This window comes from Corvus hawaiiensis, chromosome 8 (genome assembly GCF_020740725.1).
Source record: "Corvus hawaiiensis isolate bCorHaw1 chromosome 8, bCorHaw1.pri.cur, whole genome shotgun sequence".
Taxonomy (NCBI): domain Eukaryota; kingdom Metazoa; phylum Chordata; class Aves; order Passeriformes; family Corvidae; genus Corvus; species Corvus hawaiiensis.
Window position 1 is genome coordinate 16384605 of NC_063220.1, and position 112809 is coordinate 16497413.

Sequence of the window (112809 nt, forward strand, 5' to 3'; positions counted from 1 at the left end):
TTAAACTGGTAGTTTTTACAACATCAATAAAGAACTTTCCTACCCAATTGCCCCAGACAAAGGCCTGAAAGCTAGGTTTAAACTATGAAAACTTTGTGTTAGGTTCATTTAGATTGTTTTGCTGTGTCAAATACTCACTTGAGTTCAAAAGTTCAGATGAACCATGAACTTTGTCATTTCACAGCAGGCAGTTCCACAAATATAATCCAAAAGTGAAAAAACATGGTATATTTAAGGTGCATTTGTTGTTCTGTGTGGAATATACTTGGAGTTCCACGTTTGCAAAGTTCTGCTCGACTTAAAAAAGCCTTTTAACTATTTAAAGGACAAAAAACCCTAAACACAATTAAGCCAAATAATTCCTTGATCCCTGACCTTTTAGGCTTTCAAACCAACACATATTCAGTGACTAATCATTACTGCATGAACTAAACCCAGCTAATCTTCTTAATAAATTGTGAAGTCTTGTATGTCTCATGGTTTCAGTGATGGCTTTTCTCCCTGTCTGGAACATTGCAGAATATCAAAACAAATGGGTCATGGCTTTATGTATTTGTTTAAAGTTTGAATCTATGTCATCTCATGATATAGTCTTGAGTTGAGAAGGTTTTACAAGCCTATGTGAAGTATAAGACTGGTAGGAATTAAAAATCAGTCAATGCAATTTTCACCTACTTCCTAGAGTATAAAAATGTGTGGACAAAACCAGTTTGTGCAAAACTATTTTTTAAATGTGGAAACTTACCAGAAACTGAAGAGCCTCTAATAAATTCAGCTTCTTTTCCATGAAAAGGAATTCCTTATGCATACTCTCTTCTTCCTCCTAGTAGGTCTGGAGTCTCAATCTATCAGGAAGAAGCAACTTTTTTTTTTTTTTTCCCAGACTTCAATTTGGAATAATAAGTAACTTTAGGCTGTTGTCCCTGACAGTTCATAAGTTGTAATTCAAGGCTCTCCATCTGTAAAAAACAAACAAGAAACCTCCAAACCCAATAGGAGGTTATCTGAAATACATTTTTCAGTATCACATATATTTTCTGATTTTTACATTACAATAATTTTGAATTTTTGCACTTTTATGGATGCTGTATAAGACCTGAGACCTCATATGGGAGGGTTATAATTTGATTATAACACTCTAGGAACTTCTCATTTAAGAAAAGCAAAATAATTACAGATTCTTGATAAAACTTAGTCTCTGTATGATGCACATTCTTTTGGCAGAGGGAGTAACTTAATTGCTTGAAATAATTCATTAGTATCCTTGCATTACTGAGCAAAGAACAGATAGAACATAGAGAAGAAATTAGCAATCGTGAACAGCAAAGAGAGTGAGGAAATGTCACATTTAGTGGACATCTGCAAGAGTTCACCAGCTGTGCTGCTAAGCCCATACTTGCAGCTGAGATTGTGATTGAGCTTGTGATGCAAGCTGTGATTACTACTAGGATCACTACCCTATCTCCTTCCTTTTTCTGCAGGTTTGTGTCTGCTAAATGGAAAAAATACACATTGTAAGAGAGTGCATTGCATATCTTGTCTGATAGTTGCAAATGTTGGTTGTCTTGGGCAGTTCTACTGCAGCATCCTGACCAAGGGCACCAGTTCTGGGGATTGGTGACACTTAACTCATGGGCTAACTCTGCTGCAGCAGGCATAAGCTCTCTTCCTGCTTGCAGGCTGTCATGGAAAAAGCCAGGGAAACCGAAGTAGCATTTCCAGAATACAAGCCAGAATACAAGCCACATATTTCTGTGGCAATAGCTTCCTGCTAGTGCTGGCAGGAAGCTTTATGTAATGCATCAGTGGTTTTCAGCATGAGCCACAAACCTACTCGGAAGTTTTGATTATAACCTAATTTATATATATGCATGTAAGTCTTTCCTCAGTCCCCTTATGCTGGGTAAAAATCACAGAGCAGTACAACAAGCTTTCAAGATTTTAGATCTAGGTGAGGAAGACCATCTTCTGAGAGCTCTCCTGCCCTGTCTTCCAGCATTTCCGGAGGTGGGTTGGTGGTAGGGAAGTCGCCTCATCACATCTGGGCAGCCTTCTATAACATGGTCAGCAAGTGACCTCAGAAACTGTGATACAGACTGGCTTCAGAGATGGCTTTACACCAACCAAGCCTTCTGTCATTTCTGTGAGAGCTCTGTCTAGAGGAGGTACAACATATGGATGGCCTTCCTAAACTGCTGTATAACTTGTGAGCTGAGGAGAATTTCAGGGGGGATGGTGGTTATTTGGTTGGTTGGTTTGCTTTTCCAAGGTGCAGTTTAGACCAGAGTCCTGTGTAAGTTTCCAGCTGAAGATAGAATCAACTAAAGATGAGGTGGCCCTTCACTGATTACAGTTGTTGGGGCTGGTATAGCAGCTGAAAGGCTAGGAAGGATAGGCTACTTTTCTTCTATTCTGAATATGGCCAGTGATTTTAAACACAGTTTTCTTTTTCCATTTAGGAACATGAGTTTTACTGAAAAATATTCTCCTGAAACCAGGCTGCAACACTAATAATGTTAATGCAACACTATATTGTTCATTGTATCATTTCTTTTAGTCAACTTTAGTGAGGTAATGGAACAGTATTTATCTACTTACAGATATCTCTTGCACAAATAGATGTTCAGGATCTAATTCATTGTGGTGGGTTCTAACAGGTGAGAGCTAAATAGGTCTCCTGCTTTCATCATCACTTCTTCTAAATGTGTAGTAATTGCAATACAGTTCACTTAATGTATTTTAGAATTAGACTGAGGAAATCAAAATCCTAAAAAAAGTACAACTCACTTTTTTTATTAGATGTTTCTTCCTCTAGGTCATCTCAGTTCTGTGTGGCTATGAATAGCAAAAAAAATGATAGTCACTGAGATTAATTACTAAAGCTATGTGAAAAAGGTCAGACTCGTCTAGTACCATTCATAAATTAGACTGCATTCATCTCATATTGTTTTGACTGAAGTAGAATAATAGTGGTGATAAATGCAGTACATTTTTCTATTCAGACTGCTCTTAATTGGAGAGATCAGATTATTTAGTGAATGGAAATAAGTCCAGGATGGGAGAAAGGCAGGCATAAGAATTGTATTGCTCATTAAAGCTTAGATTACTTGGTTTTCTAGTTAATTATAATTTGTTGTTTGTTTTTACAAATATGACATTTACTAAGATTTGCTATGAATTGTAATTGTGTCAATAACTTCATTTAGGTTACTCATGATCAGCACACAAAGAAAGCATGTTGCCTGCTTTGAGAATGCTGAAATTCTGGGGTTTGTTGATTTAAGCACCTAATATGGTGTCAGTTTTTATCAAGATTCTGGAGACTTTAAATGTTGACTTGAAAACCTGAAATAAAAAGCTGGTTTCAGATACTAACCTCTTACTGGTCCTTTTGCACATATTTAGGAAAGAGAATTTTCAGTGGTATTTTATCCTTTTGGCTCTGCTTGCAAGTTAAGTAATACTGAAAAACCATTAAGGTGATTTCAGAAACGTTCTGTTTAAACTTGACATATAAACATTTAAAATATTTTTGGATGACAATGGTGGAAAAATTGTACATTTTTTCCCAGAGTGGTTGAACAATTACTAATTCAGTGGTTCCTGGTCTTATCTATACAATGCAGTAGGCGCTTTGAACTTCTTTTTCAAATAGTGCCCTTTAAGACTAAATATTAGTGTTACCTTTTTACTTCATAAATGCATGGTTACTTTGGTTAATTGCTAGATTTACTGGTCTTCTGGGGGCTGACATGGAGTTTAAAGTGAAGTCACTTAAATTAAGAGCTGAACAACAGAATCTGAGACTGGCACTGACAGCAGAGAGACCTGGCCTATGCACTAGTATATGTCTTTACCGTGTTAACAGAAATCAGATCAAAGGTGTGGGAACCTGATCCTCTGACTGCTCAGAAGTCTGAAGTTAATTTGGTAGTAAGGTGCCTTCCCAGAAGGGAAGAGGGAAGTGGTAAACTGCAGTCCCAACTCTAAGTCAGTATGGTTAAGCCTTGCACTAGTTTGGGCAAAGAGACTGTGGCTGCAAGAATTCCAGTTTTACCATTGGTCCGCTGGAGCGGTGAGATATTACTTCTATGACTTGCCCAAGTGTTTGTCTGTAATTGCCTTAACAGGAGTGTTGAAATACACAGCAGCATACTTGTGAATGGCAAAGAAGTAGTTTATGAAAAAAACAGGGAATAAATGAGAATGCTAGTTGTAAGTATTCCAACAAGAATTTTGTCTTGGTTTTTGTCTGCACTGGGATTCTCAAGTACTTTGACATCCTGCTAAGGATACTGTCAAGAGAGATCTTTGTTTTGAACTATTTTCACTTTTTCCTGTCAAAGGAGAGTTACTGACAGCAGGCTAGACATACGTTAACATACGTTTCATATCCTCATCATCATCAGATCAGGTACCTGGCAAAGTTGTGCTTAGCAGGTCTAATTTTTTGTATTGTTTGCTAACTGCAAGACTATAGGTTGCCTAAGCCTTTAGGACTGCCTCCTCTCAGACAGTTGCTCAGCTGTTACCCTCTCTTTCCCCATTCTTCTTCAAATTGCTTTTACTATAACTGCTAAAAGCATTTTTTTTAGCTTAGATATTCTCCTGGCTAGATAGAAGTGAGAAACTGTCAGTACCGGCTTCACAGCCTGTAAAAGACTCAGTGCTATTGATAGTTTTCACCACAGTATTTTGGAAAATGTTCTATTGTAGGAAACTTTCAGGGTGCATTTCTGTACCCTGTGGACCTGCCCAAGGCCACACAGTACAGAGACCTCCTTGCTGGTTTGTTTGTCTCCACATTGGTATGCCAGAACTGCCGCTGGCTTGTCCTGGGCCCAAGGATGTTATCCCACTCCAGTAAAAACTCAAGAGGATTCACTACTTCATTGTAATGACAATGCTGGTGAAACATCCACTGCTGCAGTTTCTGACATGGCCAGTTCTTTAAACTCAAGTTCTGCATGTGTTTGTTTTTAATGCTTTGAACAAGCTTTACCAATTTCCACAGGAGCTGTGGAAGTAGTGGACTTTCTGATGGCATGTTTCCAGCTTGAACTGGAGAGTACTGTTCATACATTGCTGCCATAATTTGTTTTGTCTTTGTAAAGTCAGTCCAAGGAAATAAATGTCTTTCTTCAAGCTGTTCACTGTGCAATCTATAGATGGCTGCCTCTCAGGCTATGTCTTTCCCTTGGTTCACAATTTCCTACTGTCACTGACTGACGGTTCAGCCTATGTCAGGGACATCTGAACTTTTTGTAGTTTTTTTGTTTTCTCTGAAATAAAGAGATCTCACCTGGTGAATCTGAAACTTTGTGGACATGCTGGAGATCAGTATCTATTCCAAGGTCAAATGATGCTGTACTTGCTTCTTTTGCAGTTTGGATTCCATGTGCTTCTATAAGGTATTAATTCCTTAAAATTCATCTGTTTTATTAGCTTTCTCTTTTATTCCTTCTCACATGAGCCTCATGTAAATACCACTAGGGAATGAACCTCAGCTGTTCTGTTAATATAGGAAATAAGCTTTTTCAGTAACACTGTATTTTAATGGAATGGCTGTCACAAAAATGCACAGAAAGCACAACTCAGGCAAAGTAGAACAGAGGAAATGCCATCTTCTACCCTTACTTTGGGAGATGGTTATCTCCTCACACAGACTTGGAGTGCTTGGAGCAGGCTTGCTTGAATGCAAATGGGATGGAAACTGGGAAACAGGGATGGCTGCTTAGAGAAGTGCGAGAGAGAACAAGGAAAAGGTAGACTCAAGAGCTGAGAAATTGGCCTGAGAAGATGGATTCATCGTATCTATCAGTGGCACTTTCAAACAGTCCACCTTTTAGATGTTCTTGCATCTGTGATCTCTGAAAAATCTCCACTTGCATTCTTTCATCTTACAGCTGCAATATTGGATAAGTGACCTTCTCCAACTCAGACACATTGCTGTCTCTGACCTCCTCAAATCATGGCTTCACCTTTGCTGCTGCCAGATGCCTGACTGCTTTCCACCTCTCCTGTCTCTGCACCTCCAGAAGTGTCCTTCATTCCTAGCTGAGTCTTTCCTGTTGATGTGTCGCAGAGCTGCTTTTCTCCCCACTTGCCTCTCAGATCATTATAATTGACAGGCATTTACCTTTTATTCCACTTTAGGAAAGCAGCTTCCATATGGAAAACACATTTTATTTGATGTTGGATTTATCCAGGAGTTGATCTTAGTCATAATAACTGTTTCTCATTCAGGGCTGCTGCTTTTCTTTTTGTATTTTCCAACCGGACTGTTTGAGGCATAGGAGGTCAAGTGACTTGTCCCAGACTATGAGTCAGTGCTGTGAATTTGGATTAGTACCCAGTATCCTAAAGGCTCCCAGTCTTCTCCTCTGACCATCACTAGACCATGCAGCATCTCTGAAAGGATTGGCTCTATGGAAAAATACAAATTAAGAACACTGAGTTTGAATCTTTAATTCCCAGAATGTAGTTATTGAGCCTTGTTCATATTACAATGAAAACATGTTTTTTTAAGTAAATAAACCATGCAACAGCTTTTTGGGTTTTGGCTTTGTCTCTTTGCCCAGCTAAGTAGTGACAAAATGTTTTTTATCATCAGCTAATACAGGAAGCAAAACATGAAAGGGAAGAAATCTATAAATGTTTGGCCTAATAGTGGCCATGATTGAACAGATATTTTGGACAGACTGACTCTTTTTGTAGCTGCTTGCAGTTGAGCTCCTCCTCCATTTAATTAGAGTATGCTGCTGTTTATAGTTTGAGGTTAAATCTTCTTCTTAATTTGTGATATATATATATTGAGTTTTCCCAAGGGTACCTTCTGGAATGCTTAGCTAATGTCTTAAGACATTTTGTTTTCACAGCAGCTCTACAGTGTGAAGAGGATACTCCCTCATCTTGTGAAGTATGACAAAAGTGAAGGGAAGTTGGTGCAAGGGTTTCTGCTAAGTTTGTGACTCCAGTCTGAGGTGTTTAGGCCTGATTCATCAGGGAAAAGAAAAGTTGTTGCTTATGATTTAAAAGATTTTGGCTGTTATTGGGTGTTTGTATTCAGTAAAAACTGGATACAAAGATTGCTTGTTTGTGAACAAAATCTATGTGTTTGCACAAGATGCCATTTCGTACAGCTGATCCCACAGGAACTTATGTCACAGCTTTTGGACTGCCAAGCCCCTATAGCTTGCTGTCTAACTCCTTGAAGAAGACATGAAATCGTCTGCAGACAAGAAACCTTTTGCTGAGGTCTGATTAAACCTTTTTGTTTTCTTTCCCTATCCACTGCTCCTCACCCTAGTGTCCAAGATGACTTCATGCAAGTGTGACACAGTGGTCCCCCAAGCCAAGTCTTAAGCCCTTGTTCTTAAGCATTCTAGTGCTGGCCATTATCATCTGAATGTATTGATGGGGCAAAGGCATTCTTGTTCCAGGGAGCAGTGGTACAGTCACACAGCAGCTCTTCAGAAGACAGTCCCACATCCAGCAAGAGGAACATGAATGTTCAGATAAAGGAGAGTCATGAAATTATGGGCAGTTGAAAAGAGATTTTTGTAGTGCAAAATGACTCTATGATTCTATGCTTCTGGTCAGCCAAGCAGATTCTGGACATGACTGGTTCCTATGTCAATTTTTTTTTGACAATCAGTTTGTAACAGTACTGATATCCATTTCACTTTAGATTATCTCTCCTATGTAAACATCACTGTAGCAGATCTGAGACCCTTCCTCCATGCATGCAAATTAAACAGCTAGGTTTTAATTTAAATTTGAATTAAAAATTTGAATAGTTTTGTAAGTCTCTATACAGGGAGAAATACAAATGGCACTCTCATTGATGCTTCCTGAAAGTACTGAGTAAAGAAGTTTAGGCCCAGTGTAATTTAAGGTTACATTGAAAAAAATGGGCACAGATGAAAGGGCATCCACATGCCATAAGATTCCAAGGGAAATATTTCAAGGTTAGCAATTCTTATAAGATGTCTGCTCTTTGAAATTCAAACCTTATGGAAATTCATATTCTCATGAAAATTTCAACCAACTCCTAACAGACTAGAAGTGAAGAAAATCTGTCTGGTTTTGATTTTAACTGGAGTCAAAGCTGTTCATTCAGTATTGGACAACTTCAAGGAGACAGACTCTCATAGCTGAAGCTAATTTTTTTCTGAAATGTTAGATGAATCAGGGCATTATGGTCAAGGTTCTGATTATAACGCCTCTCTAACCCACTTTGTGTAAGCATGTGCACGCATAACTTTTAAAACTAATTTTTCTATCAGTTTTCAGTGATACGTTCAGAGTGAGGAAGTGTCACATACTGCAGAGGGGAGAGGGTGTTGGTTCCACTTGATTTTGTTTTGTTTAAGCTTGAATTTGGACTCTGGATGTAGGATTTTCCAAAGGATATCTGTCTTGGGTACTTTTGAGGCATAAACACTTGTGAAACGGAGAACATCTGGTTCAACATTGTTAATCTCTGTTTGAAGAATGCCATTTAGTTGTTACTCAGACTTTATGGTGAAAGGAAAATATTTTGTTTTTCAACATTGTCTGTTGTTTTTCTGCCTTTGAAACTTTTCTGGGATAGTAGAATGGAAATATAATAGAAATATAATGGATGTGTTAATGCAAATGAATTTTTGTTGTCTCTGTAACTGAAAAATGTTTTAGTTTAGTGCTAGCTTGTCTGAAAAGATGGGTTACTCTAAATAGCAAATTACAGTTTGCTTGCTTTGTTGTGGGGCTACAGCATGCAAACTTGCAGTGTAAACTGTTGCATTCAAATGAGAGAAAATGAGGACTAGGGAGGCTTGCTTGGATTTTCACCTGCTGCAGTGAACTTCTGACTTCACAGAATTTGTGTAAAGCCTAGAAAAGCATTAAAGTTTTACAGCTACTGGTCTTTCGTCAAATCATTGGTAGTAACCAGTGCTTGAAATACCAGTTGCTCCCTTGGGTTTCATATATGCAACACAAGAATATGATTTGACTTTCACTGTTTCCCATTTTGCTTTTGCTCCCGTTTAATAAAAATTACCAAACTCTTTGGAAGTACATTGCAATATACTTTGCCAGTCTCCCATAACTGTATCCAATAAGGAGAATGAAAATATTTACTTTTCTCTTTTTTTCTTTTATTTTTTGGATTAGCCCTTTATATTACCAGTGGCACTTAACAATGGCATTTTTTTCTTTCTTCCACAGTACACTACTAACTGAGCAAATGATAATTTTGCTCATGACACAGAGATTAAGCTAATATAAAGTACATTTTAGTAACATTCCCCATTAAATTATGCTTTTACCTTTTGGATTTCCACTGCCCAATCTTTTTTTCCCAGAAACTCTGCTCTTGAGGTTAGTTGTCAAACATAGGAAGAGGTAGTTTGCATCAAAGGGTCTGCCCTGTTATTGAAAAAGGTTAATAATATGAAAACACTCACTTTTTTTTTATTACCAACTTTAATTTTTATTGCACTTACCACTGAGTCTTTTTTTTTAATTGGTAGGAGCATACGTTGAATTATTTAAGTGAAAGCACAGCTGCCACAAATTTTGCTACTTTGAATAATTGGCAAGTTAAATTCAGCAAGTTCTAGTAGTGTTTTGTTTGGGGGAGGGGGAAGGTACCTATATGTGTAAGATTTCCTCTGAAGTGAGGGGGGAAATCTGTGGGAAATCTGTTTAATCTATATTGATTTTTTTTTTTTAATCAGTTATGACATGGTGCACCAAGAATGGCTATTTCCCTCTCCTCCCACCTTCCATGAATTCTTCAACAAGTAGCAAATTATTTAAGATAAATGCCTACTGCTGTAGACAGCTGCCAGAATAGAAGTGAAAATAAACTGGTGAAAGGAAACTGCCCAGTTCATGGAAAGGGCAGCAACGATATAGTGCAGCAAGTCCATGACACTTCTGGATACACATGCTGAAAGACTTACCCTGGCTGGCCTGCTACAAATCTCCCAGTAATTCATTAAGGGGAAACGTTCCTTGCAACATTTCACTCCTATTTTAACACCCTTTGTCTTTACCTTACATACTCAGTGGGTTCATTCCTATGTCAAGTGAGCCTCAGTGAAACCAGTTTTTCATTCCTGATAGAGCATACTGTTTTGCTCGAGTAGAAAGATTAGATTGATGTTTTTACTGTAAGTATTTTAGCAGTCTGTGGTATTTTTTCAAGGTTTGGGGTCAAAAGAAGGATATGATCATTGTGATCCAGTAAACAATGTAGAATGAAGTAATTTTACTAGTGACTGAAACAGGCATGAATGTTGTCATGTTTTCCCATAACTTTGAAGAAACAGTTATCCTCTAAATATAATGCAGTCAGACATACATTAAGATGGAAGTGGAAAACCATGTCCTGGTTGTTCTAATCTGCTTCAAATCTTTGAAATTACAGAATTAATTTCTTCTCATTATCACAGGGCCAATTTGCTACAATTGTCTAGGGAGGAATCCCATTATCTTCACTCTGATTTTTTTTCTGACTGCTGACCATGGGATTTGACCTGTTTAAACAAAGCAGCTTGCCATTTATTTTAGCTAGTATTCAGTTACACCAAGTGTCTCTATTCCTCCTTATGTAACTTTACAACCCTAAAGACGGTTGTAGCTGACTCCTGCTTTAGTAATTTTGTATTTCTAAAACAGATCAGAGTGATGGGACAATACTTGAATTTACACAATACTGACTCAAATATGTTGGCAGAAAACTGGGTCTGGATAACCTGAGTGTATCCACAGAAGCTAAACTGTCATCTTTTGCTCATAGTTTACAGTTTTGTGGTATTAGACATGTTAGGAGGGCGAAGTATGGCAATAACAGTACCTCTGGTATAGTGTTGGTGTTTTGTTGCTGTTAGTTTGGGGGGAAGAAGGGGGGGAGGGAAGGTTGTTTGTTTTAGGAGTTTTTGTTTGTTTGTTTTAAATGTAATAGCTGCACAATGGCATACTGGCAATTGCTGTAATACTTTGAGCATAGTTTGTGAACGGATCTATGAAGAGAAAGTTTCAGAGCGGTTCTATCAAGCATACAATTCAAGAAGCAATCTGTTTTACATTAGTGTGTCTCTGGCTACAGATTACAGGGTTTTTTAAATCTTGTTGTTATTTCCCAGTTTATAAAATAGCTCATCATTGATGGTATTCTGTGTAGCCTTTGGATTTCATTCATAAACCTTTACAGTTTGATGGGATTTCCATGAGTGAGTCACATTCTTTTGTGCATATGCAAACATTTACGTGTGCATGCTGCAGTCCTATCTGTATAAAGGAAACTCTTCTTTAGTGGGGCATATAAATAAAACACCTTCTGACTGAAAAAATGTTTATACTGGACCAAGAGTGGTCTGCATGTTCACACTGGTCCAGTAAGAAAACTAACCTCTCTAATACTTGGAAGTTTTGTTGCCTGATTGTTTGTTTGTTTGTTTGCTTGGTTTTATATAGTTTTCTATAGAACTAGCCAGTGTCACTGAAGGTACCACAAGCTAGGCTGATGTAACTTTTGTTAACTCTTCTATGGATTTAAACTCAGAAAGTCAGGGAGCTGCTGTGACCTTGGTTTAACACAAACGGTAGCTGTAACTAGGATGGAAACCTCTGATGTTAGAAAGCAAACCCTGTGCACAAGAGTTATTATTTCACTCACTGCAATAAGTTTGAGACTTCAGCACCTTTTTTAAGCGTACACCTTTGTAAATGATTAAAACACTCATTCTTTTATGTGGGTATATATTTGTTGTCCATTTTTTTAAAATCCAGAGGAATCCATGTTTGGCATGACGTGGAAGTGCCATGCTTGACGCTCTTTCTTATTATACACACAGAACACTATTCAAGTTTCCTTTTCACCCTTACATCTCAGCACTGCTGGCTTTCCTCTGGGATTGTATTCTGTCTTTAAATATTGTTTAAAGTGCTATGATTAGTAAAAAATCTCTCCCTGCTCTGACACATAAGTGCATCTTCTGCTTGATACCCTGTCATGTGCTTTGTGCTTTGAGAGCAGGACACAGTGAAGCTTTCTAAATTCCATCAGCAGAGCTCACAGTATAGTGTCCCTTTTCACCATTTTTGAACCTGAAATTTCACATGTGTTTTATTCTGGTTACTTGTAATAGCAATCTGCCATGTTGCTTTGTATGACTAACCCACCAACAGTATCCCATGCTTTGATCAGCTTGCATTCTGGTTCTTTGGGATTACTCGCTTTATCCCACTGCATGACTCCTTATCCTGATTGCAAATTGCAGCCTCAAAACAACAGGTAACTACCTCAGTGCTATCTTAGCAAGAGCAGACCTTCAGAGAAATGCTAAATCCAAGTACTGTTAATATGAAAAGTAAATGGTAATGAAAGTAGAAGAACTAAAGACAGTAGTAAACTTAATAGCTAAGAGAGGAAAAGAAGAAAGAGTGATGAGTCTTAATACTGTTTTAAGTGTGACTGCAATGATTTTAGCGAATGACTTGCCATTACAAACACCTCAATGAAATAAAGTACCTAGTAAAGCGGTAGATTCCCTGTTTTTTTAACAGCTACAATTAGTTAATTAGGGAACTACTCGCAAAGGTGTTTTTGTTTGCCAGTTGAGCTGTATTAGCAGGAATTATTACAGGCTCATGAGTATTGAACCTAGTACAAAAATGCAGAATGATACAAATGGAAATAAAAAAAGTCACTAAACTGTGCTTTGGATCACAAGGATTTTTTTTGCCTGCTTATAGTATGCTGTTTATAATTGAGAAATAAACAGATGTTTTATGAATTAAAATGTTAGATATACTTAACAGATCTCATCTAAAATGTCTTTTCTGTATTTCTCCTTTTCAGAATATTGGAAATTGACATATATGAGAACTGAACATTTTAGAGGGCATGGTCTTGGTGTCTAAAAGCAATGACCTCCTGAAGTACAGGTAATATACTTAAAAAGGAAGCAGAATCACATAAAATGTGATTTTTTTTTTTTTCCCCAGAATTCAGGCTTGGGCCCTGGTACACCCCCTAATTTATCTTGAATTTATCTCTTGATGGGAACACAGAGGTAGAAGGGTTTGTATTACTGCTGGGAGATGTGGCAGAATAGTTTTTTAATAAAGTTCTCAGGAAGACTTTGAAAGACTTAAGAAAAACATGTGCCTAAATCTTACCAAGTCTTTCAAGGAGTCTGCACCTAATGTGCCTTTACCAGAGATGCAATTTTATCTTATTTTGTTTAGCAACCTTACAAATGCAGGCTATTGTGTTTCCCACTACAAAGTAGGCCCATTTCAATAATAAATTTTTTTACTGCTTTCTTCCCTCTTGTTTGGTTTATAATTGTTTATTAATCACTTCTTTAGGGGTTGACCCTAGGTTTAGATTTAGGTTTTGTGTGTTCAAGGCTGACAAAGTAAAACATCTCTACTTTAACTACCAAAAGAGATTAAGAATTAACAGGCTAAAAACTTGCTACATAAATGAATATTAGTATGGCTTGTAGTTTAAGGAGGGCAAATCTATGTAAGTACATATTGCTTTAAGTTCAAGCCAAGAATCCCAAAGCTAAATTTTAAATAACAGGGTATGTACAGAGCAGTGGGTTGGAACATCTACCTTACCAAGAAATTTCAGTTTGGCATAGTGAGAAAGGGAAAAAAAAATGGTAACGCATAGTATGAACTGGTGAAAGAGCATGATGAGCAGCATTGCTTTGTTGGTCATGCTTCTGCTTCAGGAAGTCATCCTTACTTTAGGAAGTATCAAAAATAGAAAAATGTGAGGCTAGGAAGAAGAATAATGGGAACAAATCTAATTGGGCATGAAAAGAAGCAATGGTGTGAGTTAGAAACATCAAGATGCCATAAGACTCATTCTCCATCAAAAATGAATTTAAAAATAAGATTTCAAATATGGAACTTGTATAAATCCACTGTGCTGGATTTAGTGCTCCAAGAATTGGCAAGAATTGTTGCTCAGATAGGGGATGTGGAAAGATTGCTTTCATCATGCTATTTATTCCTTGTGGTGTGTAGTGCCATTGAGTGTAAGGCAGGAACTGTGTCCTACTGTTCTGCTGTGACATTTTAAAAATGGCCAGCCCAAGAAGGAATCTGAGGTTAGTGTACCCTGACCAATCAGTTACTATTTCATCTGGTAAACAGGTGAATTACAGCAAATGTTAGGGAGGAAGGAGGACATGTGGAGAGCAGCAGGTTTCAGAAATGTAAGTTTCCAAGTTCCAAAGCCTTAGAGATACATAGACACGAATAAAAATTCCTGCAGAGCAGTGTACACTGAAGTGAAATAGTTGCGTGTTTTCTGAATTAGGTCACATAAAATCCTGAATTAGCTCATCCCTACCTCAGCCACTTCAGAAAGGAGCCAAGAGCCTGTTTGAGTTATCAGAGAAGGAACCATGAGGACTAAAGGCGCAGTGTGAAAGTCATGTACCCTTTTGTACATTCAATGTTCTCATAGTTTTGCTCCTGGGATTCTCTCTCTATCAGCTAGTTCTGCTGTGAACAGCTAAGTATTTGCCGAGTGGTAAGGAAGCAATTTACTTCTAAATTCAGGACACAGAACCATTTAGGACTGAGTTTAGGTTTTACAATTCCTTCTGATAGTCATCCTTCAGGTGAGTTGGAAGTTGGCACAGCTTTTTCTCCTAGGTAAATAAAAGTTTGAGTCTTGGATTTGGATTCACCTTGCTAACACCATGCTAAAATGCATTACAAAGAAGCCAATCCCACCACCACTAAATTCTAGTAAACCTTTAGTAAATTGTGAAATCATATTCCTAACTTGATGATGGCTGCTTGCTAAAGAGAGAAGAGAACATAAATTGAAGTGCATTGCAAAACAATTGGATACATTTAAACAGATGCCCCTAAGTGGGCAAGCCTGGTGTGAGTGAGTGTGCTGGTATTGGCAAGTTAAATCTTGTTTAAAAGGACAGGTGGAAATCAAGGCATTTGCTGTATCAATAAAATAACACTGGTAAAAAGGATCCATGGCTGAGTGATGAAATGCATCAGGTAAAGTAAAAGCACCAGATTTTCTTCACCTTTTTGGTTGCTGTAGGTAAGGAAAAGATTCATTGAACAGCGTTGCACAGGTATGGAATAACTTGAAAAAGTGCAAGCTGAATTGAAGTCATAGTGGCTGGAGCAGAGAGGGTCAAATCTTTTGTAAGGTTAGAAAGAAGAACTAGTAAAGTTCTCTTCAGAACAGCTGTGAGTTGGGACAATGGCTTACTCCAGTGTCTGCCTGACAGTGCGTTTTATTGGAGAAGTGAGCAGTAGACAACAAAGAAAAATTCATTGTTAATCTTCTATTTAGTTTCTGTAATCTGTAAAAATTATTCCTGCTCATCCAGAAGGATATTTGCAAATTAGATAAGGAAAAAAACCACCAGCCTCTTTATTTCTGATGAGAGATCTTGGTTAATCATAAGAAATGTTATGTCCCACTGACTTTAATTATGTCTTGGTTTTGGGATGTTTTCCCCTTTTGGTTTCTTGTAATTTCCAGATATTTTTGGTCTGGTCTTCAGAGAGCATATCTGATTTACTATGTCCCTTTTTACTTGAGTTACAAAGTTTTAGAAGATCAATAATAGTTTTTCTTGCTATGAAAAATGAAGTTCTCAGTGAAAAAAGCTTTTATATGGTGATTGATAGTTCTACTGTATTTCTGGTTTTAAAATTCACTTTGTTAATTTTTTTGTAAAGCAGAATAGTGTCAATATTCCATTCTATTCAGACAAGTCCACTATAGGCACTCAGATGTCAAAATGTTTCAAAACCATATAAAAAATAAAGAAATGAATAGAAGCTTCCTTGTTCCTTAAATTATTACTGTGTTACCCTGAACTGTAAGTGAACCCTTTTTGCTTATAAAAGAAGCAGCTGTTCATGCGATTGAAACCATGGTTCATTACAAGCTGACCTCAAATTCAGGAGTAAAACTTCCTCTATTTTACTACAACTATTCAGACATGGACTAGAGATAAACAATAATCAAAATCAGGATGAAACTTGACTGGGAAACCCTCTATACTCTTTGGCAGAATTATAGCAGCTTTTGGATCACCAAGAGTGATATAATGTTAAATGACCCTAAAACATTCCCTTCTCAAATGCAGCAGGTCTGTGCTGCCAACTCTGTAGCAAACAAAGGCTGATTGTAATGACTCCTTAAGCATAAGAGTATAGAAACGTTAATTATCACATTTTTTCACATTAAACATTTACAGAGAGTCAAGATGAAAATGGACCTGTTTATGATGATTTCCCTCTTCTTTTTGGGTAAGCCATATGACAAAAACAGTTTTTCATTTTGTGTGTCTTATTTGAGTTTCATATCTTTCCTAAATGGTTTTGCTTTTTAGCTAATTTTAGAATTAGGACTGGATGTAAATGTAGCAAAAGTAGCCAATGTGCCACTACTCTGTTTTGAAGATGTATGTCTAGAATAATGTCATACCATTAAAAAATGTAAACTAAATTAATGCTCATTACTAGCCAACTCTTTTATAAATGAAGTAGGACAGTGACATAGTGCCTTGGATGTATGTTTTTCTCTTTTGGTCTATTGTGTTTGTTATCCCTCTTCTGTAGCTCCCTTGTTTGTTGTTGTCCAATTTTGAGACACAGCACTTCTTTCTAGTATTATTCATGACCCATATAACAAGACCCAGAGTTAAGATCTTTTACTATTTACTGGGGGGGCTATACAGAATCCCTAAGATTTCATGGTCAAGTACAAAAAGGAGCTTATGAATATGTGCATGTTTGACATGATACATTTAATTACAGAGATTTGGGGCAAAAAACTTTTTGAGTCTGAGTGGAATATAATATGCATCAAGTGGTAGCAATATTAATGATACTTGTTCAGTAAAACAGAAATCTGCCTCATATTACAAGTATGTTCAGACTTTTTTTTTTGCTTTCTGACCTAAATTTCTTGTGGGATTGTTAAAAACTTAGTAATAGGAATGTGTCTCTGGACTCTTAAAATGCATTATGGGAGCATCTTAAGAAATTGCTGGGGGAAAAAGAAAGAAAAAGTTCTTCTCCTATGTTTAGCAATCTGCTGGCTGGAGATGTGTAATAATGTTTTGGGATAAACTTATACTATCTTCCATTGATAGTTTTCCTTATGCCTTATTCATTCATTGAAGCATTCTTGGGGTTTGACTCTCAATCTGCATAAAATTTGTTGATTACCTTTACCCACAGATTTTTGAGGTGTCTTTACTGAAGATGAGGTTTGTTTCAACTGTCTCGTCTTTGAATGTTAGGAAAGCAAAAAGTACTTGTGTCAAAGTATCATTTTGAGGGAAGATAATTCAAAAGCCAAACTTTACATTTCTGAAATATATTTTCTTAGATTTGTTGTATTTTCTTTGCTCATGACGTGTGCATTACATTCAGTGTCTTCTTCCGTACTCCACAGAATTTCATGTCATCTTTATCCAGGTCTATCCCCTGCCCTTCCTGTAAAGAAGCCCTCAGGAGGCCACCCAACTTGACATCTCAGTTCTCCTAGTTCCACTGTTCGGTTTGATCCCATCACTCTGTTAGATTACTCATGCCTGCTTGCCAGGGGATCAAGGAGCCTTATGTGATAGAGGTCAGAAGCCCAGTAAACTAGACTACCTCTTTTTTTTTAACTTTCTTTTCTTGAGGTACTGCCCAGGTGGTGCAAATTCAGTCATAGCAGAGAAGAAAGAGGAAAGCAGGGAGAGACACTGGGCAGCTGCTTAGCTGTGACTCTACTGTATGACATGGAGTCAGGCTTAACACAGACCATAGCTCTCTCTTGCTCTTCGCTCTGTCTGGACTCTTGGGGATGAATCCCTTTCAAATGTTTCACATATCCTGTTTTCAGTTGGTCTTTACTCAGCCTGTTTTCATTTAGTTGCTGGCCTCACTCCTGACAGTTGTGCCTTCTTTTCTTGCTAGTGTTATAGGTCTTCGCTCTTAACAGGCCTTTGCTCTTCTCTGCTTTTGAACTTCTGACTTCTCTGTTTTCAAGACTGAATTTCTGGTTTTGTTTCCTGTCTGTCACAGTGCTACTAATTCCTCATTCCATATTTTCTGTAAGAGTGATAATATTTTAGATTTAATCTTTTAAAGTATTAGTAAGTGGCACTGGGATCATAGCTAAGTCATGTCTATGTAATACAGGATCTGCCATTATCACATCTGATACTTGGGCCCAACTGTGATTTTTTCAAAGCAGTAGTCTGTAAGTACATTTACACTGCAAGTGTGCAGTGCTGTTGTTCCTGAGACTGACCAGTTTTTTGCCTTCACATGAAAGTTGTCTTTTTCATGCTCTGCTATCGCTCACGTTCTTGTGCAGGAGGACTTTATCTATTCCACTTCCTCTCAGCTGCCTTCAAGATAAAACATTCTGCTGACTAAGTCTCATATAGAAAAATCACTAAGATTTTGGTCCTACTACTGTTTACTGCTGTTTTATCATCAGTCTTCAGCTCATGTAAATGCCTGCTGGGGAAAAAACCCTAAACACAAACCCTGGAGAAAATTCTGTTAAAAGCTTTGGTTGTCAATCTTCTCTTGCAACAGTCAGCTGTTCAAGTCTTCTTAGATCATTTTTGGTGAAGTTAAGTCCAAGTGCTCTGCTTTTGGGGTAGATGCAAAATTTTGTTCTGTCCCAGAACAGCACTTTCTGCTTCTCAGGAGCACATCACGATCCTTTACCCTGTTAAACAGGACACCTCTGAGTACTGAGCATATCCAGCAATCATCGGGTTCCTCTGGACACCAATGTAAAAGCACCTATGGATACTCCAATTTCAGCCCTGTGCCTCCTTGTTCACCCCCACAGAAATGTTAATGTCATCAATGTGTCTGTAATCTTCCCAACTTCTGGATGAGGAGCTCCTACAGAAGAAAAGTGCAAAGGCAGATGAAGACTGATTTCTGTCTTCCACATAAGGAGAAAGCTGAGCTCACCCATAACCTTTTGGATATTTCTTCATAGTCCATTAACTGTTAGGGCAACACTTCCACTTAACAAAGCTTTTATGGTTCAAGGCAACATCTTGTTTTTTATTATAAATCTTGTGGTTTATTATATCCTCTTGTCACTCACTATGAAATGAGTCAGTGGAATGTATCACCTTTCCACTGTGGAGACTGGTTTCTTGTTTGGTTATCTGCTCAGCTAGAAGTGTCTAAGAGATCTTACTGTTAACATAAAGACCTGAATTTTTTAGTTGCCTTTGATAAGTGATCATTTATCTTGGACTAGTGTGATTGGATGATTACCAGACTTTTTGATGTTCATGGAGAGCCAGCTCATTGGTCATCAGTGCTTTCCAAACCTCTAGTTCACTGAAACCAAGGATACCTTGGTGGCATTTCAGAAAGCTCCAGCTAATTTCAGAATCTCTCTTGGACTGCTCTAAAAAGAGCAGGTCTTAGATCAGTCAATTGTCTTGTAATTTCCTTTTTTTTTTTTTTTTGCTTCTCTAAGAGCAATTAAAATTTACTGGGTTTTGGAGATACCATTCAACAACATCAAAATACATCAGACAGAAATTGCTGGAGAGATTTAAAAATTCATTTGAAATGACTTCATCTGCTCTTAAAACGGAGCCACGCCATTTCCAAGAAAGGGCATGAAGGACATGCACTCAGTGGAGCTGTAAGGAGAGTAGAAGAATGAATAGAATTGTGCAGTGGGATAGATAGATTTACCCCTATAAATGCCCTGAAACATTTAATGGCCTAAGTGATCAGAAATATTGCTGTGCCCGTTGTAGCTGAGTGTAGGGTTCCAAATGCTCCAAAGCCAGAGGGAGCACCTGCTGGGTGTAGTGTCACCTTCTGAACCCGTTGCCATTGCTTACAGCATCCTGGATTGCCCTGTGTGTTCTCTTGCCTGTCCAGGTTGACAGTAAACTGTTGAGGTGACTGTGATGGTACCATTTGCAGACAGTCTATTACCTTCTGTCTCACTCTTCAGTGTCTCAGATTAATTTCACAGATAAAAGAACCTTTGTCCTTTAAATCTTCTTTCAGTGGTTTGAGTTAGAGATGAAATGTCAGATGCTGCTTTTAATTTCCTGCCTATTTTGTTTTAGGCCAGGTCTTCTGACATTGTTTAATCCAGGTCTTTTGGTGTTATTTAATCAGTGTGATATTTTAATGCAGCTGTTTACATTTGACTCTTGCTCTGGCATGTTTAGAAACACACAAAATGCCTGCAGTATAGAAAGAAAAGTGTTAAAAAACTGAAAAGTACAAGTAACAAAATACTTACTTTTCTTATTTTTAAAAAAACTTGGTTATCTTAACACAGCCTAGAAAGGACTTTTAGAAAAGATGATAAAAGTAGTCTGTGTTTGGAAGATGCTATTTAGATAGCATCTGCTCATGCAGATGAGAAATAGTTTAAGATATGAGGGACAGTATTAATTTGAGGAACTTCTTCATATTTTGAGATTTTAAAAACATAAATGCAAGAAATTATCCCCAGTCATCTGTTAATAGTAAAAAAGAAAAAAAAAATGTGTACCAAACCAAACTATTAGGTTAAAGCTTATACAGAATTTAAACAGCTGCTTTTAAAGCTAGCAGCGAAGCATGGTGCTTGGTATCATTCATGGCCTCTTTTTAGGGAACTTAGACTTCCCTGTGGTCATATTGGATTGACTCAGGAAACACAGAGGGGTCTAAACATCTCAGAGGGAGGTCTTCTGTTGCCTGATGCAGAGGCTGCTCATGTAGTAGAATGCATGTTCTGACTTTCTTTTCAAAGAGAGTCAGAACAAAACCACCCCTCCGTGACTGAAACCAAACTATCAGACACCTTAATTGTATTGGCCTTTCAGAGCCTTCTTTGTTCTGGTGCTGCACCATCTACCACATGCTACACTGGGATTCTCATGAAGTGTTTATTTCTGTAGTGTCTGAAAGTTTGTGCTGTAGTATAGGTGTTAAAAGCACATAGGGAGGTAGTAATCTGCCTAAAAATCTTAAAAGTTAAACAAGTCGGAGGGAGGATATTTTGCCCTTTTTAAAAGAACTATTTTGTTTTGCCCATTCTGTTGTTTTCTGTAGCTACTCTTATTTTCTAGTTGCTTTCTGTTATTACTGGCTATTTAACTGCTCACACATGCTTTGTTGTTTCTTGTGTAACTCTTTCTTAACCTGTCATGCAACTTTCACCAGTTTTTCCATTTCGTTTGAGCTTTCTTCTGTTTTCTGCATTTGTATACATATATTTCTTTCAGCTGTAAAATATAATTAGTCTGTATTCTGCTTCAAACTGCTTGTCACAGGCATTTGGAGGAACCTCTTCCTAACTCTTAGGCTCCTGCTAAAAATTCTGATTAGACTGCTGGTGATCCTGCTGTCCCAGGGCCACTGGGCATCTCTGTTGCAATCATGAAAGGCAAGCCTAAAGCAAGAATGAAAACCATGCTGTCTTTATTCCTTCTGGTCTACTCTGGGCTTGCTTGTGCCAGGGTATTGCAGCCTGGAACATCTTTCACTTGGCTGCAAGAACAGCAACAGTGTGACCTGCATAGACTGTGCAGTGGAGGGAGCAGTGTGAGCGGAAATTACATGCAAAAGGGCTTAGAACTCAGAAGTCCTTAAAAAGCCCCACTTCGTAAGATTTTGAATCAAAGAAGAGATTTATCAGCCATCCTACTTTACTACCAGGAAGAAAAATTTGGTGTGAGTCAAGAATTCTGGCCCAAAGCTCAGAATAGCAGGTTTTCAACTATATAAAGATGCAAGTTTTGCCTTGTTGTTGATCCTTGACAGAAATCAAGTGTAAGCACCCTTCAGTTTGAGACATCAAGTCATATTGGCTCTGCTCCAGCAAAGGCAATATTCCAGGGAAAGACAGCATAGCTGAGCAAGTCAGCTGTCTAAAAATGGCTGTGTTAGAAAGGAAGAAAGAGTGAGAATAGATAATGTCTTCTCAAATTTAAAAAACAAAAAAAAGAAGTGTTATTTTATTAGTTCTTCTGACTTCCTTCTAGAAATGGCCTCAACAGTTTGTACGTTGGCTCCCAAAGTGACTGTCCTTCCACTAGAGGTGGTTTTTTTTAAACAAGGGTGGTTTAAAAAAAAAAAAGAGAGACAGAAAGAAAAATAAGGTGCTCTAGTTAAAATTTAAAAAAAAAAAAATCCAAGGCAAAAGATTTAATCAGCATATCATCAAAGTTTTATTCAATCTGAAACCCATCTCCTCCAAAGCTGATATGGGAGAAAATAGCAACAGTTAGTTTACAAATTGGTTATTTAGAGAGATTTGAAATTCAACTTAATTTAGTGCTGATTTTGAAGTAATTGTTCTGTTAACCTAGGAGATTAGATGAATACAAATTTATCTGTGTCTGAACAAAAAATTCTCACAGAAGTTGTCACTTGTTTTGCTGGACCCTGACTCCTGGGCTCATAACTTCCATGCAGCTGAAACATTGCCCTCTATGGCTTCAGTGCAGTTTATGGCTGTCTTTTCCCAATCCACATAGAAATGTTATTTCCGTGGAAGGGCAGCAGTTCCTAGGATCAGTGGTGGTTTTAATTCTGTTTTTCTTCCCTAATACAGCTACATATTTCTAATAACTTGGCACACCTTTTGGCTTGGGTGGCTTTGTTTTCAAATTTATTTTCACAGAATTTTAGTAAGCTTTAGTGCATTTCTGGAATTAAGAATACAAATTAATTAAATCTTGCTCAAATGAAGGACCTCTAAAGAAATCATATTCAGCTGTAGTTGTCTCTGCTTCGCTAAGATTAATGAATTTTAGTGCTCAAAAGGCCGGATCTATGTTCCTCACAAACAGGAAGCCCACAGGTGGGTGCCTTTGTCAGACAGGATAACAGAGTCTGGTGAAAATAGCTTTGATGTGTGCAGTGACCAGGTCAGCTGTAGTGTGTAATAGTAAAGCTTGATTGGATAAGTGAGAACTGTACTATGTGTGTATATATGTTGTTTTCCAGACACCCTGAAGCATCTCTGGTTTATACAAAGACTCCCTGTATGAACTGCTCTTTCCCCCTTCCCCCCCCCAGTTGTGTTAGGTTTTCAGGAGGTGGGGGTAAGTTGAATACATGAAAAGACTTCGGGATCTTTAAATTTGTTTTGGTTTTGGCAATTCTCTTTTTTATTTTTGAAGGGATTTTAAAAAGGTCTAGCATCTGAAACATTTTGTTTCTCCTGGCACATTCTAAAAATCATCAGCCTTTGAAAAAACTAGAATTCTACCTAAAACTTAGAGTTCCCCCATAAGATGATGACAGAATCAGGAAAGCCGTTGCTTTTATACCTTATGATAACAGAAGTGGTGAACAATTAATACTCTCATAAATACAATCCAGGATTTGAAAATTAAACAAAATTCTAAAAAAAACCTCAAACAAAACAAAACATGAGAGCACCACTTTTACACACTCGGTTCAGTCTTTTAACATCTACTCAAACCTGTACCTTAGAAGGGGTTTGAAAACATTACTACTTCCTGAATTTGTTTCTTCCTGTTGCATTTTCCTCTTTTTTATGCTGCCTCATGTTGGCTAGTGCAGAAGTACTCAAATTTGATGAGTTTAAGGTACCTTGCAAGCCACTCAATACAGCTTTTCAACTTGTGGGTGCAGAAAAATTAGAAAAGTCATGTCAAAACATTAAAATCTTGAATGTTCATGTCAGGTAACGCTGGATTCCATTACTATTTCTGTCTCATTTAACCCTAATACCAAGCTCACTCAATAGGACAGAAAAAATAGTCCATGGGATGAGCCATCAGCTTATAAATAGTAAAAGTGAGTTACCTCTCCCTGCCTTTCCCACTGCTGTCTGAATGTTGCCCATTGTGCTCCCAGTTTATGTTTTAGTAGAGATTCCCACTCCTGTTGCACTAAGGACATCTGCCTTGTTTAGCATCAGCCAATGTTAATAGCACTGGAGTTGGTGGATCTGCATAGTTCAGCATAATTTAGGACAAAGACAAGGCTCTGGTCCCTAAAGCAGGATGGCTGTGATACTCCCGTGGGACTGCCCGCTTCCTCAATGGTTTGTTTATTTGGCTATGGCACATATTTGACTAGACCAGGAGAGTTTTTCTTCTTAAAATGCTCGTTCCAGGCAATGGCTGTGCAATTTTTACATTGAAATCTCAGAGAAAGCTTCTAGTAGATTAAACCTTGGAACAGAATTTAATAAATCTCACTACTCTGGATCCTGAACCATTTGATAACAGTGAGCAGATCATTTTATCACCGTGTGCTTGATGCTTACCTAATTAAGCCTGTTCACATGCATGGAAGCTGGATATTTTTACACATCAGAGCCAAGAGTAAGAGTGTTTCACTAGAATGCTAGATGGCTTAGTCTGATGTGACATTTATCTTCACTCATCAGAAATGCAATCAGTGGGGAGTTACCCAGATCTTTGTTCATGAAGATAAATGTCAAATATTATCTATCTACATTCTCATATGGTGTCTATCACCACGGTATCTGAATGCCTTCCAAAGCAGTGATGTACACAAATCAGACCTAAATTAATCAGCAAACAATCATCATAAAATGTTGCTGACAATTTTCTGGCAGTGCCTGTTTGCATCAAATCTTTCCTGTTTCCTTTCATTCTGTAACAGACAGTGAGAGATAACCTTGTTTAATTATTGGGGGGAGAGAAGGAGGGGGAATTACAAAAGATAGATTGGACAGTATGATGGAATACTGAATTCATAATAAATTCTTTCTTTCACCTTCCTTCGAGTTTTCCTTTCTGCCCAGGAGGCTAAAGACATGTTCTCTCTTCTAAAGTCAGTCTTGGAGTAAGCAGTGCCAACAAGGCCAGGTGTAATTTAAAAATATTTATGCATTGTCAGTTCTGGAATTAATCTTTCTTAATTGAATTGACATGAACTCATGTCTGCAGGTAATGTAAACTGTCAAACACTCTGCCAGTGACAGCATGTTGGTCAGGGTGGTGAAGTTAATGAGAGATCTAAATTATGATGGAATATCTCAGCGTTGGCTTTGGAGCCTGATGTTTATAAATGCATTAGTAACATCACATTAGCTACAGGCTACAGACTCTGGAGTTCAGAAGGGCTAATTACTTGTTTGCAGTTTCTGAAAGAACTGGGAATGAGTTATTTGTACCTCAGAAACATTTTAGTAGTATATTTGCTGCAGTGAAATTTCTTTCCCTTGAAATGCATATAATGGAATTTTAAAGCATAATATATTTCATTTGACAAACAGTGCTCTTAGTGTCTGGAAATTCTGCTTTAAAATACACGTATCAAACTATTTATTGATGCTGTCTAGGAGGGTCCTACCCATTTCTGCTGACAGTGAGATCAAGCCTGCAGTTACCTGTTAGCAAAGCACTTAGCATAGTCTACCTGATGCTTTTCTTTCATGGCAAAATGGAATGACTGTTAGCTTTCTAAAATCCACAGAGTGCAGGGTGGATCCCATGGGACAGAAATAATAGATAATGTTTGTGTAGAAGGAACAAAATTAGCAGATGAGCCTTTGCTTGCCACAGGCAACTGTTGATGAGAATTTCCCAGGATGCTTAGTGAAGCATCATGAGCTGTGCCTGACATGCTTGGGGTGAGGCTGCAGACTAATTTTACTGAGGAGAGGTAGGAGGTGATGAATCCAGTCTGAATGTTCCATCTCAGAGATGAGCACTTGCTTATGTGCTATAATAAGTACTTGTAAGTATAAAACTGCTTTTGGCACTAATTAGAGTTCAGACCCTTTTTAGTGCATGCAGGCTGGGCTCAAACAAGGATGCTGGTTACATTTTAAACAACAAGGCTTTTATCTTGAGGTAGCTGGGTGATAAGAGAACACCTGACTGATAATAATGGGTCCAGTGATCCATTCTTCCAGACCAAAGGAACTGGGCTCGCAGATGGAGTGCTGGGGATAAAAAGCTAAAATATTTGAGTATCAGTTTGGTACTGGGACAGTCTTCCTGTGGGTTTGAGCTCAGGACAAAACTGAAAAGGATCCTGAGAGACCTTCAGGCCTTTTCACAGGCAAAATTCTGAATTGATACAATGTCCCTTTCCAAACTCAACAGATGCCTAACTAGGAGAACTAATGAACATGGTTTAGCTCTTCTGTTGCAAATATTTCTCAAGAGGTAAGATAATCTATTGTAAAAGAAGGTCTCCTAAAATTTCACTGGCTTTGGGTCGTGTTGGACAAAATTATTTTCTGAAAAATTTGAGTTAAGTTCACAGTTCAGGTGTTTATAACTTTTGAGAGATGTTACACAGGAATGTGGATTTAGCATATGCTGTCCTTTACTATGAAGGTGACCCTTCCAGTCTTGATGTCAGAGGACACAGAAGTGAAGGAAGAATTCCTGTAAGTAAGTGAACTGAAGCACATACAGTTTGAAGTAACCTTGCTTGTTATATGTGGGAAACATCAGGTAGCACAGTAAAGGTAATATCTACTAAAAACTTTGACACATGTTTAAGAAATTCCTTACCTGGTGTGGCACTGCTTTCTGTAGATGGTTTACACAATGAAAGCACAGGATTGTTTGACACGTTTGGGGGAAATGGTGATTAAATTTAGCCACACAGCTCTTGGTACTCAGCAGGTATACATCATGCTATCACTGTTATTCTCTGCATTTAATGCAAGAGAATTGTTGTTCAAAGACTGTGTAGGGAAGTGGAGGCTCTGCAGATTATCAAAGCTGCCGGGGAGCTGAGGCTGCTGAGACAAGCCTGGTCATGAGGAGACCTAGTCAGGTCATTCTTCCACTCAGGTGTTTTAACAGCAGGGTGGGGGACCTTGTACTCCTCTTGCCCTAACTGTGCCCTCCCTTAACATCCTTAGGAGTAATGATGTCCTCCTTAGATCTTTCCTGGCCTAGCTTTATGTGTACATAGAAATTTTGTTCTATGAAATAAACGGGGGAAAAAAAGGAGGAAATTAATAATGCTTTTTACAAATGCTAATTTCATTTTATTTTCTCTGGTAGCATAAGGGCACCACTGTTTATGAATGTTCTTCTTATGAATGCTTGTTACTCAAACTCTTCCTTCCCCTCAAATCCTCCCTAAACTGTACATTCTTCCTTCAGCCGCTTAGTGATTCTGTCCTATGCCAAATAATTTATTTTAATGGGCTAATTCTGAGTTATGAGGTAAGACAAATGAGTTTAGAATTGTTTTGTTTGAAATGTACCGTTTTGATTTAAAATTGACTAAAAAGTGTCATCTTTGTCAGACGTATATCTTCCAGAGACATGTACTTACCTCAAGGAACTAAAAAACACAAGTGGGGTAAAATTTAATAACTTTGTTATGCATAAAAAGAAAACAAAAGTTCATTGATCTTGACATTTCAGTTGAGGTATTGTTCATTTTACAGATACAGGGTCTGTTACAGCCTGGCCTGTATCCCTGAGAGCTTATTACAGCTCCAGCATTGCCCTGAGCATGTTTAGATGTCATTGCTGTTACCATAGGCAATTCTGGTAGCTTTCTCCTCCTTTTCATTGGAACTGCTGTTCAAGGCAAAACCAAGAAATGCTTGTTTTTACAGATCGGCAATGGGTTTTCTTCTTTACCCCTTTTTAATTGCTTTCACGGCAAATTTTCACAGGATTGAAAAAAAAATTCTGTTGCATTCAGATGAAAAAAAAAATCAGAGGTGAAATTTGGTATTTCCAGTTTCCAAACTGGAAACTCAGCTTTTGAACCAGTAGTGGCATGCTGCAGTGAATATGTATAATAGAGTGGAAGTTTCACGGAGCAGGTGGCCACATGCTGAACAATTGCTGTGGGAAGGTGTTTCAGTGGTGCATCAGCATCCATACTGCCTGACCTTTGCAAAGGTAAGACTGATTTGGAGGCTGGCTGAATTGAAGGCATTTCCCTCATGCTCCAAAAGGGACTAGAAGCAGATCAGTCACTAACCTGGTGCTGACAGCAGGACCCTCCCATGATGTGGAAGGCTGGCCTGGCTTTTGCTGTGTAAGAGGGATTTGGGGTTTCAATCCATTTTCTCCCTTATTGCCCTGAGTGCAGTAGTTTGTTTTCAGGGTCTTTTGCTAGTTGGGAGCAACAGAGCTAAAGTTCTCTTTCATTGCTTTGGGGCATTCCATTCCCTTTTCCTTTAATTTTCTCCTACCTGTTAATCGCATAAGAGAAGCTGAGAATGTTAACAGATAATTCTGGGTTCATGTATATGAGCAAGAAGAATTCAAATTTGCAGGAAAATAGCTATCCTCAGGTTAGACCTCTGCATTTCGAAATAAGCTCTTTTCAGGTCTATTTTCCCTCCATTGTTATGTGTTTTATTTAATGTGAATGGTGGATGTTTGGGGAGGGACAGACGTTTGTTTGACTATTCAGATGCATTGGCAGGGTTTAAGTTGGCACAGCATGGATCAGAGCAAGATGAGTGGAGACATTTCTATTTAAAAACACACCCACATATACTTGTGCAACTGAAGTAAATCCTTTCTCAGAGCTGATTGCTTTTAGTGCTTTTACCTGTCTACGTTGTGTGTGTGTGTGTGTGTTTAAGCTCACAGCACAGTGGGACTATCCCATTTTGTTTCAGGATATTTCAAGGCAAGAAACAACAAAAACTTGGAATAAATCCTCAGTAACAAAGCCCCTGTATGGCAACACCAGAAGATTTTGGTGTTCTGGTTCCTGTCTTTCTAAATAATTGTCTCTGGGTTTTGTTTTTTCATTTTAAAACATTTTTATTGTTCTAACAGTAGCAGTTATTCATATACAGCGCATATACGGTGCAGGTTTTTGCATGAGGGCAAGTGGATTACGTGGAAGAATGTGTAGATTTGGGGCTAGACTGCTCTGATGTGGGCAGGCTTAGTTTTAAAAGTTTAATTGACTGCCTCCTACTCCAGAACAGGAACTCTTCAGCGTTGAAAGCAGCCCACTGAAATCGATCTCCTTTGCCAGGCCAGGGAGAGTCAGGGCTCCTGGGCAGGAGCTCATGGCTGGAGTCCCAGAGGTGCCGAGGTTGCGAGTTGCCTTTGGAGGCTGGTGTGTGACTGCACAGGGGGTGTATGGGCTGCAGTGAAGGTGCTAATAACTCTGCTATCAGTTCTCAGCCAGGGAGTTATCTTAGTGAAAACAAAGGCTTCATGTTTCTGGGAGTAAAAGCAGAGCAGGATCATATACAAAATACCCCTGCGAGGTTTCTCCTCTGGAAAACATGGAAGGGAGTGCTAAGAAATCTGTACTTTGCTGTAGAAGCCTTGCACTTTTCTCCAAGATAGATGATGTCTAATGCTTTGCAGCTAACTGGAGCCTTCATTATTTTAGCACTTGTTAATGTGTCTTTTACATTTAGAGCAAGTCTTTGCCTTCTTATGCATTCTTTATCTCAACTGATAAGTTGTCCTCTTTGCATCCTCATTTTTGGTACATATGTGAGCTGGTGGCTAAGTACTTTTTTGTTACCTTAATTTTATATTTAATTTAGTTTAATTTTTATTATATTTGTCCTCCTGTGAGCAAATAAATTCTCCTGAGGGTCTCTCCTGTGCTGCTGATGTATTCTTCTCTCCCTGAATTTGCCTGCAGTCCTGAAATGAAGTCTTGGGGCAAAGGAACTTGCTGACGACTCAGTTTGAGAATATTTTGTTTGATGACTACATGAGCTTAACATATTCTTCTCAAGGCCATAACCCACGATTTCTTTCAACACACCATAGTACTATGGCTGGAAGCAAATAAGAGGATTGTTCCCACACTAAATAAAAACTCAGGGTGTAGGAAGGTTGGTAGTGTTTCTTTTTGGTTTAGTTTTGTTAGTCAAGAGCATGGTAGTGAATAGGAATAAATATCTAAAGTCAGTCATGCCACCAGTGCCAATGCATTGTGAAGCCATGGCCCAATTGGAATGATCACTCTCAGGCTGGTCCATGATCAGCTCTTTGTGGTATTTTATCTGATAACCTGAGTAGTAAGCAGTATGCAGTTAAGGCTAGAAAACTTGGGAATTCAACAGGGAAGGGCATCTTTCACAGCTGTGAGTGCATAATCCTCCTCTCAGTAGCACAGAGTGTATCTTGGAGTGGAATACTGTTCTGGGGATTCCAGTGAGCACGGGATGCAGTGAAGCATCAGAGCTAGTTAATTTTGTAATGTCGTCCTAGTATGTAAATGCAGGGAGGCACAACAGGCTTTCTCTGTTCTTATTAAACTAAATAATATACTCTGCCAGTGTGTTCCAACAGTCACCTAAAATCTGCACTAAAATGTCTCCTTTAACCTTTTGTAAAATTTTTGGCTTTTAGTTTGAAGATTTTGAGAGGGGAGAAGGAGTCTTCATGTGTGCACGTGCATGTTTTTAATATAGTACCTGAAGAAATGCATCTGATTTATGTTCTCTACCTCTCTGTAGCCTACTTTAGACACTTATTTTCTTGCTGCTCTGCCACTTTTCAGGCTAGTGCTGATGTCTCAAGCTTTTCTTGTATAGGAAGCCTTATCCTACTTGCTTGCTCTTGATTCTTTTCATTATCTACGCCTTTTTTGGGACCTGTAGCAAAACAAAATACAGGGCTTGAATATAACAGGATTATGATTAATAGAACACTGCTAACATATCCTGGGTTTACTAATTGCTTCCTGTTTGATGATGCATCTAACTCTATTAATTTTCCTAACTGCTGTTTTATAGAGAGCAGTGACACGACCCAACAGACACACAGCTGTGTGAAGAGGCACTGCTGGGAGTTCAGGTGCTTAGGTGCAAATCTGTAACTGTTCCATTACTGCCTAACAGCACTTAAGGTTTATATAAACTCTCCAGTCACTCCTGGTTCTGCATCTTTTCCTTTCTGGAAGTATGTGTATGTTTTTACAGCTAACCAGCTTGGCACTGAACCTGCATCGTGACCAAAAGCTTCAGTATCTCCAAAGGCCCAGGCTGACAGGTTCACTCATACAACGCTCTGGGGTACGGAATGTTCACAATCTCTCTTAGAAGATGGGGGCAAGCGTGTCTTCTTTTGTTTTACCATGTTTGCTTAACAGTGACAAGAATTACACAGGAGACTGGAAGCAAAGGTTCAGTTCACTTCTCTGCCTGAACGGTTTAAACCTAAATCTGCTGCCTGGCTGAGTGTGCCGGGCCGTTCCTGGTGCGGTGTGCTGGGGTAGCACCACCGTTGCAGAAAGGAATGGAGAAGTAGCTTGGTCTGCAGACCCCAGGTGGATGCTGGCACCCTGCAGCTGCCTGGTGCTGTGAGGTGTAAGACATGCTGGAGGCTCATTGTCTCTCACTAACCACATCTGGGTAGCTTTCCTAAACGCAGTGAGCACCACTGTCTTCTGTGCTGGCAGTTCAGGATCCCTGTGAGGTGGCTGGCAGTCCCACTGCTCATTCAGGGTGTTTGTGTACCTCCTGCTGTGTTCTCAATGCTCCGGTGCTTTTTGCTGCAAGTCTGACACCTTGTAGGTCTGGGAAAGCAACAGAACTGTCTTGGAGTCTTTTATCAGCAACTACAATGCATTCAAGGTTTTTGCAGGCTTCAGGAAGGTGTTTTTTCCCTACTGCGTTCCTCACCTTGTACTTGTCAGTGGATGTAATCTCTCAGCCACAGTAAAGGTTACAAGGGAAATAAATTTTTCAAAGGGTAACTTTGTGGTCAGAGGATGGTCAGACTCGACAGATAAAATGTGTATTTCCTTTTTTTTTTTTTTTTTTTTGCATATGAATTTTTAAAGGAGTTTTCCATTAAAGAACTCTCTTTCTAATTCAGGTCCCTGTCTGTATACATGATATGGCAGCTCTGAACAATGGCAAGTACTGTGTAAAAAGTTGCATGGTATTTACTAGCTGAGCTAGCATTGACACAAGATACAGCACTGAATGCTGCCATTTCACACTTTAGTACTGCTTTCAAGTTGCTAAATAGATACTTAAGCATGTAGGGGCAAGGAGTGGATACAAAACATAGAGGTCAGTAAGAACCAGGCTTGGAATCACTTTGGATATAATAGGTAGGTCCCAAAGGTGCTTACAGCTGTGTTTTTCAAACACACTTAGAAGCAATGGACTTGATGGGACTGTTTTCCCTTGACTATCAAATGTATCTTGTTGTTCATCTCCGTATGTGAGATATACTTAGGGTAGGAATGAAACAGAAGTACCGGAAGGCCTTTGTGAACACATGAGACTTGGGATGTCATCTTGTGGTTGTTCAAAGAAGTGCAAGAACGGCTTGTAAGTGTACGTGAATTTACTGCCTATTTACACTGAGCTGGTATAAGTGCAAGTTTCTCTAAATTTTTCATCTTGAATTACATATTGGCTCTTTCTTTGTTAAGTACATGATAGTAGCTGTTAACTTCCTTACAGCCCCATGCCAGTAGTCAGGGTCTGGGGCGACTACAGCAAGCAGTGAGAGGAAGTCAGATGCTGCTTGGATACCTGAGAGCATCAAAGAGTGCAGCTACTGGTGTTTGAACCTATGTGATGGCAGAGGCAGGAAGACTCTGACATACTGCTGCTACTTACCCATTTTTTGTTATAAGCACTTTCAGTTTAGCTTTAGCCTTTCCCTGGCTGTTACAGCTGGCTGGCAAAACAAACTCACAGGAGGAGGAATTCCCAGGATTAAGTAATTTCCTGTAATCAGGAGGAGTGGCATCAGGCACATCTACATTCTGCCCTCTTTTCTGTGGCCTCACACACCATTTGCCTCAGTAGCTGGTAACTGGAGTGGTTCAGAGCTGGACTGGCCACAGTGAACATCCCAGTCATCAGTGCACAGTGAGAGCAGCACCGTTGTTCCCTACACATGGCTAAATCTTTGGTAACTGTCCTAACTAGACAAAAACTTACTGCACACTGGAGTCATGCACAGCAGCTGCACCAGGCATTACAGATTTGACTAGCACTGAATGTAAATAGAGATGATCACCTTTTCTTTCTTGTGACCATGTGTTGTCTTTTGTTTGTTACTGGAGCAGGCTGGCAGACGGAATGGCTTCTCAGACTTTTCAGTTATGTTTTTAATAGCACTGCCTAATTGAAGTGAAATGATCAAGCCTATGCATGCTTGGACAAAAAGGCATCTGGAAAAGGGTGAACTCCACTCAGAAGGGCAGTACCTGCCACTCTTCAAATGCTCTGTGAACAGTCTTCCTTGGATCTCTGCTCCACACTCTTTGAAGTTAAATGCTTTCTAATTACAACCCTTAGAAGCAACACACTTTCTTGTCTTGCACGAAAATAAGGTTGCTGTGATTTTCATCATTTGTCAGATTTATGGCATTGATTGAGACAGATTTTAATAGTGGATGATCAAACATTAGCTCATGCAAATTGCAGGTTATTTCTGGAGTGCTATTTCATCATTAGTGGAGGGACAATCCATCTGGGTAGTGATTAGTTCCAGCTCTGAGCTCTCATTCAAGGGTCAAGATGCTTGAGAGTTTCTTGACAACAAAAAATTAAGGGAGGTGCTATGTTTTCAACAGGATGACTGCTGCTTGCTCTGCTCTAGGCACTGGGACTTCACATGATGGAAGTTATTTAATGTAAGACCTTTACCCTAACTCCTCCAACAGAATAAGGTTACTTATTTTGCCTGACAAGTACATGCTTATTGTTTTACAGTACTGTGCTATAAGAAAGTGTTAAGTATGTCACTAAATACAATGACAGAAGCTTTTAAAGACTAATTAATTTTTGTAGTTACTTCTGACATCTTTTTAAAGACAGCTGAAGTCTTTATCCAGTCAAAAGTGTGACAATCATATCAAATGCTGATTTCAGGTTCTGCTGCAGATTTCTTTCATTTCAAGGACCAGAGAATGTTCAGAGGTACTTCTGCTTCAGCCCTCCATAAAAGTGAGATAGAATCACAGATGATGACCTGATTTTTAGTGCAGATTATATTTTACTCTGCCTTGGGAGAGGAGACTGAGGCAAAGTGAGATACTTCCCATATGCAGATCAGATTTCAAACAAGGGCTGATTCTAGGTCATGTACCCTCGTGTTTTGATTCATGGTCATCTCTAAATACAAGGAGTATAGTGAAACTAGTCAACAGATTTCTTTATTAATTTCATAATTAATTAATAAATTAATGAGAACTTTGTGCAGAAGTATTTCCTTATTCTTCAACCCTAAACTCCAGGGCTGTGATATTACATGCTCTGATAGACACTACTTAAGTCCTAATACATTGTAGTTTTGTTACAGTTGAAGAAAACTAGAAACTTGCATTTTACTTGTGGATAAGTTTATTTAAAATTTTGTAAATATACTAAAAAAATGCATAATTAATTTCTATGTTTATGCACTTGTCAAGATATGTGTATAGTGTTTGCAAGTCTACAGCATGGCAAATAAGAATGTTAAGAAGCATGATGATGAAAACTTTGGAACTAGAAACAGTGTATGACCCATTGGTTGCACTGTGATGTTTCTTTGGTAGGCATAATTGTAAGTAGTGATTGTTTTCCTTTAACTTAAAATGCAGAGTTTCAAAGTGTGCCCAATGAAAAGGATTCTCAAAAGGAAGTATCCATTAAAAACCAGAGACAGCAAAAGCAGGCAGCTCCTCGGAGTGATTTTTTATGAAAAATCCACTTTAAAAGCAACGTCAGAAATTTACCATGCATAGATACCACTGAAGTAAAAAAAATGGGGGGTGTGGGTTATTTCTTGTTTTTAAAACACACCTTCCATGACCTCTTGAACCTTGGTTAACCTTATTGAAAGTCTTAATTATCTATTTTGCTGTTCTAAATACAAGCAGATACAAAGGATGGAGAGCCTTGCTGATTTTGGTCCACAGCCTGGGGCGAAATTTCAGTACTACTTAAAAAGATGAGGTAAAAAAAAATCTTCTTTAAATTGGTTTCACGATCTTCATTGACAAATAATTCTGTTGGGGGAGGAAGAAGGAAACAAGAGAAGTAAAATGATGTACACAAAATACTTCGGTGTAGCTTTGAAAAAGACATTTAAAATATTAGAATGGATCAAAATGTATTTATGGTGCGGTAATTTCAGTTAAAATACAGGGAAAATAGGTAATGTTTTTTCAGACTAATGTAGACTCTAGGCCAGCTATTAGCTATTTTAATTGTGTAGATTATTAACTCTTCTAAAGCAGTTCTTTGTTCCATCTTTAGTTAATAGGTTAATCTTAACCTAAATTTTAATTGTTTCTCAGTAAAAATCAGTTGAATCTTTTTACATCTATAAGGATATAATCCCTATCTCCTGCTAAAACAGAGATGATGGACTCCTGAGTAAGGAGTGTATCTTGTTGATGACTCCTGTCTAAGCACATCCCACGGCTGAGGAACAGTAACATTCAGGAATTCTTACCGGCAGGGAATAGAGCAGCACTGCTGCAAACAGGAGGAGAATCAGCAGGATGATAAGGCCTATGAAGAGCCATTTAAACCTGCGCCACACAATAAATTTCATGGTCTTGCAGGGATTTGTAAACCAAAGGAAGGAAGTATCTGGCCGGCTGCATTGTGGAAGAAACAAGTATTATTTATACTCTAAAACCAGGGGATACTTAGGTTTATAACACACTAAGATTATAACACATTAAAACACGCTGGTCTGGAGGTTGAAGAGAACAGACAGTTTTGAAATGCAAGATAGCAGCTGCAGTAAACATGTGCCATTAGTACTGAAACCACCTTGCATTTTATCCTAATGCTTGCAGGAGGAAACAAGATTGGCTTTTATAAATGAAGTTTTGCAAAGGGTAACTGATGACTAATATATTACTGCATGCATCAGAGTAGTTAGATATTGAATATTTCTAAATCTAACGGGATAAAAATATCTTACTTTGGTAGATCTAGTTTGGGGTTCATGTTGGGTTCATCTCTTCCTTTACCAGCTGGCCTTTCCTCAGCTTCCTTTTCATTGACAACTTCCAATGTCATTTCAACTTTACCCTTCAGAAAAAGTGGTATGAGACAAGCATCTTATTGAAATTGCACTAATAGGACTTGCTTGGTACTTCTACAGAAGAACCAGCATCAGCTCATGGTGTACATCTGGGTTTCCCATTTCCTTCTCAAAATATACTGATCTCTGTACCATGACAGCGTCACAACACAGTATCAGGAAAAGACACACAGAAAAAACCAAATCACTGGACATAAATTTGTTCTGCTAATTCATCTATAGTTCTGTTTTAAGCTATAATTTTTTTTTCCAGTTTAGCAAAACAAAACCAGTTCTTCTCTTTTTTCAAAAGCAACCCAAGGACTGCATATTTTCCAAATGACCAAGCATCTAATTTTTCATATTGCTGTGGCTTATAAATGTTTCTGAATATTTTTCCTCATTTATTAAATTCCAGTGATAAAGTTTAAAGGCAAAAACATTAGAAAGAAGAAGAAGACACATTTGAAAGGCTTAATATTCTGAAAATTATAAATATGCATTTATATTCTCTGTAGAACAAGTTAGAATGCTTTGGGTCTTCTGATTGCATACATAATCACAAAGCTAGTCTGGATTCTCAGTACAGAGATTTTGTTTGCTGTGTACAAAAATCCTTTGGATTTAAACTTTTTCCTTTAGTCTTCAACGCATTTGGGATGTCTCTGATGCTCTTCTGAGAAATAATGTGATAAATTAAAGAATCACACAATCATTTAGGTTGGAAAAGACTTCTAAGATCACCAGGTCCACCTTGTCAACTAGAGCATGGCACTAAGTGCCACGTCCAGTCCTTTCTTGAATGCCTCCAGGGATGGTGACTCCACCACCTCCTTGTGCAGCCATTCCAATGCTTAACAACCCTTCTTATGAAGAAATTTTTCCTGATGTTCAAGCTGAACCTCCCCTGGCACAGCTTGAGGCTATGCATTCATTCACATGGCTTCATCAGCTGCTTTGGCAAGATAGCATGATTCAACCTGGCAAGCACAGTCTTTCAAGTTAAACAAGGTCAGCAACAAACTAAATGAATGAAGTATTAAACTCACATTTTAAAACAAAAACTTACTGCTGGAACAAATTCCTGAACTTGTCCATGGAATGTCCTATTTACCCCTCCTCCATATATCCACTGAAAGCTAACAGCTAAGTGGGAGACTCTTTACAGTCTTTCTTTGTAATTTGAAAAGTAAGGTGAGCACATCTGAAGTACTTTTAAAAGAAGTAATAACCATACCGCTAAAATACGGGCGCCATCCTTTTCAACATAACACGGCCACCATCCTTTCATGGATTTCTGTTCAAAGAGAGAGGCTGTCCTGGGAGCCTTCTGAGAACTGTCTGCCTTGTATTCTGGGATCATGTCTATATTACACTTCTCAGGAACTTTTGCTGGAATGATTGTTTTATGTAAATCAAGTTCCACAAAGCCTAGGAGGTGGATACAAAAATAAACACTGCATAACACAACCAACCATACAGCCCAGCAGTTCAACATCAACCTTTGCTATCTCCAAACATGTTATACAGGAAAGGCAATCAACAGACACATTACATTCTTATTTGTCTAAGGATGTTGTGAGGCAGGGAATTGGGACACATTGTGTTTAAGCCCCTGCTGCTGGTGTTGATAAATTTCATTTAGCAAGCTCGACTCCACCTCCACCTTCTTTAATGCAAGATCATTTGATTTTTTTTAATTGAGGATTTTCCCCCCCCCACATCTAAACAGAAGATACTCAAATACAGCAATGTAATAAGTAATTTCTGACAGCTAAATGCATAATTTAGCAAACTTAAATGACAGTTACAAATCAACTATTTGTTTTCAGATTTTGAGGCCTATATAGTTTGTGTGTAAACTTTGGAGCTGTCATAATACAGGGCAGAGAATCCTGTGCAGAGCAGTATCTCTAGAAAAGGTAGGGATTAATAACAGCCTAAAGTAGATTGCTTAAACCTAAATTACAGCATTATGTCATTACTCTTATTTAGAACTGAAGTACCCTTGTTCAATTAATTTTACTTAAAGAAAGAAGCAAAGTAAATTTTCACGCACATTCTGATTTTACGCGCCTTGGGAGACGGCTCACCTGAATGAAAAGTATCTTGGTTTACCTGCAAGTAGGCCTTTCCTGAGTGAATACTCATTCATTCAGAAGGAAAGCTGGAGTGCATTTCCATGCTCAGTGTCTCACTGTAAATGCAATCCTCATGTGGTAATTTAAAATTGTTCACTTTGATATCCTTCCTTCTTTGAGACAACAGTAACTATTCTTATTCAAAGTCTTACCCAGATAGTCATCCAAGGAGAACTTGTCATTATCCCATATTTGAATGATCAGTTTGGGTGGGATTCTGAATTCTGTCTTGTCAAGACTCCAAAAATGTTCCTAAAATTTTAAAAAATGAATACCAAGCACCTTTAAAAATTACTTATGAAAATTCAAAGCTGGGGTCTGCTAGTACTTGTGAATTCTGGGGATGGTGGAAGTATTAAAAGATCTAATCTTGCCCCTGCAAAAAGGAGACTGCTGTTGTTGCCAGTGTATTGTTCCTGGCCCAAAGGCAAGGAATCTGTTCACAACAGCAGTGTGAGAAGAGTATGCAGATCTGAGCCAAATTGTCTCTTTTAATATGTAGGTACAAATTACCAGGCTAGCTAGAATCTGTATTCTAAGCATTGAAATCTTTAGCAATACTTACCTTTTTGGAAACTAAACAGAGTTGCTCTGCTGGGAGGTAGTCAAAAGGAAAAACAAATCTCCAGTTAAAGTTCCCTTCACCATCTAATGATCGGTAGTGAACATCAGTTTTCTGCTTATTTTCTTCATTACCAGGCATCCACCTGAAAATATGGAGAGATGCGTCTGGTGTTTGCAGTGGGACTACACTGGTGCCTGTTTGTACTGGAACAGTGTCACTAAGGGGTTGCAGACAACCTGTAAGTGTTGCTCACAGAGGGCGGGGGAGTCTTCCACGCCCTTTTGTAGTTGGCTCCAATTTGGCACTATAAATAGGAACATCTGAACTGGATTTCTGATCTAAGACCAGCGCCGTATCAGCGGTGAGTTGCTGAATTCTTTTTTAGGGAGAAATTAAATCAGCCTAGTAGTATATTTCTCTGATTTCTATTGACTTTTTTTATATTAAGACTAGGGAATGTAAAAAATAACAATCCAAGTCATGCAACACCAAAGATAACTCTATCTTTTCAGTTGCTATCCATCTCAAGAGGTGAAATTCTGGGAACTTTCACCACACATTAACTGGTCATGCTTTATCTCATAAGACTTCCGTGCTCCTCTGAGGTTAGCATTTGACTTGGCTGAATGAAAAAAATATTTGAAACCCACGGTCAAGATATTCCCAGGACATTCTGAATGTTATTCATTTGTAAGTTAAGTGTTACATGAGAGAATGCTCCTACCCCTTCACATAAATGTCACTCATTTCTTCTCCTGTGATGCTCTTTTCATCCAGAAGGACATCTTTGGTGTTCCAGACAATCACACGCAAGATATACCTAAGAGAGATGTTTGGGACAAGAGAGTTGAATTGCTTTGTCAAGGCTGCCAGAGGGTATATAGTATGTGGGGATACTCACTTCTTGGCTTTTCGGGGAGTGATGTTGAATGGAGGGCCTGGCGGTCCTAAGCTTTTAGGGAAAACATCCACCCACATCTGCAGCTTTCCCTGTAGCAGTGAAGAAGATGGATGAGGGATTGTTTGTTGTATATAGGTTTGTCATGGCCCCTTTATTTTTCAGACAAGTTTTCTGTTTCTACAGAAACTTTCTTAAAAAACCCCAACCACTGGTGAGTTAGGTAATGCCAGAAAAGTAACGTTAGCCTTTGTTCCTCTCTAGCAGCGAGGTCCAATGTAAGGCTTCATGTTTAAACTTGCACCTCTGACTTGTAGAGAATTGACAAGCTGGGTCTCATTTGTTGGATGCAGCTGGGAAGCTCTTGAGCTAGCCTGTCTCCTTTATTGCTGGTAAGGCATAAACATATATTCCAGTTTACTTCAGTAACAAAGAAAGAAATAAATCTTTCCTAATTTCCCCTCTGCCAGTGTTTAGGATGTCATTTGGAGGTCTTAGTGGCAAAGCATAACTGCATTTTATTATGTTTCTAGACTAACCTGCTTCACATTTTCAGCCAAGCAGCAATGATTTGTAGCCCTCTTTTCCCCTGAGTGATACCATGCCATTAACACCATGACATAAACTCTGGAATGCTCCATTTCTGCTTTCAAGAAACCATAACCAAGCCAGTTCACAGTACCTGGGAGATGTTGGGCTGGAAGGTGCTATATAAGGTCCTTGTTTCCACATGTTCAGGTACCAAACCCTGGGTTCTGAGGATATGAAGGGCTAACCGCTCTTCACCCGGACCAAGATGCTGATGCAAGATTTTGTTAGCTTCTGAAATAAAAGAAATGGGAAAAGAACAGGGGCTTATGAACTAGAATTTGCATTTGAAATTTAAAACAAAAAATTAAAACCAGGTATTTAAAATTGAGCAGAAAAGTGTGCTCAACTTGGAGAAAAATCAAAGATATTTTTCTAGTATTCCATAAATAACTGGAAATTTTTATATTTTATCAATATGAATTTAAGACATACATATAAAATAAGTGAACAAGCTCACCAGCTTCTTCCAAAGTATAGTCTTGTCCCCCGTAGTTAATCTTTCTACCATTCTCAGAGAGGACAGGAGGAGAATAGCCTTTAAACCTGGCTACATTTTGCAATAACTGGGTGGGTTTTAGTTGATCACGCCAGGTATTCACACCTGAACTTTTATGAAAGCAAAAGAAACACATTCTAAAATTATTCACTATTCAGGGCATTTACACATCATGTAAAATGTATTTATTAAACTAGCTCAGAAAGAGCAGCACTGTAACTGCCTAGATTGAGGCCTCTGGAGTTTGATATAGTGACATAATTTTGTAGCAGCTCAATTACCTTCCAAGACACAGTAGTTTTTTCTTTGTGTATCAAAATAATTTACACTGATAGATGCTTTCATATTTACTTCCATCAGTAGGTCAGAAAATTCTCTTAAGTGTGAGTTCTCTGGACAGAAATAACATACATTACTGTATTAAGAAAATATTAAAATAGTTCACGCCATGGTTTTCAGTGAAGGCTATTCTGAAGATTTAGTTTCACTTGGAATTTAGATGATAGAGTAAGCACAACAAATACCCTTGAGAAGCCACAGCATTGGTTTTTAACCATAGAGTTAAGGGCTTTTTTGGAGACTGGGTACTAGGTTTTACAGATTAAAATTTTCAACAGACAAAATTACTTACATCCAGTACTGCTGTGGGATGCCACAGTGAGATCCATAACGAGAAAGGAATCTATTTTCAAGATCAATTATGGTTTCACCCACTTTTTCATCACGAGTCAATGTGTCATAGTCATAGACTGAAATCTTCAGATCCTTTTCTTGAGGCAAGAAGCAGCTGAGTTCATACATTCTAAACATAAAAATTCCTCGTTAAGGCTATTGCTCTTTTGAGCAATGCTTCTTATTTTTAAACTCAAAAAAGCCCAAAGTAAACAAAGCACTTATTAGTTTATCTTTGAGCAATAGCCTTTAGAAGGTATTAAAAGGATGCTTCCAGAGCTGATGAATCTAGAAGCAGTTATCACGCATGCTCCAATTTCTATTTGCATTTATAAATAGTTTTATTTGTACTCCTCTGGCTATTACCGCCTTCCTTTCTGCACAATGTATTACTTGGATGTTTTCTGTGCAGTAGCTTGAATTGGGACTGAGGAAGAAAGTTACCTTCTGTCTGAAATCAATTATCTTTGCTGTCTATTTCTTTGCATAATCTGAACAATTGAAAACCTGTAGTGCATCATTGCAAAGTGTGCTTTTCAAACCCGTCATAATCCTTCTATTCCTCCTCTCTGTACTTTCTAATTTATCAAAATCCTCCTACAAGTCTAAACCAGACCCAGAATTTCATAGTAATCATGCAGATGATGTAACTTTTCATTCCTATCTAGTATTTTTTATTCATATATTTCAATGACATCATTAAGCTTTGATGGAAAGACCAGTGTACTGGGAATACATGTTAAAGCTGATTACTCGTGAGATCCATCTAGTTTTCAGAGTTAAAACTTTTGCCATATTCTATAGCACATTTTGTTATTCTTATATGACTAACACAGGCTGGTTTTAAGATCTACACATTGTTTTACTTCGTGCAATTTACCCACATAACAAAGAAAATCTAGGGATTAGCCAAACATCTGTGTTTTCCAATGATTTCAAAGGGAAATGCCTTATGCAATTTTACGCACAATTAACTGTCAGTATATAACTAGGAATAGAGCACTGAATAGTTCAAGTAAAGGTTTACCTTAAAAAATAGGAGAACGGTCTAAAATACAGTAAATTGAAAATACAAAAAAATATGTTACCTGCCAAAGATTGGGTTGAGGGTATTAGGCACATAATGATCTCTGTCTTCAATTACTTTTTTACTTAGAGATATTTTTATATAAGGATCACACTATTTAAAAGAAAAGAAACAAAAATATTGGTAAGAAATAGCTACCAAAACTAACTTTACTTAAAGTATAGGAGAGCAGTTAGCTGACAGACACTGCGACAGCCAACGTTCTCACCAGCCCGTTGTTGTCCTGGGGCTGGAGCTGCAGGGCTCGGACGATGTAGATTCGCACAATGCACTCCTGGGGCCCGCTGTCCGGCAGCTCCCGGAACTGCCGCGGAGGGGCTGGAACAGCGGGATCGTCAGGCAACGCATAGATTTTAAAGGATCCCTAAAAAATGGTAGAAAGACACCATCAAGATAAATGGAGAAAAGTCACTCTGCTAAGTCTGTTTCTTCTTATTTATCCTACACATATACATTCTGGTTTATACAGGAGTAGCAGAATTCTAGCCTGATCCACAGTGACTTAGAAGTATTTTGTTTTATTTTAGTGGATTTTGGATATTAAGACTTATTAAAAGGCAAGGTTATATCTTCAAGTCAGCTGTTTTGATGTCAACAAAATTACTCTATTTTGTTCCAGCTGAGAATATGTAACAAATACTTTGTTTTTCTCTCCAAAAGCATCATTTAAGGTTTGGGGGTTTTTTGGTTGGTTGGTTTTATCTACATTAGCATTATTTTAATCTATAAAAGTCACAGAAACACAGAAATAGTACAAAATACCTTTTCCAAATTCATTCTAAAAACATACTTTGTGGAACTTTAGTCCTGTTCAAGAGGTTATCTGGGAAGGTTCTGTCCCATGGTTACCAGGAAAGGTTACATTAGCAGGAATTATATTCATTTTAGATTAACATGTAGCACTTTTAGTGTGGGCAACATGTAGCTGTACTTTCCTTGAAAAAGATGGGCCTGTACCTAAGTAGTTACAAACATCTGTTGCCCGTACTAATGCACACATCCATATTTAAGCTGAAACACTTGCATGTAGATCTACTTAAATAACCACTTATATACAGAAGACTGCAACTAGCATTTGTTTGTTGCCCATCATTTGAAATTTACCTTGAATTCCCCAACCACTGATGGATCATCACTGTCCTCAGATTTGCCTCTGTATAGTTTAAATGTATCACAGAAGTCTGTTAAATTATTGAATTCAGGTACTTTTTCCAATTCACAGTCATACACCTTAAAAAAAGAAAAAAGGTAAGTTTAGAAATTATCATACATATCAGCTCCACCATGGTGCCACTGCAAAGTATTTTATGTTTGATGGACTATTTCAGGGAACCAAAGCTTTTGGAACTATTTTATATCAAAGTGGGAGCAAATGCAATGTTTGGAGAACATGTGATAAAGCTTCATTTAGGCTTGGTTAAAACCAGAGTAAGTAGCATATCATAAGCTTATCTTTACTTTCTTTGTTAGCTGTATTAGATAAGAAATGAAAGCAGTCTCACTTCAAATTTTAGCCAACAAACAGTAAATGTACTGATTCTCTGTGCTCATACTTTCTTAATGTGTATGTTTATTTAGGATCTGCCTGGTGCCCAATGAAGTCAAGACTAAAATTCCCTTTCACCCAAGGCAAGATTAAACTTTTAATACATCTCTTAGTAAGTGTAGTTAAGTAGAAGAGAAGCCAGGATATCTTCTTAGAAGCTTAATTTCATCACATGACTTAGTAAAGAACCTTTATAGAAAATCATGTATAGCTGAAATTTGAAGAGCATTTAAAAAAAAAAAAAAAAAGTGGGACAGGTCTTGGGCCCATAAGCTCTGAAATATGTTAAGCTATTTTATCCTGGGCAATACCTTTAAAGTGTCATATCCTTTTTTAATGTACTGTCCACATTTTTCATATTCTCCTATTGAAGCATAAAATTTGCTCCACCAATCCACAATTTCTTCCTCCTTAAAGAAAAGCAAAAAAGATTTTATTGGGAGATAAAGTCTCTCTCATATCATATTCAACAGCAAAAATAATGAAAAATTAAGCACAGTAATAAATAATATACTCTAAAACTTATTATCAGTTAGGTAATATTAGAACTTTATCTGAAAGAAAATTAGAATATAATAATTAAGGCAGTTGCAGATCTACCTCACTGCTAAACCAATGCAGTTGAGAAGGAGTAATTGAGTCTTGCCCTGTTAGAAACAGTACTTCAATAAGCCTCACGACACCAAGATACTAGCAATCTATACATTCTACTAATACAGTATTTCTGTGGGGTTTTTTCTATTTTTAAGTCTGATAATCACTGTTTAAGAAAGTGATCGTTTCTGTATTCACGTGGACTGCATAATGTAAATACTTTCCCCTGAAAACAAACTTTCAATGGTAATGAATAACGTTCATCTGCTATGAATGAACAGAATGAATAGTATTCATCCACTGTAAATCTGATTTTTTTTAAAGATTGTTTGGACTTACAGAGAATCTTAAAGTATTATGCAGATCATTAAAGGTGAGGGTTTGTTTGGGCTCTTTTGGATTGGTTGTTTTGATTTTTTTTATATATAGGGCTTCCTATTTTAGTCTTGCATATTTAGCCTAAATTTACCATTTTACAAGTTCACTGTAGGTTTTATATCAAACACTTTCAGAGATTACTGTTCTCACCCACATGCTTATAATTCTAATTTGTAGGCAGTATTGATATAGTGGTTTTCAACTGGAGAAAGCAATGTGTAGATTTTTTAAAGTAGTATACATTACCTTTTCTGTGAGCTGCTCATGAGGATCAAGTCATAAGAAAAGAGCAAAATAAAAACAATGTTAAGGATATGATTTGAAGAATTTTATACAGTTAAATAGGCTTTAAATGGTTAGGGGTTTGTATATAGTAAGTGTGCAAAGTAAGTTACTAACATCAATAATTTAGAAATACTTTTGAAGAATATTCAGACACCATGTGTTTAACTTGATTTTTTTTTTTCTGCTGTCAGAAAAGCAGAATGTTCTAGATATTGAACTGGAGTATATATAGAGATATATATATATACACATACATACGTACACACATTTTAAAAACATGTTTGCAGGACTGTAAGACATTATTGCCCTGTGCTTCTTCACATAGCAAAGCAAAACTGAGAGAAGCCTAGATTTTTATTGTATCATTGTGGTGTTACAGTCTGGATTCTATTTACTGGTTTCCACAGTATCATCGCTCCCCACTTTCATCTGTGGCTGCACAGAGCACTGGATCTGATTTATTTCAGATGAAAAATATTTCTAAGAGCAGTTACAAAACTGAACCTATTCCAGACATTTCCAAACAAATTTCACATATGTAAGATTCAAGTGGGTTTTTTCCCCTTTATGACTATTTACTTCTCTATAAAATAATTTGCTAATGCTCAACATCTTTTTCCCGTTTCCTTCTACTATCATTTAACAATTTTTTACAGGCTGTGGATTTTCAGGAGTCTGAAAAAAAGATGAAGGATTATAAAGTACAGTAGCAACTACTCTATGTACATCTATAGATTTATCCATATAAGTGTGAAAACAATGCGCACATTCCAAAATGCTTCACCTGTTAAATCACAGATACCCTAATTACGACCCCACAGTCCATTAAGAGCAAGCATCATGCATCTCATCTGGAAGCCATGATTAGCAAGTGTCATTTGTGCTACTTTTTATACATTACACCTTGTGTTTTCATTTAAAAGCATTAGCAAGGAATTTTTGTGCAAAGCCGAGGAAATATGCAAAACATTTTATGAATACAAGCCAAATGCATCAAGTCAGGACATCACTCTGGTATATCATTCTCATTTATTCCCATTTCTGTTCTCTTAAGTAATTATTTTGCTGGGATGTTCAGGTCTATTTGTTTTACTAGTCTTGTCTACCTTCAAATCATATAAGTACAGCATATTTTTATCAGATTAGCATGGGACTGTCATTTTCTAAAGACAGTTGGAGTGATTTTTTTGTGGAAACAACATCATTACCAGCAAATTATGGGCAGAATTCATGAGGTAATTTTGAATAGTTTGCCATAGTTAAATTTCACTTTTTAAAAATACTGTTTAAATACAATGTTGACAATGCAAAGGTTAACTTGCATAATTATGCAATCATAATTTAAACACCCAATTTAAAGTCTATACACAAAATACACTGTGTAGAACTCTGAATCTTTCATCAAAGAATAATGTTGGAAGAGTTTAAGTCAGGGGTTATGTTTTGGGTTTGTTATTTTTTCCCCTTGATATACCTTCAAATGTCTCTTCAAATAATGCACTTGGTAGTTTTGGGAAGAAGTAGTTAAGGAGGGAAAAAAATCAAAACCTTAAGATCTTCTTTAAAAATTCCCAGAGCAAATAATAGTCTTCAGTATTTAGATATTATTGTTACTAGAAGTTGTAATCAGGATGTGCTCACAGAATGCCAAAATACAGAATAAAATGCCATATGATAAATTGGAGATTTTGGAGTGAAATATTCACATGGTAAAATCAACGTAATATTACTGTCCTTTTTAAAATCTACCCAGTGACTCCACTGTAGATTGTTATACATGAAGTTGTCAAGACATCAACTATTAGCTTTTTGAACAATTTGGAATTATGGAAAAAAAATCGAAGAGATGCAGTGGATCCCTAGAAAATTCAGAGTTAGAAATTTTTAAATTGTAATTTTATTTTCCAGGAAGTAGACTTTTAAACAAAGTTTAAATATTAATAGTGTGGTGAAATAATTCCTGTTCATTTTGTGCTTTTATCACAGAGATTCTAAGTAAGTTGACACAAAAATGAAGTTTTTAGTAGTTCATACATATTCTATATGCATAGTAAGATTTTCAGGACAAGAATACCTTAATATAACTAATCATACTGGACTTGTGAGCATCATCTCCTCCAAAATCTCTCTGTGGCCAAACTGCCAAGAGAATTACCCCCTCAAGACTCCATACATTAACATTCCTCCCCATCCAACCCCGTCCTGGTCACCTGCATGCATTAGTTTGGTACATACATGCACTGCTGTTGGAGAAGCCATTTTGCTGAGTGCTGTTGACATACTGCTTAAACACTGGAAATTGGAATGTAATTGATGAAATTTTGGCATTTTGTGTCCTCAGGGTGTTGTCTGCATAGCACTTACACCTTCCACAGTTTTACTTATTTCCATTTGGATTGTTTTGAGTTTTCATTCCTCTAATATGGATGCTTTCACTGTATCTAGGGTTATATTTGGCTTGGGTGATGCCAAACTAAAAGAAATTGTGTTTCTGTTTATGTGGCATTTAAAATTTTCCCTTTGTATTCAAAATAAACTACACAAATATAACCAATTTTACCAGTGACTTTGAAGTGCTAAGTCTTCTTTATTTTCTAAATATTTTTCCTTATATTTTTAAAAGGGAATAATAGTTCTCTGTTCTAGCTTGTATTAGAATATATACCAAATATGTTAGAAGAGAAAACCTATTTCAGATAAAAGTGAGACTGCTCTAAATTAAACATTAATGACAATTTACATGTATGATGGCAGTAATCACAAGATCATGGTCTATGATGTATTTAAATTAGATTCTGAATATGATGATGATAAGAAGAAGCCATGAAAGAAGAACAATGCAATCATTAATATACTCAAATAGCAGTAACAGTTCAAAAGTTTACATTCAGTAGTATTTACTCTGGGACTGCTGTAACAATGTCAAATATTCTGCATTTTCAAAAGTTAAAGTTGTGGATTAAGAGTCTGCAAAACTGCTATATATTAAAGGGCATAACTCCTCTGCTTCCTTTAACATAGCAGGCCATCAGAAATCTATGAACACACTAGGCAAAGGAAACATTTTACAGTCCTAAAAGAATTGACATTTCTTCCTTGAAAATGTACTGTTTGGAATCTGTCTTCAGTCATGTTTCAACACAAGAGTAAAATTCTGCAAGCAGAATTATTTTTTACCTGGAAAGCAAAACTGTATTGTGGTGGTCTCGAAAGAATCAGAGCAGTAAAGAGACAAGGCACAACAGAAAAGGAAAGAAGTGAAGTGTTAGTGCAGAAAAACATTGTTTCAGTGGTATTGGGCTTGGATGGCTTCAAGGTAAGAGAGGCAAAGCCATGACCGTGATAAAACGAGGGGCTGAAGGACCAGAGCATACACCTACTTCTAACTCCTTTATCTAGAACTGGTCAGTCTGTGCAAAATCAAGCTGCTCTAGCCACCATCAGTGGGAGCTGGGTAATGTTCTATCATGTGCTTTCAATAGCTATTGAACAAGTGAATTAATTCTTAAGCTACTGGTGAATTTTACCAGCACAAAATGCTACAGTTTAATGTTTACTATATGAAAACAGATTAAAATGATTAACATATTTCCTTTGCTTTCCTGTCACCAAGTACCTTTCTTCAATCTGGCTTTCCACAGGGTTGCATATGTTTCTGACAATTTTGCTGTCTAGATAGTTCCTCAGAAATCAGAGATCTTAAGAACAAAGTCAAGCATCAAATTTCAAAGATTACCTGAGCTGTTAGCAGTGGCTGTGTGTCTTCCATATCAATTACTGTATCCTGGTGAAGTGCAGCAGAGAGCAGACTAACTGTAAGCCAAAGGTTTTATTAAGGCAATATGTTGTAGGAAAAATATCTTACTAAACAGTTTCATCAGATTTAAATCCAGACAGTTACAGAAGATGTAAAATAATTCATTGGCTATATGTTTATCTAAAGAAAGCAATTCGTTGCCACTTTTTGCTAAAAACAGACAAAATATTTTTGTGCAGGATATACAAACATTTCTCAAATACACAGTATTCAAATTAAGAGTAAAACTTGAAAAAATACAGAGGAAATGTCAGCATTGTATTCAGACCATATTTGCTAGAATACTGGATCATTACTTTGGTGCTAGTGCAGAGGTGATCTCCAGGTAGTTAACTTCCAAGTTGGTACTAAAGAGGAACTTCAGGGAATGAGCACATCAAGTCCAAGAGTGCTTTGCATTATGCCCTCTTATGTTTCACAGAATGTTACACTAATTAATACTCTCTTTTAGGTGTTTTTCCTTTCAGAAAACATTATCTCCAACTAAGTACACAACACAAGATGTCTATTCATCAGTACAACATGCAGAGTAAACACTGAAGGTAGGTAATTCTAGTATCTCACAAGAAAGCAGAACGTATCATTTTCCAGTTTCCTACCTTTCAGCTGTGGTGCAATGTCTTGTTTAGTAGTGTAGGGGTCACAGCGAAAGCTTTCCAATAAATCAATAGTACATTGTCCCACAATGGGCTTCCGTCCAAATGGTCTGTGGTCTATTACTTTGATAACAAGGGATGGACTGTATAACTCCTCTTTTGGCAAAAGCTAAAAATACAAGGTTAGAGGTTTTTTACAATGCAAACAGAAGAAAAAGAAAGAATAAAGATTCTTTCCCTAAATCAGAGCTGTTACTTCATTTACCTACTATTGAACTACCATGTTTTATGGCTGTATGGTGAATGAAAACTTCTAATTTTATGAGTCAATAAAAGTCAGTAAGAGTAATTTTAATTGCCCCAAATCTTGAATTTTCTTTACTCTTGCACAGCTCCCATCCTAGCAATAAGAAAGTAGCCAAACATCTACAGGTAAATTGATGCCTTTTCAAAAAAAAAAAAAAAAAATTATATACTGCACTGGATTGTGCATATAAAATCATGCAACTTACCAGTGACTGTACACACATGTTTACATGATCTTTATTACAGTTTTCAGGCTCACAAATTGCTTATGGTAAATCAAAAAAGGATGTGTGAGCTTTTCTACTCAGAACAAACCCTTGAACTTTGAAACTATGGAGCCACTTATTTTGCTATAGATAGGTGGTATATAGGTTTTTGTAACGTACAACTTTCATGAAGAGAACAGAAGATGGAAAATTCGGTGTCTTTTTGAGGTTTTTGATCACCACAGATTCCACCATTTCACCCCCACATTCCACAATGAGACTTGGAGACATAACAGGTGCCAGTTGGTAGTTTTTCATGTTTCGCAGCCCCCAGGCCAAAATCTGTAAAATAAAATCCAATATAAGCAAAAGTGGGAAGGGATATCAATATGCTTAATATAACACTCAAAAAGTAGGAAAGAAGAAATAAAGATATTCAATAATAAAACGTGTCTGGCAAAATCTTTCAAGGTTCTAGTTCTAGGAAAATAAGTGGAAACAGTGAAATTCAAAACCACTTAAAGAACAGAGTATTTCTCACTATGAATTTTTTTGTTTTCTTTAAGTACTTACACAAGCCTCCTGTCCAGAGGATGAGAAGACTGTACTTGTATTCAGTTAGTTTAAGAGTAACCATACCTCAACAGCAGTGAGTTGAACTACTGGTCTGATTCCTTGAGGGACCATGTAAAGCTTTGGTGCTCTTTGTGATGGAAGAATTGGAAGGTTGGTACCAGCCTATTAAGACACAAACATGAATATTAGTTTCTCCCATCTTCCTTAGATGAAATACCTTGCAAGTGTTAAGACAGTTCTTCACATAATGTCTCATCATGGAAGAATATATACTGTATCTTATTATATTACACACACACAAAAAAAGGAGAAATACACACCTTGTCTCTCAAAATAAGTTCTGCAGCAAAAAGAATGTCTCCACTAGCTTTGCCATTATTTGTTACCGGATACCAAAGCAGTTTTGGTGTGATGTCCTCTTCTGGGATTAACTTGACCATGGGGGAACAAACGCTTCTTCCAAGGAATTCATCTTTACCCTGCAATAAAAAACAGCAGTAACAGCCATTGATGTGTTGTCAACTAACATAAATAAATAAAAAAGCAATCAGGGTAAAAAGATTTCACCTACCACTTGGTCACTGTCAAAAAGTTCAATAACAACACTAGGTGGGTTTTGGGCTATTGACTGTGGGTCCCCATAGATCTCAATTTCATTAAATATGAGAGTTTGGTCCCATGTAGGATTTAGAGTTGAATGAATGACCTCGGTTGTTTTGCTTTGATGGAGGAAAGAAACATGAGCATATGGATCTGAAATATCATACAAAGATTGAAAGCACAGAGTTACAGACAAACAAAACCACATCAAGCCATAAGGTATGCAATCACAATTTTTATCAAATGTAATATGTTATTTTTCTACTGTTGTTACCAGTTCTATAAACAATTCTATGTAAAACAAAAATGAACACATATACGTAATTAACATTTAATAGAGCAATTTCCATTCGATTACTAAATCACTTCCTTTATACAAGGCTTGATTAACAGTAATAAATGAAAATGATAAAATATCTTTCAAAGCAGAAAGATAACCAGAAAACTAAAATGAAACACTGTTTATACTAATCTTGCTTTAAATCTTGTCCATAGAAACTTTTTTGTTGTCTCCATTGATATACAACTGTACGGCCTCATAAATAATACAAAGAAATAATTCTAGTTCTGACTAGTTGCCAAACAACAAATTCTCCCAGGCTGTATTGCTCAGATCATGGTTAGGTTTCAAACATGCTTGTTTACAGCAACCTCTTCTTGTGAAACAGCTGAATGATTAAAGTGGTCTAGGCCCAGTATTCGGCAGGCCTTTAAATCATCAAGAGCTCTGTAGAAGGTATCTGATGATGGTCATTAATGTTTCCTGTACAAATTGCACTTGCTAAGGACTAAAGGCAATTTCAGAGGTTATCTTTAGGTCAGTTTCAATAGATCCTGACAAGGTATATGATCAGAGTTTTACAAAATTTGGCTAATTCTTCAAACAAATTTTAGAGGAAAATAAAATGTAGATGAGCTAGTTTATGTATGACTGCATCTGAGATGCCTGTCCTCAATTATACATATGCAATTTAAAGGCATTTTTAATTGTTTCTTTGCATTGCTTTTAAGTGCTGCATACTGAAACAAGACCAAATACACGCAGGCAGCCCTACAAAACCCTCCTCATTTCAGAAAATAGCACTAAAATTTGTAAAGCATTGCATCCTCTGTAACAAAGGCATTACACCTACTCAATTAAAGGGAGAAAAAAAAAGAATGCAAATGGAGGGTAATGGAGAAAGAAAATTCATTTCAGCTTTGTCTTCTGCTGAACTTCCTTAAAGGAAGTGTAAAGTCATATTCTTACAGAACCTAAATTCAATTTCCTCTGTGACTTTCCAGTGAAATTTTGATTTGAATTAGCAAAACTTGAAAGCTGGGTATTAGTCTGACTACAAAGATGTCAGATGGACACAACGCTGTTGGAATAACTAAGAGCTGGAAATACATGGGCAAGAAGTACACATGTATAAACAAATAAAAGACATGCTTATCAGTAAGGCACAGTGTAGTTTTCTACATGTTCATGGTCCATAATCAGTTAATAAGACACACTGAACACTGAGAGGCAGTTGGTGACATAAGTAACGAAGAAATCATCCAGCTTTCTTCATCCTTGCTTTTGTGCAAACTTCCTGCAGGAAAAAACTGCATGTAGACTTTGGTTAGAAGGAGAATCCAAGGCAAAAGGAAAGGCCTGGTCATGGGAAATTCAGACCTTATCTGAAATCCCATTCCCTCACTGAGAATTCACTGGCAGCAGCTGGTACAGGACATAACAGAGCACTTTGTTTGCAGCAGCCTCTGGGGCAGTAGTAACAAATTCAGGTCATACGTAATAAAGCTGAGACTTTCTTTACGGTGTAGTTTCAGTAGCTGGGACCTATGCACAGACCTTAAAGAGTCAAGATATTCTGCATCCAAATAAATCAAGCTACTAGTTCATGGCAAAAGTGGGTTTTCTGCACCTTTAGCAGGATTTTTCCATACCTGAAAAACTGTCTTTGTCTAAAGCCATGAGGTTTCTTGCCTGGTAGATGTAACAGCGAAGGTGGTAAGTATATACTCCTGTATCAAATAAATAAAACCAGTTCAACTGCATTATACAGGCTTCTTTTCTGTAATGAAGATATTTTAATGCCTTACACATTATAACACAAGCACTGTAGTAACATTTTTGCTTTTCATGTGCTATTAATACCAATCAGCTAGCACCTGAGGACATTTGTTCCAACACAACACAGAAATGAAAAAAAAAAAAATCACTAATGTTATTTGGGCTTTTTTCACCATATGATCATCTAAAAATCTTTCTATTCAAAAATTTGTTTGAAACAGTGTGATAATCTAGCTCATGCAAAGACAATCAAGAACTGGGCACTCCTGTGCTTAAGTATTCACTACAGCACTTCCAAGATCCTGGGTATTTCACATTTTTAGCTCTTAGCTAAGCTACTACAGCTTTGCTTGAAAAGATGTCAGGTCTAACCCTTTCAGCCCATGAAAAAATCTGAGCCACTACAGAACCTCATTGAGCTGAAACCTCTGACCTCTGGCAAGAAAAAGTGCCATTTTCCTCCAACTGTGGTCATTATTAAAAAGCAACTTCAACAATGTTCCCTGGGTTCTGAAATCTTTACGATACAGACATCCATTCCCAGCAAGTTGATCAAGTTCTGCAGAGTTCAAATAAAGACAAGTGTTCTAATCAGAGCTCCTCAAAAAGGATGTTAAGTCATACAATTGGCCTCTATTCCTGTTAACTAGCACTGGTGGCTCCCATCTCAACATCCCTGCTTTTGTGATTCACATTACAGTGATTACAAAGCATTCAAAACCAATCCAGGTTGGCAAAGCTACAGTTTTGTTCACTTTACCAACTCAACTACATGGCACTGCTTCCTCTGGCCCAGGCATTGTCTGATCCTGCACTGAGCTGGTTAAGTGACCTAAACCAATAGAAAAATCAAATTTACCCTTAAAATTCCTGTCCCATACAGGCTTTAAAAATATCTGTGTAACAGTGGACTGAAATACTGAAATGACTAACTGGATTTTTTCCTTAATAATTTAAATAGGGTCCAATCAAGGGTCTGATAGTAATTACTCCAGAAGGCATATAAAGCCAGATGTAAACCACAAAGAATTATGATTCTGTTTGAGACCAAAAGGAAACAGACAAGATTTTTGAGAAAGGTATTTTTAAAGAACCTACTGTCAAAATAGCAGGAAACCATTGGTGTATTGGCACCAAACACCTTTGTAGCTGACTCCTTGGTTTTGTCTGAACTCTTCCCTTCTCCATCATCGACACTATTGTCTGCTCCCTGAAGTTAGATAGAGAACAAAGTTATTGACTATTTACAAACATAGAAGGAACTTGATAGAAATGGACTATGTGTGGGAATTTATGGGTTTCCATCTCTCCTCCAGGACAAGGAGTAATTTACTTCTGTGAGCAAAAGTGCTTTACAGGATGTTTACTCATGTCCAGAGGTCATTTCCTGTTGCCAATTGAAGCTGTGCAGAAATCATATGCAATCATTTAATCTTGCTTCCAGAATTTCTTATTTCTGGAGATGTACTAGCTACCTATCAGTTCATAGTGGAGGAAAGGTCAAAGGTCTTCTGCACAGTGCTGCAGCAGAGAACTGCTTTAAGGCTTCATCCCAGCACTAGTGCAGGAACTACAGCTGTAAGCAAAACTGAAAGAGGAATTATTAAACTCAGAGCAACCAAATTAAGTGAAGAAAGAAAATTCCATCAGTGAATCGTTGGTCAACATTTGATGAAAAAAAGAGAAACAAACCAAGAAAAAAGTGCAAGGTTTTGTTAATGCTATACACTCAGAATCATTATATAGTTTACAAAAACAAAGGAGCCTTCTCACATTATTTGCTACAGTTTGTATTTTGGTAAATAGAGGTTATTTGTGAAGCTGTGTTAACCTGAAAACTAGAGGAATAACTGCATTCTGCTCCTCTATCTGTGTCATGTGAAATTCTGGCTTCTCCACTTTCTTATCTTTTCATGTGTTTGGTTGTTTACACAAGCAAATACTCATCAGGGGCAGCTTTTTCCATACCTGTTGTTTCTTGTGCTGATGTTAAAACATCTAAATTACATGAAAAGCATGAAAAGCTTGAGCTACCTTTTCACTTTATTTACAGGAGGCTCATCTAGTAATTTGGCCTTTCGAGCTAAATCTCACATAATGCACTAACAAAAATAATTTGAAAAGTAAAGCAATAAGTAAGATTTAAAAAATATAAAACATAAATTATATATAACATGATATACAATATTGTATATGTAATAAAAATATTAAAAAATAGTAATAATACAAAAATCTCTACCCCAACTTTAGTGGTCCCTTTCAGACTAAATAATTTAAACAATGTACACTGTATTAGCTTCTCAGTTATATATTAGTTTAACAATTCAGGGGCTAAAATGGCTGATATATTTGTTTATTTACTGCAAATTAACAGATTGACCTTTGAAAGACCTTTTTGACACTCTGTCCCTTACCAAAGCACCTTCAAGTTTAAAGATAGCTGCAGCACCATGTGTCTCTGAGGGAGCCATTTTTCGTCTCCATCGTCTTCGACGGAAAGTATCAGAACTGCGTTGCTCCCAGTGAAATTTCCAGCCAATCAGGGAAGCATATTCCCATCCTTCCTGATCTTCATATGATGACCTTCCCTAGAAGATACAAATTCTTGTTATCCACAGTGTTGTGTAACTGTAGTGAAAAAAAGCAGCATTTGCTGTGGCAGGCCTAAAAACCCCCTCATAAACCAAAGCTAGAAACGTCAACGTAGAAGAAGATAAAGAAAGGGAATATAATGAAAACATAAACGGTTGTTCAAGATTTTTTTTGGTTGGTATTACACTTTTTCTTTACTCAGGTAATGAGTAATCTCATGCAGTTCTTTTAAAAAAACCCAAAACCTCAAACTGTTAAAATGTGCAAGTCCTGATTGGATCTCTCTTTTCTTACCCTTCCTGCTGTAACTCCTTCAGACAGTTCCCTCCTACGTTTCCGCACCAGTCTTCGTCGTCGATGTGTGTGGTACATTTTCTCTGCAGCAACCCATGACTTGGGTTTAGTGTCCGGAGGAATAGTAATTCCATATTCCCATCCTAAAACAGAATCAATGGGTTGATGTATTTTCAGAAATACAAGCGAGATATTACGTAAAAAAGCATGGGGAATAGAGTGACTGTACCTACAGAGGATGAAGATTTATCACACAAGACTGTTCAGCATTGCAGACCCTTACAGCCCAATAGCCAGGGAGCCACTGATGACATTTTATAGTGATGCTGTGTTGTAATATATGTGACAATAAAAATCTCAACATTAAAACAGATACAATAAAGTTCTTTTCTTTGTATTCTTGTTTTCTCAGATGTTGATATCACATTTTCATACTTCACTGCAGGAAAAAGTAATCCTTAATTTTAAATAAGAGTTAAAAGTCCTGTGCACTCTTCTGACTCCAACAGCTTTTCATTTAAAAGAACACCAACTACATGAACTCTGATCATAGAACTTTAAGAACTGGTAAACCTGTTACTGTATTTTTGGTCTATGTATAATTCAGTTGCCAAGTATCTAAGACTCAGAACTTAATTTTAATTCATGTTATTAAAAACTTACCACAGACTTCTACCAGAAGTTCCAATTAAGACAGATATCAGTACTCTAAGATAAATCTAAGGTTTCTTTTTCTACTCTAATAGCCAGCTATTTTTTTATTTAAAAGCAGTAACTATTTGAGAGTTTTCATCTGGTTTAGAACAAAACAAAAATTCCTTATAGTTTTGCAAAATTCTGGGTTTTCCATTCTCTCCCATGATCTTCCTTTTAAAAAAAAATAATTTATTTTGTTTTCAAACCATCAACTTAATCTCCTGTAAATACTTTGTTAGGAGACACTGATTACTTTTTCCTATTGCTGTAGAATCCAAATTATGGTCTTGTGAGGTTGTTTATACCCCAACTTTCTAAGCTGACAATAGTAATAAGCATATTAGGATTTTCTACCCTGATCATGTTAGTAGTACATACAGTTTGAAAATCTCTGTCTAGCAGCACCTGACTCTTCACGGAAAGATTTTGAAGTGTTTTTCATTTCAGAATTGCCTAATAACCAACGGTTCATCCTGATCAGTCCTGCATGGCTCCCCTGCCACAAATTCAGTGCCGCTATTCTGCTCTCAGAAATAAAAGAATCCTTCCCAGACTTGTGTGGTGTGTGACCAACACAAGAAGATTTCCCACATCCTTTAGTCCCCAGACCTCCTGATTCACTTTGTGGCATTATTTGATGACTCATCCCGTGGCTAAAAGTTCACAGGTAAATTAACAGACAGATCCAAACCTGCCTTTGCCACATATTCTTGATGCAATTACAGAGGTTTCAGGTCTCAAGCTTCTGACTTCTCTAAAAACCCCTCAATTGCTGCTATTAATCCATTAAAAAGGAAGTAGAAACAGATGCAGACAGTGAACACTTTCTCAGTGTCATATTATCTGATTCCTTAAGCACCTTTATCTAAATACTTCCTTGGTATTTTTCCATAGGGCAACCACTATCATGCCCAGAATATTGCTAGTTTTGACATGTGTCCTCCTCCTTCATTATGAAATACAGCAGATTGTCCTAATAATCAGCAGATAAACAGTAAATCTTACCATGTTCATCCACTGCTCGATTTAAATCAGATTTCCAAGCATCATCTTCCCACACCCATCCAAAAGGACATGTGAATTCACGTGGGGGCGGGGCTTTTTCTCCATTCTTTTATATAAGGAAAATATAAGTTTTGTGCATTAGTAGAGTAAATACACTGTGTAGCAAAACATAGTACTCCTTCCCTTAAACCTGTACTTATCCAGTGAAAAATTTAAGTCTCACCACATCTGTGAAACTCTCCTCAGATGCTTTCCATTCCCCTCCAGGATAGCGACTCTCATTTTCATATACTTCATCAGTAAACTCAGTATGACCAGCATCAGCTTCAGTCAACAAACTGCACATCCAAAAAAATACAATTATAAATAAAACCCACATTAGTTCACTACAGAGGACATACAGAAACATAGTACAGAATGTGCACACATGGTGGTATTCTGGACTGTCCATCTATATGAAGGAAACAGAAAAAAACACTGAAGAAACTCCAGCAGCATTAAGCATTAGGAGGAACATTATTCATAAATATGAGTGACTAGTAGGAATGTTTAACTGCTCTTTAATTCAGGATCTGCTTCCAATATGTCCTCTTGGAAAAAGAAAAAACATCATATATTTAAGTGTAGGAGACCTGGACTGTGTATGAATTATATGCATCTCTAAAGCACGTGCATCTATGTATGCATTAAAATTTGGCAATGTACTTAATTTTGTTTCCATTTATGCTGTTGACAAGGCAAGCAATCAGTTGGCTAATATTTTTCTAATTTGCAAGTAAAAGAAATAGAAGAACATTAAATCAGATAAAAGCCTTTTGCTTTCCCTTGGTGGTTCACTCTGGTTCAGAAGGCACCAAAGTGTGTTCCACACTGCCATTTGCTGGCCAAATAGAGCCACAGATCATCTCCCAGTGGAAGCAGCTGCATAGCAAAAAAATAGGCATTTCAACAGGAAGGGATTTTCCATTATCTGAGAAAGTATCTCCATGTTACTGATTTTCTTCATGTCATATTATTCATAAAAATGACCAATTTCATAGAAACAAAACACCATCCATTCATACCTACAACTGATGAAATTTTAAAATGGATCAAATAATAGCACATATTTTTCCCTGCACAGTTTTTCTATAGCAGCAGTTCTGTATCTTTTTCACCATCAGAACACAAGAATTTAAAATGGGCCAAATATTTTCTTTTAGGAAAAAAAAGAGTCTCTTTCTCAAGCTGGCTTTTGTTTATGAAACAAATAATGTACCCAGTCTGGTTTAAAGTGTGGCAACACAGTCAGACTGGCACAACTCCAGAGCTGAAAACCTCTGGCAGAGCAAGACTGAACCTGTCAGAGCTCAGGAAGGACTGACACTTCACAAATTTGGTCTGCCTGGGGAGGAGCTGTCACATGGCACCACAACCTTATACTGAAAACACCGCCTGCCTTGAGTCCGTTTGAGAAATAACCTGTGTCAGGTGTTCAGCAATGGCAATGGAACTTTTCAGTATTTAATGAAATAAACAAAAAAACCATCCAGTGTTTGTGAATGCCCATGCAGATGCTGTAATGATGTCACTACAGCATGAACTGCAGATTTATACTGGATGCCAGGGTTAAGTTTCTCTCTAGGGAAGATCCACCAATCCAAGGGTCTTCTCTGAAAGCATCCCAGCAGGATCTGTGAATCTCACATAGACACATGTAAACCTTGTAGTAGCTTCCTAGGCATGAAATACTACTATTATCCCTTTTTAAAAGATGAAGCACTGAGACCCAGAGAATATAAGCAATAGAGCCATCATAACACGGGGACTGCAAAACCATAAGCTAGTTCTTAGAAATGGATGCTTTCTTTCTGTTGCCTGTTTTGTTTTACTTTTTAAAAAGGTAATGCTAATTTTAGCACTATTAACTAGCTTTGACTATTGTCTGGTTTTTGCTGTCCTGGAACATTCTGCTTAAAATCTCTTTCTCATCCAGCAAAACAGAGAAGAGCTTTTACTCAACACCACAAACGCCTTTATTCCTACCTGCATAAAATTTAAAAAATCTGACCTTCTTTCAGGATCAACCATCCATTCTCCTTCCCAGTCCCAGCCCTTTGGGGGTAGAAAGTACTCTCTTTTCAGTTTGATTTTTCCTGTAACATCAGAAAACTTGTGGCGACCAACAAGTCCTGAGGTACCCCACTTTCCAAAAAGCAGAGCCTGATTTTCATACTGTGTAGGAAGAAAGCAAAAATGCAATAATTACTTAGGAATAAGAAACAGCTTTTAGGGGGGGAAATGAATATATATTTATGTAACTATTACAACTGAAGCATTTTACTATAATTTTACATTTTACTTGTTCTGAAATTAAGTATTCCCTTTCCACATTACTCTGCAATGTCATTATTAACTTCTTTCTTTCATTTTCTTCTGTGCTGCCTGGTAAACAATCTTCTCAATGTAATGCCTCCCTACAACTACAGTAAAATTTTCTCAAAATTAGAGTGCTGTTAAATAAAATTCTGTTACATTATTCAAACAAGTTCATTCTGTTCCCTAAATGCATGATTGTCATTCTTTTCCATCTCAAATCTCCTCCTATTTAAAATCTTTTATTTTGTAATATGTATAACTGAATTAAAATCTTATCACAGTAGCTACCAGGGGCATGATTCTGATGTCAGTCCAGTTTAAATAGTCTATTTCCCCTCCTGGCATTATTTGTAGTTTATGATGGTCTTGAGTTTTCTGCTCTTATTCATGTAAAATTGTTGGATTGCTGAAGATCAACAAATGAGATATTCAACAGCCTCTTAAACTGTATACTTAAATAATGGCTTTGAACACCCATTGCTTTAAGTGACTTACTAAATATTTAAGCACAGGTGCAATGCTGACACCACTGGAAAAATGTCTTTATTACCCATCTTCCTGCTACGGGGTTGTATGCACCATTATGTGATGTGGCATATAAAACATACCTGCTACTTACCATTTCCATTCAAAACCTCTATTATATGCTGTGGGACTATCTCAAGCATTTGTGTTCTGACTTTTTTAACTCTTCTCATTGAAATGTTATTGTATTATAGCCTTTTGTCAGCAACAGTAAATTTTCCACTGCTACAGAAGAACCATTATTAAGCAAAATCAGTTGTGTCCAAGCATAATTTGTATAAGTGAAGAAGCAATTAAAAAAAAAAAGGGTTATTCACATGCCAAAACATAATGGTTTAGATCTCAATCTTAATTACACTGATTAAAATCTAAAATAAACTTATTTGAAATCACTGGAATTAACCAGATTTGTACCTGACTAACCAGGTCAGAATCTGGTCTGCTGAAGTTCATCCGGTAGGTACAATGGACTCGATCATTAATTGCCTTGAATGGGGTCTACTTGTTTCCTTATAATAAACACTACTCTCTCTTTCTGTCCGTCACACAAAGAAGCTCCAACTGCACTGAATTCCCAACACTCACATCCAAGTTTAAAGCAAGAAAGCAATGATGGACGTACCATTTCTGCAAAAACACTGAATGTTCCCTCTGCAAAGCTATTAAACTTCTTTTCAACTGCACTGAGCCCCAGCCAAATGTTAATTCGCAACTCTGCAGGCATTTTGACATCTTTCGTCTTGTCCTGTGGGTACTGGCACAAAAACAAAAACGTTATTCTTTGATATGTTATGCAGGTATTGTAGCTTTCAGTAAAATATACACAGTAACAAAGAGATATGAGTAACAATACATATTTATTTATCTCTTCCCGTAGTGCTTTTTCTCAAAAGTCAGTAGTAAGTAGTTCAGGAGGAAAATATTCTTTAAATTATACCTGTCTAGGGCATGTAAAAACCCAAGTACACTAACAGTAATATCAGCCCTGTTCCAGTATATTCTCTCCCAAGTTTCATTCAGCAATGAGTTTTTAGTTTTGACAAGAACTTAAAACTTCAGTGTTGATATTTGAGTTTCTTGTTGGGAGACTCTGGAAATGCAGAGGTTAGCAGGGATGGTTCAGTAAATGCAGAATCAATGGGGGTTTGCATAAAACCATGAAGATACAGGCTTGTCTGCACTGAAGCATTCATCACTGTAACTACTAGTAAAATGACAAACTCTGTAAGTGCTATTGTTTCACAGTCAGGTTGCTATTTTCTGGTTACGTTTATTTCAACTAAATACAGTTTCAACTTAAATGGAGAAAGCCATTCCCATTCAAGGGTAAGACCCAATTCAGAGAGACAACTTCTGGGTGTAGACATGCTCTATTGCTTGCAGAAAACCATCCAAAACTTTGAATAGGTTTTTGGAACTTCTCTGACTCACACTTTTATTCCCTATGAAAGCATCCATTCATGTAGAACCCCAAAATACCAACTCAAGTAACACTTTAAAGTTCTATCAAAATTTTGAGCTCTTTTAGAAAAGTCTCAAAGATAGGGGCCAATACTGGTTCTAATTGGCTTATGATGGACTTAAAACTCTGATACTTTGAAGAAGCAATAAGCAGTTGGCTTTTAATCTGTCCTGAGTTTGACACCTCATTGTTCATAGTTTGTTTGCATGTTTCACACTCATGTCAGAAGGCATCTCAATTTAGGCAGTTAATTATTTCTTAAGGAGAAATAAAGTACCTTTAAGAAGATTGTTTGGGTCTTTCCACAATATTTACCAGATGATTCAGGGCTTGTTGTGGAGTATAGCACTTGGTGTGCAGGAACACGAGCATAGGCCAGTCTTTTCTCCCCTCGGATCATCCATATGATTATATCAGGCATACTGTTTTGTGGCTGCAGATTATTTGTGGGGAAAGGAGGGTTAAGAAGAGTAATTAATAGAACAATAAACTAATCTAGGTCTTAGAAAAGAGAAACATAAATAAGGGTTTATGTCAAAGGATTTATCATTTAGAATCAAGAATCACCACAAACTTCTGATAGAGGGAATAGTTTTATTTTGCAAGTAAACAATACATAGGTCTGAAAGAATCATAAAAACACCATTAAGATTTTTGGAAAGCAAGTAAGTTTTATTAAAAAAAACAATCCTTACATCCTTTATGAATTTTTCTAGAGACATTTTGTATCTTGATTCCCTAATGGCAATGGCAGTGACTGATGCCTTCTGTTGATGCTTTGGATTGACCTGCTACATATTAAAGTGCTTGTGATGCTTCCATGTTAAGGGTATGTCTTCGTAAGACTTTTAGCAAAGACAGAAACCACCTATTACCTTTCTGGAGTTCTGTGCCCACCTTTGTGAGCTAGCTGCAAGTCTGGCCAGTTAACTCTTTTTTTTTAAACCAGTAGCTTTACAGAGCAGAAGCAACATACTAAAAATAAAACCATTTCTAAAAAGTTGTGAAAAGCAATTATGAGATAGCCAAGATGAAAACAGAAAACATTTCTGAAAATTAAAAAAAAAATCCACAGAAACAGATTTAACTCTGTTAGAAGCTGATTACTACAGCTAACAAGCTGTGGAAACCCAACATATACCCTGCAGTCCCTGAACCAAAAAAGTGACTTGCAACTCAGGAAGAAAGGAAAGGACAAAATACAGTCACTTAAACAGAACAGGGTCTGTTCTACCAATCACAGCGTGATCATTACCCAACACACATTCTCAGTGAGAACAGCTAATACACGAGTTTTGTTTAAGTAAATTGCAGTTACAGATGGGAACATGCTTACTTTCACAGCACCTAAAATTACTATTCTATGGAGAGTGGATACTGATTAGCAGTGAACTTTACACCCATTTGTGTTAGAGAGGTATTGCTAAACTAACCAGTATTGCTAAACCAATCACTGGTATTGTGCAGCACTAACCTCTTCACTCAGTTGCAGTAATCTATCCAACCAATCCTCAATTTCTGTCAGAGTGGCTTTCACATCAGTAGCTTCATTTCTCATCCTTGCTGCTGCTTCTCCAATCTGTTTGAGAGACTTGAGGCGCAATTTTTCTATCTGAGTGTCAAGGACTGTAATATTAGATTTGCCTTCTATGAGAGGAAATGGTTTACTGAAAAGAGAATATTTGTTATGGTTAATAATCTAAGTGGATTTTATTTAGCTACACTCTAAATGCAGACATGCAAACAGTGGCAAAGGATTGAGTGCCATCATTTCCTGTGATTGAAAACCACTGGAACACCGCTATTGCATCTATTTCTGCAGAGATGTCCACCTGACAAGGTGTTTATAGTAAGCAAGGGAAAGGCTGGACTTACATAACAAGCATCAAGGTAGAACATCTTGATGTGTTTGCTTTAATGCAATTGCTGCCAATCAAACCAAGGAAAATCCACTTCTCTATATGTTCGCAGTAAAAAAAATATTGTCTCAACATGTAAATCTCAAACCAACAGACCAAGATTAGGTTCCTTTCCTTCACTGAAACAGTATATTCCCAGAAACTCAACAGACAAATATGGCTTGTGTCTATGACTAGACTTATCTAACCCTCTGGCAGGAAAACATCAAAGAAGTCTAAAAGAAATCCATGACACAGAACTTCTGAGTCACCAGAGGGCAGAGTAACTATTCTGTGCAACCAAGAAATCATAGAACATTCTGAGTTAGAAGCGACTCTCAAGGATCACTGAGTCCTGGCTAAGCACAGGACAACCCCAAAAAAATCACACCATGTGCCTGACAGTGCTGTCCAATTCTGTAGGAAAAATGAGCTTTTTTGAGTTAGAGGAGGTTTGAGGAAAAGGCTGCTTTTCAAAGACCAATGACTGTAACCCTTTAACAGAGTTTATTAAAACATCTTTAATATGATTCTTTAGAAAAAGTTAAAAAACTTTTGAAGACACTGCCTAGTTTGAAAAGACTGACTCTTCTTTGACCTATACTTAATGACATGTGATGCACTTCTAAGGGGTTTGATTCTGTAAAACCTTGATACTGACTATTGTGCCTTCCACTACAGTTAGTTCTACTAATCTGAGCGCAAGGGCTGTCTGCCCTGGGAGCTACTTAGACATGAATCAAATGCACCGGATCAGAACTTCCAGAAAGTCACATCATTTTAGGTTTAAGTAGTGCACTGAAAACCCTCTCACACTCCTAAGTCATTGAAACTTTAGCACAGCAAGGAAAAATCTTCTACGAATTCAATGCAGGAAACTAGGTCTTTGACAGAGGTTTTTTGAGTTTGCTGAAAAAAAAATCAAAAAAGAGAATTGTATCCCAAGAGCAACAGGAAGTTCATTTGGTGGATATGTCTAAGTGCTATTGCTCGATAATTGTTGAGTGATATTTTATAAAACAATGGCCTGAATTAATAACAGTGCAAATATGTGTCAGGATGATGAACTGACCTGAAGTTTCCACACTCACTAGATGGCTCCATGTGCCCTTCACCTTTTACTTTCCTGAAGTTTGTGAGTTCTTTCTCTCTGCTTTCTTTCAGATCACAGCATCCTATGAAGTTACTAGTTTATATTTTTACATAAGTTTTCTATCATGTAATTCTTTGCTAGTATATACTGACCTCCACTGTTTGTTTTTCCCTCTGCTTACTTTTATATTGGCTCTACAACTTGATGAATTTGTTCTCTCATTTCATGTTCTTTATTTCCTCTTATGGATAATAACTGTTCTGTCATTTTCCCTTTCCTTTTCCTGTGCTGTTTTATCATCCACTTGTTTACTCTCCCCATCTCAATACCTCCTTTTTTAATGTCTCTTTCTCATACAAATCCTTCCTCTCTATTTAGAATTTTTTCTCTTTCAAAACTCTAAATGCTGACTCCTGTTGCCTTCTCTGAACACTCCCATACATACAGACATGTTGACTAGAGGCTTACTCAAAAGTATGATCTTTATGGTCCTTAATCTCTGCATACCTTTTGACCTGTTTATTTTGGGCTTACCAGTAAATTACTAGACTTTCTTCTCTCTTCAGTTTCAGGAATAACATTGAAACATGGGTAAACCAAAGGTACATGAGGAATTCTAAAGAAGGGAGGATGGAAGAAAGGCAGAAGAGAGACCTAATACCTATTTTCAGAACAGTCCTCCCTTAGATTTTTTCAAGAGATACTGTTTTGTTTTATCACTGTCAGTAATAAAACTATCCTGAGATAAAGGAGAATTACACAACTAGCTGGATTATTTCATTGGCAATATCCATGATGTTTTACTACTTTCAGAGACTTTTGGAATTTCAGTTCTTAGGTCAATTCAGGGGTTAGTCAGTTTTATAGTCCTCAGAACTTGTTTTCTGACTTAGCAGAGGCAATAGCAAAGATTCTGAGCAGGCCTAGAATGATAATGTAAGAGATAAAAAAAGATTCTTTTACCTTATACCTTCTGTAAGTTCATCAATCAGCTTCAACCACATCTCAGCTAATTGGTTTTCAGACATTTTAGCTTGCATTCCTGATTTTAAGGTGGCTAAGTTGGATTGCTGAGGTATTTAAAAGAAAAGAATTTGCACTCATAAACTTCCATTGTAGTTTATGGTCAGTAGGAGTTTCAAGATTTTGATCTTATTTATTTGTCCGTGTAAAAGCTAAACCAAAAAAAGACTCAGGTGTTTAAACTTCACTCATATTTAACAGGACTATTCTGATGTTCTCCCCCACTGTATTTAACAAAACATGCAAATAACATTTCCACAGACTTAACATGCCCCTAACCAACAGCAAGGATTCTCCTTTCCTGTGGGAATTCCCTGTGGATTCAAGCAGGACTGTATTGAGCCTTGCTAAAATACAGGCCTATGATTAACAGTGCCATTTGCTACACTAAGCTACTTATAATTTTGATAAGAAAAAAGGAGAGAAAGTATCACAAAATTTCCATAATTTGCTCAAAATGTTGCTGTTTGATTACACCTCTAAATCAAAAAAAGTAAAAATGAGAAGCCTATCAGCAAAAGAGAGATTTTAAATGTCTTACCAGTCTTTCAGCCATGTTTAGGATTACATTCACAGGGTCTAATCTATGACTTATGTCCTCCCAAAAAGAAGTCAGCGTTACAACTGGCTTTGTGTTTGCCCATGGCAAGTAGTAATAATAATTACCTGGTGTGAAACATTTGTATGTAAGATTTAGAATTCATGGCAGGAATACATACTGTACACTGTTGCTATATTTATTTTATTTATGTACTACAAATCATTAAGAACATATAAGCTACTCCAAATTCATCTAAGAATTTGTATTTTCAAGCCACTGTAGCATCTGTCGAATGGCAAACACTCACTTCAAATTGCTTCAAAATCCAACAGATTTTTAAAAATAAATTAGCTGTTAACATGTTGATTATTTTTTCCCATAACTTACTGATGCTGATGGCACATTAATATAAGTCTTTCTTTGAAATAAAATATTCAAATAATTATTTACCAGAGTAAGTCTGACAATTTCATTTAACACACAGGGAAAAAAGAACTACTCTTTGCAGTAAATTAAAAAAAATTATAGCCAAAATATATTTTCCTGTGATCTAGATAGTTTGGTTTTTTCTAGGCTGTGAGATGTATGGTTTAAAAACAAGTTACTATTTTATTCTAAATCAGAATATTCAAAGCGTGTTCTTCCTACTTAATTCTTGATACTTCTAAAATAATGTGATTTCTTTTCCTTGCAAATTTTGTGCACATCTAGTACATGATCAAAAGATTTCACTGAATTCCCTCAAAATTTCATTAATAACCTCAGTAGGCCTTGCAGCATGTATTCCATAAATGCAACTTCATCTCAAGAGCTGTGAAGAGCCACACGCACTCTTTTCTGTCACATTTTCAGGAAGTGTTCAGTGCAGTTTGGGCTGACATTCCAAAGCCATAAACAGCACCTCAAAAAGACAATTTTAGAGTATCTAATCCCTAAACCAGAGCATCCTTACCATCAAAAACAGCACGACTGTACTGAGTCGTTGATGCCAAAGGTTTACAGGTGGTGTCGAACTTGTTGCCGTAGTTGCCAATGCTCACTTCGAACTGGATGGGCTCTCCCGTGTCTTGCAGCATTGTGGCAGAATGAAACACGGCAGCCAAGCAGAACTTCCGTCGGCGCTGGTATTTCTACAAAAGCAACCTTTTTAGTTGCATTTCAAAACAGGATCCACAATTATAGAAAACAACAGCAATCTCTTAATGGAAATAATAACTTTGACATTTTTACTGTTTTCTGAGAAGAAAGCAAAAAATATAACATATATAATTAATTACTGTATTTGATATTATAAAATGTTTCAAATTAACACTTCTTGCTACAAGGGCACAACATTTTTGTAGCCACGACTCCTCAGCCACCAATAAGCATTTCTCTTAGTTTGAAGATTCAACCTTATTGTACCGATTTAGTGAGTTAGATCACTCTCTTAGAACCAACCAGCCGAACCACATCTCCACTACCAACAGTGACAATAAAACAAGGATTTACCTCAACAACTAGTAAGTCATCATTAGGAATCATTTCTAATTTTTTATTAAGAGGCTTGCTTTCAGATATTGTAGATAGTTCAACCAGAATTCTCCCTCTATAAGCAACTCCTTCTCCCTGTAACATAAACACATATCAAATCTAGTTAATCCAGTTTTATATATTTGCCCTAAAGTAGCATATTTTTTCTTCAGCTGTACGTGATTCTGGCTTCATTGACGTGTTCTCAAAAATCCTGCAGAGGCGGATGCACATATTGGAACAAGTGAAATAAAGCAGTTGGCTTTACTTAACGCTAGAAGTGAAAAACGTATTTATGCAAACAAGGAAAGAAGAAATACAAATGCATGCAAATGTGCAGTTAGTGAAAATCATCAAAACCACTGCTGCTCCTTCAAAAATACCTTCAAAATGAAAACAGATAGGAATGGAAAATACTATCATAATTCCTTATTAATCTTCAATATAAAATATTATTCAAAAAGAAAGAGCAAGGGGTGCATAATGTGAAACAAAACCCATTAAAATTAATCAATTCATTGATTAAAAAGAATTGGGTTAATTCTTCAGTGAAAAACAATTAATAAAGAAACTTACCTTTCCAAAGTTTAATTCATCATAGGGGTCTGGGAATCCAGTATATTCTCTTGGACTTCCATAAAAGTTTAGGTAACAAGGCCCAAATGTTGGTAAAAAGCCAACTTCACTTTCTCCAGAGTTTACTAAACAGAAGATATTACCATTGTATCTTTGTTAATTACCATACTGAGCCAGAAAAAAACAATTAACATTACCATCAAATCCATTAGAAGAAATGTTAGATATTAGTTAGGTATTAGTAATATAAGAACACTTTATTCTCTGGATATACCATATTAATTTAAAATAATTATACCACTGACTGTACTTGTACCTAACTTCCTCATTGTACAACACTTCATTGTACAACACTTATACTAAATACTACCTCATGCAGCAAAAATCCCACCGAATAAAAAGAATTTATGTCCCACTCCAAATATATAGCTTTAGTTTATGTGCAAGGATCATATGCTCTTATGCTAACAGAAAACACATTTTCTGAAAAAAAATGAAACCGAGTAAAACAACATTTGCAATCACTTAAGTGCACAGACCAGTGATCAAACTAAACAGCCACACAAAAAGATGCACACTCTAGCAGAAAAAAAAAAAGATGAGAAACAGGTCCTTAACCTTGGCAACTGAAATTGCCTGGAGTGATCTGAAGCACAGAGAGGGAGGCACTTATTTCTCACAGGAAAAGAAGGCTGAGGTAAGACAGTGACAGTAAAGAGTTATGCCTTGTGTGACTATGCCACTACTGAGTGGATAGTAAAAGTGAATGTGATGTCTTGATGTAATTACCTGTCAACACTAAGTCACGTATAATCTGCACAATATAAAACAAAGATTTCCAGTTCTCTATTTTGCACTTGAATACTTGCACATCCTTACATCTGAATTAGAAACAGTTCAAATTTTGAATTAAAAGGAAATTGGTGGAATAATGTCCTATTTTTAAAAAGTTCTAACACTGAACTGCTCACATCAGACCTCAGTATGACTAGATTTAAGGTACTGACAAGTGTTAAATTACTACATTCACTACTTACTGATGATAATAAATTAAACAGAATATAAATTTAAAAACATATAGGCAACAAGAAAACCCTCCCAAAACTGGAATAAAAATAATTTCTTTTCTACTTTTTTAAATATAAAATTCAATTGCTTACTTTTAGAAGGCTAATGATCATGTATAACAGAAACTGACTCAGAGAAATTATTTCAGCTTTTAACTTAATATTACTTTATTAAGAAAGGAAGATAGTAAATGAAGTATTGTGTGGATGAATGTTGGTTACCTTCCAACTGCACTCCACTTATTATTTCTCACTATTTAAATATTTACCATAAAGTCTTTCAAAACTGGATGTCAACCTAGACAGTTATGGAAAAAGTCACCTCTCCAGGCAGTAACAGAATCAGATTTTATTTTCCAAATTTTGTTTATATAGCTTGCTAAGCATAAGCAAAACAGCCACTAATTATTTTAGGCAGTTATTTATTTCCGCAAGGCTCTGCAGGTGCAAATATATCTGTGATCTCATAGCTAAGTTAAAAATTACAAGGCATTGTTAGACTAAGCACTTTGTAATTAAAGCAACTACATGCTCATCTCTAACACACAGCTTGAAGCACCAGCCAAACAGAAATATTTTCAAACCAATTCCAGTGCCAAAACTGGTTTATAGTTAGTTATGTTTGATACTCTTTAATCACAGTGGTGAAATCTTTTAGACAAACAATTATTAAGAAATATTTTTAAGCTGATGGAGTATCTTAGGCAATATTCTTCAGTTTGGGCAATGGAACACAAAATCAGTAACAGGTGAAGATATAAACCTTCATAAGATGAAGCCCCTGTTCCCGAAGATGAAAAATCTATATTATAAAAAGAGAAATAGTTACATGAGTTACATAACTAACAAGTGAAAACAGCATTTTTAAAAAACACACATCACAAAGCAATCCCCTTTTAAAATAAAGTTGAAGGCTTGGGAAAAAAAGTTACGTTCATGTGCATTAGAATTTTGCTTCATGCTTTATATATGAAGGTATTACTCTTCCTGTGCAAATTCTAAAGGAAAAAATCCAGCATATACCTGCCAAAATATCTTGTTTTGATGCTTCTTTTTCAGCTTTGTACAATTCTTCTCCATACAAAATATAGATTTATTTTTAAAACTACTTTTTAAATCTTACAAACATTTTAAAAACCCACTACATTTCAGGGTCCCTTAGAGTATCTACATTTACATTTACTGAGGACTATAGACTAGTTCAGTTTCACAATCCTTTAGAAGCCAGAACCAGCTTCAGGCACAGCACTAAAGAGAAGATAATAGAAATTCCAATGTCAGTATATCAGCAGAGAGAGAAATCAAATTAACCTCCCCAGTTACTAAGGGCTTGAAGTGTAAGTGTGCTGTGACTCAGCTGCAGTTCAAGATACACACTCATATGGGGAGTACAAGTGATCTCTCCAGAGCTGAATTTTCCCCAACAGCCCAACCCTTCTGTCTTGGCTTTTCCATTGCCTTTTTCTTTTGCTTCTGTCTGCGCATGGGACATATAAAAAGAATGCTTGCATGAAGTCTTACTTCAACAGCAGTCCTTCTAAGAGGACTACGTTATGAGCTTTTATGTGTTACATCCAATTCTTGCCTCAAGTCAGTATAAGATTGGAGCCATTAACTTTGTTTTTAAACATCTGATATAGCCACCAATTTAAGGACAAATTGGCCTGTCTCAGACAAGTACTTATCATATGGATTTTATAAATACAACAGAAAAAATTAGTAATTTAGATTCTTACTGCGATAATGGTGAAAATGATTTTGAGACAGTGCTCTTAAAACTAGTGTGGATAGTCAGATAAATACATGTTAAGCCTGTTCAACCTTGAGCTTTACAATTCTGTGCAGACAACTAATATGCTGAACTATGTTCCTTAAAAAGACAAAACACTTTTTCTGGCAAGTTAACACAGAATCCTAGTCTGGGAGCTGGCTCAATTGTATGAAAGGTCTTCCTACAAAAAGAGGGGATTATAAATATAGATTACAAAGAAATAATCAATAATCACAAAATTATATTATAAAATTATTAAATATAAATGTAGCAGGATTTTTCTAATATTATCCAAAATATTGGCACAAAAAGTATTTCTTAAAATATTGTAAAGAAGAGTTTTATTACAAAGCTGTTTTCCAATGAGAACAATATGTTAGGCATCTCATATCTTGCCTAACTTGTTGTTTTCTTGCAGTTATTCAGTTTTGGGGTTTAGCTGTATGAAATTACATATCCAGCCATCTCTACTAATTGAAGCACATAAACCAATTGTCTGCAATCATAGCAGTGCAATCAAAATCAGAGTTCACAAAGTAGGAATATGGAGCACCCATGCGATGAGATGCAGTGCCTGCTTCTAGTAAGCTACTGATCAGAGCAGAGACTGACCCAAGTTCCCTCAGCATCTGAAAGCAGCATAGTAATGTCCAGGAAATGAATATGTGGTTCTAGATAGTTCCTTTAGGCTAACTACTCAGGAACATTCCACAGCTTTTAGGCTCTTTTCTCAGAGGTAGAACAGATACTCTTAAAAGGTAGCAAAAGGAGTCTTGTTTACCGCTGTCCAAAGAAGTGGATCTGAAGCAGTGACTCCAGATTGTCTTGAAATTAAATGTCTTATTAAGCATCAAAGTAAATTTGCATATATTACACATTGCAGATTGTGATGTCACATGGTTTTCTGAATTTGGGAAAGTACACACAAATTTAATTAGTTCACTAACTTACATACATGTGTATATATCTCTATATATAAAACAGAACACCAAATCTTGAATTACTGCTATTTCCATGATGATGTGGTTTAGCCACTAAAATTTTAATACTTTACTTTGAAAAGTCCCATAGAACTTTTTCTAGGAGCATTGTTTTGAAAACTCCAGAAACAGATAATCCTGCTGCCAGAGAATTGAGGAACTATAGATAAATATACTTTCTTAGAACACTGATCTTTGCCATTCTTTGTAAGACAAGAGTGTGTTACACACTGCTCAACCAATTACCTTCAATCTCTCCTCCAGAAGAAGCAATTTTTGAGAGACTTAAATATGTTGTTCCGACTACATCATTTTTTGTAAGTCGATCCCTACAAAAAAGAAAAACGAATATTTTATTTAAATATAATGCTGGTCATCACACACAGAAGCAAGCTACTAGTACACACATTTTCTATCACCTGAAATGCTTCAATATTACTAACAAAGACAGTAAAGACTAGGTACAAAAGTGGGTTGTAAACCATTAATAAGTCACCTGACTTTTACACTATCATTAAACAGTGACAGTGCTCAGTTCTCACTTCACACAATTGAAAATAATCTCATGTTACACTAATCAGATCTCTTGTAAAGAAACCATAAAGGTACTTAAACACTTGCTTAAATACTCTCATGCACTGTAAAAATACCTGGCATCTATAGAACCAGACTTTTCTTCACTTATTATCATTTAGCTTCTTAAGTAATTTGATTAAAAGTCATAACTCACCAGTCAACAACTGAAAGTTTTATTTTCTCACACATCGAGGGAAACTGAAATGAAAAAAAGCAATGAAAGTAAAATAACTCATTCCTTTTTTCACCTCTGTAATGCTAATGCCCTGAGTTCCAAAAGAATGGCTGTTTACTACAGAAACAAAGGTAAAAAACTGACCTTGATTTGAAGATAAATAATTTGATTCCATTCTGGATTAGCATTTTTCTCAATTATATTTGTACAAACCTGCCAAAATAGAAATCAAATATACAACACATGAAAGATAAAACAGACCAAAAAAGTATTTACTAGCTATGATTTAGGACATAACACCATCTGCTTGGAAAAATTAGGGGTAGCAATCATTGAAGCCTGGATTAATGCTGCAATGAGCCATTGATGCTCAATGAGTTTCCCATTGATAATTACTGTTAGAGTAATCTCCATATGCAGCATTAATGACTTTAGGAGGAAAAGAAAATATTGAAACAGCGTTTAAACTTGAGATTGGAGTTACCCTACTTTTTATTTTCACTAGCTACAATTAAATGAAATTATTAAAGCTTGTTATTTCCACAAGCCACAATTTAACGTGCTTTTATCACAGCAGCAAAATGAGATGAAGGAATGACTTGATTCCAGCTTTCTTATGCAGATTTTAGGGTAGATGAAGAATATATCGTATGGGAGAGGCTGCATTATTTGCTAGTCATGTCTTCTAAGGATCTTCTGTACTACTGGGTGTGGCAACCTGACTATATAGCATATTGAATGAATAACAAAAAAATTGACTAGTAATGAATATAAGTTGTGCAATTGTGCTCCAGATCAAATTCATCATTCTAAGGAACACATTATTATTTAAATGTACAAACGCTGTTAATCTGTCCAGAAAGATCTGTATCTGATAATTACTAAAAGCAATCAGGAAGAACTGGTAGGCAAGCAATCTGGCATGTCAATTCTAGCCTTTAGTCACACATTCCTTTCATTAGTCATCAGTTTTACACCCTTTCTATTGTACCTTGAAGCTTGTAATTTTACAAAGTGAACTGTACTTTTTCATTTTTTTAAAATTTCCATAGTTCCGGTAAACTTAAAAAATCATATTGGCATATGAAATCTGTTCTCAGGACTACAATTAGAATACAAAGGTTCAGATATTTACTAAATTACCTTTTTCCCAGCAAAAGAAACTTCTACAAATGGATCTACCAGGTTTTTCTTGTCTGCTTCTCCTCCAAATATTTCCTTGACAGTTTGTGCAAAAGCATCATCCACTGGAGAGGTGTCAAAGATTAAATTAAGGTGCTTGTTATTATTAGTAGTAGTAGTAGTAATCCTAAATAATAAATTGCCCATTGCAATCTTACCAAAATCAACCAGCTTACAGATCTAGGAAGGGCAAAGTCTAACCTGATAAACAAAATTCTGAAGTGTTGCAGGTAAAAATTGAGAATTTTGGCTTAGGAGCAATTTTAATAATACAGATTTTTCAAAAATAATAAGAAGTGCTGATGCCTGAATTTAAAGGCATCACTGTATTTGAAAAACATTATACACATACTTGAAGACATTGCCTATTTTGACACAGATATAGGAAAGAAAATACGCTAGTAACGGATAAAAAGTCACCTATATTCTATTCTGAACAGCTAACACAAATAACTATTTCTAATGGTAACCAAACACCAATGGGGATAGTAGGGAGAAGCTACATACTTTGTGGAATGTCCTCAGCTCTGTAGATTTTGAGAAGGAAAGTGACCCATCGAAGTGCAATCCCAGCAGGTAATAAAAGATTGCTCTCCACATCATCACTTTCATTATCTCTCTCCCTTTTTTCAACCTGTTGGGGGATGCAGTTGTAGACAAAACAGACAGGGCAATGTACAGAATCAGAATTAACGTGATTAGTTAAACTGCTGCCCACAACATTCTTTATGTAGAAGACTGTTGACAGTTTCATTATGAAGAATGAGACTGTATCAAATTATCCAGTCACAAAAATTTAATTCTAGCTAAACTATTTTACTTTCAGTTTTATCTCTAAAGTACTCAGTTGCAGGAGTCTATTGTAACCACACTTTCAAAATCGTCATCATCAGACAATGATGATTTTGGCACATGTACAATGCCAACTTTATGCAAATTTCATACCCATCTCAAGACAAGGTATCTTACTACAATTAGAAAAGGCTTACAAGACTGATATAACTTACCAGAACTTACTGCTTCCTCATTTGTAAATAAACACACCACAAATAACTAGACATATCCTTGTGATTTCAAGAATCATGAGGACAGCGGAGAGGAAGAGTTAATACAGAACTAAAAGGAAATCTGCCATGGTTCTGGGGACCACATTATATTTAACTAAGGAGTACCAGTATGCAAAAACGTCAGACAGGAAGAAAAGCAGAACTTCATCTATGGGCAATGGTCAGGAAAGAAAAGCATTACAAGAAAAAACCGCCTGTTTTCCCCTTGACAGAACAGCAGACAGTGAAGGCCTGGATTGTTAAAACTACCTACTGCTTTCATATGCATCAGATTACTTGTGCCTGACTTGTAACTATTGAGGAGTCTAATTTTCAGCAAGAAAAATCTGGAGCTTTCTGGTACTCAGGTTTCTCTATTGGCTTGTCTGTGTTTTGTAGTAGTGGAGACATTCCAGACTTAGTCCTGGAACTGGTACCAGCGTTACTCTGCCTGCTTAGCTACGCTAAGGAGAATTACCTATTAGCTTGCATGCAAAACCAGGCTAACACATCCCTACTTCTAGTATGTGAAGGAGTATCCACAAATGGTAGAGGTTGCTTAACTGAGGAGAATAACAGTGGCTTTGAGTTAGCCACTTAGTACAGGATGCCCTTGAAACCACTTGTAAAATCTCTTATAAATACTGCTCACAGGGCAAATTATACAGGATTAAAAAAATGTTGGGGAGACATAAATAAATATCTGTGAGGTGGAGAGGGGAAGAAAAACATTTAAATTAAACTTACTGGTGGTTCATCTCCAGTTCCCAGGACAAACATGCTGACTTTCATATAGCCTTTGGCTCCTGAATTTGTATCTTCAGGATCACTCAGCAAAAGCCATTTTCTCATGACTGCATGGCCTGAAATAAAACAAACATCACCACTGGCCCCAGTAATATCCATTATAAAATGGCAGACATCATTTAAGCAGTTAGCTATTTTAAAAGTATCCTTTATCCTAAATTACCCTAATTATTTAACAAAATTATTCTGTCCTAGACAGGTCTCAATAGTGCCATCCAAAACAAGAAATCTGATGTTAAACTATTTTGGCATAATAATTCATGGACATTGTTACCAAATATTTTTGCATTATTTTTCAAATTTTAGGTCTTTGATAAAAAAGGGGCTTGTACTTCATTGTGAATTCACTGAAAAGAGTTATATATTGTTGGATTTTTTGAAGTTAATACTTAAAGCAACAAACCTAAATAACTTTATATTAGGTTTCCTCTTTTACTTTAGAAATTTAATGAAATGTTTCAGCTTGTAGTTTCAAGGAAAGAAGTTCTGAAGTAACTATTACTTACCAGGTTCATCATAAACATAGCCAATGTCAATCTGAAATAAAGATCAAAGGCATTACCTCTGAAGAAATACCAAAACAGAAAAATGGTTGGGCAACACCCCCCATGTTTTTCATGAGCAGTACTACATTGTTCCCTTGTCACAAACAGAAGACAGTTTACATAGAATTCTACTAGGAGAAGAAAGAGAAAATGCCTTACATTGAAAAATGAGGGATTTCTAATGGATAGAGCAGCCAAGAAGAAAATGCAAGAAAAGATGTATTAGAACTAGAACTAACACATGTAGTTATTTCCTTCTTTTCTTGGATCCCCAGCTTTTTCATTTACCAGAGACACAAGATGGGGATGGCTTACTGCTTTTTGAATTCCCTACGCTCACCCATTATTTTATGTTCAGACAGTTTTTTCAGAATACTTTTGTTCCTACTTCCTGCTCAACATCTCATCCTTCAGTTCCAGAAGTGAAACTTGTTTATTTTTAAATGAATCATTTCCTTTTCTTTAATAAGAATATGACAATTTCTTGCCCTCACTGTGTCAAATCTGGACAAGATTGCATCATTCATTGTATCAGATGTCAAACATGTTCAGGAATGTAAGTATGTTTGCTCAAGGCAGTTGGGGCTAGTATTCCTTGCAGGTAAAGTCTGAAAGGGCGATTTTCTAGACAGAATTACCCTTGTGGTTTCCTCTTGAAATGTGTGCCTGCAGGAAGAGAAAGTAGGTGAGCGACATGCTGTCACCTGCTTAGTGAATAATCAGTCTTTCACAGAGCAGTATACCACTGACCGAATCACTAGAAATCACAAAGAAAATAAGCAGGGAGAAGCAAAAAGCAACCAGCTTTGTGGCAGAAAGTGTTTCGTTTAGAAAAGAGCACTCTTCCCCCTTTGCATATTTTTGTAAAAAGCTGGTCTAGAGACCTAGTAAATTTATGCAGTACCAAATAAGCAAGCAGAAAAGACAGCCAGCACTGATACTGGAAGCGTTGTAACAGTGGATCCCAGCAGCCATTACAATTGCCATGGGAATTCTTGACAGGCAGATGTCTACTTTCCAGTGTTGATCATAACAAATCCAAATAAAGACCATCTCACTAATACCATCAGAAGCACAGAAACTACTTTAACTAAGAGAATTTTCCAACATCTCTTTTACTTAACTTCTGACCAAAGGAACTCCTCTCCACATCATTTGAGAATGTGTATCCTTAAGCCACCATACATATCACTATTCTGCCTATTAACTACCTAATAAAATTATCTCTTCAAACTCATCTCATACCAAATAATCATCTGACGTACAAAAGAAGAAGAAGTTACCTGGATGCAAATTAGAGAACTTGGTATATAAACCACACACATTTCTTTAACAATAACCTTCTACTCAAATATAAAACCTGCTTACTAGTGTTTTGAGCAAATTGTCTCTACCTTGAGAAGCAAGACATCATCAGGTAATTCTTTGGCTCCATGAAAAAGAAGTATAAATTTAGACATTTAAAACTAGTACTTAAATTTTTTTTCCCATTTTATTTAATTTAGTCAAGATACAGAGTTTTCTTCATACCCACCTTAAATTCACCCATTAAACAGTCCGCTCGTAGAGAGTGAGAATCATACACCTAAAAAGACAAAGGAGCATGAACAGGAATGTTCCTAAACAACCTGGTGAAATGGCCAGAGGATGCTACAGGCATCCAGCAGCCTTGTGAACATGCACTGGTTTTTCTTACCCGAATGCTAACTGTTTCATCAAGCAACTCTAAAGGAGTCATGTGGACATTGTAGAAAAATATCTGTCAAGGTAAAAAACAAACAAAAAACCCCTGTCTTAAAATGACAAACACATAATTACCTGAACATAAAATGCAAAAACATTATTTTAAGAGGCATGTAAAGCATGCCAGATACAGTACTTTTACCCCGCCTCCTTGCTGGACAAGGGGTAAAAGTCCTTGCTGGACATACTATGTGGTAATTTGGTGCACAATGAAAAACCGAATTTAGTAAATTGTCTCAGTACAAAACAGACAAGATAGTCACAACTTCCATTTGAACAAACAAGGTCAGCATAACTGTGCTGCAAACTTCCAGCACTGCCCTTTGCTCCTTGCTCTGCACTTCATACTTTTCTCACTGGAACAACTTCAGAAACTATAAAGTTCATTTGCCAGGACAGTAAATCCTGGTCTAACCATCTCTGTTGTAGTTGTCAAAGAGGCCTTGTTTAGGGTTAGTGGTGACAGTGATTCTAATGATTTGAAGTTTTTAAATTTAAGACCATAGTAATAAATCTGATAGTTTGATAGCATGAAGATATATATAACATTTATTAGCTTGTTTTCATAATAGATCATGCCTCACTAAGTTTGGTCTTTGATCCCAGCTATACTCCAGTCAATATTTTATACAACAAAATGGAAGGGTACGTAAACATTGTCCCTCCTATTCCAGTTTAAGACTACAATGGATACTGAGACTGCCAAGGAATTGTTTCAATATAAGATGCAACTGGCTTTCTGCCCTCCCTATTTTTTCCATAGCTTCATAAATCTTGACTGCTACCTACAGCTTAGTTCATGTTTCAAAGTTTTATAATTTCCTTGGTCTTGCCTGTGTGTGTTACACATGCTTGCCACACAGTTCCAAAATCTGAATTTTCCACACATTCCCAGATATGAGAGTTATCATTTTCTCTATTACATTTAAGTTTTGCAACATTAGTCTTCCAGCTATGGGATCATTCTTGTGTCCCCTATGTGGTTTTGAATTCTCTCCTGTATTTCAGTGTGTTTGATGTACAGACCCCCTGTCTGGACAGAGAAATCTAGTTGTGCTTTTACAAATCATGGGTAGCAAGGCAATGATATTTCCAGATTTTGTGGCAGTCCTACTGACCCAAAGCACTGCACGGAGCACTCATCTGAATGTGCCATAGAGGTCTACAACGATTTCTAATTAATTTTTCTGTAATTTTTATGACCTGAACACAACTGTTCAAAGTGATTCTGCCAGATGGCCAACTGTACCAAAGAACGTGTTCCATATGTCTCATATGACGTATGACTTTCCTCTAGATAGTTTTATCTGCTAAGACTGACTGTGACAGAGTTGTGTTTAGTGATGTGAATACATAAAGGGACTGGGAATGGCAAAATGCATGCTAGCCATAATTACACATAAATATTAGTAAATTCTTATTAATTGATCATAATGAAAGCTGTATTAACTATTTTTCTACATTTGATAGTCTCAGCATTTTAGCTACAGTGTTCTTACACCACTTACTTCATCAAAAAATGGGTTATTTCCTCTTTTGATCCTTGTCCGGTGTGTCTGACCACAAATGTGAACTTTGACTACTGGTTTTATGTTATTTCCAGGCAACTGACGACCTTCAATGATTCTAACACGAATCTGAAAAAAAAAAATCAAACACTTATATTAATTCACTCTCTATATTATCTATGATCCTGGTGACAACAATTCCTTATTATACCACTAAAAATATTAGCCAACACCTGAAGTAGCTGACAGATATGAACCAGACAGACTTTTCAAGCTTAATTATGACAGTAACTGTAATTTTACTTGAATTTTACAAGACAAGTTAGGGTTAATTATTTCACTAGTTTTTCCACTGGCCTTTACCATTTATTTTTAAAGCTGCTATAGTAGTTTGAAATCTATACAACTATACAGTAAATAAGGTTCATCCCTATTTCAGACAGAACTGTACAAAATTGGACACCTCAGTAACAGGAACATTTGAAGAATACCTTTGAAATACTGGCTTTCAAAAGAAGAGGCTAATTATCGTGCATTAGATAAGCTGACATTAAATTAGGTTCAGGCTATGTAAAAGGAGCAGTGTCCTGCTCAGCAGGAAAAGGGAACATCCAATATTTAATAAATCTATTACCTGAAAATCTTGTGGTTTGTTAGGAAGGACTCTCCGTGTTTTCTTTCCTTTGGTGATGCGTTTAGCTAGCTGGGCTTCCTTTGTGCCACTTGGAACTGTTGGTGTGATACCACCAACTGGACCATCCAACCCTTCCTCGTAACCTGCATCATCTTCTCCATCTCATACAGCAAAAAAACAGTGCAATTAATAAAAAAATAGCAGAGCTGCTGTTAAAGTTACAGGAGTCTGATATCCAAGAGTTCCACTAAAATTCTATTATTAGCTCACGTCAACAATTTTTTTGCCAACTACATGCTTCCAAGTCCTTCTGAAAGCTAGTCGTTTTAGCCTGCTTAAGAACAAGTTTATATCCTAACCAAACTACCTCTAGATCAGTCTTTCTTCTGGATGCAGGGTGTCTAATACAATTCCCATACACTTTTTTAATCAACTGATTGAAGCAAAGTTCAGCTGTAATCATCCCCTGAATAGTTCACAATACACCACAAGGGATTCATTTTATTCCAGCTGAATAAATACTGCTGTTGAATGAATCTTGCTGTTTCCCATCAGCAAGGCTAGGCTATAGCACAGCGTCAGTTTTTAGTTCAGAATCTTGAATACATGAATGCATTTAAGGTCTGCCATCCAAAACAAAATTCTGAATCCTTCTCCACAACATTTAAGTGCAGAGTAAGTTTTTTAGTAAGCCTCTTTGACAGTTCTGAAATCAGCATCCCACTGTGGGAGACAGTTCTACAACCACATGACACTACAATACTGAATCATACTCTGAGATTCCAGTATTGCAAAATAGGATCCATAAATATCTAGACCACAAAAGTGGTCACTCCCTTGAGTTTCCAGCTTTTCTTAACTGCACAGTGACTATGGTAAAATTTGGAGGAAGAACGAGCTGTGTCTCTGGTGGTTGGCATTTAACAGAATGTATACTAGCTTCATGAATTACAGGCTAATGATCATCCTTCATGATCCTTGTAAGAGATGTGTAAAACCAGAGAGACTGACATACTACGTATTTTATAAGCAGAAGACCCCACCCCCCTCGCTAACATCTCTCAAAATGCATTTGCCTGGATGGATCCATGCAGCTAACTGATTACATAACCTAGCACTTAATTTTTAATTCCTAAAATGGAGCTGTAGCTATCACAGTTGGGATAATGATTTCATTTCATGGGAAATAGGTATTTACAATAATTAACTAAGGTGTGTTTGATTTCACGCTGAAATAATTTTCATGCAGTTGCTGCACACTAGCTAAAAACCCTGTCATTTTTTTATCTGTCTTAGAGTTCAAAAACATTTTAAAAGCTATCAAAATAATCTCATAAAAGTGAATTTGCATTTTTAGCCTTCAAGTCCACATTTCTCTAAAATGTGCAGTAATTTAACACACAGTTTTTGTGTTTATATTACTTATCCTTCCACTCTCCAAGAACACCTAAGTGAAGACAGTGGAACTAAAATTTCTCTCCTGTGGACTCCTGATTTCAATTTTTTCCTTCTTATGTTATTATCTATCACCAAATAATGGTCAAACTGGTTTAGTTCTCTTCAAACACATAACATTTATTAAACTTCCTTCTTTCTGAATGAACACAGCCTTGATATTAGGCTTATTATTTGCCTGTCAACTGCAAAAGCTTGTTACTTCACAGTTCTTTTAAGAGTCTGGAAAACTAGAAGATCTCAAAAACACTCTCAGCAAAAGCCTGGTAAATATGATATATAGAGAGACCAACGAATATTCCCTACTGATCACAGTATTTCATTGCCTAGTCAAATATCAACCTAATATAAAACAGTGTCTTCCAAAACGTAATCATTCTATAAGGGAAAAGAGGTTTAATTAATCAAGAAAATTTTTTTCACAAAGCTCCCTGACATTGAAAGTAATAAATGGGACTTCTCTGCTTTTTGGTCAGCCCTAAAATTGCAGCAGATAACTGCAGTTTCCTTGAGCATTCAAAAACCTTTCTTTCCTAAACAAAAGCCATTTTGAAAGTTTTTAAGCAAATAGAGAAAATTATGCTAAAATCCACTTTATGCCAGGAAACGCCAATTTTTTTCTTAGCTTCTGACTCAGCCTTAATTTCTTTAAAAATCACTATCTGGCAGTCTTGACATGCTTGCTTCTGGTGAACAGTGCTGCTGAATCACTTTCTTGCCTTACCTTAAACAGCTCCAAGAGATTTAACAATAATGTTCTGAGAAAAGATTGAAATACCTTCCTGTGCACTGGTCCCTCCTGGATCAGTTGGATTTGCAGGTCCAGCTGGTGGCTCATATCCTACTACCAAATCAATTGTTGCCTAAAGAGAAATACACTTTTTTATGTGGCCCACAGTATTCACAACAGTTGATTTAAGCAGTAAGTTGTTCTAACACTGTACGTGAATAGTTAACTATTCACGGCCACAACAGTTTTTAAAAGTTTCAGCTAGTAAATTAATGAACTATTATTAAGCTATATGTATATACAAACAATAAAGATTACACAACTTGCAGCTAATGGACTAGGTTCTAAAATAATATCTAACAAATGGAGTTTGCTGTGTTTATATTTAGAAAAATCTGTCACAATACAAGCATGTAAGATGTTCTACAGGTGTTAATTTTAGTTCCACAATATTCATGGCAGAAAGGTGACATCCTAAATTTGCAGAGAGAAAAACAAAGGCAGTAGAGAAATAATGCTATCTCATCAACAACTTAACAAGTCTGAACTGTCAGTAAAATTTCCTATCTGGCTTTTCCAATTGCTTGTTCGCATCTCCATCCTGGAAGAAAAACAGCACATTATTTTCCATTCGAATTATAGAATTGTCTTTTTTTTGCTTGACTGTGGTTTTGGATGACTGGACAAACCATTATTATTCCTAGTTGCCAGAGTAACATGAGGAGTCAGCAAAAAAAGCCCAACCCTGTGACCAACTAATCATGATATTAAACTGCAGCTGATGAGATACTGAAATTACACTTAGAGCCTCTCATTATTGAAGTGTACTAGAATGCAGTATGAAATGCCTGAACAGCTACACTGCACAAACACAGTAAAGTCCCAGGTTCCAAAAACTACTTAATACATAACTAAGCTAATAACCATTTAAATTTAAACATGTTCTAAATCAAGTAAAGCAAGTTCTTGTGTAACTTTCTGAATGGAGCTGGCAGTGAACATATACATGATCATGTGCTTTCTAGAACCAGTGCTGTAACACAGGTAGCTGTTACAAAGCATATGGCAAAAAAGGTGCATATGGGAACTCCATTTGGTATTTGGAAAATGTACTTTTTCAACATCAGGGTGATTTCCATGCATACTCTAATGCATGGCCCATATTACTTGTAACACATATATACAAATACATGACATAGACAGAGGAAACAAAATTGTATAGACATAGTTATCTCTGGTTATAAATTTCCTCTGTCTGGAGTTTTTGCTAGAAATTTCCAAGCATTAAATTGGTATTAGCCTTGTGCTGGAGCATTTTGATGAAGAATACCGCAAAATAAGAAAATGTAAGTCACTCACTCCAGTTTCTTGTCCTCTTTCATTTAGTAGAGGTATGAGTTTGAAGGGAAAAGATCTGCTTTGGTTACCTACGAGATCCTTAAGTGCTACAGATGCACTGCCAATTAATCTGAAATTAAATAAAAATCATTATTAGAATGCAAGTATAAATCAAACAGAGGCTCCCATTTTTCTTTTGCTAGCATCTGTTAGTCAACCAAGTAACTCCAGCCATTATTTGCAAACTCTAAGCACAACAAAAGACCATTGCAAATGTCATGTAATGATTGTGTACTAGTAATCTGTAATTTCTGTTTCATTACACTTAAATGCGTTGGTGTTCTTTATGGCAGCCACAGCTTTAACCAAACACAGTACCTTTTAAAGAGGTTAAAAAACGAATTATTTTTAGCGTTATTTTTGAAAATAATCTTCTGCATAACTTTCAACAGCCATATCACTTATTTCCACCACTGAATTCTCATTGGTAAGCTAAAGGATATAATACTTTCTTTCCCTATACAGATTTGCAATTCTCAGGTGAGAAGTAGTGAATAAAAACTAGGTATGACAGCTGTTGTACTACACAGAGAGAGATACAAAGCCAGAGACATCCACGTCTTTGTAATGAAAACAGTGAAACAAAACAAATGCACATCAATGTTCTTACTAGAAAATTTCAATGTTAATCTGCTTGCTCATACTCTGCATTTTGGAACAGGTTCATCTTCTTACTTCTAAATTCTCAGAACATTTCTTATGGTTCTAGAGGGGTCTACCAAAGGAAGGTTTCAAAGGGATCTGACATGTGGTAGACTCTTCTGAACTACTTCTGCCTACTTTGGGACTGCATTTGTCACTCCCACCATCTCCCAGAAAGATGAAAATCGCATGTACTTTTAACCTTAGAGACTACTTTGAGGCATAATTTCTCAGTGTGGTACTGGTCTCATGATACCTGGCACTGTATTTCATTCCCATGGTATGTAGTAAGAGTTTACTCCCCTACTGAAGTGGATTGCTGGAATAACTGAGATTTTTTTCAATGAAAAAAAAAAAAAAAGCCAAGATAATTTAACCCTGTAAATACTTCAAAGAACATGTGTTACAAATAAAATACCAGCTTTGTTGCCAAAGCAGAAAAAAGATCTGTACACAGAGAATCTAACTGAGGTCCCCTGAAGTTACAGAGCTTTTTCATGGAGCAGCTAAGGATGCAAGGGTATTTTCTGACGTGCAGCAAGAGCACTGTTATAGCTACTCTTGCATACTGTGTCATGAGAACATAAATTATTTTTTTGCAAAGTACATTAGGATATCTAACCATAAAACAAGAATTTCCTGCAAATATACCTTCCAGGCATTACACATCCACATCACAACTTCTGTTTAGCTGCAGAAACTTACATATTTTGAGGTGCCATAGAAGGGAAAACCCAACAAGACTACCCATAAGCAGCTAGGCCAAATCTGATTCTAGAGAAAGAAAATACTTTCCTATGCACATTTGTAGAAAAATTATATAGACTTGACATTTTGATTTGATATGAGCTGGAGTGACAACTTCAAAAACATTATCAATTCAGAAGCCACCCAAAATAATCTCAAATCATCAGGGTGAATGTTTCAGCAACCACACCCTCCTATCTAGTGACATTAACTCAAGAATTGCTGTTCACCTGTAGTGCTTTTGAAATTTTCCACTGTACATTTCCATTTCTACATCCTCATCCATCCTGTACAAATGATAACTGCATGCATTTGAATGCATAGTAACCATTTTTAAAATAGTGATCACTGATGTTCAGAAGACTGAAGAGGTAATCAGTTACATAGACTTCTTGCTTGCAACCAGCTGCCTCTATATATATATATGCCTTTATTTCCCCTTTCTTTAGCACGTTTGGCCACAATAGTCTCCAGTCTTTTTCCACTCTAGCAAGACTGAGAAATTTAATATTTGGTCTACAAACTTAGTCTGCTTCTAAGCTTTAGCCAAATTCTAAGCTTTGGGCACTATTCTGCCTTTCCCAAAGTCATCCTGTTCACTGGATTCCGGATGTTTCACCCCTCCCTTAGCAGAACCACAGAACTAATGAGGCTGGAAGGAATCACTCATGATCATCTAGTCCAGTGCCTCTGCTCAAGCTTAGTCAGCTAGAATAGGTTACCCATGACTACGTCCAGTCTGGTTTTGATCATACAGCTACTTAACGACTGAAGTAATACATTCCAAAGTAACAAGGAATGCCTCAGAGTCATCCTTAGGTCTCATCTTTGTCACTCATACACAAGTCTTAGAGAAAGCCTTTTTTCCAACATGCTTCTGTCAGGTCTCTAACCTTTGGGCTAAGTCAGCTAAGTCAGATCTCAGGAGCTGTTGTGAGATCACATCCATCACCAGTTCATTGATGTTTAGTGCTTTGCTGCAAGGTCTGCTCCTGTACTTCCCTCCGATAGGTAACTAGACCCGCTGTATGGCTACTGTGAAATTCCTGGGTTCCTCCAAACTCTGGAGACTCTTTACCTTCAGGCAGGATTGTATGTGATCTCCATCTGAAGTCATGACTTACAAGATGACAAGGAATCCTTCCCTTCCAGCACAGCTGAAAAGACTTTCTGCTACCTGTTCATTGTCAAAGGACACTGTTCTTTGCTGGACCTATTTCAGCTTTCTTCCTCTTGCCTGAGCAGATTGACATTTGCCCATTTAATTCCAGATCACACTAGCCCCTTGACACCATCAATTGGGACACTTTGCTACCGAAATAGCTTAATGCATCCTCTGACCTTTTGTTCATCAGCTGTTTTAGCAGAAGACCAAAGCAAATGAGTAAATGTTTAAGTACCTTTTTGGCCATCCCTAAGACTTCTATAGGTATAATGCCCAATCAGTCTGGTCTCTTAAACTTTTCCAGCTTTGCAGGAGTAAAGTAAAAATCCTGTCCTGCCACAAGCAGTTTAAACATTCTGGTCTACCACCGGAGAAGACACCAAAAATAAATGCAAAGTTCCTATTCAGAAGCTGATTTTGAACCTTACCAGGCCTATGATAGTTTCCCTGCAGTGATCAAAGGAAAGTAGTTAGTTTATAAGCATGAAATCAATGAACTACTGATGACCAACTACTAAACACGGAGTTGCATTTGTGCCAAAGCTAATTAATCCGTTAGTGCTGTGGTTAGCACTTCCTGTTAGCTGCCTAAATAACCAAGTGAAGTGAAACTTCACACCCATGTCTGGATCCGGAAGTGCTAACTCACAGTACCACCCATTTTATTATTCCTCTTGGTTTGAAGGTAGCAATCTATATCAAATTCTTTACCCTATCATGTCCTCTAGCTGCTTACATGCTACTTATACTGGAAACCTCAAGGTTTAAATTACTCAAGAGTCAAATATTTAAATTATTTTCATCTATTTTTGAGGGTTTATTTTGGCAGAGGTTTGTATTTATGATTCTCATCAGCAAACGTGATTCTACACTGCAGTTACAATTACTATACTCAATCTTTCTTTCTCAGTGTGTATATTTCATTATAGACTATGCTACAAGACCCAACACCTACCTTCTGTTATTGCTGCTATGTTTAACTATTTTTATTAAGAAAAACCTCTATTTTATCTTTACTTATTTGATAATACTCTTTGCAAGAACAAACTTTCAAAAAGAAACAAAACATGGATACTGTTTTGAACAAGGAAGGAAAGTCCAAAACTGAACCTTGAACTGTCTAGATCTTTCATACCGTGGATGCAAGGAAAGTCTGCAACTATGTACAGTCACACTGATGCAGAAAAGAATCCACACAAAAGGGTACAGCTGTAGGAGGATTTAAACAATCTGGAAATTACTTAACTATGACAAATACTTAGCAATGATTAAATAGTTTGCTGCACTGCTCATTTGTAGCTGCATTTTTCTGTTAGAGCAAAGGGTGTGCCCAATCTGTTTTTCCTACCTCACTAGGTTACTAACTACACAAAGGACACGGGGAAAAACATAATCCCAACTCTTTCTCCTAACTTCACAGGGACAACTGACATTTCTGTGGGGTTTTTGGGATGTTTTTAACTGCATAGATTTGTGTTCTGAGAACTTGAAATCTTTCTACTAACAGTATTAGATGTAATAGAAAACAGATGTGTTCTCTTTTCAAACATCTTTATGCTGGAAAATCTAACTAAGCATGAATCATACGAGTCCTCTGGTTTATTCCTATGATGGTCTGTCTGTGTACAGTGGTTTGCTTTATTTATCTTTTCCAAGTATTGTGACTTTTCACCATGAAGAGCACTCATTAACCCATCTGCTAAAGTGTAGTGATCCTGTAAATGAAGCAGTAAATTCTCTCTCCAGGAAAAAAAAGAAATGGAAAAATATCCAAATGTTCTTTCAGGCTTAATTTACAGAAACATGCCAAAGTAATGAGTTCAGTGCCTTGGCACAGTGTAAAAGCAGAATAACATCCACTGTACTCCTCCTCCTGCATCAGTTTAAGAACGGACTGGATTAACAGCTGTTTCAGCTTCTAGGAGCTGGAACAAATCACGCCTTTTATTGCAATCTTCTGCTCTATTGTTCCAGAAGGTAGTACAGGTTCTGTAGTCACCTCCTGGGCATAGCAACAGACCAGGTGCCTGGAACCAGTCAGGACTAAGAGTGCATGGAACAGCAGAGTGTGGATTGGCTAGGAGCCTTGTGAGTGAGGAGCCAGAGAGGGAGGCTGGGCTGAGAAACACAGCGCTCTGCTTCTGGCCTACACTGCAGCACAGACAGCAGCAGAACATTTGAGCAAAAGTTGGCACTACTTTGAAAGTAACAAAAGCAATCCTCACTGATTATTTTCCTCCAGAAGAAAGAAAATAAAGCCAAAGACATGGTGTAGGTTCTTTTCATTGCTCGTTCTCAGGCAACAGAGGCTCCTAGAGATACTCTTTACCCTCAAAAGCTAAATCCAAATTCAATCTAGACTTAAAAATAAAATATATAAAAGCACAAATCTCTAAAGGGAAGATTGTTGACTTCAACTCAAATCCCACTTAGCTTAGACACCTAATACACCTCCCAGGTTAATGGGTCTACTTGCGGATGTCAAAAGCACACAGCAAACAGTGAGTTTCTTAAATTGTCAACAGAATAGCCCTCAGTTGTAAGGACCTCAGATAGGCACTGTGCTCCACCTTTCCAATCCTGAACAAACCATGGGAGTGTTATTTGCACACTCTTCCACTGAGCACTGCTTTGAAATGCTGCAGCACTTCAGACATGTATCTAACTATAGACTTTTCCTTAAATATTAAAAGAGGATACTGCGAAAAAATAGCCAAGCTATGATATGGTAGACCTAAATCTCTCTCCAACTCAGTAAACAGAATCAGTAACTCCATAGAAATACAGGTTATGCCTACATGCAATTGGTAGGTGAAAAACTTATTCCACATTCCCTCCTTTCATGTACTCTTTCATCTAAATGTGAATGTACATTAGTATCAAATCTCTTCAGTTGTTACAATGCTTTGTGTCTTTAAAAGAACTACAAGATGCTATTTCCTATTACCATGTAACAATCAGGATGCCTGCTCGTGTATTTCTCACTTCTCACTCCCTTATCCTGTTTCCCTGCCAATATCCCTTCCAAAGACACCGCACATTGCAAATATTTGGCTGTTATTGAGGATCTGTTTTTGAAGAGCTTTACTTTGAAGGTGTTACTCTGGCTTTGATATGAACAACTTTCTGTGCATAAACCCAAGCAAAACAAATAGGCATTTGCACAAGCTGGTGGTTAAGAGTTACAAATATGAGTCTAGATGATATTTACAAATACAATTTGAAGAAAACCAACCATATGACTGCTAAACTTTGAACCCATGTACAGAGTGAAACATTTTAGGTGCTTCAGATAATCGCTTTCCTTTATTTTCTGATACATTATAAAGTCCACTGCAAAATTCTGATTACTGGCAAGCTTTCATATCTCAAGTTTTGAGATTTCCATAAAGTCAGAGGCATGCAATACATTCCCGCCTAACTGACCTGCAGGAATCTCAAGAATGAGAGACCTGAGGGCACTGGCTTGATTCACAGTGATTATACGACAGAGCTGTTGGAGTATTGTAAAAACCTGAATCCACATGCTGGGTGGAGGCAGAGAGTAGTAAAGAAAAGCTAACAATGGAATTGGCCTACTATGAGTAAACATGAATGTTTGCCTAATATATATGAAATCTGTCATGAATAAAAAGAACAGAGATGACGTGTTCATACTCTCTTCCAAAACAGCAACAGCAAACACTACTTGGAATTGACAGAAAAGAGAGAGCACAGCAAACAGCAGCTATCACTTCCATTTTCCCCTGTACTGCTGTATTGGAAGTCATGTTTAGTACTGGGGGGGAAGGAGGTAGGGAGAGGGAAGAAGGAACATACTTGTTTTGTCCAATTGTTTCAAAATCCTTCACAATAATTGTTAGGGAAGATGAATTATCCAGAGGAATTCCTTTCAAGTCAAACTCAACAATCTGAACAAAAAAAAATGGACCAAATACAAATTATAATTACAAGTTACGAAAAATTACCAGCAGAGTAGCATATACAACAAAATTATTCAGAAATAAATTTTGCATTTAGTGAGAGACCAAATCCAGCTTACATTTGCAAAAGCAAACTAAAAAATGATCATAGCATTTGCTCATAGCAAATGTATTTGATTTGCTAATTACTAGCAACAATAGCACAATTAAATTGTTTAATAGTGAGCCATAATTTCTTTTGCAGTTCCACTTCCTCACACTATTGTCTTGTTATTCATAATATCTGATATTAGTCCCCTTCAATATTGGCTGAATTCAGTTGCTATTGAATTTAAACAAATAGTTGTAGGGTCCCTTTCTTTGTAATTCTAATTACAAAATATAAGAAAAATATTTAACTTTCATTTATCTTTGTAAAAAAACACTGCCAAGAAAACATTTTCCCCATGAAAAATATTACTGAAGATGCAAAATAGGACTAGGTCTACAAATAAGCCATGAGGATTTTCAACACATAAGTCCTTCTAAATCTGTATGATTTTTCCTGGTATATAATAAATTATCCCATTTTGTTCCCATACATGTGACTAAACAATGGCTCAGTATCATTGTCATCAAAAGAAAGTGGGAACAAAACCAGGCCACAAACTCATTAGTTATCCATCTAATTTCACATCAGCACATTACTTAATGAATTGTAATACACGGTGCAAGACGAATCCATTCACCTGCATTTGCTAACACCTTGAAAGAACAGGTGGCATTAGATCCTCTTTCCAACAACATACTCAACTGTTGAAACTGACTTAATGACTTTACAAGCATTCTGTCTTAAAATGACCAAGAATTTATTTTTTAAAAAATTACCTCATTCCAAACAGGATTGAGTTCATTTTCAATTTTCTTTGTTTTCTTTTTTTCATCTGCAAATACAAACAAAGCGTGATTATTTGTTTTTGCTAAAGCACTATAAAAACATAATATTTTTTCCTTTCACTTTTCTAAAGAAGGTTTGAGCTTTAAACCAAATGTTCCAATTCTTTTTACCTCTTCCAGATGTTCCACGTTTTACAATGAAAAAGTCCCCTGGGGAATTTTAGTAGTTGAGGCTTTTTTTTCTGTTTTGTTTAAACATAGCTAGATGTATTTCCAAAAAGCAAAATAAATATTTAGGTTTCTCAACCTTTTATGACCCTTAGCTTCAGCTTCAATAATGATGAAAAAAGACAGATTAAAAGACTTGGAGACGTCAAACCAAATGGCAACCTCTAAGTGATAGCAGTAAAGTACTACTTTTGAAAGTAGTAAACAAAATGTGTTACATATTTACCATATATGAGTTACAAAATATTTTTGAATGTTTAGCTCTGGAATAAAATCACATGGAAAGAAATCTTAAGAAGATACGCTTACAGTGTCAGCACTGTCTGGTTTAAATGAGCAAATATTAGAAGAAATACACATGCATGTAAGAGGAAATGCAATCCTTCCTGAAAAGATGGTTTCCAGAGGTTATGCAGATATGACTTCACCAAACTTACTGTGGCCTAAAAATTACAAAAATTAAAAATCTTCCATACTTCATGGTAAAATTTGCATTTGGGCAAGCTAAAAATCACTGGAATGTGGGTTGAGGTGCAAATTATGCATAGCCTGGCATTATTTATCCTGTTCAGTTATGATATATGTATATAGCTCTGATTGAGAACGAGTCTTTTGACACTCAGAAGCACAAAAGAGCACAGGCAAACACACAGCTCTTTAAACAGAGATTGCATATATTAGACATAACAAACAAGCATATTTAAGTACAGTCACTAAACCAGCTGCTAAGCTCCAAAATGCTCAGCCACCACAAGAAGGCCAAGCTTCAGACACACTCCACATCTTTAAGGACTCCAGTAAAGATAATTGCATTTTTGTTATTTGAAATTATGACTATACTTAGCCTGGAAGATGTTGCAAAGGCCTGGGGAACAGAGTAAAGATATGCCAAATGGGCAAGTTCATGTACCTACTAGTCAGGCAGCAGACTGTGGTGGCTCTTATTATCGGATGAGAGTGGGATGTACTGAAAAAGTCAGCCCATGCTGCAAATTGCAAAAACTGACTCCCATTTATGTAACAGGAATTGTCTACAAGTTATACAGGATATTGACTCATGTTATAGGACAAAGGAAAGAGCTTTCATAACATACCATACTGTGGACTGACATTTTGCAGAACAAAGCACTAATTAACAAGCTAGTGAGAGAAAATCAACTTCATGCTATCTAATAGGAGCCAAAGCATTTTCAAAACTGAGTATCCCAGAATATCTGGGGTTGGGCACTGATACCCCAAGTGTCCCTAGAAGCTGGGAGATGAAAAGATGTTTTCACTGCCAGTGAAAAAAAAGAACAGTTACAGCTGTTTGTAAAGGAGATAGTGAATTACAGACCTGATTCTGATGGGACTAATGGATAGAAGTCCTATGATCCCTGCCTAAGCTAAAATGTAACTCTCTAAGGTAAGGAGAGTCCTGGCTTGAACAACAGTCAGAACAATTCTTGACAAGGTGCTGAATTTTCCACTCTGAATTATCCATTTTCACAAAAGCAAGATTTGTTTCCACTAATATGCATATTCTAGATTACACTGAGAAGAAGAACTTTTTCTGTTATGCATCTGTGTGAAAGTTGGATGAAAAAACACTGGGAAGCATAGCTTACATTGGGTTTTAGTTGTAATTTTAGTCAGTCAGAGTGTGACATTCACATTCCTCAAGGATATATTTTGCATATATTCTCTTCTCTTTACTGACTTTCTTTTTATTACACTCTTATCTGTATTTTATTGTACTGGGTGGTGGTGGTATTTGTTTTTAAGCTGTTGCCAAATCTCTTTCTTCTTCCAGTCAAAAATATCCATTGCCAAACAAGTGGATTGCTCAGTTATTCCAGGAGCTCACGTAAGTTTCAGGTCCTCAGGCTGTTTTCCTCTTCTGGTAATGATTGCAGCTATAGCAACCAAGACTAAACCACATCAGGATAAGCTGTACAATAGGGCCAGACACCATTTTTAGTGTGGCCCTACCACAAAATAAGAAATTATAGTGGATACAGGTAGGACACTCTATAGACTTGTTTCTTTAAAAACTAACTACAGTAACTGCGGTACTGTAGAAGAAATCACTGTTTGCTTTATCTTGATGGAGGCGTTATATAACCTTATATTATAACTTGCTAGTTAATATTCCCAAGTGGAAACGACTGTTATAAGAATTTAATGGCCAATGAGTTGACTCAGTGTCCAAAAAAATTAAGATGAGCTGTTTGCATAATAACTGTTCCATCATTAAAAAGATAATTATAGTATAGCAAACCAATCAATGTTTCCATCTTTTTTCTTTCTATTGTAATTAGCATTTTAATCAACATCAGCAGGTGGGGAATAGCAGAAACAAACATTATCTTCTACAACAGTCCTAAGTCTAAGATTTAAGAGAGTTAACTAGGTATCCCATAAAACTTTTGTCAAAGTAGAATTAAGATAGCATGGTAGCAGCAATTGCAGGACCAAATGGGCAGACCTCCAAAACCCTGGAAATTAAATTTAGATAATTTAACTCTCTGCAGAACAGAAAATACAAATTTAATGAATAATTACACTCTAAAACTGTTTTCTTTCACACACTGAAATATAAACTAAAATAGCTATGAACTACTGCAGGCCTGCTGAAAAGCTCTTAGATTAACCACAAATAGAAAAAGCAGTTTTATTCAAGTTGGCCCAATCAAAATAAATGCCATTTCACCTCAGTTTTTACTGCATAAAGTGGAATGAGGCAGTCAAAGGGAATGATCAAAGCACTAAATATCCTATTATTGACTGCACATACAAGCAATTGAATCAATTTTTACACCCTGAGACAAGAATCTAACAAAACAAAGCAATTATACTGATTTGTTATCACTTAGTGTCAGTTTAGCAAATGGCAACAGTTTTTCATATTAATTTGACCAATGATTTGTCTCCCATTGAGTGACAAACTCAGAATCCTGCAAGAACAGCACCCAGTTCCAGATAGCGATATTCATTTACTCTCAGAGTGTTGTTCTCTTTGAACTGTGAGCTGTTCTTAAAGTAAATAAAAATTCCATCCCATTGGACTGGACATAAATGTGTAAAAAAAAAGTTAAATGCTTGCACAAAACTCCTCTGCTATATCAGAACAGAAACAGCTGCCTATTTCCTCCTAATATATATATATATCACTGTAATAACTAATTGGCTGCCCAGTCTGTAACCAGTTTAGTTAAACAAATTGGATGAAATCTATCCTATTCATAGATTAAACCATATTAACTTACGTGTCTTAACATATAAAAGATTTGCAGTCACTTTCATACTAACAGTTTCATGGTCATAAGCTTTTTCTTCACAGCATGGCTGTAAAGGTCTGAGACTGAAAGACTGTGTTTCTGTGGGAGTCTTAAATTTACTGAACCTGACATCAGCAAAGGCCCTGTAAATTAAAATTTGAACAAAATACTGTTCTAATGAAATGCCAACTTCCACAGCAATTTTCTGTCAAATGAGTGCTGTTCACTAAGACTTCACCAAGAACACTCCAGAGTCAAACAAAAACATGAAAATGTGCTGCAGCGCCATGGCCAAAGTCCTGCAAATGCCTCCGTTTTTCCCAGCCTAGAACACATACTCCCAAGTGTGTTTTTTATGTCCCCCAGGATTTACACTGGGTAGGGACTAAAGTTAAAGATTTATGCCCTTTGACATAAATCTTCCCAAAATAAAACTGGTTTCCTATCTCTACACACTAACAGGGTGAGGGGGGAACCAGCAGTGTATATATAAAAAAATCTATAAACATAAACAGCCAGAAGTTGAACCTATTTCAGATATGACCCTATGCTCTTGCACTTGGTAACCAGGCACTCCATGTACAAATTAAATCAGAGCTGCTTAATAGCTGGTAAAAGCCTGGTATTTTCTGTCCCACTTGAATCACCCTGGATGGGAAGCAAAAAATCAGACTGTTGGTATGTAGTAAAATCACACGAATAGAAGTGGCAGGATAATGAGAAATTAAATATCCTAGTAAAAACCTGTCACAATTATGAAGCTGACACTGGTTAACCATGTTTGGGAACACTAAAAATGCCAATTATAGTACATAAAGGATAAATATAAATTCATTCCTTTAATATCTGTTGTCCAATTCCTGTGTTTGGATAACTGAAGAACTGAAAAACAAATCCAGAGATGCAGAAAAAACATATCTGTAACTTACATTTACTAGGTAAAAGTGAACTGCATTAGAGCACATAGTAGGAAGAAAAGGTTACAAGGAGGGATTAAACAGACACTTAAGCATAAAGAAGGGAAGGCATAAACCAGATCTGGAGTAGGAAACTGCAGGAACAGAGGCAATACAGAAAAGCAAAACTGTGGCAGGAAAGCAAAGAAAGACAAGGAACTGAAATGAGAAAATGGATACCTAAGAAGCAGCAGAATGTGAAACAAAGCAGAGAAATTACAGTATCATCACTTTTTGTAGGGCAAGTAAAATCATATTTTAAGAATTATGAAGTTCCAAAAGCTACTGAGTCAGGGTCTGCCACTTGTTCTAACACACAGGGTGGTAAAAAAAACCCCACCAAACCTTGAAAAAAAGGAGGAAACTAAAGGAAATGGAACAATTTCACATCTTTCTGATGCTGAGTAAACATATCTGAAAACTTGTTACTTTGAAAGTTAAGGTTCTGCATGTGCAGTGCCTTGTCCTTTTCCAGCCTACAGCAGTCATGATTTCACATTTGGTTTCTAAAGGTGACAAACTCCTGCAATGATTTTTCACACTTTAAAATAGCATTTGGATTTCAGTGCACAGTTAGGAAACCAGGTCACCAGGAGTTAAGTTGCCTGTTTATCGCAGTTTGGTTTGATGGATTACATGATCCAAAATTGCTTGAAGGTTTTGGCACCTTGAAGATAAATCAATACTAGAAATCAAGTTCCTCTAGTCTAGCCAAGTGAGGTAATGATGGCAACAGGTAAAGTATACTGTAAAATATAATTACCATCCATATAAATGCTAATTTTATCACAGTCTTCTGCTTCTCCCATACATAACTGATGAGCAATGAAAGTGAAAAATACAGTTTCCTTCCAAAATATTTTAATTCAATAATCTCAACAGGCAAAATTTTGATGTGCAAGTCTGTTTTTGAAAAAAAAAAAAAAACCAACAACCAAAACCAAACACCAACAAAAAACCCCAAACCAAACTAAAACAACACCAAACACCTTCAGAAATAGTACTGCTGTTTTTCAGTAAACTACTTGTAACAACAATAAATCAGTCATATAAAAATGCGTGTGACAGTGAGCAGTGCTTGTTCAAAGTAATCAAGACAGTAATGATTTTTCAGATGGAAAACAAGGTAACCTTCAATTTCAGAATTAAAAGTGGGTTTACTTATGCAGTTAGACTTGTTTTGAAAGCAACAGGTTAATCCTTTGCAAAAGCTTGTAAAATGTGGATCCTGAAACAGAAGCACAGCTGGTCGGAACAGACCAATGCACTCCACTCAGTACAAACTTCATTCAGGTAACTCCTGTCTCTAATTTAAAAGTCCTCCCTAAAACTCCATCAGAAGCAATTTCAGGAAAACATGTTTTCCCAGATTTTCAAATACTTACAAAGGGCACTATCTTTTACAAAATTTCTTCCCTGACTACATTTATGACAAGTTTCCTTACCTTTAAAAATAACAGAAACGATAGGATCTGGTTTCCCAAACTTGGTTTTAGGGATATTGGTAGCAGATTCCACAATCACCCGAAGCATTGTTTCCCGTCTTCCCTAAATGCTGACTACTACCGAAGGAATGAAGTCTTCAACTTCACAGTCCTTAACTTGTGGACTGAAATGCTAGCAGGAAGAGGAGGCAGGGAATTGCTGGTTTACAGCAAAGGAGATCTATGGGTGGATCTATGACGGACCAGCTACTCAAAGCTATGGGGGAAAAAAGTCCTGTAAATTGACACCAGGTTTTGTCTTGCTGCACAGAAAGAGCTCTCGCTAGTGAAATTCGGTGACAGAAAGGGCACGTTGCAAAAACTCAGATTTGTTGTTGCTGCTTTTAAACTGCGTGATAAATCTCTCGTCAGAAACCAAGGCAAGAATAAGCATTAAGCAACATGAGCATTAAGCACGACTCTAGAATTCGAGGTAAATCACATCTGCCTCTTGGTATACCAAGGTATGAAATTTCACGATGGCTTACATTTCCCCCCCTAATTTTTAGAACTTGGTTGTTTGCAAATACTTTTGGTTTGTCTCCGTGCCAGCCTAGTCACAAACTGGCGATGATCCCCAAAACCAGTGCGAGTCCTCCCCCTCCTGTTGCATTCTGGAACAACGATGTGTTTCATAGCAAACACTGCAGCTTTCTCATGGAACATCCTGGATATGTATTATTGAAATATGTATCCGTAACTAAAAATTTAAAAGTATTAAGGAAATGCGTGCAAAACAAAAAATAAAAGTGACAAGACACTGTATTGTTTGGAGGCATATATGAATGTTCTGTCTTAACATAAACACGTGCACGAACACTCCGGTAACATGAACTAGGTAACACTTACATGACAAGCACAAGAGCTCTGAGCTCCCCTGTGCTCAGAGTTAGTTTTTCTCAGCTGTGAACAGATGTAAAAACCCGAGAGGTTCACACTGCCACTGCCGCACGTGTCCCCAAGGAGACAGAAGAGGGGAAGCCAGCAAGATGGAGCAAAATGAGTCCCAAGTGAGCGCAGCTCAGCCTAGGTTTTACATGGTCACATCAGAACCATCCTAGCTTGCTTTGTAATTCCTGAAACTATTAGATTTTGGGTAGATGAAGAGGATTTCTGGATAAGAAAAAACACACATGTTCAGAGAGGAACGAGGCTAGAGACACGGAAGAGACAGCACTGAGCAGACCCTGCAGACTCGTCCCGAGCACCACGGCGCAGCGCTCCACCCTCCCGCACCCCGCTGCGGGCCAAGTCCCGCCGCGGACACCCGGCTGGGAGCCGCTGCGGCGGAGGCGGCGACGGCACGGGCCGGGCAGCGACACAAGGCGGCGGTGACGCGACGGGCGGCGACACCAGGGGACAGCACCCCGGCCGCCACCGCGACACCAGAGAACAGCACCCCGGCCGCCACCGCGACACCAGGGGACAGCACCCCGGCCGCCACCGCGACACCAGAGAACAGCACCCCTGCCGCCACCGCGACACAAGGGGACAGCACCCCTGCCGCCACCGCGACACCAGGGGAGAGCACCCCGGCCGCCACCGCGACACCAGGGGAGAGCACCCCGGCCGCCACCGCGACACCAGGGAACAGCACCCCGGCCGCCACCGCGCCGCGGGGACCGCGCGGAGCGCCCGGAAGTGACGGGGTGGAGCCGCGGGATTCAAATTCCCGGAAGCGGCGCTGGGCCGGGGCCGCGCGGAGCCGCCGCCGGGCCGTGTCCCCGCACCGCGCCGTGACCCCGCGGCCCCTCTGAGCCCCGCGGGATCCGGAAGGGCCCGCGCAGCCTGCGCGAGACCCCAGCTGTCGGAAGCCTTGTCCCACCCGTTAGAAGGGATCGCTGTTCCGTAGAGCCTCGTTTGGTTTCTACTGGCGCCTAAAGATGAACGCCAAGACCGCCATAGATCGAATTATTGGCAAGGGGGGACTAAAGTCGGGCAACTCCAGAGCTGACAGTGGGCTCGAGAAGGGTAAGCAGGAGGGTGCTGCCCCGAGGAAATCCATGGAGGAAGTTTCCACAGGAAGAGGCAAAATGACGGACCCGGAGAGGAGCGGGCTCCTTCAGGTGAGCCGGGCTCTCCCTGAGCCAGCGCAGGCCGTGTCCCACGGATACGGCACTCGGCCTCGGGAGTGTCAGGAAAATCCACCAACGCCAGAGGTTTATGTCCAAAAAGGAGTCACGGGAGTCCTTCGACTTAATTCAGATAAAGGGAGAGAGGCCACTGGGGCACACGCCCTCGGGATCTTCTCTCTCGCGGTTTCGGAGGGCGCAGCCTCCCTTTTTCCCTAAACTCCCGGCCGCGTGTTGCCCTCTTCCTTTCCCCACTGCCTGAGGTACTGGGGAGGTGCAGCCTTCCCGAACCGCCTACCCCGTATCGCCCCTTGAACCTCCTGTTTTACCCCGAAGTTCAGAAGTTCAGGCTTGTGCAGACCCTTGTCTATTTCAGGAACCAAACTGTCTGGGCCTGGTAACGAACCTGCTGCCCAAAGTCAGTAAAGGCATTAAGACCCATTTCAAAGACGTTAACACCCATCAAATTGCTTGTAAAGACATTGGCACACATCTTTCCTCTCAGGAGCAAGAGCCCCACCTTTCCTCTTATAACTTTTGATGTCACGACTGGTTTAGTAGTGTTAGACAGTTAAGACAAACTTTTAATTTGGCACTTTCATTCTCAGATATTTTTCAATGATAGCCGAGCTAATAAAATCACACGCATCTGACAAGGCTGGTAGATACAAAGACCTGAGGCCAGAGGTGCCAGTTAGTCCATTAAGACCTGTCCTCACGTGTCCAATAGAACACGTCTCAGAGAATTATTTTAAGCACTTCCTGAAAAGAACTTTATGTTCACAAACATTTGATTAAGAACATGCCAAAAAGTGCAGAGTGTTTGTTTGAATTGAATTGTCAAGCTCCCACTCAGCTGTAGGTAACTGAAACTGTCATCAGGTCGCTACATTTTTCTTCCATTGCAGCTAAAGAGCAAAAACTAAGACACTGCAAAGTATTGCAGCATCATTATGTCTATACGACTGTTCCACTCAAGGTAAACCTGTGGCTGCAGAGAGAGAAGTTCAAGACTTAATATGTGACCTAGTCACATGCTGTCAGGCTTCCAAGAAGGACACAGAAACTTTAGATAGACTCTAGGAAAGGATACAACTAATGGAGAATAGGTGCACTAGTATTTCTAGGCCACTTTTTTAAACAAAAGGGCTTGTCATGTGTCTGTGCCACAACGTCAGATGAGAAGTCCTAAGCTGAGGATGAGCTATGGCTGGGCAGCTCATGCACAGTTGTGGCTAAATTCCTTAGTGTATTTGCTGAGTCTGTTGCTGTTTGCTCGGTGTTGGTTACTTAATACTGGTTTCCTATAAACTAGGAAAAACATCGTGTTTGATATACCAGGTACTCTTTGGTGTCACTATTTTAATTTTAGTGAGCAGTGGTGTTCAACCACTCCCTAAATGAGGCTCTCTCAAATTCACTTTCTTTCAGGTTCTCTTTCTAATGACTTGATGTCAACGTGCAGGATTTCTACATCAGCCTTTCTCACACAGAATTAAATGCTATCACATCCAAAGTTCATGCAGAGCCCCATGACATCTTAAATGCAGTACTAATTCCGTATAATGGTTACCTGTGCTGGAGGCCTACTGGAAAAAGAGTGCATGTTGAAAATACCTACTTAAGCACATTTTGAAGCTACAGGGCCAGATAATATGGGACACAGGATCCTTGTCTTGAATGCTTTATAATAACTCTCTTGTAACTTACTGCCATGTAGTTTGCAAGAAGGCTTCCCTAAAGCTACCAAGTATGCTAAGAAATATACTAAGAAATGTAGCTGGAAGTGTTTTGGAGTTCATGTACTGCTTTTGTTTTAAGGCTCATATACTATAGTGATCTTAATTCATATGCAAAACTGAGTACCTGCTAAGCCTGTGAAATTTGGTTCTTTGTATTCTTTCCTCGTTTCATCTGTTTCAGACTGGTTTTACTATCACTTGAAATATTTCAGGTAATCGCTCTAGTATTGTCTGCTTTGAGTTAAAAATAATTTTCTCAGCTAATTAAAGGCCAAGAGAGAACTTTGAAAGTGAGTATCATAGAGTCATAGAATGGGTTGGGTAGGAAGAGACCTTAAAGATCACCTAGTTCTAACCCCCCTGCCATGGGCAGGGACACCTTCCACTAGACCCTGCTGCTCAGATCATCTCACACTACTGTAAACTTGCTAATGCATTTGATGCATAGACTAACACTTACTCCTTTTTATTCTGTTTCATTTAGAAAATACTTTCTCTTGAAAAAGAAAAAGAAAAATACAACCATCTTCTTGGAGAGAAGGACAGAGAAATCCAAAACCTGAAAGACAAGCTGAAGTCCAAAACCAAGAATAGTAAAGTCTCCTTACTACAAAATCAACTAGAGGAAAAAACAAAGGAAGCAGAAAGGAGAGAACAGTTACTTTGTTCTCTATCAGAAGAAATTAACCGGTTAAAATGTAATTTATCTGCAGTCATGGCAAAATGCTCTGATCTTGAGAACAAAGCCAGTAGTACTTCTCAGGCATCCCAGGTAAGCACTGAAGAAATATTGCAATTGCAAATTGGAATTTGTGCCCACTAAGCACCAATACCTGCCATAAAATAGGATGGGTTTTTAGTTTTCTTACAAGCTGTGTTGCATGCTGAAATATTATTGTATGAAGTGAGATGGTATCCAGATTGAACTCTAAATGAGGAACAGTCAGAGAGCACAACTTCAGGCAATGCAGCGGGGGAGGGAATTCTCTCCTGCTGTATTGCAGGGTCCCTTATTCAAGCTCACACACAGGCAGTGTGACTTGTGATACTACATGTGATGATCCACTGTTGCTTAAGCAGGCACTGTGCCCTTCTCTGATTTGTGTGCTCAGTGATTAGACAGAGTGAGAAGGCCGCAGTGGGGCACAAATAAAGACAAACTCAGCTCCTCACCTAATTCAGCTTCAGTCATGAAAATATCTTTCTTCTCTCTGTTCTTATGAATCCTCATCTGTGTCTCAGTTGTTAAAATTAATGGTCTGTCCTTTCTAGAAATGGCATCACACATGGTAAATTCTTCACTGTGATATAGGATAGGACAGGAATAATGAGTGTCTCCTCTCATGTAAAGTGGTCAGTAGGTATGGTGCCAATCCTTGGCAGTGTTTACAAATCTATTGAGGATTCTACAGTTATTTTTCCACCCCCAGCCCGTTCTAGTGTTCTTTGGAAAATGCCGTAGTATCTCTGTGAGGGGCACAGGGAAGTTGTTTAGGCACAGGCGCCTAAAAATAGGTGCCTGTAAGTCTGTCTTTTCCAGCTTTTGACCTGCAGATGGTGCTGCTTCCCTGCACTCTACACGGGAGTTGAGCAATTTCTAGAAATTCTGCTATAGCCAAATACATGACAGAGTATCTTCATCTACTACTTTTGAATGATAATACATGTATATATAGTACTTCTAATAATGCAGTATACTGAGAAATACTGCTTTAAATGCAACGTATTTATTTTAAATTTTAAGAGACTTTGAACTTCGTTAGAGGTGTTAAAATGTATGTTAAATAAATAGATTTTCATTATATTTTTGGCAATAAACCACCAAAACATGTACTACTTTAAAACCTTAGTTTTCTTTTAAATTTTTAACTGATTTATCAACAGAGTACAATGATGTTTTGACTGGATATCTTGGAGAATTTGAAAACAAGTGTAGCAATGCTGCTTGAAACTGCCAGGTGGCATACGAGCTCTGAAATCGAAACAACAGTTTTATGACACAATTTTGGGAAAGTTTTCACTGAGGCAGGATTCTAATGTTCATAGAAACAAGTTCAGTGTCTCTAAATTGCATTTTTTATTAGGAAGTGTTGAAGTTTAATAATTGCATTCAAAGTTCTGTATTTTTAAGCTATAAGTTGTTGTAAATCATGTTCCAAGACCCATAGAAAATTTGGGTAGTAATCTACATTTTTTTTTCTCATTGCAGTTCCCTCTGACTTATACCTACACAATTTCATAAACACTTTGTATCATGCAGAGAAGAAATAGGACTGTGTAACTGCTCTCTAGTTTAAGATGGGTCTCAAAAACTCTCCTACTCATACATGTACATGAGTCATACTCACTGTCCTGTGGATCAGGTCTCAGAAAATCAGGCAGTTTGTCCTTATGCTTCCAGACAGGCTTGCACAATTTCCCAGATGTTTACAGTCTTCCTGTTATCCCAGGGAAGCATCGAGGTCCCTGGCTTTCCCCAGCAACTCCTGTATGTCTGGGTTATTGTTAAACGTATGAGGATACGAAAATAGAAGAAACATTTACCTCTCTTTGTGCACTTAAATAATACCCTTATATATCTTCATTTTTCAAAAGCTCTTTGAGGAACACCCTTCAGGATTTCCAAGACAGCAGTTCAACAGAAAATGCATGATGGTTTCCTTAGGAAATGGTTTAATGTAATTACGAGTAGCAGACTTACGGAATAAATTCCATGTAAATCTTTCTCCCATATCTTGCAGAAGAGTCTATTTTAAATATATGAAATGGCTTTCTACATAACTTGTATTACTTCAAAAACAAAAACCCAACAACCACCTATAAAGATCTTTAAACACAAAATGCACAGCTGTTTTAATTTTTTAAATATTCTTATGCTATTTATATGAGATTAATAGTTACAAAGGAGTAGCTTTGCTGTTTCAGCCATCTATTTGAAACAACACTAACAAGTTGTTCTTTGTCTGCAGGAAGCTGCAACAAACAGCACTGAAGTTGAAAGACAATTGAAAGATGTAAGTTCCCTGTACATTTCAAGTACATACCGTCTGCATTGAGATGCAGAAGAATGTAAATTATCATCATGTACATTTTTGGGTAGTATGGGACCTCAGAGGGTATGTTTTTTTCTAAAATATAATCCCTAAAATTATTTTGTGACAAGGCAATAATTTAAATTTAAAAACCCAAAAACTTCCAAAAGAAAAAATTAAGATTTAAATCGTCTTGAAAGACCTTGCTTGGAACATTAGAACAAAGTGGTTGCTGACAAATCAGGAGCCTCTAGGAACCTGACACTGCCTGGGACAGCATGAGGTTGGATCAGAAACCTGAGGTCCTTTCCAAGCTGAGTAAGTCTATGAGCCAAGCAGCTAAAAAATACATGTCCTCGTTCTTACAAACTAAATTGCAATGATACAGTTTTATTTTATTCCATTTTCAAGGTCTGTTATTTTATATTTGAGATTGAAAAGCTAATTCTTCATAATCTAGGCATGACTCATGAAAGCCTTTGTTCTTTAAGTAATTTTCCCATTGCTGCAGTTTTAACTTATGCTCAGCATCCTGACTTAACTTTCCAAATGAAGATGGATTTGTTTATTTATTGTACAGATTACTACAATTTGCAGCAGGCTATCTTTAAACTGTCTAATATATATAACTTCCAATATTTTTAAGACATAAGACAAATACTTTTAAAATCTGAATAATTAGCAGAGACTTTTTTGTTGTTCTTCTGTTTCTTTTCATGAAGGCTCTTGAGAAAAACCAACAGTGGCTACTGTATGACCAGCAACGGGAAGCATATGTCAGGGGATTGCTTGGAAGGATCTTTGAACTTGAACAGAAGGCAGAAATAGTTAGCCAACAAGAATCTAAATCAAATTCAGAAGGTATCAACTTTCTTTTTTCCCCACAAGTGACCCAAACCATAATTGTCTGTAGAATAAATTTTCTGAAAACTAATTATAGCACACTTAAACAAAATCAAGACTTCGTTCTCAACACTTTGCCTGCTTAATGGTAAAACTTGGTTAAATAATATTTCTCTGCTTCCTGCTATCTAGCTATGTTACTTGACCAACAGTAGTTCCTGTTCTTATCCTCTTCAAAGATGGTTTTTAACAGCCTTGACACTCTATTAGCAACCTCTCTGTTTGTGGAAAGTGTTGAGGCAAATAGATGTACGTCTCCCATCCTTCAAAGTACACTTTCAATCGACATAATGAAAGCATTAAGGATTTACTAGCAAGGTGTGGATCAGATTTTTTTTTAATTTACTTTTTTCAAAATAAATATTATAAAAATGACTCAAGATTGCCACGTTCTTTGCTCACCTGGACAGTTGTTACAGGGCAAGAAAACCTGTGACAGGTTTTGGCATCTCTCCAAAGCAGTGTTTCACAATAAGGATCTGGCCACCTACAGCTCACTTCCTTGCTGTGCAGTTCCTCAATAAGGCACACCCTCTCAGTATTAATAAAATTTAAATCATACTGAGCAGAAGAACCAGAAGGCTTGCTTTTCTTATTATCAATTATTAATTTCATACATGGTGCAACTGACCTGCAAAGTAAATTCACTAAACAGAACTAGCATCGTGTGGAGTAAGAGCATACTCACAGACTTGCCACTTAGTAATTCACGGGCAGTGGCTTGGTTTCTGTATTGCTGTTTGAATCTTTCTGGAAAACAGTAAAATATCATCATAATCTTGTTTTGGTGCTGTTCACTAATCTACAAACAGTATTTTTAGAGGGAGGCAGACTCAGCCCACCAGGAAATGTACCCCAGAGTTACTGCAGTCAAAGCTTTGCCGCAAGGGCAGCCAGGAGACTAGAAGTCAGGGTATAAGAAAGTTCCTCTCTTCAAGCAGCTAGGCAGTAGCAGAAATCCAAGTTTCTAAGAACCTAGCTATACAAGTTGAAAGTATATATGACAAATTTTTCCAAGGAAAAGCTTGGCCTATCTCTGAGAGTGTCATTGCCCTATAAAGGAGTATTGCTAATGAGAAGGTAGGGCTTAGTTCATAGGAAAAGTATCAAACTCACAAAACTTACAGTGCCAAAAATCAGCAAAGCCCATGAAATTCTGCATCCCTCATTCTGCTTCTACATATATTTTGTATTACTCCTGAATTTCTGCAGTCTGCCTCTTAATATTTTCCTACTTATTAAACTTTTCTTGGGTCAACAAGCAGAAATTTTTCTAACTCTAGTTTAAGTAATAGTTGCTACCCAAGAAGAAAGCATTTTTTTAATCAAAAGAACTATCTTAGTCCTTTCTATTTGCTATTTAGAAGTAAATTATGGCATACTATTTGGAAAAGATGGTCTGCAAAAGACAGTGGGAAGTCTGGCTTTGGTCAACAAGGTTGAAGTAGAAGGTTGAAGTATCCTCAAGGGTATCTCTGGGGAGGGAGTAATGCCAGCAGCTTGGCTAAGGAGCCTAAAAGTGGAAGTAGGAATCCAGTGTCTTTGGGTCAGATTCCCATGTGTCAGTATAATGCATGAGGCCTTGTAAGAACTGTGTTTTCCAGTAAGTATATTGGTAAGGAGACTTAATGCATTATAAATACTGAAAGTTGTTTCAACTACAGTTTAGTTCTAATCTGAGCTGTGCAATAGCCTACTACATCAATTTCTATTAATAAGCCTTAAAATGTTGTTAAAGATTTAGTGCTCTGATTTTTAAGTGTTTTTTCTTCACATTACTAACTCAATTATTGCTGACTCATTAAGGTCATCTACAGGAGGAAAAGCAAGAATACTATGACCAGCTGTTAGTAACTGGTAAGCGCGATCCTGAGACTGAAAGACGCACTATAACCCAGCTGAGATCTGAATTAAACGACCTCAAAAAGACATATGAAGAAACACAAGGGGAAATGATGAGTTTAAATGCCTTATTGCAGTCACAACGGGTTGCTGAAATGAAGACTCAAGAAAATGAAAATAAAATGAAAGAGAAAGCGCAAAGACTAAAACAAGAAAATGAAACTATCAAAGAACAGCTCAGAGAAGAAAAAGAAAAGTCTGAAGATCTTTTATGTCAGGTAAGTGGATGGATTTGGAGGTTTGAGATCATTAGCAAAGAATCAAGAGAGATGAAAATTCATAGTTAATCAGAATGGCCCATCCCTCTCTCTGGTAACTCTGCTTCGCATAGATCTAGACTCATGTCCTTGTGGTTAAAACTGAATTGTTTAAACTGGGAACTTCTTTGTTCAATCATTTCCCTGGTCTTAAGGGACACGAAAGAGAAGTGAGAAAATATTGAATTGATTCTAATATAGTTCATCTGTATTATATTAAGACTAATAGTAGATGAGAACAAGAAAGGTAAAAATTCATTTTATCATGCGCTCCTATGGAATACTACTAATATTTGCTGTCACCTGGCAGCTACAATACAACTGATATTTAAAAAAAGAGAATAAAATTTACTAGACACCAAAGTAGGCCAAAAACCAGAACAACAGTTAAGCTCTCTAAACACAGGCTGGTTCTCACTGGTTAATAGTGATTAAAAGATGTTTATTTTATTTTTTGAAGCTGAACCAACAGCATTATCATAAAAGCTGATACATGCTGAAAGCAGAGAACATTTTAATGTATGCATTTACTTAATGATTATAGTATAGTCCTTTCTGACCCTTAAACTTGTTCTCTTAAATTAAAAAAAGCGGCATTGTTTGTTTTTTATTAACATCATATCGTGTTAGTGCAAACATAGGTTTTGTGAGTATATTTTTGTCAGTATCTTGGCAATCACCTAGGAGGCTTCAGTTTTTCGTTTCTTTTTTTTAACAATAACATTATCCTGCATTCCACCTTCTCAGTGCAATAACAATTTTTCACTAGGGTTTTCCTTGGGGAAGTAGAGATTTGAATTGAGTTGGTTGTTGCATAACAGGCATACATTTTCTGTTGGCATTGGAATGTAAGAGTTTGCTTCCATCCCATTATAAATTAATTATTTTTAATTAATTATTTTATTAACTATTGTATATGGAAGGTGTTTGTTACAAATGTTCATCTGCCTTGTAGGTGCAACTTCTTCGTAAATCATTGTTCAAACAGGAGGCAGAACACACAAGAATAGCTTTGCTGGAACAACAGGTACCAAATTATGTGCTAAAGTGCTGATATTTAATCTGTGTTAGGCACAAAGTCTTTCTAGACTAACTTCACATTTAAGAATGATTAGTATATTAGATAAAGTAATGCTAGGCATGAATATTCAACCATGCATAATCTCTTGATACTTCTAAAAATTTTGACACATCTGTCAGGAGAAAAATCTGTAACCTTGCACTGATAAGAGGATATGATCAAACCTGATGCTATTTTCTCCACAATCACTTGTTCAACAGTTACAGCCTCAGATAAGGCACAGGAAACATCCTAAAACTAATCACCTAATTGAAGTTTTGTAATGTATTTTTGATATAGTTATAGAAATAATTGCATTGCCATATTTTCTGTTTTCTTTATTTGAAACTGAAACACCCTCCAACCAAAATATCTTTATACTGCACCTCTGCTAAGGGAGATTTTAGTAACTGGGCATGTGTGAATTTCACTGTAGTGAAAGCAACAGGAATTTTTAATTTTTCATTTAAAATTTTGTTTTAATCCCATTTTAAGATGTTATTGCAGAGCAAAACTGACTTTAAATATATAAATGGGAAACATTCCTCCCAATTCATAGTAACTTTGACTTTAATTTTTCACTTTGTGGGGCTGTCAGATCCAGATATGCACCACAGACTTAGAGAATGGAAAGCTTGATCGCCAGAACTTGAAGCATCAGTTAAACCAAGTTCTCAAGGAGCTGCACAAGGCCAAGGAGAAAATAACCTATCTGGAACCTCTGGTATGTACTGAATAACTTGCAGGTGAATTTAGCCAGGGATTTTGCATAAACATACATCTGCTTACTTTGGGATCTCATTTCAAGCATTAAGTGTTCCTCCATCCTTTATGTCTGTTTCCCCAAGGTGCAGAGCCCGGTGCCAGCCAGGCAGGCATTGCTTTTCTCTCCAGCATGCATGGAGCAGGAGTACTGCAGCAGGAGCTCCAGACAGTCAGGGTGCTGAGCAGGGAACACGCTGTATTTTGTATCACAGTGTGTGACCCAGTTTTGTCTGTTGCACCATGACAAAGCTGCAATGTGCTTCCACTCAGACTTGTTGCTGGTGAAGAGGGCACAGTCCTTAGTGCTGTAACACACACAAGGCTTGTGTGCCATCAGGCCTTAATATATTTTCCTACAGTACTTGATCAGTGCATGCATGCCCCAGTCTCACAGTGAAGCTCCTCCTTTTCCAGAAACTCCGGGAATCTGGATGCATGGAACCACAAGAAGATTTGCAAGCTGTATTTGACAAGAAGCTGACCACATATGACAGAAGTCCTCCCCTGAAACATTCCAGCTGCCTTAATGAAAGTTTTCTCGAGTGTCCCAGATGTAAAGTGGCATATCCAACAAGCCAGCATAGAGAATTACTAGCACACATTGACATCTGTACAGCTTGAGCTCCAAATGGACTTACTATCTTTGCTTCATATATGCTGCCAATATGCTTGGCAAAAGATCTTTTAAAGCTTTTTTCTTACAGTTCTATAAAGGACTGCTAATTTTATAATTCAGTTCCACAAAAACAGTATTAACATTGTAATTTGACCTCAGTATTTTACCTCATGTTTTTGCAAAACAGCTACTGCATTTTCTGGTTGCAAACAGAAATATTTTTAGAATTAGGAATATTTAAAATAGTAAACTACTGACTTTTTTTTTTCTTTTTGCACTATTAAATGTAAGAATAGTAAAAGCACAACTATTGGGTCAGACTATATTTTAGTTTTGGCATACCCAGTTCTTGGTTGTAGAATCCTGATGATTGTGCTTGTACCTTAACTGACAAGAATAGCTGCAAAAGACTTTTGGCCCTTGTAGGTGCACTATATATATATTTATTTATACATGGTATGTGTATAAATGTGTAGTGTGTATATACATATATGTGTTATATATCAAATATATGTGGAATAGATCAACATCTTGAGACACAAAAACTCAGGAGGGCCATGTTGGATCTTTGCTGCTTAAGATTAATGTTGAAAACATCAATCTTAAATAGCTGACTGTCGTGAGCCACAGTTAGGGGTGACTAAAATGCTGACCAAGGTTTAATCTAAGAGAAGCCAACTTCCTAGCAAACACAAACTTCCTTGGTGCCGAAGAAAGTTTATATTTCAGACAATGTCAGATGCCATTTTTGAAGTTTGGATATAGAATTACACTGAATTAAAACTTGTTTTGCTTCTGTATTTTAGAGGTTAAAGTTGGAAATGTCGGTTATTCAACCTTAGATTTGACAAATGGCCCAAAGTGAAGTTTTTAACAAACTGCTCTAGTGGATTTGAAGTGTCACTGTATTTTGGTATTAATACAAAACACAAGTTAGTGATGAATTCTGGCAACAAATTAGAAGCTGGCAAAAAAAATCCCTAATGGGTTTGCAATTGCTGTGTTATTTTTCTCTAGCACCTACTGTAAACTTGAATGTGTTGCGAGCATTTTGTTCCTTTCATGTGTGGTGAAGTCCCAACAAGAAGTTATTTCTGTGGAAATTATTAAAATGAAGAAATTTTACAAAGATACACTAGTTAAGAATAAATTTACTTATTTTACAAGTTATGGTTTGCTGAGGACACACAAATACCCAAGTATCTTTCTCTGGCCTGCTGATTCTGACAGCTAGCTGGTATCAGCCTTTTCTGTTGTGCTTTGCTGCAGAACTGTGTGCATTTACCCCGTGATGTTCACCTTAATCCCTGATGGTTAAAACTTAGATATGAAGGTGCTTTCCAAGTTATTTTTAATCACTTATATTATCAAGAGATGTTATTCTCAATTAAATCCAGTGTTCATGAGACAGAAAATATTAAAAGCTATTATCTTTATACCTGAAATATCTCAGCCAGATTTACTGTATTAGCCACTGTCCACTTTTCAATTCCACTGACTGTCTCAGGCTAATCTTTGTATTTGACAATTTGCTCAACTGCTAGCAACAGGTTTTCTGACCAAAGATATGATAAACTAATGAGTAAAAGAGAAATTATGCTTCAGAATCTCAAGGTTTTGCCATGAGGGAAATAGTCTTAATTTCATATCTTTTAAAAAATATTTTAATTCAGGATAATACCTATGCTTTTCATTGTAGCCTAATAATTTTAATCTCTAATTAAACTACTTTTGAAAGTTTGTTAGTTTGTCTTTTAACAACACCTTAATCAGCTAGTATTCTATTCTCAGCTGCATACTCAGCATAGTTTCTGCAAAAGGAAATCCTGATCTTTTATGTATTATAAATGAAATAGGTTTGCCTACTACAGGTCAGCACTCTTCAGTAGTTCTGAGGCTTTCTTAAATTAGCATGAAACACTTCCACATTAGAAGCTGGTAGAGGGAGACTTGGAAAGTTGTGATAACCTTTAAAAAGTCTTGTTCATTCCATCTTTCCTGAACTTTAACAATGGATTTAGTCCTACCTGATAAATATTACACCTAAGTACAAAAACCCTCTTGCTGATAAATTTATACAGGTCATTAATGTGGTACATGTTTAAAAATATCAAAATGACATTCTAGTGAAGTAAAACACTTACTTTGAAAGCAGACCCACAAATACTATTGTCATCACTTATATGTAATTAAAACCAACTATAAAACTCCAACTTTATAACGTATGCAGATCATATCAGTGCTTTTTTTCCATTCCTCAGAAGCTAAGAAATCTCAGTTTTGTTTTTTTTAATTCTGAAAGTTAACAAAGATCTGCTGCTCCTCTCTTTAGTTATATGGAGGAAAGAGAAATTTGTGCCTAACATGCTCACCTGACTCATAAGAATTAATTAGCTGTAAGTATAGTTCTTTTTAAGGCGGGAAGCAACAACAATGTTTTTGTTACTTCAAGCACTTTGGGTTTACCATTTCAGGAGCCTTTTTCTGTTTTGTCCCTTTCAAGTAATTGAATTTCAACCTAGCAGAAAGTCTGCATTATTTGAAGTTGTTGATCTAGGGAAGCTTGGGGGCTAATACAATGGTTTACCAACACTAGTATATT

At 37.2% G+C, this 112809-nt stretch overlaps 2 protein-coding genes and 2 long non-coding RNA genes across 9 annotated transcripts in view; 3 read left to right on the forward strand and 1 right to left on the reverse strand.

The window, feature by feature from the left end:
* LOC125329106 overlaps positions 1 to 16318 on the forward strand; it is an 18157-nt gene extending 1839 nt beyond the window's left edge. Inside the window, exons 2-3 of the long non-coding RNA XR_007205042.1 lie at positions 12857 to 12942; positions 16263 to 16318. This is a non-coding gene — a long non-coding RNA (uncharacterized LOC125329106). The remainder of the gene's footprint in view (positions 1 to 12856; positions 12943 to 16262) is intronic.
* Positions 16319 to 34088: 17770 nt separating this feature from the next.
* Positions 34089 to 98438, reverse strand: MYOF (myoferlin). 6 transcript variants are annotated; one of them, XM_048310667.1, is made up of 55 exons: positions 97820 to 98145; positions 91922 to 91977; positions 90951 to 91042; positions 84539 to 84647; positions 83228 to 83312; positions 80995 to 81155; positions 80361 to 80489; positions 78806 to 78868; positions 78644 to 78694; positions 77071 to 77101; positions 76505 to 76620; positions 75219 to 75345; positions 74673 to 74776; positions 73674 to 73742; positions 73509 to 73552; positions 73025 to 73107; positions 70791 to 70829; positions 68961 to 69085; positions 68364 to 68480; positions 67825 to 68002; positions 66873 to 66997; positions 66272 to 66378; positions 63792 to 63984; positions 62595 to 62750; positions 61478 to 61609; positions 60023 to 60186; positions 58196 to 58310; positions 57973 to 58078; positions 56272 to 56414; positions 55800 to 55973; positions 54484 to 54595; positions 53259 to 53336; positions 51298 to 51479; positions 51047 to 51205; positions 50790 to 50888; positions 50331 to 50492; positions 49642 to 49807; positions 48962 to 49038; positions 47461 to 47517; positions 45187 to 45198; positions 44280 to 44378; positions 43527 to 43652; positions 42631 to 42786; positions 42424 to 42515; positions 41295 to 41465; positions 40625 to 40773; positions 40259 to 40398; positions 39580 to 39668; positions 39403 to 39498; positions 38679 to 38820; positions 38266 to 38365; positions 37210 to 37403; positions 35871 to 35980; positions 35391 to 35538; positions 34089 to 34941 (listed from the first exon to the last, which is right to left on the reverse strand). In XM_048310667.1, the coding sequence occupies exons 1-55, from the start codon at positions 97905 to 97907 to the stop codon at positions 34906 to 34908; spliced, it is 6234 nt and encodes a 2077-aa protein (XP_048166624.1). In that variant the 5' UTR covers positions 97908 to 98145; the 3' UTR covers positions 34089 to 34905. The 6 variants fall into 6 exon arrangements, with proteins under 6 accessions (XP_048166624.1, XP_048166625.1, XP_048166626.1 ...); XM_048310668.1 differs by lacking the exon at positions 70791 to 70829 and having other exon boundaries at positions 97820 to 98163; XM_048310669.1 differs by lacking the exon at positions 47461 to 47517 and having other exon boundaries at positions 97820 to 98130.
* On the forward strand, positions 49365 to 56644 carry LOC125329168. Its single transcript, XR_007205062.1, has 2 exons — positions 49365 to 49584; positions 55760 to 56644. It is a non-coding gene; the product is annotated as an uncharacterized LOC125329168 (long non-coding RNA).
* Positions 98439 to 98769: 331 nt separating the features above from the next.
* On the forward strand, positions 98770 to 112432 carry CEP55 (centrosomal protein 55). The gene is made up of 8 exons (XM_048310674.1): positions 98770 to 99924; positions 102157 to 102444; positions 104642 to 104686; positions 105427 to 105565; positions 107414 to 107727; positions 108722 to 108793; positions 109425 to 109550; positions 110006 to 112432. The coding sequence occupies exons 1-8, from the start codon at positions 99742 to 99744 to the stop codon at positions 110210 to 110212; spliced, it is 1374 nt and encodes a 457-aa protein (XP_048166631.1). The 5' UTR covers positions 98770 to 99741; the 3' UTR covers positions 110213 to 112432.
* Positions 112433 to 112809: the final 377 nt, after the last annotated feature.

Coding starts and splice junctions, on each gene's coding strand:
- CEP55 (XM_048310674.1), top strand. CDS start 99,742: ATGAACGCCAAGACCGCCATAGATCGAATTATTGGCAAGGGGGGACTA. Junction 99,925..102,156: donor AGAGGAGCGGGCTCCTTCAG/GTGAGCCGGGCT, acceptor TGTTTCATTTAG/AAAATACTTTCTCTTGAAAA. Junction 108,794..109,424: donor TAGCTTTGCTGGAACAACAG/GTACCAAATTAT, acceptor TGGGGCTGTCAG/ATCCAGATATGCACCACAGA.
- MYOF (XM_048310667.1), bottom strand. CDS start 97,907: ATGCTTCGGGTGATTGTGGAATCTGCTACCAATATCCCTAAAACCAAG. Junction 78,695..78,805: donor ATGAAACAGTTAGCATTCGG/GTAAGAAAAACC, acceptor TTGTCTTTTTAG/GTGTATGATTCTCACTCTCT. Junction 60,187..61,477: donor TCAGTGTTTTTGCAGAAATG/GTACGTCCATCA, acceptor CTTCCTACACAG/TATGAAAATCAGGCTCTGCT.